This window comes from Helicoverpa armigera, chromosome 3, assembly GCF_030705265.1.
Source record: "Helicoverpa armigera isolate CAAS_96S chromosome 3, ASM3070526v1, whole genome shotgun sequence".
Classification (NCBI taxonomy): domain Eukaryota; kingdom Metazoa; phylum Arthropoda; class Insecta; order Lepidoptera; family Noctuidae; genus Helicoverpa; species Helicoverpa armigera.
The window spans coordinates 8,529,896-8,674,074 of NC_087122.1; the positions used below are offsets into that span (position 1 = coordinate 8,529,896).

General features: G+C 34.8%; 8 protein-coding genes across 11 annotated transcripts; 4 read left to right on the plus strand and 4 right to left on the minus strand.

Annotated features, from left to right (window-relative positions):
- Positions 1-9,462: 9,462 nt before the first annotated feature.
- Positions 9,463-69,258, minus strand: LOC110375850 (neuronal acetylcholine receptor subunit alpha-10). Its single transcript, XM_064043597.1, has 10 exons — positions 69,123-69,258; positions 52,854-53,008; positions 38,704-38,887; positions 32,377-32,593; positions 30,605-30,739; positions 29,718-29,796; positions 28,927-29,026; positions 22,227-22,368; positions 13,954-14,141; positions 9,463-11,136 (listed from the first exon to the last, which is right to left on the minus strand). Exons 1-10 carry the CDS (start codon positions 69,216-69,218, stop codon positions 11,005-11,007), a joined length of 1,428 nt encoding a protein of 475 aa, XP_063899667.1. The 5' UTR covers positions 69,219-69,258; the 3' UTR covers positions 9,463-11,004.
- A 31,086-nt stretch (positions 69,259-100,344) lies between these two features.
- Positions 100,345-102,660, plus strand: LOC110375852 (zinc finger protein 555). Its single transcript, XM_021334126.3, has 5 exons — positions 100,345-100,698; positions 100,985-101,730; positions 101,850-102,038; positions 102,191-102,299; positions 102,444-102,660. The coding sequence occupies exons 1-5, from the start codon at positions 100,561-100,563 to the stop codon at positions 102,552-102,554; spliced, it is 1,293 nt and encodes a 430-aa protein (XP_021189801.1). The 5' UTR covers positions 100,345-100,560; the 3' UTR covers positions 102,555-102,660.
- On the minus strand, positions 102,649-105,048 carry LOC110375853 (cyclin-dependent kinase 10). The gene is made up of 8 exons (XM_021334127.3): positions 104,898-105,048; positions 104,683-104,798; positions 104,358-104,430; positions 104,088-104,262; positions 103,708-103,910; positions 103,305-103,532; positions 102,997-103,215; positions 102,649-102,912 (listed from the first exon to the last, which is right to left on the minus strand). Exons 1-8 carry the CDS (start codon positions 104,905-104,907, stop codon positions 102,725-102,727), a joined length of 1,212 nt encoding a protein of 403 aa, XP_021189802.1. The 5' UTR covers positions 104,908-105,048; the 3' UTR covers positions 102,649-102,724.
- A 674-nt stretch (positions 105,049-105,722) lies between these two features.
- LOC110380850 (methionine aminopeptidase 1D, mitochondrial) lies at positions 105,723-108,584 on the plus strand. 3 transcript variants are annotated; one of them, XR_010278168.1, is made up of 8 exons: positions 105,724-105,914; positions 106,064-106,178; positions 106,465-106,681; positions 106,915-107,106; positions 107,298-107,405; positions 107,608-107,761; positions 107,837-108,090; positions 108,334-108,584. XR_010278168.1 is itself a non-coding variant. In XM_021340975.3 (7 exons), exons 2-7 carry the CDS (start codon positions 106,132-106,134, stop codon positions 108,025-108,027), a joined length of 909 nt encoding a protein of 302 aa, XP_021196650.3. In that variant the 5' UTR covers positions 105,724-105,914; positions 106,064-106,131; the 3' UTR covers positions 108,028-108,199. The 3 variants fall into 3 exon arrangements, 2 of the variants coding, with proteins under 2 accessions (XP_063899668.1, XP_021196650.3); XM_021340975.3 differs by lacking the exon at positions 108,334-108,584 and having other exon boundaries at positions 107,837-108,199; XM_064043598.1 differs by lacking the exons at positions 106,064-106,178; positions 108,334-108,584 and having other exon boundaries at positions 105,723-105,914; positions 107,837-108,205.
- Positions 108,575-112,573, minus strand: LOC110380856 (protein N-terminal glutamine amidohydrolase). The gene is made up of 5 exons (XM_049836735.2): positions 112,384-112,573; positions 112,145-112,298; positions 111,671-111,819; positions 111,412-111,536; positions 108,575-110,604 (listed from the first exon to the last, which is right to left on the minus strand). Exons 1-5 carry the CDS (start codon positions 112,497-112,499, stop codon positions 110,495-110,497), a joined length of 654 nt encoding a protein of 217 aa, XP_049692692.2. The 5' UTR covers positions 112,500-112,573; the 3' UTR covers positions 108,575-110,494.
- An 877-nt stretch (positions 112,574-113,450) lies between these two features.
- Positions 113,451-115,268, plus strand: LOC110380853 (putative SERF-like protein). Its single transcript, XM_021340982.3, has 3 exons — positions 113,451-113,705; positions 114,078-114,192; positions 114,782-115,268. The coding sequence occupies exons 1-3, from the start codon at positions 113,699-113,701 to the stop codon at positions 114,867-114,869; spliced, it is 210 nt and encodes a 69-aa protein (XP_021196657.1). The 5' UTR covers positions 113,451-113,698; the 3' UTR covers positions 114,870-115,268.
- Positions 115,269-118,102: 2,834 nt separating this feature from the next.
- On the minus strand, positions 118,103-122,769 carry LOC110380852 (5'-deoxynucleotidase HDDC2). The gene is made up of 4 exons (XM_064043599.1): positions 122,499-122,769; positions 122,106-122,253; positions 121,719-121,873; positions 118,103-119,829 (listed from the first exon to the last, which is right to left on the minus strand). The coding sequence occupies exons 1-4, from the start codon at positions 122,559-122,561 to the stop codon at positions 119,593-119,595; spliced, it is 603 nt and encodes a 200-aa protein (XP_063899669.1). The 5' UTR covers positions 122,562-122,769; the 3' UTR covers positions 118,103-119,592.
- A 2,160-nt stretch (positions 122,770-124,929) lies between these two features.
- LOC110380851 (pancreatic triacylglycerol lipase) lies at positions 124,930-136,126 on the plus strand. 2 transcript variants are annotated; one of them, XM_021340979.3, is made up of 7 exons: positions 124,930-125,137; positions 127,347-127,506; positions 130,578-130,726; positions 131,248-131,493; positions 132,610-132,798; positions 134,017-134,182; positions 134,463-136,126. In XM_021340979.3, the coding sequence occupies exons 1-7, from the start codon at positions 125,107-125,109 to the stop codon at positions 134,518-134,520; spliced, it is 999 nt and encodes a 332-aa protein (XP_021196654.2). In that variant the 5' UTR covers positions 124,930-125,106; the 3' UTR covers positions 134,521-136,126. The 2 variants fall into 2 exon arrangements, with proteins under 2 accessions (XP_021196654.2, XP_021196655.2); XM_021340980.3 differs by having other exon boundaries at positions 124,931-125,137; positions 127,350-127,506; positions 134,463-136,124.
- The last annotated feature ends 8,053 nt before the right edge of the window (positions 136,127-144,179 follow it).

Genomic DNA, 144,179 nt, shown 5'->3' on the forward strand with positions numbered 1-144,179 from the left:
TTTAGTATCGAAAGGCATTGTATTCCATGCTTTTCGGTATAATATGAAAGTCCTTCCCTTGAGAAAAAAAGTTTATTATTCAGAGGTTTCGTACCTCTCACAACAAAAAGTAACGACATCGTGTCATCGTAAAATCATATGTGTTTTACGGCCTCATATTGTAATTTTTCATGTAAGATTTCAATTATGAGTCAGTTATGCATATAAGGCATTATTAAAGTATTATTGGTTGGGTATGTTGGGAGGGTAGGTTCTGATAACTTTTGTGAAGTTGAGTCAGACCACGAGTCCGACTAAGCTTAAGTTTTGGATAGTTACATTTTTGAGCAATAGTTAACGCTACCCAAACATATATTTCGGGAAAAAATATTGCTAATCCAGTAGATGAGGAACAAACAAAAACAAAATCTCCTGAACTAATATTAATCTTCTGAATTGAAGAAATTCAACGGGAATAATAATTATGTGTTCAGTTGTTCAGTGTGGGGTTCAAAATTCGTGTCCCCATGAATTATGAACTGTCCAAAGGAATGTCAGCGAAATGTACTTACGAGCATCGTCGCTAGCACAAAGCATGTGGCCTTGCAATTGTACTATGGTTTAGTGATGCGCCCATATATCGATATATCGATAGAATTAAAATCGACTCATCAATTAAACAGAAATCAAATTTACTTTTTCCTGTTTAAATAGAGTATTGCCTTGGCTCTTTTCTAAATTACAAATCAAAAACAAAATGAAATTAAAATAAGAATGAAGTCAGGTATTCTGATATTTATTAATTTGAACATTTTATTTCAACTTACGATGTAGGTACCTGTACTCGATTTTAGAACGACAAACTGCTTTAATTAAGAAAGTGGTTTCTCATTTGTAACACCTGTCTGTGGTTAGGGCAACGTCTGTAATCGTTGAGTATTCCCATATTATTTTTAGCTTTAGGTTTGCCGTAGCTGTAGCTAAAATTAACCTTAGCCTTTATATTTTCCATCAATTCTGGTAGATAATCATGTTTCTTTTCCTTGTTGACTTTTGACATAAATGAAACACTAAAACGTCTTATTTCTTCACGATGGACTTGTCCACGTAAAACTAGAACACTTAACAAAATCTATCGATAGTTTGACCCCATCACTGATTCTAACACACTTGTCTAGACAGATGTAGTGTGTAGTGTAGGCGGCCGTGGGCTCCGTTTGTTCCAGTGGGTTCTATAGGCGTCTGGTGCAGGCTTGAAGCTAGCAGCACCTCTATATAGTGCCTACGCATTAGCGGCTACTGGGTAATGAAACCGTTGCGTCAACACAACGTAGTGACGTCACGAATACGGTGAAGGTTACGGAGAAAACATGCAGATTGCAGATGCTTTATATTTTTCTTTTACCTAAGTAATTATTCAAGTTCTTCAAAGAAAACGCCGAGAATTCAATAATACATAACTACAATATAGCACAATAATATTTACCTATTCAATATTATATAAAAGTATTTTATCATAATTAAAAAGACACAATTCTACTACAGCATGTCGTACTATATTACCTTGATACTTAGTTATTGATAAAAAATCTGGTATTTATTTCTATATTTATAATAAAATAAAATAAAAAAGCCTTTATTAATTTCTTGCAAAAAAAAAAATACAAAAAAATTATGGTTATTAATTAATCAGTTTGCAAGAACCCCTCCGCAGGTGAAGGCCTCCTCCAAGGAATCCCAGTTGTTTCTATATTGAGCTGCTTGCATCCATTTAGCACCAGCTAGCTTTACTATATCGTCCGCCCATCTTGTAAGCGGTCTTCCTCTTTTGCGTTTCCCACTTGGGCCACTCCATTTAGTTACTCTTAGCGTCCATCGTTCATCCGTGAGCCTTGCTACATGACCCGCCCATTTCCATTTAAGCTTCTTTGCGTAGGTGAGCGCATCAGTAGCTTTCGTTACGCTTCTTATATGTGAATGTCTTATTTTATCTCTTTTTTTGATTTTGAGCATGCTCCTTTCTAGGCCCCGTTGGCAAGTTGTAATTTTTCTTTTTATTTTTTCTGTGTATTTCCACGTTTGGCAGGCATACGTTAGACATGGTAGAAGACAGCTTGACAAGGTTTTATTTTTAACATTGATCGGCATATTACTTTTAAAAATTTCTTTTAAGCTCCAATATTTAATCCAAGTAAGCTGAGTTCTCCTCTCGATTTCTAAGTAGTTACTATCATGTTCGAAACTTATTTGCTTTCCGAGGTACACATATTTGTTCGTGTATTTCAGTTTTTCGTTTTCCACTGATATTGGCTCTTCCGTGCTGTTTGTCATCAACATTGTTTTTGTAAGGTTCATCTGAAGCCCTACCTTTTGACTAGCTATGTTTAATGATTGGATCATATCTTGCAGTTGCGAGCTTGATTCTGAAAAAAGCACCAAGTCGTCAGCAAATCTGAGGTGGCTGAGGTATTTGCCGTCTATATGCAAGCCTTTCGACTCCCAATCTAGCCCTCTTATTATATGTTCCAGGATGGCAATGAACAGTTTTAGGGAGGTTGGGTCGCCCTGTCTTACTCCTCTTTCAATAGGAAAACTTGGGCCGATTCTCTCTAATTTAACTCTTCCTGAACTGTTGCTATAGATGCTTTTTAACACTTGAGTGTATACCTTTTCTACTCCTTGCTCTAGCAAGGCTCTCCATATGCTTGAATGTGAGACGGTGTCGAAGGCTTTTTTGTAGTCTATGAAGCAGATGTAAAGAGCCCTTTGCCTTTCTTGATATTTCTCTATTATTAGTTCCAAGGTGTGGATGTGGTCTATAGTTGAGAAACTTTTCCTAAACCCTGCTTGTTCCATGGGTTGTTCTAATTCCAATGTGATACTTATTCTTTGGTTTATCAGCGAGGAGAACAATTTGTAAAGGCATGGTAGTAAACTTATTGGCCTGTAATTTGCAACATCGTCAGGGTCACCTTTCTTATATATGAGAATTATGTTGGATTCTGACCATTGTGTCGGAGTATTTGAGTTTTCGAGAATGCGATTAAACAATTGAGTAAGTGGTAAAGCTAGTAGTGAGTGAGCTGCTTTTATTGATTCGTTGGTGATATTGTCTGAACCAGGACTTTTATTTGTTTTTAGTCTGTTTATTGCTTGAGTAACTTCGAATTCGGTAAATGGTGATGTATTCGTTGCGCTTTCATCTGACTGGTAGTTGTCGTCAATATTTTCGTTTTCTTGAGCTTTGTAAAGCTCTTTGTAGAAGTCTGTTGCAATTCCTATAACATCTTTGCGATCGTTTAGGGTCATTCCTTTGTTTTTCAGTCCGTCTATCCATGTCTTGTTTGTTTTCAATTCTTTATAAGCTTTTTTTGAGCTTCCTGACTGTGTTAGATGTTTCTCGAGAACTTCTACTCTGTATCTTGTGTAGTCGCTTTTAATAAGTTTATTCACTAGCTTGTATAATGCTGAGAGTTCATTTTTCATTGACCTGGTTTTGTTCTTGCTGTTCTGGAGAATTTGTCTCCTTTTCAGCAGTGCTAGAGTGTGGTCTGATAGAATTTTATGACTTTTATTTTTATTAGGTACTCGAGCGTCTTTTAAGCTTTGAGTTATAGCATTTACTATATTGTCGTGATAAGTTTGGACTGAAGTATTTTCTTGAGGTTCTAGTAGTTAGGTAGATGGGCCGCAATGCTCTCCCTGTATCTCTGTATTTCTTCCTCGTTCCTCAGTGTGGAATTTTGGGAGAAGTTAAAACTTGTTCGGTTCTTTTTTATTTTAGCGAAAGATAGTGTTGCTCTGACGGGTCGGTGGTCTGATGAAAAATTGAGGTTTAACACTTCGATGTTCTGTACTAAGTTAGGTCTATTAGACATAATATAGTCGATTTCGTTTTTATACATTCCGGAGGGAGCGCGCCATGTCCATCTACAGTTTGGTTTCTTCTTGAAGTATGTATTTAGAATTGAGACTTTATTTTCAAGTGCGAAGTCAACTAGTCTTTGTCCTCTTGTATTCCTTGTGCCATACCCATTTGGTTTCATTATTAAGTACTCTTCCTTTCTAGGATGACCTATCTTTGCATTTAGGTCGCCCATTAATATATATAAATCGTTTGCAAGATCCATGGCTTTATATACATCTGCGTAAAATGTTTCGATTTCATCTTCGTTTGCTGCTTCAGTCGGTGCATACACTTGTATCAATGAGATTTTATTGTCGTGCATATTTAAGTTCAGTAGCGCAACTCTGTCTGAAATTCCGAGGAAGCTTTCAATGTTTTTTCTTTGATATAAATTTATTAAAAAGCCGACTCCGTAATGACCTTGCTTAAGACCTGAGTAACAAAGTATATAATTATCGTATTCTTCTATTTTTGTGCCCATGCGACGTGTTTCTGATAGTCCGATTATATCATACTTTATATTTTTCAGTGCCTCTGTCAATTCTAGCAGACGTCCGTAAGAAGATAAGGTTCTTACATTATATGTTAGAACGTAGAGTTTGTTTGTTGTTTTGATTGCTGAATTTGGTATTTGTTCCGCTGTTTTTGTCCTTGGAGGGTTTTGGTCGTAATCTTCCACGGTGACCAACCGGGTTGGAAGATGAGTTAGGTTAGTTAGTTTGGCTTTGGGAGTGTGAAGGGTAGTAATGTTAATATTGCAATTATTATAGTACTTGGGAGGAGCGCCTGCTGATTGCTATTGTTCAGTTTCTGTATCACTCAGTGTTTGGGTGGAAGTAAGTGTAGGAAAAGAACTTAAGTCTGTTTCTTTTGATGAAAAATATTTCCTCATATCCACTTTAGTTTTTTTAACTGTACGTTGAGGAAATGATTCTCCATTTTCTAAACGTGTTGTGGTAAGTATTTGATTTTCTGGTGATTTCGATGGTTTTCTTTTTGCGTTGTGTTGTTTATTTTGGTGACTCTTTTTTTGCTCTAAGTAAACTATTTTATCATATCTCAGTACAGCGTTTGAGCCTTGGCTTCTAGCTATATCCACTTCTTTTTGTAGTTCTTTACGTTTCTCAATAATTTGAGGCGAGAAATCTTCTTTAATGTAGTAGTTGGTTTGTTGTAGCAGTTTTTTCCGTTTTAATATTGTTACTTTCGTGTTCAATTTAGTAAATGTTATTTTGATAGGTCTTGCGTTTTCTCCTTTTTTTCCCAACCTTATGGCAGATTCTATATCGTATGTAGTACATTCAGTGGCGAGATGCTCTTTAAAAATCAAGATAATGCGTGTTTCCAATTCTTTGTAGCTTTTTTCGTTTTCTTCTAATCCAAATAATATAATATTCTTTATTCGTACTTGTCTTTCCAACTTCTCTATCGTAATTTGTTGATTATTTATAATTTCTTCTAGTTCTTCGTTTTTAGACATAATTTCGGAAAATCTTATGTTCATATTCTCGATTATTGGTTTTGATATATCTTCTTTCAAACTTTTTATTTCTGTACTTTGTTGTACCAGATCACTTTGCATTTTCATCAACAATGTTCATCTATATTTATAACTACCTCAAAATATAACTTTCCAGTCTGTACTATTGTATTTTACTTAACTACAAATAGGCAGTTTTTGAATACAGTATTGGAAAAATGACAATTGCCTAGGAGTACGTATACGATAGACAAGAAGTCCACTTACATACTAACATGTTTGGTATGTAGTTAATATACCCAGTGCCTTACCACACACAATACAGGCCTGCATCTGCTATGTCCCCACAATTCATCAAGCTTGTCTGGAGATGACAGACCGGTATATTCCATCTATCAGTATCTATCACTGATTTTAATCAAATTTTACAATAAATGCGTTTGTCGGACCCTTGGAGCTATGCAACAGTTTATTGATTGACACTCATATTTCTTGGGCCGGTAAAGACTCGGCATTTCCTATTAATAAATTAGGGAGTGTTTTAATATTGTTTTTCTTTTTTATATAAATTGGTTAAATCAATCAGGTCAAAGGATCTGTCTATCTATGCATAAGTAATTGTTTTTTGTCGATATCACTTTTTAAAGTAAATGCGTAAAGTCCTATAAGTCTTGTATTAGTATGACTTGTATTAAATACGAGTAATTTTAATGTTTTGAAAATGGTTATAAATGTAAATATTTACTCCAAATTAGAACACTAACCGAGTGCACCTTATTGTCTTAAATAGTTCTTAATTCATTCGTGTTGTTCGAAATATACTTTACTAAAAAGAGTTCTTTAACCCAACTAAATGATTTGCTAGAAAAGTATCCAATTGTCCTTTGTGTACGGATGAATGACAACTACTTCGTTAAAACTGTGATATTTTACGAATAACAATGAAATAGGTCAGACGGAACATTAAGGGTTTGTTCTAGTAACTATTTTTCGAATTGAATTGAAATCTTAGAATGAAAGCTATTTTGTCGTTGCGAATGAGGTATTTTCCTAAATAATTTATTGATTTATAATAATAAGCAAATAGACTGAAAAACTAGTAAACTGGAAGTGTAACATGTGTATAAGTAAGTAATCATCGAATTTTTATTATTTTAATTCGTAATTAAAACTAAATATTTATAATTTCTGTACTCAATAAGTACACCTGGTACCTATAATATTTTGTTTTCCTTGATTTCTTTGGAACTGTATGTTAAAGACTAAAAAACAGCTCCTAGGAATAAACGGACCAGACTTACCGAACAAATCTTGCATAATTCTCAGGTCGATGTTCGGACATGTAATTTAAGACGGACTGGACATTTTATACAATGTACCTTAAAGCTCAGACCGAGGTTTTAGATTTAGGGACGTGACACACTATTGTGTTGGTATATCATAGTGCACGAATCTTCTAAAGTACCCTTATGCAAAAACAAATCATAAGGTTCATAAAGTCGCATACCTCTGACTGAATCTCAAAGAATAAGGGTAACAATCAATCTGCTTTTGGGTATTGAGTGATGAGCAATTAAATTAGGTACTATGTGAGAATATTTTTTACCACGTGCTAGGAATAATTAAGAAGTTACGATGCACCTAGGAGGACGCAACTACTGGACCTTACTAAATGGAACGAAACAATGTAGTAGTACCTACCTTAAAAAGAACCCCTGAAAGCAATGTGCAACATTAGCTGCAGTTTACTCGGTGTTATTTCACTTTGAGATTTTCAGTATTTTGTGCAGATACTTAGATTAATTTTCGTCAAGCGAGTTAATTTTATGTACTTAATCATTTAATCACAATTCTTATTGTTGTCATGTTACAAAATTGCAAAACGTGACATTACAAATAAGTTAATGCAAGATTTGTACAAGGTACGTGGCTACATAAATATTTAAATTGCCCTACCTAAGTATTTCCACAGATTGACTTTTCCAAGAATCCCAATCAATTCTCAACTACGATCAAAATTTCAATAAACCCATTGTAATCACAAGTTTCCTGCAATTAGAATCTTAGTGATTACCACTCACTAATTATAGTCATTAAGAACAATAATATCCAGATTTGCGACCGTTTCCTTCGCACGAATTGAATGCGGGCTCAAGCAAGACTCTTGTTAGTTTCGAGGACCCAAATTGGGTCGATAACTGGGGCCCGATTCTCCTAAGTTAATAATGTCAAAATCGAATAGAAATTGAATCGCAATAGCAGTTTTAACCATATCAGGCATTCTGCTACTAATATAAGACCAATCGTATACCAACGACATTCGATGGGTTTGTGATTGGTCTGCTATTTTGGTGATCTGAGTCTATACGGGAGTTTGCTCTACAATCATATTGGAATGGTAAATCATTTGCAGACAAAATGATTCATTATTGAATGACAGAAAAGGATAAAAACGTTTATTTCAAAGAAAAAATAACAGAATTCCACATACGCTTCAATCGTAATTGAGTCAGGATTGGATCTCAGTCGAATGTGAATCGTACGTCGCTTAATCAATATTAGGAGAATCGGGCCCCTGGTGTACAACCTTGGCCTTAGCCACGAGACAATGGTTGATCCACGAATGTAAACGCGGTGGTATACGTCGGTAAGGCTTTGTTTACACTTACTGTTCTGTCAACAGGCTAGTTGGAATATTGCTTTCCTGAAGACCGAAGTTAAGGGCGGGGTGCATAGTCAACTTACATTGTTTGGCATGACATTCTAGTGCGGTTTGTAAAATGCTCACTGATGACTTATGTTGACTTATGCGTGGCAAGATTTTTAAGAACTGCACTGTGTTTATTCATGAGGGATGTAAAAAAGAAAAAAAAGATTTAATAAATAACCTCCTCTAATGACGTGCCAATTACAGATTAACTATACTTATGAACCAAGTTGTGCAAGAGTCGATGATTTTCAACTCTTGGTAGGGACCTCTTATTACCATTCAGAGTAAATCAAGTAATCCACACAAATGGCGCTGAATATTTTCCATGCGAATAAATTGGTCATGAACTTTGGAACCATGAGACGGTCCACTGGCTGTCTTCAGTAAGCAAGATATGTGTATAATCTTATTATCTGCTTCGCATACATTTTACATTATATTTGTGTAGTGAAGTTTTAGAAACAATAGCTTCCTAATTATGCTTTATAATTTTTATCGAATACTGTCCGTGACCTGGTGATTCAGATCAGTTTCTTCATTAATAGTAGACTGGCTCGTGGACTTTCTGTTAACCTGTTAATACTGTTTGGAAGATTCACTAATACATGACACTCGTGCAAAGAAAAACTATTTGGACGAAATGACCACATTAATATTAACTAAGTGTCGACTCATCCGAACTTGCGGATGAATGGACCACCTTCAATTTTAAAAGGGTGGCGATTCATCCGCGGATGAGATTTTTTCCGGATGAGTTGTCACCTGAGTCAAATAGTTACAGTGAAAAGAAAACTAAAATTATTATTACCCGAACGGTGTGATAACAATGACAATTAAGTGCTCCAACCGCTCGTCTCGACTCAAGTTTGTATAGAATTAAAAATATCCTTAAGGATAATCAAAATAGACTTATCGTATTAACTTACAAAATACATGACGTTCTTTTGACCTTTATAAAAATTCCTGCCCTACTGATTTTTTTATTAGATACTTACTTTATTCGCGGAAATCATATTTTTTCAGGCCGCTCCATTAAATATTCATAAATAGATTAAAGTCAAGTTTCTGTGAACGCGTTTGGGAATTGTGACTTTGTATGAATTTAATCTTTTTATTTGCTTTGTAGTAAAAATAAGTACAAAAAGAATATAATATTCGGTATATCAGTTTAGTGGGCACTCTCTGAAATTTAAACACCAAATCATGACATTGGCGTTTGATTGGTGGATTGGACCACGGTAAAGGCAATTTTTATCCACTTAGATAATAATCGCAGGTGTGTAAATTGGATATAAGTCAAAAGTGTTCGGCATAAGTTTACTGTATATCACCGAAATGAGAACAGTAAAGGAGAAATGTATGAAAGCGAAAAAGACAAAACAACAATCACTTTGGCAAACTTTATTCTTAATTTTTGTACAATATATCAATATGCTTAATAATTAACAACTTGCCTTCGCTATAATATTTACAACGTTTAACTCATTTCCAACAACCTTGAGCTTATTTTATTTTATTTATAACATACACTTTATTCATACGTAGGCTAAAAGTATTAAAGAAGATATTAAGAAATGTAGTTTTATTACTTACTTTGTAGAAAGAAAGAAATGTCTGAATTTGTTATGAGTTTTCCAGATCTATCAATCTACGACCAGTGATGCGTAGGTGAGAAAATGTTATTTATGTTAAAGTTATTTTTACGTTACATTTTTGCAATAGAGTGATAGAATATATATATTTTTTCGTTAACATATACATGGTTAGGTTAGCTGAATACACGTCTTTAGGATAAAGATCTCAAATTGATTCAGAAGCTGATATGGTATTAGCAATAAATGAATCCTCAGCTAAAGACATTCAACAGCGCCTGATGATGTATGAATAGAATCCTAAGTACATATATTATGTATACATTCATACATTTAACAATCAATTTATACAAAATCTGCCTACATGTTTCACATGAGATCATCTTATTTTAACGAACATTTTATTTCATTATACCTTAAATATAATTATGATACGACGCTGCATTTTAACATCATAATTGACATTACATAACAAACATTTGGCACACATATTCCCATCATTTTCTCTATGAAATCCTTGGAAGAAAAAATGAATGGTAGCGTCTAGTTTTTGTTTGTACCATGTTTAAATATCGCTGAGTCAAATAATGCCTGAAACACACACTATTTACACACTATGCTAGCTATGAAAAACAAAAATAAATTGCGTATCAATGTTATACCAAAACTATGAGAAAAGGTACATTTAAATTCCATAACTGAACACGCAATCGACACAATCAAATGCCTGTCCTACTCCATTATAAAATGTCCTTAAACCTAAGTAACTTCTAATACTTTATGAACTATTTTATTGACACGAGTAAATTCTTTCACGACTACTCGAAGTTTGAACTTTTTTTTTCTTTAGAACGGTAATCCATGCAACTGCTAGTTAATATCGGTATCTAAAGAACATAAAATCCGGGCGAAAATAGCTCTGTATCTGAAGTCCGTCGTTGCAAAAAAACTCGGCTCATTTAAAGTTCAAACTTCGCAGTAGTAACTTACAGCTCATCCGTCTACCTCGCCGTTCTTCAAACTTTTACATCCCAAACTCTGTCTTAATGTATTAATTATTTATTTTAGAATTCACTACACATTTCCAACAAGTATCACACAAGTATATGAATACAAATTAAACATCTACTTATACTATTTTATCAATATCTTGAGTATCTTTGCAGGTGTGATAAAAACTTATTTATTATGAATATTTTTTTACAGAAATAATTTATTTATTTTATGAGTATCATCTAAAAAGTGCGGCACTGTTTGAGTTTGGCACGTATTTTCATTTAACACATTCGTTGGCGGAAGATTTTTTTTTTAGTAACCCTACTTTGTTGCTGTGCCTCTAAATGGGGGGTTTGAGAGGCGTGTTGCCGACGTGAAGGTTGTTTAGTTGAGGCAACAAGATGGCCGCTGTGGAAATAGCGGTGACAAGCACGAACACAGCCAAGAGTGCTCGGTCAGCGACTACAGCCACCTGCGAATCACAAAACAGTTAACTACATTGCACAAAGTTCACCCTGCAAAAAGATCTGCACTCGCAAAGTTTTTGCATACAATTAAAAGTTTAATTGAGTATCGTTTATCTAGGTGTATTTTCGAGTCGTACTTCGAAATGCTAATTTGTTGAAGACTTTAACACCATAAGCCGACAAGCCTTCTAATAATCCTTTTGAGTCGCGCTTCAAAAACAAATGCTACGGATTATTTGAACATCCGAAAACGATTTGCATCACATTTTATTTATGGTTGGACGGCGATGGCTCGAGCATGAACATCGATACATTTTGTTATATTCCACTCGATATAACTGCATCGAGTTTGCACGTAATAAATTGATCAATTAAGAATACTCGGAGTGAAAATCTGTGTGACGGTGTGAATTTAGCTCTAGTTTTGCCTGCCTGTTACTCAAACAGAATTAAGTTATTAATAAAGCGTTCGACTAACTTTCTGTGCTTTTTAATTCACCTTCTGTTACTCACTTTCCTTACTTTACTTTGTCAGACAGCTAATGACTGAGATATCGATAAGAGTTTTTATTTTTAAAACTCTTATGTATTTATCTACTTAGGTATAACTTTTATTAAAATCATAGTTTTTGAACCTTTGTTTAGGAAGGAATTGAAAATCACTAATAAAGAAAAACAATCCAATGCCTTATATTTTTTTCCTACCAACTGTTACTTTTTCACGATTTATTTCCCTCCACTATTAAAAGTGAACAACAATGTATCTACGTTCTTCCTCATATTTGCTATCACATATATTAAAACGCTACAAATAACTCGGAGTTATCCCGTATGAGAATGCGTGGAACGGAGGGGTGTCGACTATTATTGAAATATGAGAAAAACTATTCATGTTATTCCAATAAAAAGCTGAATATCCTAGAGTAATAAAGCGTACGTATTTACACAGATTTTCATGCTGATATTTATAGATGTTCACTTGGAGCTGCTTTGTTTAGTCTACATGCTTAATTGAAATATGCTCTATTAGAATGTTTACATACTCAGATTATTTTCGAGAAGAACAATATTTGAGGTTTTAGGTCATAATATATTTTAATTGAAATAAGACAGAGATTAGTTTTTAGGAGCTATTCTAATATCATAAAACTGACTCCTTTGTTGATGCTGTGTTACGTAATTATGTTTAATTTTTTATTAGGTTTCATGTCAAAAATATAGCTTATTGTGAAATAATTAAAAATGATCAAAGTATATTGTGAAATAATTTAAAATGATTAACACTATCAGACACTTAATTGCTTGTTCAATCACAAAATCGTAAGTGAAGTCAATTTAAAACTTTTTAACAGCACCTACGCCTGATCGTGACATTTTCAGCGCTAAATTGATGGAAAAAGTGTTTTGCAAGTATAATTTATATTTATGGTAATTGAAAAATTTATGATAAAATATCGTATCGAATTCAAAATCAAGGGATTTTTCATAAATAAAACATTGTAATGGGCTGGATCTTTTGTAAGCCAGTCTTTCAGTATTAATCCCTTAAACTCGTATACTGGCTTTTACTCGGGATTTCGTCTACATGTCTTCAAATCGTATGAAAATACCGGCGTAAATCTCCATTGATAATCCAGGGATAATTTTTAATTTGTTTTGAACATTTTTCTGAGTAAAGTTACACTGAATTATACAACCATTATACTTACATACAAATAGTATTCTCTTTTAAATCAGTTTATTCTTATATATTACTAATTCAATTATGTACTACGTATGTACATATAGTACACGTATTGCGACTTTTTAAAAGTCTAGAAAACGAAAAGCCTTCCAGTTTTTAAACGATTCACTCGTTTTTAATTTAACACAAAACCCTTCATTTTTCATTGTTTCTGAGAGCTTTCACGTAACCCTTTCGTCACAATGGCACACAACCTACCGCGGGTTTATAGTTATATCGGCGAATACTTTTGTCGGACAAGTTCGTCCCCAACATTTCCAAATTACCGCAGATTTTTTCCCTTCTCAAAGTAATTATCAAGAATCATTAATCTTTTTTTTTCAATAGCAAATGGTTGATTGGATACAGAGTGGGCAAAAAGTTACGATTTATTACTAGAGGCCTACCCAATTCAGAAAAAAAATCTTCATTTTTCATTAATTCAATTTCTTTTTCGTACATTTCAACTAATAGGATGTCAAAGGGGAAGTGAAACAAGTAAGCAATGCAATTATGAAGATGAAACAATTCATATTTATTGTTAAACGTTTTTCATTAAAATGGTTACTGGAAATAATAATTAAAAAGATAATTTATTTATCGATAATGTTGACGTGCAGTCATTACGACTCTGTTATTAAATTTCCGATAAATAAATTAAGTTGCTCGTCATCGGGTGCGATCAAGCTATTATTTATCTTGAAACATGAACGCATGGGACGGGACTATTATCATCAACATGGCTGTACAAAGGTATATTATGCAGGTTTTTATGTAAGTATATGCAGGTTATTAAAAATTACAAATCTGCGATCTAAAAATAAGTTTAGAGGTGAATAAAGCTGACTGAACTTTAAGTACTAGTCTACTTTAATATTTAAGGCTAAAAATTTAGGTTACCTGCAAGGCATTATAAAGAGGTTTTTTATTTTCAGTTAGGCACCAAGTAACTTACGTTCCAAGTGGACACCCTGATACGGTCAAGCAATTTCTAATGTGGAAGGTTCGAACGAGTAAGTAGCAGGTATATTTTTTATATTTGGCATACAAATCACGGATGAATGCTAATTAAAAAAATTATAGAGTAATTTTCCTTTACCTGTTTCCACTCCAAATTAGCTCGCTCCAATCTCTCATTAGCAGCCACTCGCTGCTCGTGACGCGCCGCGGCTTCGCGCAGCGTGCAGCCACAGCACGAGCATCGCGGGCACGTGTTTGCGCAAGCGTCTGGCGTTGTCGTAGTGCCACCCGTCCCTGGTACCGCCATGTTTGTTGTTGGTGCACCTACTACAAAAAGATATAGGTAATTTGGGGTACGAGCATTAGTTCCTATATGTGAAGGTTTTTTTTTTTGTACGGATAAAATCCTTTGAATAGATCCTAAAACATTATAAGGTAAGAGTTATCTCGAGAGGAACATCAGATGTAGCATGAGCACCGCTGGCACGTGTTCGCGCAAGTGTCGGGCGTCGTCGTAGTGCCACCCGTCCCTGGTACCGCCATGTTTGTTGTTGGTGCACCTACTACAAAAATATTTCTTTAGCGAAAGTTCTACGGATTGATATCATATAACATAACAAGGCATGAAATGTCTCATTTAGAAGGAAATCAGCCACAGCACGAGCATCGCGGGCACATGTTCGCGCAAGTGTCGGGCGTCGTCGTAGTGCCACCCGTCCCTGGTACCGCCATGTTTGTTGTTGATGCACCTACTACATGGTGTGAGTTGTATCGTCTTATAAGATTAAGCCAAAAGTTCACTGACAATATAAACGTCAGTTTTCTTAGAACTACTGTTTAAGTACTATGACTTTTCACGTAAAATCAAAGTTGTTTGAAGAAAAATGTTTTTTTTTTCTATGTGTATCGATGAGAATAGGTCTAATTCGTAAATTTGTTAGAAACTAATTCACATACAAATACAGTTTCTTAGGTAACGAATTATTGAAACAACAACGATAACATTTTGTTTTGCATCACAATCCAGTCGTTTTATAGTGCCCAGCCTAAACCTGTGTTTTTGAGCTATAAATTCAAAATCACGACAACAAACATTTGTTTGACCTGCCAGCAGTTTTGTTTTATGTTTGTCAGCTAGAAAAACAAATACGAAAAAATACGGTTATTGCAAATTATAACTTCATTTTTAATTCACCCAAAAAGTTAGAAAAATATAAATATACGTACACATAATACGTATATATAATAAACGTAAGTTCTAAAAAAGACATTTTATCCATATAAGAACCGCGGATGAAATGGAAAAGAAACAAGGATTCATAATGCCCTCAAGAATGATGAAATATTATTTGGTAGGACGCGTGTCGATATTCGAGAAGTATTGAAATTGTATCCAGCTGGGACGGAAATACGGGATACGGGAAAAATCTTAATTGGTCCATGTAGAATTGTAGATACGTATTCATAACAGCGAGAATCCGTCGACGCTCACAATTGTAATGGAATCGGTGGATTATTATTTTGTACAGAAAGGGAACCGTATAATGAAGCTAATGGGGTCTATAAAATAATCCGGGTTCACAAAATATGTTCACATAAAAATATAAAACGTGATGATGATGTGATGTTACACAAGAAAATCTACAGAATAATTCTTTTAAACAAATTCAAAAAGTGCAACTTTAAAACCATTCTAAACTGTTTAGCTATTTATTCCGAGCAAGATAGAAAGAAAATACGTCACCACGTGCAAATATTAAATTTGTAGCGAGGAAGCAATATCAACAGGTAGATAGGAGCCACACGTGTGCTCTTTGCCTTAGGAAATGAATATTCCTTTGCTACTTAGAGAACTAAAGTTGGAGGAAACAGATGTTTAGAAGAAAATTATTACTTACAACTTTGCTCGTGTTAGCTTAACTTCATTTATATGTAAGAATTATTATAACTATTCAAGTGTTTTCAAGAGCTGTACCTGGCGTTGTTGGACCTAATACTATTACCTAAAGCATTTTTTTTTTCAGTAGGCGGCGTTGAGCTTAAGCTAGTATAATGAATATATTTTCAAAGGTTTTTAGAAAAAAAATATTCTACCTATTGTGAAATGATCCACAATAATATCAAGTAGGCGTTTGGACAACCCACATTAATCTCCTGAAGATGTGAATAGTGGGTACGACTGTGGCGTTCTACAGAATTCTTTATCATATTAAATGAAATGAAATGAAATGAAATGAAATGAAATGAAATGAAATTGTTTATTTTGCAAGTTGGACATTACATCACTTTTACACGTCATTTTAAGAACGCTGAGGCCGGCATTTCCTAACTGACTGATCCCTGAGAAGAAACGCCGAAACAAACTCAAGGGTCATAGTCTCTTTTAAAGTCCAAACATGTTATAAATGAAATAATTATGTGTGAGTGTCACCATGTACGCGGTCTGGAATGGCCTTTTGAGGAAAGAGCCACATCAGGCTGGAGCTGACCAGTCCCAACAGACGGCACGCATGCATCAGTCGTCGTGTAGCTCAACCATATCTTAGGGAGCTCAACGACCTGTCACACGACGATACCAGATCTGCAGAACATTTGCGTAGGCCATTTAAAAATACTCAAACCCGCCAGACAGTATTTATGTTATAAGAATATATAATGTTGCTCGCATACACGATACTCACATTCACAATAATAATAATAAATTTAAAAAAATACAATTATAACATATAAATGTCAATAAAAGAATGTCATTAATAAAAGTTATCTGATGATAATAATATTTAAATGTCAAAAGTAACAATACACAGGCATTTAAAAAGATATCACTCACTAAGCGAGCAGCTCATTCCCAAGCTTCTTTATCATTTAAATAATCAGATATTTTGTAATATCCTTTTTTCAAGAGTTTGGATTTTATATGATTTTTAAATTTCCTGATAGGTAAGTCACGAACCGCTTTGGGAAGTTTATTGTAAAAGCGTATACATTGACCCATGAACGAGTTGCTTACTCTGTGGAGGCGAGTAGCATGTACAGCGAGATTATGTTTATTCCTAGTATTTATGCTATGAACATCAGACATTTGAACAAAGTTAGAAATGTTTTTACGAACGTACATTAAATTTTCAAAAATATATTGAGAGGCAACAGTCAGAATGTTTATTTCTTTGAATTTCTCTCTGAGAGAAACTTTTGGGCCCAGATTATAAATGGCTCGAACAGCTCTTTTCTGTAGAATAAATATAGTTTCAACATCCGCACAGTTTCCCCAAAGGAGAATCCCATACGTCATTGAACTATGAAAGTAACTAAAATAAACTATTCTGGCTGTGTCCACATCGGTGATAAGTCGGATCTTTTAATAGCATAGGCGGCTGAACTAAGCCTTCCTGACAATTTAACTATATGTGGGCCCCATTGGAGTTTGGAATCAACGGTCAAACCAAGAAATACCGTTGACTCAACAGGCTTCAACTCTACTCCATTTAGTTGTACATTGGTGTGTAACTGCCTTACGTTAGGCGTTGAGAATTTAATTAACTTCGTTTTAGATTCATTTAAAAGAAGATTATTGACATTAAACCAATGAACAACCTTTGAGAGTGCATTGTTAACTTCGTCAAAATTGTCGAGTTGGCGCTTGATTTTAAAAACGAGTGAAGTATCATCGGCAAACAACACAATCTTGTGATTATCCCTTACGTGATAAGGGAGGTCATTAATATAAATAAGAAACAAAAAAGGGCCTAGAATTGAACCCTGTGGAACCCCCATGGTGACCGTAGATCCAGAAGACCTCTTACCATTGACATCCACCCTCTGAATTCTATTATGCAAATAAGAAGTCAGAAGGTCAAGAGCCTTGTTTTTGATACCATAGTGGTGAAGTTTCCTGATGAGTATATCATGGTGCACGCAATCAAAAGCCTTGGACAAGTCGCAGAAAATACCGAGCGCATCCTGCGAATCTATTTTTAAGCAATCCCAGGCCTCGAATATATTTTTAAGCAATTCCACGCCCGCATCCGTAGTAGAACGACCCTTGGTAAATCCGAATTTTTTAGTGTGCAACAAGTTGTTTCTATTAAAATGGCTCAACAATTGACGTAATATTAACTTCTCAAAAATTTTACTCAAAGTGGGTAAAATTGAAATTGGCCGAAAATTTGATGGATCGGTTGTACTACCAGATTTAAACAATGGAATTACTTTACTAAGTTTCATCAAGTCAGGAAAAACACCTGATGCAACACAAGAGTTGAACACAGTTGCTAAATAAGGTGAAATTATTTCAATTATCGATGAGATTATCTGAACTGACAATCCCCAAAGGTCAGCAGTCTTTTTTACATCGAGATCTTTATACGCTTGAATAATGTCCTTAGAGCTGACAACCGTGAATTCAAAACCTTTGTCACATTCCGCAACACAATTTTTTAATATTGTAAGAGCCGAACTGGAAGATGCCATCAGAGTTCTGGTTGTTAAAATAGGGATATTGGTGAAAAAATTTTCAAACTCAGATGCTACCTCCGAGTCTGACTTAATGTCTACATTGTTTATTTTTAAGTGAAAGTCTCGATTCCGTACAGTGGATCGGCCTATTTCTGAATTAATTATATTCCAGGTGGTTTTTATTTTATTTCCAGAAGCTTTTATTTTCTGTTTTATGTGTACTGATTTTGCGGAGGTACAGGCTCGTTTAAATATTTTTGAATAGTTTTTAACGTACTGTTTAAATGTTTCATCTTGATTGAATGATCTTTCATAGTATAATTCAAACAACTTCTGTCTACTTTTGTAAATACCCGCGTTGCCCAATCACTAAATGTTGCCTGATCACAAACAGATATGGACTTAGTAGTAAAACTTTTTAAATTCACAATTAATTAAGTTGAATAAAAGGCTGTAAGCTTGATCAGGATTATCATGATAGGGCAATTCAGGCAGTGTTTCAAACAAGTTATTTTTAAATTGTTCCAAGCGATGTTTGTTTACAGGAATAAAACTTACATTTTTTCTCAGACCTCTGTTAGTTTTCATAGGAAAAATAACTAATTGACCAGAGTGATCAGAATCCAACACATTTAAAATTTGTTTATTTAAAGGTTTTAAGTTTGTGAAAATGTTGTCTATACATGTAGCACTAGTGCTAGTTATTCTAGTTGGCTCGAGAAATGTACTGTACAAGTTGTATGATTTAAATAGAGTTATAAAATTATTAACAATAGCAGTATTTTCCAGTATATTAATATTAAAGTCTCCACAGACGACAACTGTTTTATTATTATTAGAAATTTTGAATAATACATCTTCCAGATGCTTTTCAAAAATTGTATATGTTGCACATGGGGCCTGTATACACTCATTACAATGAACTGCTCAAGCTCAACGCATGATATCTCAATTACTCGCTCAACAGAAAGGTTCACAATATCCTTCCGTTCTTTGAATTTAATGGTATTGCGAAGAATTATTAGAGAACCACCACGTATTATATTTACTCTGCTGTACGAGCTGCCTACACAATGGTTCTTGAAGCTAAACATGAACTGATGCTCTTTAAGCCAATGCTCAGTTAAACATAAAATATCTATATTATTACAGTTCATGAACAACTCCAATTCCAATTCTTTACCAATCAAACCTTGAATATTTTGATGGAATATATTCAAATTCTGTTTGTTTCTAGTATTTATACTCAAAGGGTTTGATGGATCAGAAGTGACAACATTTTTTGCGGTATTTAATTGTACATTTGAAGATATAATTGTATTTATGTCACAATCCAAAATAATCGATTGACTATTGCTAGAGATTGGCTCTATTGTCTGGTGGTGGAATTTAAATCACTTGGAACTAATTCCAAGTTCTGTGAAAAATAAAACTAGACTGCTGAAAAGGAGCAGTATCGTTAGCCAAGCATTTGGCTTTGTTATAAATACAATAAAATAGCGATTTTGCTATTTGTTCTTTATAAAAATTACAAAGATAATAATTATCTTTTGTCATAAAATAATTATTACTAATGAGTACATTAGAGTCAATAAAATTGAATTTTTCATTATACAATGTCATAGTTTGTATTTTGAGATTGCATTTATGTCTATATTTGTTTTCTGTCTGTGACAAGCCCTTGCCATAGGGAAAAGCATACAAAACTATTTTCTCTACGTTTAATTGAGATAAACACTCAAAGTATTTAATAACTGATTTAATAGTGGCATTTCCTCTTCTCCCAATTAGTACAACCAGAGTAGTAGTTGGACAGTAACTACTGCTTAGTATTTTATCTAATATTTGTTCATAAGTAGCCCCAGGCATACAATAGTTTATTACCTGCTCACCTAAATGTTGATGTAATCTGTGACACATGTTTTGTCCAATTTCATCGCTATATATTACTATTTTTTTGCAATTATTTTTTTCCTTTTGTATTAATTCTATTGGTTTTTGTGTGTCGAAGGAAGTACTTTTTTTACAACTATTTAATTTAATACAATGAGAAGATTGATGAGAACCATCTAACCCTGAACAGCCTGGCAGTTCTTGTTCACAACCTGGTGTTCGATTGTTTGTTAATGAATTAAACATTTTCTCATTCTCACTACACAGATCGACCAAGCTGTTCATTGCCAGTATGTACTCACCCATTTCTCTTTGTGAGGTTTGATATTTGCATGTAACTGCCATCAATGACTCTTGTAAATGGAGAATCCTTGACTGCAGACGCTGCATATCAACCTCATATTCTTTTTTACTATTATTGAAATTTAATTGCAGTTTTTTACAACTGTTTAATGATTTGTAGGTTTTGGTGTAATTATTTTTGTTATTTTTTATTAACTTTTGAGTCCTTTTAATAAATTTATTTATTTTGGCATATTTCTTTACTTTGTTTTTGCTGCCAATAATTTGCTTGACCTGGGATATTGATGCAAAGCTGTTGTCAGTAGTCAGGTCAATAGTCACTATTTGAGAACTATTTTTCAAGAGTGAGTCAGTAGACTGCACTGAGTGGTACCAACCAGTTCCTCAAACAGTGCATTGGTTTGCTCTGTTTGAAGTCTCTGGCTGGTACTCTCCATCCTAATAATAGTGTCCTGGGCCTCACTCAACCTACACTTCAGTTCAGCGTTGTGTTTGAGAGTTGTGTCAAACTCATCGCTACACCGGTCAAACTGGTCAACAATGTGTTGGAGCTTATCCCGTTCTTCTGTGATGTTTAATAATTGACAGTGCAGTTCTGCCATCTCACTCTTTAATTTACTATTATTGTTTAAAATATTTAGTACTTCCTTCTCATTGTCATCCTGTTCCCTCTGTAGATCCCCACACAAATCCTTATATTTCTTAAGTTCCACTAGTGTTTGTTGGAGTTTAGCTTCCTCCAAACGTGCAGTGGCTTTCCTGGTCATTATTCTTTCCATTTTGCACAGAAAAAACAATAACTCAGGTAGGTGTTTATGAAAGTGTTTTAGTTTGTGTGAGAAACTATTTTCTAGGCACTATTATGATGTTAATTATTCTCTCCGGTAATCACTAATGAAGAATAAGAATTCTCAGTAATAAATTAAGTTGAAAAAAGATAGTACTTACAGGATTTCACGATGACAATGCACTTTAATTCAAAACTTTCAAAGATCGTTATACCAAGTTTCGAACTTTGACAGGCCGAGACTTGGTTATATTTACACAGTAAAACACAAAGTATATCACAAAATTTACCGTCCCAGCAATAAGTGTTTATTATTATTGCGAATTAATGTTATAACTTATAAAAATAACACTTAAATTATATTTAAATTAAATTAATTAATTGGGAGAAGTTTTGTTGACGTCTTGTCAACAGGGTTGCCACAGACCAAAAAAAAAAAATTATATTATATTTAATTTATTATTCCAATAAACCACACGAAGTAGACACGGAATATCCCATATCTACAGGGAAAAAATCGGAACACATATTTTCACAAAAGTGTTTTCACAGAATAAATTTTAATGAAAGGTTGAAGGTAGCCTAGGACAATCTTTCAGGCAGTGCTGTTTTGATATGCGAAGTACCTATTTGAAACCGACTTCTTGCGCATTTCTGTGTACTCTTGCTGAAAAGAACCTACAATACTTTTTCTGAGAATATTTTAGCAACATTGTTATTTAAGAAGTAAACTGAAGGTACTAAATAATTTGTGCGTACAAAAATTTCAATGTTGAACGACCGAATAAATGACTTAAGGCGCTGAATTTTAATGAAGGTAGAAAACCAGAATTTTGATCCCAGAATTTGTTTTGATCAAGGAGTCGGGCAATCAAACTTATATCTGAATTCTAAGACTTCAAAAAATCTATATTAATGACATTGACTACACAGCCTTTTGCAAATGTAATATATTTTTTTTAACTTTTTCTTACCTAGATGGTTGTGATTGTGCCTTGCGAAGCGCGGTGAAGCGGGGGCTAGAGGGACCCCGTCGCAACGCACCTCCGCCTTGAGCCGGGACCCCGTTCGGGGGTTTACTTGCACCCCACCCGATGTCACCGTGCCGCTGTCACCCTGGGAAAAGGAATGGTGATCAAGAAACTTATTTTAAATTATAACAGTACATATTTCAGTAGCATGTTCAGGCGTGCGTGACAAAACGAAATTGAGAAGATATTGTCAAAGTGCTGATAAACTTTATTCAATTACCTACTTAACCTTTTGAAGTAGAAATGTGAAATAATTTCTAAACGATAAACTGAAAATGGCTATTGCTGGTCAAATATCAATAAAACTGAACTGAACCACTTCCAAAATTGCACTCAAGTTCTTTGAAAAAAACAAAACAAAGATTTATGTCCATACGCAATAAAGCAATCTGCCTTTTCAAAGTGTTCGATTTGTACTGTATTCGAATTTGACCGGCTTTTGCCCAAAGCTACGAAGTTGCCAAATGTCATACCGGAATGCAAAAAAATTGGCATAGCATTGTTTAATATCCGTTATGTTTCAAATTCAAGAAACAAATTGCTGCGAAATAACTTATTGAAATCTAAAATACTGCCACTGAACATTACAGCTTTATTGGAAAAATCGCGACAGCTATCAGTTATTCCAAATATCGTGGTGTATACTTTTACTTAGCGAAATACAATTTTAACAAGAAAATCAGCTTTGACACTGAGCTTATGAAAAACTTTTAATGGTCACGAGTTTCGCGACTTCAAATTACAAAATCAAAGTCCCCAACGATATCAGATGTTTTTATAAATCCGAAGTTCGAATCTTATTTACATATTCAAAATATCGAATTATATGAGTATTGCAGAGATATTTTTATTTATCAGTTACCTAGATTGAAGTTGCGGCTGATTTATTATTGGATTTTTGGCCAATGGTAGAGAAAATTGTGATAATATAATGCCTTTGCTATTGGGTTAAGTAAAAATTTACAGAATGCAGATTGGCTTACCCTTTTTATTCGGCGTAACTAACCCTCGCCGCCTATTTTAAATCGCGTGACTGCACAGCCAGGCAATATTTTTTAAGGGTTCTTATTCCACTGTAAGAACCAAAACTTTATAACAGAACTCTGTCTTGAAATATGAGATTATTGCATTTTAATATTGCCTAGGCATTATGCATAGAACAAACCGATCTGAAACATAATTCTTACCCGAAGCTTGAAGGTCATTAAAAGTAAAATATAGCAATAATTGCACATTACCGGAAAAAAATATTTTACCTACCTAACTTTCCCCTCAGAGGAAGCGGTTACGATTTCTCAGAAACCTTAATAAGAAGAATTGGATTTTACAAAAATATGTCGACATGGAAGCAATTGATGGTTGTTAAAACATTGCTGACGACAACCCTGTTTTTTTTCCTGGTTCCGATTTGAAATGCCGTAAGACAATCCGTTTGGGATGGGACATGACGCTTTATCTATACATATAATAAAATGATAGGAAAGTCAAAACTGTACATTGAATATTTTTTTAAAAGAATACTTGGGGGGTGATCTATTATCGATTCTGAACCCAAATATATAGTTTTTAGAATTTTTGTCTGTATGTCTGTTTGTCTGTATGTTTGGTCTCACTGAACTCGAAAAGTACTGCATAGATTTAAATCAAATTTTACATGAATATTACCCGGGGGCCGGTTCAACATATAGGATATATATTATCACGCTATCACCTACGGGGGATGAGCAATGAACGATAATTTCTGTTAACGTTTCTGCAACAGCGGGTGCAATAATGACACATATTTTAATGTTGAACTTTGTAAGTTTATCGGCTTTTTATCAATCTCTACATAGAAAATAACGCTTTTATAAGTAACTTGAGCAAAAAACTGAATTTAAAGAAATGATATCCTAAAATTATAGATGAAGAAAATCATGCAGAAACAGATGTGCCATAAAACTGGTAGTAGGTAAAATATCAATGAAAACAGACTTCACTTTGTCATGGTATGTATTCTTACTTTCAAGAAAAAATTATATGACAACGTGTGTATTTCGCTACTATAAAAACACTACAAGAAATATCAGCGCATCATCAGGGACATTTTTATAATTCTTTCACCATTAGAAAGCTACATTATCTGCGAGTAACATAGGGTATATTTTATCCCGGTGCGGGCAGTAGTTCCCATGGGAAGCGGCACCCACGTCCCGAAGAAATTATGAACTTCCCCATATTCTTAAAAAGTCTACATATGTTGTTCTGACATAATATAAGCTATACCTCTCATAAACATGAATATCCATTCATTTCATCCAATAACAAACATGCATCACACTGAAAGTGCATTGCGAGTCTAAGATTTTATTATTATAAAAAAAAAACATTGTAATTAGTATTCAAACATCCTTAAAAATAAGTTCCTGGTTTTAATATATTACATTATTTTGAATTCACTTACATATAAATAGAAGGTCCTTATTAATATATTTTTTGAGTAATGAAGAATGTAGGCAAAATACAACCGAAAACATTGTGTCACTTCTAAAATTAACATCAATGGGAATAACTACCTGTCACAATACGTCAACAAGATGTCAACAGAAGACAAGAGTTCGTTCGTTCTGAAAACGTACAAATTACGCGTCGCAGGCCAGAGACATACTTGCTTTCAACTTCTGATCACAAATCATCGAGCTAAGAATTATATCACAAATACACCGTTTACAATTACGAACAGTCACAGTCAGACCCACGGACTGAGTCTAAAAAAACACCTTTTATAAAGCTACGTGTATATCATTTATATTATTCAGTTACAAAGACAGAATTACTATCAAACGTGTTTTCGCTAAATGTTCTATTAGTTTTTGCAAACATACATTCCCAACTCTGATCTCATGGAGGTGGCGTCCGGGTGTCACCACTGTGCGGACTGTGCGACCTATCGCACCCGGCCCCGGTTTAAACCATGATCTGGAGCAAGAAGAAATGGGATGACAAAGAATGAGGCGGCGGAGCGACTGAAAATTCCCAACTCTCATCCCAGCCACTGCGGTAAGACACCACGAAAGCCGGATGTCGAGAGACGACTCCCGGCCACCGTAGGCGTGAGCGATTAGTTTTGAGTGGGTCATCGACTTTCCGGCTTCTGGGAGACCCGTTATTTCACGCGCCCCTCAAGGAGATTCAGCAAACCCCTGTGAGGCCCACTAGGGCCAAAGCCTGACACTCCCTCACGCTGCTCAAACTGATGGCTGAGAATTACGTAACTTTCCAGGATGCCATGCAACGTGTTGCAAATGCCCAGGCCTTTGGGAGCTTGGTAATCCTTGTCTCCACCTTAACTTGAGTTTTGTGGTACATGAACAAATTAGAATAGTAATGAATTAGGTCATCTTCATCACGTATTTACCAACTCTTAATGTTCATCATGCACACCCGCTTCTCTAACTTTATTAAAGGATCACTAAAATTGTTTCAGTTAGTTTAACTACGCTACTATAGCCCGTTATCAAACCTTTTAATATCAATTCTGTAGAAGTGTGAATATCGAATGTGTAATATATCGAATTTCCGTTTGTGCACTGCACAAAAACCAACGTTATGATTTTCGAGAAGTCAAAAGAGTCGGCCGGCTAAGAATTATATTCATCGTTGGTTAATTGAATACATTTTCAGAAACCACAATAACAGTAAGAACCAAAGCGAATGATCGCTTCATAGAGCTCTGATTTTCTCGAGGCGATCAAGTCAGTTCTGGTCTGTTCGCTCATCAGATCTTTGAAAGCGGTTCGATGATAATGTACTGTTGTCCTGTTTACCTACGTGTGACACATAATATGGTATTTAAACGTCCTCCGCAAGAGAGCGAACGTTTGTGCTATTTATAAAGACGAAATTTTACCGTTATGCAGTAGTGACGCACAGTATACACAGCACTTATGTTTCTTCTGATCTGCTGGCTCCACCAAGAAATGACAAATTGCGAGCGTACATTTTGAAAATCTTGGAAGAACTGGAGGCATCAAGTGCTAACACACGAATTGGACTTACTCTCTCGGACGTATACTTTACCTGATCGTGAACTAATGCAAACATTTCGGTGGAATTCCAACATAACATAGTGAGTGAGTGCACAGAAAATCCCCGAAATACAAGTAGTGAACCTATGCGCTTGCCTGATGACTCAGTCATCATCCACCCAGCTATTCCTCAATTGTGTGGGTGTTGGCTTCCAGTCAAACCGAATCTTTTTGAGTACCAATGTTTACTTGGAGTGCCTATCTGATCTCTTCAACCCAGTGAACTAGACACCGCGTTATCCATGGTAAGTAAAACTGTTTGACAGACTTTCTGGCTCCTGATTTGTCGCAGCTGCAGCAGAAAATGTACAAATGACAACTTTGTCAGACCTTTGTTTTATGTGAGAATTACGTAATAATTTTCCAAATCGGTTGACTAGATCCAGAGATTTCCTCAACGTCACAAACTTTACTTCTTTTGTTTAGATAAATAGTCACACATCGTCGACACCACCTTGATTGAGCAACCCGTGCTGCTGCTAAGTGGTAATCCTAATTATATTGTTATGTAAAAGAATACACCTACGCTACGGCATAAGTAGTATTTTGAAAATTCCAAATTGCCCACGCAGACGAAGTCGCTGGCAACAGCTAGTTATATCGATAAAGGTCAACTCTCATCTTCAAACGTAGCTGAAAAGGTCATAAGAATTGTTTTGTTTAATCTCCACTTAGCGTAAAAAATCATGCTTTATAGACACAAAAGGATTTTTAATATTTCCTGGTCTTTACATAAACAAGCAGCTATAAATTGTACCTACCTAAAGAAAGATAACAAAACCAAAAGAGGCCGATTTCACGCAAAGCGAAACTATTTCTCAAAGGACAATTTTATTGTGGGAACAAAAATATTATTTGTACTCGGCACTGCGGTCCCTTGGTAGTATTTTCAATGGTGATACATAGCTTAGTAAGTGTGCATAGGTAGCTTCCAGGAAAATCAACGCCTTAGGCCGCCACTAGGGAAAAATAGACTAAATCTATGTGGGGACATTTTTACCCAATATCTTCAAGTGACAATAGTTTATATTCAAGGACAATACTTTTATGAAACCTTAGATTTGACGTTCAAGTTGGTATTTTGTGGTATATCCTTTTATTTCCCTAGAATATTTCATTTTTTGTAAAGATAAAACATTATTAAAATTATGGAACCACATTCTATTTAATTAAGAAGGGTTTCTCAGGAGGAAGCCAAAATGGATAATGTTCATGAATTAAATTTGTTCCCTTTTAAAATCTACAGCTGCAAAATGTTCTTCTATTTAGAACTTGGTATTAATGACACCACATCAAACGATTAATTAAAAATTCATGATAAATTATATGAACAAATATTGGTTCAGTATTTTGCATAATCCTGGCACAGTCACTCCATGATATTGTTAATTAATTCATCATAATATATTCAATGAACTTCGGCTTTAGATATCCAACGAATACCACTTTCGTATTGAGGTTAAAATAACAACAAAGTTAGGATGGCACTAAATTAAAATGAGTGGAAAATATCAGAAACGTAAATATTAAACTTGCTGAAAGCGTCGACCTTCTCAAAATAGATATGCGAAATAGAAATCATTTTTTGTAAACCACGTGTAGAGACATTATATTTCGAAGGAAAAACGTGAACTAAGTCCTTACTATCGAATTACTTACAGCTTACAGCATACTTCTTTCTTCCACATAATAGTGTTCTTACCTAGCCAATGCAAACTAGGTAAATTAAATCCAAAGGAGATGTGTAGGTAAATACATCGCTGTACCCACACTTAGAAATTAGCAAATATCGACTAATAAAGCATGAAACTGACTTACGCACGAATAGACTTAAACAAATTAATGTGGCTGAGATTTTGTAGGAAGTAAATATCGATTTGATTTTACTATACGACAAAACAGACTCTATAATTAATCAACTAAGATCTACAATTCAACCTCAATTAGTGGGACATACGCCCTTTTTGAACAACCGCTAAAAGCTTACATTACCACACTAAACGTTTGTTCAGTAGGTAAACAACACTCGTCCATCAAATTAGTTAGCAATCACTGCGTGATAGCTGCGGCACCTGTAATTAATGGTAGCAGTGTATATCCTCACTGTTATTCATTACCTTTGAGTTTGACAGCTCTATGGAACTGTTTGCTAAATGAAATGTATCGCAGAACTAACACGGATTAAGATACGACATCGTGACGGTTGGCAGTTTAGTGCTCGATTCATCTTCCCTAGTAATATCTATACCTAGTTCTACATATCAAAGGGAAGGCCGAATTGAAAAGGTAAATTGTATAGTAATTTGGACCTTTTATATCTAGGTTATATTGTTTCAGGTTGCCGTCGACAATAATTTCTATGGACTTAGAACTAGGACACGAAGTTGTATATTTGAAAACCACTGACAGTTTCTTGGAGTTTGAAGCGAAATTAAAAAGTAAGTACATTTTCAATTAACATATCCGCTCCGAATTTAGCTACAAGTGAATTCACGAGATTCGAAATATACCTACTACACATGCGCGAGACTTCAATTGGCTAACTGCAAAAGGGTGCTTATTTGACGAGCCCTTACCTTGGGTGCGTCAGTGTCAAGGTTGATGAAGAGCAGGCGCGCGAGCCGCTGCAGCACCAGCTCGCGCAGCACCGCCGGCACCGGCTGCCCTCTCACTCCTCTATGAGCAACACCACACGTTCACACAACACACACACACACACTTGAGGCACGGCAGGGCATGGCTTCAACTCAGCGATTAACTTGTCATTTGAATTTGACCCTTAAATAGTTATATAAATAATTTTACAACGTGTCAATATATGTAAAAAGCCAACAGTAGGGTGACAGCGAGCTTACAGCTGCGCCGTGCCGTGCCTTGCCGCGCCGTTCATGTGTGCCATGAGCCTTATGCTATATCTTTATTATTTTTACTTATAAAGTACAGATTTGCTGTAAATAGAAAGTTGTTCTGTATTGGAAAAAATAGGATACACGTGTAACCGTAAATAATTAAGATTTTATATTTTAAGCGTACACGCTTAGCGCTGTTTTGAAGACTATAAAACGCTTTTATCAAAGAAAATCTATTCTCATCCAATACCAAAAATATTCCAGGTTTCAACAGCGTTATTATTTACATATCTAATTTTGTGGTTAAAAAACGAGCTTAATTAATTCAATCTCCTACACAAAATGCGAATATTTTTCAGCATAAAATTCATATTGCGTGCTTAAATTGAGCAATTTGCTTTGTTTAACATTGTTCATCAATTTGCGTGGCCGTTTTGTTTGATCGAATAAGTCAATAAAATACGTATAGATTTAATTAGATTAATTAGTAAAGGGGAAATTGTGGTTATGATACTCGCCTGTAAGATATGTTGAGCGTGACGACTGAGAGTGACGCTGAGAACGATACCAGGCATGTGCTTACTCCATAATATAAACCTGTAAAAGAAATCAAATGTTAGTATTTGGTTACGATACAATAAAACGATCCAAATTCTATATAGTTCAAGAGTAGCATGAATATTGCAGAGCACAACAAATGGAAATTAAAAAGTTATTATTCAAGTACATATAATAAATAACAGCCTGTAATAACACAAAGTACTGTCATCTTAGTCTTTACATAAAACTATAAAACGCACTCCACTTACAATTTAATATAATGTAAACATCCCGGATTTTTAATACCTTTGTAAGATTAAGTACATAAAAGATGCCGCGAGTAATATCATTCAGTCTAACAAGATAGGAACTGCGATTAACCTTTATTCACCTCGAATTATGACTAAGATGTGATTTATCTTGAGTACATCGAAGCATCGACTTCACTCGTATTTGAAGAGCCTTTGCTAGAGTTTCTCGATATGAAATAAAACGTTTCGAGTACTTTATCGCTGCCGATAGACATTTCCTCCTTGTCAAAAAGAATAATAGTCAACACACAATATACCGACAAAATCCATACTGGCCAACTGGGAAAACATCGTACCTATGTATGAGAAAAACGAATGTTCAAATAAGGTACAGAAGGTATATTTTTATACAGTTCAGTATTGTAATCAAAAGTCAATCATGATTAAAATTTTCGAGCACGTAAATTGAGTTTTAAATTAGATTATTGCTACGTTTCTTTGTTTACCTGCAATCTCTCTTTTAATGTTATTTATAAATGTTAGTCTAGAACAAATAAGCCTCTGAAACAGTTCATATTGTACCTGTACATATATGGGTATTAAAAATAACTTACTAATAAGAGGCGTTTTCTCCGTCGGCGGCAATGTGTCTCTTATAGTCATCAAGAAGACGGTCATAGACAGAAGTGCACTTATGCCCAGGGTCACCTTTTCACCTGATTCCGACGGCACGTAGAACACGAGCAGAGCTAGTGGAAAAATATAAAAGGTTTTATTTAGATACGTTTAGAAATAACTACATACAAGCACGTATTAAAACAGTTCTGAATTCCCTTGTTAACTGCAAAAAAAGTCATTAGGTTTTTCTATTTCCCATTTGCATAAAAATGATCGGAATAATTTACCTACCAACTATACTTTAATTACTTATTCGAAAAATCACAGCCACTTTTAATTGACATTTGGTTCCTCTCCATCATGTCGACCACATATAACCTTTAATTAGTCATGAAAGTGTTGCGTACTAATTCATACAATTACGATTAACAAAGGCATGAAATATTTCCTCAGTAAAATCTAATTATCCTCGCAATGAGTAAGGCTTTGTGTGCGTTTATTGTGTTATTATTATACTTGAACATCTGTCTGATTATCTCAAATATATTCTTGTTTTGTTCCATCATCATAATAATATTTATGTTATTACAATAAGAGCTCCTTCGTATAAAGGCGAAACTTCTATGAGCTTTGCGGCAATCAGCGGTTGGTAGGAACAAAATAAGTTTGTTACAAATCCGTGTAAAGGAAAGATTTTGCTCTCCTTTTAAACGAGATGTTACGTACTGAAGTGATGCTTCGTTTTAGGGTTTAAGACTGAATTTAGTTTCTGTTTTACAAGAATGTTCGAATTTGTATTACTTTGTGAGAAAAATATTAAGTTTTTTTTACAATCAGCAATAAATGCAATTGAGTACATAATTAGAAGCAATAAATACATATTCTGTAGAGCCGAGTGAACTTACTATGTACGTATGTAAATGCAACTTCAATGTGATTGATTTCGAATTGAAAAGGCTCATTTGAATATACTCCATTCTATTATAAAGTGAATATTTTATTACTTAAATGTCGATAGTTAAAAATGGAAAAGCAATAAGTTTTATTAGGCTTCTACTTAATTGAAATCATGCAAAAAACTGGTTATTGAAAACAATTTGTTCACTGGCCAATACGGCTAAGCTAAATAAATATTGCAAATGTATGGATCACTACATAAAATCCGCTTTAAGAAAGCAATTCAAAAGATGTAGGTTGTAACGCCTAGGAAATACTAAAACATACCTATTATTTAAGAGTAGATAACATAATGACTGTAAAGATATCCCGGGAATAACAATAAACAACAAGAAATATTTAGCTCCTATGTATTTAGTTTCTAACGTAATTACCATTTGATAATGTTTTCTCATTAGATCCGACAGCGCCTAATTGTTTATCTAAGCCATATTATGTTTATTATTCACGATACAATTTCTAGTTTAACCAGTAGAATAATCCGCCTTCTACAATTTCTGAAATTCTATATTGTTGAGAAACCTTGATGCCTACGATACGAAGAAAACAAGAGGTCGTTAAACTTGATTGTTTTTTTCATGATATTTATGATTATTCATCGTCAAAATTCAACCATCAAAACCAAAGTAAATTTATAAAAAGTTACGAACAATATTATTTTCGTTGTTCAGAAACCACAATTGGCATAACTCACATAGCTGAGAAAAATCAATGAGGAATATCGTTAGTATGGTTAGTAGTTTGCAAACTGTCAGCTCATAAAATTATTTAATAACTGCTAGGTATATCTAAAGATCACTATCCAACTTACCAATCCCATTAATAAGTAGACAAGGAAGAATAAGGTTGAAGACATAAAACATAGGTCTTCTCCGTAGCTTGATGATGTACGTGATGTCAGGATAGGGCTCCACACAGCACGAGTAGTACTGGTCGTGACGAATAGCTTCGAAGCTCACCAGGTCAAACTCGCCGTTCGTCTGGTAATTCGTTGTGTCACCTTCGTCGAATTGTTTTTTTAGGTCCAACTATGGATAAAGAAAAATGAAATGGTTAGACAGGTGAAATTATGAAGGAGGTCAATTTATCTACTAAATTAGGTATATACTATATACCATACATATATAATTATATACCATATGAACAAATTAGAATTGCCACATGAATTTATTAAAGTCGTACTGAGGTGCGACAAGAAAGGCTTTCGATAAAACTGTTTTTATTGACAAAAGTGAAACAAACGAGAAACATGTGTGGTAGATTAGTAGCAAGGTAACATTTAAACTCAACGTAGGTAATTATTCTGCTACAGCGGTAAGGAATGATGAACTTTAATTCCTCCACAATCAAGTGGAGAACTCTTACAGCCCTCTTAAGTAAGAATGTTTAAGTAAGACAATTGAGGCGGCATTATTTAAAGGCGTAAACTTCACAACTTTGAAATTGGCGAAACCTTAAATATGTACCAATCCAGTCTTCCAGAATGTCAGACCGTGGATAAAAGACGAAAATCTATTTCGAAAAGAGATAGCATCCCAATTTAAAAGTCAAATAACACCGGCCCGAGAGACATCAAATTTTAAGGAGATAGATTTTAAACAAGAAAGCCTGAAAAGTTTTTTTAGAAGCAAAAATATTACGTCTCGAATTTGACCGCTCAGTTTATATCTGAAATCAGTCATTTAAATTCTTAGAGGTCTGGTTCGCAAATATTTTTTGAAATAAGGTACGAAAGAGAGCATTAAATTAGTGAAAGGTTTTTTAAGGGAGGCAATCAATCCTTTGGGTATTTTTGGTTTGATAGATAAAATGGACCTTTTCATTCATGCCAATTTTACACAGTTGATTATACAGGCATAGCTCAGCTGAAAATTAATGGTATTCATTTGAAAATAGATTTACTCCTAGAATATACATAGATACAAGATACAAAAATGTATCTTGTTTTTATTACTTTAACAAAGTAAACGTCATAACTAACGAATTAGCTCAATTTACAGTTCTTGAAACAAAATTCATCTTTGTTTTGTCACTCCTACTTACAAAGGATGAGATTAGCTTAAAATCTAAAAGCTAAGACCTAAATACGTCAAATCCAATAACATTAAGGCCTATCACGAATCCCCAAGTGTTGAGTAAATTTATTTGTATTTTCATAAAAGGCCGGTATGTCAAAATAAAATTCGTAGCGATCGTAGCTTTGAATTGAATTGAAATATGCGAGCCGGCCCACATATGTACGTCACGAAGTGTATTCGCTGAAATGCCGACTCAGTGGTTTGGTACCATTAAAACCTTTATGGAACGTGCTTCTGAGTACCAACTGAGTTTATTAAGTACCCGGATACGCTTGTTGAAATACATGTTTCATGAATAAAAAATATCAATCCGATATATCTTTTTATAGGCTAGTTTTTGCAACGTGTATTTCGAAGCAAATGTGGTAAGTTTTTCAAATTGAAAATATCTACATCAATTCCATAAAAAAAATTGCAATTCCACCTGTATTGCAATTATTTTTTGAATAAAAATATGTAGTCACCAAAGTTGTTTTTATCATCGAAAATAATTAAAACGTTACTCGAGTGAAGACAGGGCGGTACGTCAGTTTACAATAAATTACTAAAATGCTACACGAACAAAATAACGCCACATACCTACAAACTGTACAATCCTTATTTACAGTTATTCTTGTAATTATTCTGCTAGCATACAACTAATAACAGAGCTTCATTATTTTGCAGTCTGTATGTACAATACTTGTACTTTCACTACAGCGAATACCTAATGAAAAATGTAGTAATATACGGGACCCGGCCATTGTATACCAAGAACTGTGTGCCTCGTCGACGCTTTAAAATTACGCACAATGACATTCTTCCCCATTTTTTCACAATAAACACCCTACACATAGGACTTTTTATTTATTCGTACAAAAGAATCGAGAATTCGGTAACGTCAGCGTAACTGGATTACTGGATTGCTATCTTGATTTCCAATCTGTTTTCTCGTTTCGAACTGTGCCGCTTCCTTCGGGGTTGCAAATTAAAATGTATACTTTTCTCGTACTTCGGTTTGGTTTTCTAAAAATCTTCTTACTCAAAATGTTTAGTCGGAAATATTGCGATGAAGTTATCTTTCTACAGATGAAAATAGCTGGCACCGTGCACAAAATATGAAGAACACTACATCAACTATTATTGTGGTAATGAAAACCTTCCTAGATTCGATTTGATCTCTCTCTTTTAACTTTCTGATAAAGCGTAAAATATCAAAACAACATCATATTCATTTTGTACACACAATGGAATTTTTGATCGTGTGCAAACTCGTAAAAAACCCTAGCTTTTATTAAACGGTTAAGGTATTGTTCGGTCAAAAATCGATCCCTCATGGTCGTCCCGTGGCCTCCCAACGCCTGAACTCCCTCTTAAATACAAAGATTGTGGTGTTATTTATTCGCTAAATAAATATCTGTAAAGAAAATGTAATGTTGTATTTAATAGCTGTTAGGCGGCCATTTAGGCTCATCGAGGGTACCTGTGTACCGCCACAATGAAAAGGCACTTGAATGGATGATTGTAATCATCATCATTCTTGTCTCGGCCAAATGTCTTGAGACTTTAGGACCTCTTTACACGGAGGAGGTACTAAACAGGGATTACTCTTAATCTTGTTCGTTGTAGCAAACAATATTATGTATATCACGCTGATGTTCCTAAAACGTCAGACAAAATCACAGATTCAAATTCATAAATGAAATTAGACGGGGCACAAATAACAAATTGAAGATGGAAAATTCCGTTAAAATGGGCTTGAAGTCCTTGATCACAGGCCTAATGATCGCTATAAAACTAACTTATTAAAAAAGTGTCTCTTGATTAGTAAGCACGGGGTTTTAAATTCTTGGTAAATAACGCCATGGAAAATCAGTTTTCGCATTACGTGTGGCAATTCAGAGCCTATGGATATTCTAAAACCTACTTGGCTTCGACTTATACGAGATAAATCCTAAGCATTTTCACTGACGCTTCGCCTGTGTAGATGAGAATACGGACGTGACTTAGACCTCACCAAAATATTTCAAATAAATAGCACCGATTATTTACTATGCAGAATGGACTTCCGAAAGACCAGATCCAGTTTACGTGCAGCTTATGTGCAATTTTCCCAGTGAATTATGTCCCCACACAGCTCAGAAGTAATGAGCCGATTTTATATCCCACAGCTAAAATCGTACGAAGAATTTTGTGAGGTAAAATACAAAATAATGTCAATTTTTACTTTACTATGTCGTCCTCACCGCTGGATAACGTAAATTAACTTCTCTCGTTTCTTACGGAAATTAATTTGTTTTGTTTACGTAAATTAGCTTTTTTATTATATTTTGTTAGACGTTCGCGAGTCGACTTTCTTTTGTTATTATAACTTTATGTAGTTTAATGTGATGAAGAATCTCAGTAATCATAATACAAGAATTAGCACTTTATTTTGAAAACAAAAACTGTATAATTTAAGTTATAAAAGCACCTGAATCACAACAGTAAAACTTTTTATATCAACTCTTAAAATATGGGTATAATATTTCAACAGCACGTTTCCATTTCATTTCTTGACTGATGCTCGTAGCAACAGAACTTTATAAAAAAGCTTTTAGTAAATTTCGAAACTGAGAAATCCGTAACAGCCGAATAGCGCTTTATTTGTTTTAATGCAAGACTCGTAGAAACCCAACCCGTTGTTTGCATTTACAGAACCGCGGCTAGTGATTTTATTTCTACAAAAATAGTATATAACCCCATCTCAAGTAATGAGGGAATTTTCTTTTGTTCAATAACAAAAAAACATTATTTATTGTTGAGCAAAACGTTGTGTTTTCAGCATTGAAAAGGCTCATTACATCTTTTGTTTTTGTACCTCATTGTTTATGCGAAACATGTTTCCGGGGTAGAAAAAGGAAAATTTCACTATTAAAACATTTGCCTCTATAAATCTTGATTTTTTGCCAAGTTAAAATCTCTTAATTTCCGCGCCAGAACAAGTATTGTACAAGATTTTATTAGATGCTATTATGAAAATGAAATTGAATAATAAACCAACATAAAAATATTAGAAAAACTTAACATTACATTATTTTTTTTAAGATATAAATATCAAACCAAAATGGATCAAGTCCTAAGAAAACAAGTTACTAACTATGAAACTCGTTAAGCTCTCACAGAATCTTCAAATGAGTTATTCCAGGATTATGCAGCTATAAATATTTGTACTGAAGTGAAATTAAACTGTCGTCTAGTTAACTCGACTAACAGCTTGGTCAATAAAGGTGGAGTTTATAATCTAAATGCGGATTGCTCGGTGCCGGCAAGTTAATTTTAAACTTCAGAATTGCTGTCACTGATCACCGATCCCCGTGAAATACATATAGAGAGTTGCTACCTAATTGCTACCAGCTACCATTAGTTGCTCCCAATTGCTTCCCTCGTGGTTTTGAAGATATTCAGCATTTAAGGGTGACTTCAGTTCTGATATAATAAGATGTATTTAACTGGCAACTAATTAATTTTCGCAAACCACCCTGATAACAGAATGGTTTTCTTAAAAACCTTTAGATGGTGAATATCTTCAGAACCTCGAGGGTAGTAAATGGTAGCAACTATTGTTAATTGGTAGCAATTATGTAGCAACTCTTTATGTGTAGGTATTTCGAGGGGATCGGTGAGGAGTGACAGCGATTCTGTCGGTAACAGCTTATTGGGTTAGTACCGTTTTGCCAGCCTCTTCGCGCCTCACGTGTCACAGACTAATTGTATCATTTTCAGACATGTCATCTACCTTTCCGCTGTGATATTTATAGAGCTGTTGTTACCCATAAGAGTATTTACACTCAACAATAGCCATTGGGCTATTGTTTCTCGTCTAGGTTCTAGGTTTAAATAAGGGACCTACGCATAAAGGCCATGCTATTTTACACAAATAGATCTTCTTCTATTATACATACTTTCGTCAGTATTAACGTCTATTTATACTTGCTTATAATTTCAGGTTACCTAAGTATTATTTACATATATTAATTTGCTTTCAATGCTAAGCGAAATTTATTTAAGTACTTTTTTTTAATGTCAGAAAAAAGTTAAGAACCAGCCGCAGGTACTTTAATACATTATGCTATTAACTCCAGACTTCTATTACAATAGCTCCGAAGAATTAGAATTCAAAGATAGCAATATTGTGATAGATACATAATCAATCACTTGCATAATAATAGAATTTATACGAACATTCATCATCATCAACATTTTCGTACCCTTATCACTATTTATAAGGGGTCGGCGCACCATGTCTTGTTTCTCCCATAGATCTCTATCAGTAGTAATTACGGAAGGTTTTCCTGATTTACACAATCTACGTTCATAGTCTATTTTTGGAGAATACAAAGTATATACAACATGTAACGTAATTAACGCACACCCTCAAACACCCTAATTAGAATATTATGTTATAATGATAATACATACACTGAATTTTTAATTTAACATGTATATGCATTGTTATTTACTAAATTAGTTATACCAATTCTTGGAGAACTTTTTGGTCATACTACTACGCACGCAAATATCACGCCGCGCGCCGCTCGACTCGACACAACATAACAAAAATACGGAAAAAGCCGACAATACACGAAGTCTTATTACTTTGAGTTACGGTCTATTTGAATTTGTTTTGACTGTACAGCGTTAATATGACAATAATTTCCGTAGTTTTCATTATTTTTGGGATAAAAAATTACCTATATTAAAAATGATATAATTCGATTCAGTAAACGATTCTGAACAAACTACTTTCAGGATGTGCGTTAATTAAGTTACATGTTGTATATGTATACACAAGCGATACTTATAGCATATCACTGACTTCTAAGACGTTTGTCAAAAAAATGGTTACAGGGTCAGTTTCTTTAAGTGAGAGTTGCACCATTTAACTATAAAAATAACCAAACAACAACCAGTCGTGAACCTGCCACCTATTGATCACATTAGGGTCACATTGGGCAACTGAAAATGGTTCATTCATCTTTATATTTAAATGGTGCAACCCACTGTAAGTAGTTAAAAAACAAAGAAACCACAGAACTCACCTGAAACCCATCATAAGTCCAAGAAGCCCACTTCATGGTGCACAGCTGGACATCAAACGGGAACTGCTCCACATTGATGTCGCATACCGACACGTAGATCCCGTGACTGAGCCACGTCACCTCTCCTGTGTGCTTCACTATCACGTTGGTGTTGATGACTGCTGACCGGTAGTTTGGATCCGCACTGAAAAATATACTTTAGTTAAAAGGTCTGCTAGACATAACGCAACAGCATTCAAGCCACATACAAGAAAAAAAATACCAAAAGGTCTGCTAATATTCGTGATGGTGGCCCCCTACTAGATGGACGGAGGATCTTACCAAGGTCACCATGAAGCAGTGGATGCGGGTTGCTAATGACAGACAAAGTGGCGAATCTTGGGGGAGGACTTTGTCCAACAGTATACGTCTTTCATTTAGGAAATGAACTGCGTTTCCAAAAGGACCGGTAGCGATTCCCAAAACGACCAACTGGTCCTTTCGGAAATCCTTTGTACAGCAGTAGTTATCCAGTGAAATCTAAGATGAAGATTAAGAATATTGTTGGTACACGTAGTATTAATACATTATGCCTTTCACTGTATATTAAACAAAAGTTTTATTATGAAAATTACATTTCACACAAGAGTGGAAAAGTCAACTGACATTATGAACTTTCAGTGGACAAATATAGTCGCCCACGTTTTAATGTCCGTGGGTGGTGATTGTTTCTATACATAGGAACAAAAGGCTTTTATTTGGATTTGTTTCGTAACAATCAAGAAGAATACACGTCAATCCCTACAAAGGACAAACCAAGTAATGAAGGTCAAATCTTGTCGGATTAGTGGTCTTAGGATAATTTCATCAAGACGGACCTTTTCACGGAATTCCCTTACATAATTTAACTTGTGTTGTAAGTATCTAGACACATTTGGTTTCTTATAGTGTACCTAGTAGCTTCTACTTTATCTAGTCTGGCCACAGTCAAAGCGGCTTAGATTAAAATCTAGTACCTAGATTAAAGTTAATTCTTAGTGGGTTCCTCTATTTAAAGTAGAAATTAGGGTATTTGGAACTTTTTCCACGACAACCCAAAAATGAAAAAAATAAATATCTACACATTTGTATACCTTAACATTGCGTGTCTCTTTTAATTAAATGAATCCACTTTTAGGAACTATTTCAGCCAATTAATTACATAACATGAAAACATTAATTATGCGCATTTCAAGTAGTCAGCAGTCAGATGGTTTACTAATGGAGTATTCCTGTCGCCTATATTTAGCATGACAATCGGAACCTAATTCAAAACAAACAGTTGACCGCCAATGGAATATACAGAACACGGCTGACTTTAAATACAAATGGGGTCGAAAGGACCAAAGTCTCAAGGACCAGCATTTCGTCTAACCCTTTACAAATCCCCGGCGCATTACCTGCTTTCTGAAGGTTAAACAAAAGATTTTGGCAATCTATACGCCATCAAGTTGATGTAACTCTAACAGGGATGGCTCAACCCTTTAGCTATCGGGGATAAGTGATTAATGGCATTTTATATTATTCGCTTTGACAGAGGTTAAAGTTGAATTAAATAATATATTACCATCCAGATTCACGTTTTGATAAAGGTGTTGCTACCTACTGAATTTGTAGGTTTATTGACATGTATATTTTTGCGCTTTCTAAGAGTCTATTCTTGGGTATAATATTTTAGACAAAACTTTGTACCTAATACCTATGTCCTATACTAGTTCCAATAATAATTAAGTGCAAATTTCATGCCATGAAAATAAAGTTCAATGTTTTTTTCTGAAGAACTAATATCCTGTTTTATACCGTGTCATAAACTACCAGGGAAGCAGAGCCATTTGAAACGCTCTTACTGAAGTCGAGTTAATCAGACGCTGCGTGCCAAAGCACACACATGGAAATGAACAATTGTACATTCCTGTCTACCAAACGTGACTTCAAGTAATATTGGCAGTACTAACAGCTCTGCCCACGCCATTTAGCCTCATAAGCGTTAAATTATGTATGTTCCCTTTCAACTTCCGAAGCAACATGAAATATGTAAATTAAGGCATAAAATAAATGATGCGGTAAACACCAAACGTAAAATAGTTCCACCATTATGTAAATGTAATTTAAACTGTAAGCGAATAAATCGATTTGAACAAATGAACCGCTTTTCGATACGTTTCTGAAGTACGTGAATTTGTTACAGAAGGCAGATTACCATCTCACATAGAATTTGTAATTCTGTTATTTGCGTATTGATGATTTTGACCTTGAAATTCAAACTCGTCAAAGAAGTTACGTTTTCAGTTTCCTGGTAAAAATACTTTATTGTTCTTAACCACGAAGCTTATTATTTATAAAAAATACTCCAAACTACTTATTACATCACAGCAATTAGATTTTCTTTAAACAACCCTGAATGTCTGTGGTGTACTTTGAAAATACACCAAAAGATTAAACCAAAATCTTTCTTTTACCTAGTAAAGTCATCTTAGTATTTTAAATTCGTAATTATTCACAATTATCACCTAAACTACATAATAAGTGCATAAAACTATCACGTTAAATGTTATTGTGGTGTGTTACTGTTTTTGGAATCCAGAACTTTATGTGAACCTCAAATTATGTAAAGTTTAACAAACAGTACTTTCATAGTGGTAATAAATTATAAATTTAAAAAAACCCCCGACCCAAAAAAGTACGCAATAATTATGACAAAAGGTTAAAAACGCTAAACCCTATAAAAAGCAAAAAATAACTTTTAACACTACGTAAACAAAATTTTGTCGTGTCGGGGGACCGCTCTAATTCATTACTTTAGATACGTGTTTTTTTTTAAACGAATGTTGTAATTAGGTAGGTATCATTTGATTTATGTAAGTATTTATGAAGGTCAAAAGCGGTCCCCCGACACGTCAAAATTTAGTTTACGTAGTGTTAAAAGTTATTTTTTGCTTTTATAGGGTTTAGCGTTTTAACCTTTGTCATAATTATTGCGTAAAATTTATAATTTAATTTTATTTCATGCTTTTTAAAGGAGCTCCTTAATTTTTCCTTCTTTCATTTAATTTATTTAATCTTACGATGGGGTCGCTATATGCGATCTCGGCCAAAGGAAGCTGTTTAACAATCCTCATGACAAATTGGCTCTGGGAGAATTGCACAGATTGAGAAACAATAAAGATTAACCTTTGGACATTCTAGATTTTCAGCAAAAATATAAATCGGTTTATCCGTTTCATTCCGGCATTCCAGGGTTTCATCCGCCACATCCCATTACCAGCATCAGGTTCTCGTCAATCAGAAACATGAAGAGAACTCGTCAACACAAATTCAACGAGCCCAAACTCGATGGGTTTACTAAAAGGCAGTTCAGGGTTACGTCTCCTACCTTCGTGCCCTAACAGCAGACCAGCTCAGTGGTTCCAAAAGACATTAGTGTTTCAAATTTCAGATCCCACATATACTTGCAAGTAAACTGAGCGTGTAACATTCCTATCACATCTAGCAAACGAGCTGATGACCTTGAAGACCTGAACCGATTTCCACCAAACATAGCTAAGAACACTCCCGACTGACATACCTTTTAAACAAAAAAAACCGCATTACAATCGGATCATCCGTTTGGGAGCTACGATGCCACATACACACACACACACACACACAGACACGTCAAACTTATAACACCCCGTCGTTTTTGCGTCGGGGGTTAAAAACAAGTGCAATAACTCCAAGTGTTTTTAATAAACAAATAAAAATACTCATACCTACATAATACGTCAGTGCTGTGAACAATCTGTGCCAAACAACAAGAAATTCTAACTATTTTGTCCGAAAGTGAAATTAGAAATTACGTTAGGAAAAAAGTTTTGAATTTAAATACATCAAACCCCGCCTACAGCGCCACGCGGGTCATAGAAGCGTCGAATAGCCGAACTAAAATACCTTCACCTCTCGGCACCAGAGGGCGCATAATAATACCAATTAAAAAATCTGGTAGAATTTGGTATTTTTTTTCTACCACGACAACATTTAAATAAGACTTACATGCTCACATTAAAATAAAATACCGAGGTACTGCAAGTATTTGGAGATTATATAACAAAAAAACGAACAGCTGTACTTCACTAAATATCTACATAATGCCTATTGAAACCAAACTCTGTGGTGGCTGCAAAAATGAATGCGACAGTAAAGAATGTTTGCAATGCTCTAAGTGCAAAGCATGGTACGACCACCTCTGCTCCAATATTACCAAGAGACGAATATGTTTGATGAGCGCCGATAATAAACGTTCGTGGAAGTGTCCTGAATGCGTGAGCAATACTCCCAAATTGGGCAACACAAATACCCCAGTCCGCCCATCTCCACTAGAAAGCCCTACAAGATCCTTAACGCGGAAATCACCATCACCTAGCAATAACAACGTGACCCTTCGTAACAACAGACAACAACAATCGCAAAGTCAACATCCAAGTCCACACTACCCAGAGAAACATTGTGATACAACAATGACCAACATTACAAGTGAGTCTCTACGCCAGTTGATTCGAGAAGAAATGGAACACGTCATTTCAAGCTCCATAAATAGTATGGTAACGGACCAACTGAGCAAGATAAATAACCTGGTAACTAGTTTTCAAGAATCCTTATCCTTTTTTAACGACAAGTTTGAGGAAATGAAATCGACACTTGAAGAGAAGGCTATTCGGATACAACACTTAGAACACGAGAATTTAAATCTTCAAACTTCCCTTAAAAATATTACAGACCGAATGAACAAATTAGAACAGCAAGCACGCTCCAGCAACATTGAATTACAATGCGTGCCTGAGCATAAGTCTGAAAATTTACTTTCCACCGTAACCCATCTTGGCCAAGTAATAAAATGTGAATTAAAGGACAACGACATTCAACATTGCACGCGAATTGCGAAACTTGACAAGCAAAGCAATCGACCTAGATCGATATTGGTTAAATTCAATACCCCCCGGCTGCGTGACACTTTCCTTGCTGCAGCAATCAACTACAACAAAAACAATAAAAAGGATAAACTGTGTACGAGTCATCTGGGCATAGCTAAGGATAAGCCAACCCCTATTTACGTGGTCGAGCATCTGTCACCTGAGAATAAAGCCATCCATGCTGCAGCGCGCTTTCGCGCAAAGGAATTAGGATATAGATTTACATGGGTTCGTCACGGAAGAGTCTTCATCAAGAAAGATGAGACATCGGATACTATATTTATCAGTAGTATTGATAAACTAAAGAAACTAACTTAGGTCTTTTCGTTCCTGCACGTTATAATGCGTTTGTACCCAAATTCGATTTCTTAAAATGTTATTACCAGAACACACGAGGACTGCGCAGCTCCCTGTCTGAGGTACGTCAACACATACATAATAATGATTACAATGTCTATGTCTTCACAGAGACTTGGCTCTGCAGTGGTATATTTGATTCCGAATTGTTTAGCGATGATTTTATTGTATACAGAAGGGACCGCGAAACTGCTACTTTTAGTAACAACAAAAAAACCGGCGGTGGCGTACTTATTGCAGTGTCTAATAAACTATGTTCATGCCGTAGAACTGAATGGGAAAGCGATTGTGAAGACTTGTGGGTTACAGTTGAAACTCCACCGAACTCAACGTTCAAATCATTAAAGATTTGCGCCGTTTACTTACCACCACCTGTACATACAGAGATCTTGGACCATTTCATAGAAAACTGTAATACGGTTATAGAAGGCAATCACGATAGTTACTCACTGATAATTGGCGATTTTAACTTAAGTTGTATTAACTGGGTATATGACAATGATTGTGGATCGTGCAAAGCAGATGGAGGTACCAATAACCTAAAAAATCTTTTACTAGATTTCATTTCCTTGAATAATTTAAAGCAGTTTAACTGTATTATAAATTCCCAGAGTAAAATACTCGACTTAATACTTTCAGACATAGACCAAATAGAAGTAACGGAGTGTATTGACCCTATACGTAATATAGATAAATATCATCCAGCATTGGTGTTTTACCCTTAATTCCTATTTGTGTTAAAAGTGAAACAAAAATAATCATTAAACCAAACTATTATAAGGCTGACTATGAGGCAATAAATTCCGAACTCGACAGCATTAATTGGTCCGATGAGTTTGCATCATGTCAGGATGTTAATGCTATGTTGGAAAACTTTTACATGATAGTCAGAGATATTATAAAAGACATGTACCTGAATCAGTCTATTCTCGCGGAAAATATCCGCCCTGGTACTCACCTCAACTGAAAAATTGCTCAACCAGAAACTTAAATTACGTTTTAAAATAAAAAGTTTAATAATCCATTAGATGTATTAGAATTCAACTATTTAAGAAAAGACAGTCAGAAGCTGACTCAAAATGCTGCAATACTTATATAGACTTTATAGAAAGTAAAATAAAAGGTAACCCAAAATTTTTCTGGACCCATATAAAAATCTCCGAAAAATAATAACTCTTACCCTCCAAAATGAAACTAGGCAACATAACAGCATGTGATAGTGTCTCTATTTCAAATCTATTTGCTGAGCAATTTCTGTCAGTTTTTGATCCTCCAAGTGCTGATCACGATTATACAAATTACACACAACCCCCTTTAGTTTCAGTCCCAGTACTGAGCGATTTTTCTATTACCCCAGATGCAATACGACAGAAACTATCTAAACTTGACTCTTCTAAAAGTGCGGGACCGGATAACATACCTCCAGTGTTTTGGTCACGATGTGCTCATGCAATATCTTCTCCACTAGCTAATATTTTCAACACCTCGCTTAAAACAGGTATTTTTCCAGACGCATGGAAACAGGCAAGGATAATACCTATTCACAAAAATGGCAAACGGGAGATTGTATCTAACTATCGGCCTATTTCTATTCTGTGCACCGTGTCCAAAGTCTTGGAATCGCTTATATACCCCATATTGTATGATCACGTAAAAAAATATCTATGCCATAATCAGCACGGTTTCATGGCAAAAAAGTCAACAAATACAAACCTTGTAACTTATGTCACTGAATTAATGTGTGCAGTCGATAAAGGTTTTCAAATAGACGCTATATATACCGACTTTTCCAAAGCCTTTGATAAAGTGAATCACAACCTATTGCTACTTAAACTTCAGTCATTTGGTATTACAGATTCTATGCTAGACTGGTGTAGATCCTATCTGTATAACAGACCATCTTCAGTGGCCGTAAACGGCAGTGAATCAAACCCTTATTTTGCCACATCCGGTGTACCTCAGGGATCAAATCTAGGACCGTTATTTTTTAATATATTTCTTAATGATATATCGCAAGTATTTATTTATTCAACACCGTATCTATTTGCAGATGATTTAAAGTTAACTCGTGTAATTTTTGATGAATCAGACGTCAACCTACTGCAATTAGACATAGATAGATTAAATCAGTGGTGTCTAACTAACAAAATGAATCTTAACTGCGCCAAATGCTACCATATCAAATTTACCAGAAAGCGAAATAACAAAATCTTATCAGAGTACAATATTCAAGGAAATAAATTAACTGAAGTCAACACGATTAGAGACTTAGGTATACGTTTGGATAGCCAATTAAACTTTATACAACACTATGATGCTATAACTAACTCAGCATATCGAGCTTTAGGTTTTGTGCTGCGGTCCTCTAAAGACTTCAAAAAACCCTCTACCACGCTCCTCTTATATAACAGCTACGTAAGAAGTCACTTGGAATATTGTAGCACAGTGTGGAACCCAACGTACCAAGTTCATATAAACAGGATAGAAAATATCCAAAAAAGGTTGGTTAGACATCTAGGTTTCCGGTTTAGGGTCAAAATGCAAGAACTTATCAGAGTAGACTAACTTACTTTAAACTTACATCCCTTAAGACTCGTCGTACTATCTCTGACCTAGTTTTTCTATTCAAGTTGTTTAATAATGACACTGACTGTCCAGATCTCCTAAGTAAAATCGACATCAATGTTCCTGGTAGAATTCCACGTTACCCTCGTCCGTTATTGAGGGTTCCCCGCTGTCGCACCAATTTAGCAAAACATGCACCCATTGCAAGGATGACCTATGAATACAATACTGTTTCGAGTTCTTCGGGAGACATAGACATCTTTTCTAACAATCTTACTAAATTCAAACGTTTAATTCGGGCACGATTTTCAGACCCTGTTTTATGTTGACGTATCGACAGGTCACACATATTCACCAAATATTGTTAATAATTTTAATTTTATTGATCTCTATAGTTATCCTATTATTTGTTACCTTTTCCATTGTATTATTTGTGTTTCAGAATATTTTATTATTTTAATGTTTAATTATTTTTAATGTCTAATTTACTATTTAATTTAATTTTTAATTTCAAATGTCTAATTTAATTTGTATGTTCATGTGTTTTTTTTAATTTAATATTGTTTAAGTTTCTTTAATTTTACTAAAGATGATATATGCATGATGTGTTCTCCTGTAATTGAAGGAGCACAAATCTACAAGAAAACTGTTTTATAATTACGCATGTAAGGTGTATCCTTTGTTGGAGTTCCTTTTGAATAAAATAAAATAAAATAAAAATAAAATAAAGTCCATAGAGATAAAACGAGGTAAAAATTATTAAAACAGGACCAAAAAAAATCTATACAAATATGCTAAACGAACTCTCGGTAAAAGAGTCGCTATTATTAAAACAAGTTTGCCTCGGGGCATACAATCTTCACAATTAGGTCAGGCCTACCATACGGGATGTCAGGATAAGGTCGGAAGGGTCTTAACCAAACGAACCGTAAACCGACCGAAATCCTTATACTTATAAGTTTCCAAACTATTAGGCGGCAATACTTAGGCAAACTTGGTAAAAATATACATGGGCACGTGATGTAGCATATTATGTTTTAGATATTTTGAGTTATGACAAAATAAATATAAAATATTTAAGCACTTTCAATATAATATTTTTTAACTAACATCCCAAAAACTTAAAGATTTCCAGTGACTTTAGAAGTCCGTTTAGGTAATTTTCTCGCGAAAATTCTACATTACAGAACCAAATGGGTACTAGCTTCTAATTGAAATGGATTTAGCTAAATTCTACTAAATCTATTGTAATTAATAACTAATAAATAATACTGAACCATTTCCTCAATTAATCATTTTAACAAAACTGAGAATAATTGCAGGACCTGCCAAGATTGCCCGATAGACAAGACTGATGACTCTTATATTTTATATTAATTATAAATTACAATCCGAATTCTATTGCTGAAATTTTAATTAAATATTCGTTCATTTGTATACGTTAAATCAAATGAAAAACTGATTTATGTATTTCTAAATAAAAGTAAAATTTCATAAGCGCAGCTGCCAACTTATACAAAATGTTTCAACTATTCTACTTGATAGCCGTAAAATCATCAAAAAAACCGAGTTCTTTTGTGTAAAACAGCAGCGGCAAGCCGGCAACCCTTTAAAAAAATCCGCAGTCCTAGCAGGAAAAATATTTTACCCTCATATTTACATTACTAAACGAATGTTAATTTTAACAAAACAAGATTATTATTATTCCATTGTGTTTCAGGTACGAAGGAAGTGGTTTTTAAATGTAATACATTACATGAAGCGGTGCTGAAAAGGGTATCTGATACACCCTTCGGCGAGGCGCTCTCAAATCTCGATGTCTCATTGCTACAAACTTTAGTCAGATAACATTCACTTTTGTTGGTTTAGCTAATAAATCGTTCGAAACCGACGAAATCTATTCTTGTACTGAAATAAGGTTTATTTTAATAGAAAAGAATTTAAATTAACATTTCACACGAAATGGAACATTAAATGTGTATAAAGATCTATTGACTTTGAAAAAAAAAATAATGCTATTTTATTATAATGCTAACTTAAAAATTCTGCCGCTCCTTCGTCAAACTGTTTATATTTACTTTAAATGTATAGTTAGCCTCCAATAAAATACTAGCACCAGCACTATAACTACACACCTTAATCAACCTGCAAATAAAACAAATCCAAACACACGTAATTCCGTATCTACTACTACAGTTTGAAACAGGCTGAAATCAATCTCAATATGGCAAGTATCGGTCCACGCCGCAAGAAACGCTCAGGTAAACCACTTGACGGCAAATAAATCCAACTGACAGTTCAATTTCACTAAACTGTGTTAGTCAAAAGCTTTATTTGGCTAGAACAGAAACTGCGAAATGTTTTTGGCACTTTGTATTGGTAATAGCACATTTACATTATGCATTTACTCCCGACTTAATAGCTTGTAGTGCGAAGGCTAATATGTACGCACCATTTGCTGAGCCGTTCGATGTTATTGCATAAGAACAGTAATGGAATATTTCGGCATTTATGAACAGAATAAACTAAAATTAAATTGCAACTTTTCCAAAGTTAATATTTTGTTAAAGTTAAAAAGAGAATATTGGGATGTTTACGACGTGAAAACATGTCAATTTCCCCATTTAACTTCCCGCGTTGAATACAAACTCATCATCATAATTCATCAGTTGCTAAACGACTGTCAACTGTTAAACCCTCTTCATACAATAATAAGCCGCATCAGAGATAGTTACTCTACTCACACAGTTACGTATTTATATACGAGACTTAGTAGCATTCAGTGAATTCAGTTTGAGTACTTTAGTGCAGATTTACAGACGTTTTCAGTACCTGTAATCTACCTATTCAGATTTGTTCGCTTGAGATTTGTTCATGGATTTTAAGTTAAAAATACTTTTTAAAAAACATCTTTTATGCTGGTTCGAATATACTGTCACTGACTATAGCTTGTTTGCAATGACTAGGATCACAGACATAGAGAGGATTAATCATTAACAATTTATATCATAAGCCCTCATCTAAAACAAATAACACAAGACAAGACTCTAAAAATAATGTGCCATCCATAAAACAAAAGGCTCTGTGATCTAATGAGCCACTTATCCCAACATTTTGGATATAACGCATTATTTATGATACCCAATACGTAATCCGTTTGTTAATATAACATTCTTTCGTAATAAGGTCATAATCTCCGTTCTTACAAACGAATAAAATCAAATACGTACAAAGAAAAAGATATTATACTGAGCTAAAGGCGTGGGGCGTCGTTAATTTAATAAATAACTTCGATTAATCCCCGTGTTGTCGGATAGCCAGTGAGCTGCTATGCCCTGATACGTAATGATCCACAATTCGTAGAACGCACAAAGAACACTTAATTTTTTTCGCGTCATTAGTGACGACATTTTTCTCTTCTTTCCTTTTGTAATTTAATACGGCGATGTAGAGTTTCAACGGTAATGGCAACAGATTGCAGACACCGTTTATCAGTTTTTTTATTCATTTCACAGACACCTCTAGTAACTTATACTTTGACTGAAGTATAAACAAAGCAATTTTAAAACAAATTAATTTAAATTTAATGTCATATAATTTAAATCACATTACCTGCTAAAAAGTTTAATATTGCTTTCTAATTTTCTTTCAAAAGATACGAGATTTAATTTCGAAAAAGATCAAACAAATAAAAGTAAACGTTTTTAAACGCAATTAAATAAAACATTAACGAGGGTACTCGTGAAGTGAAATAGGATTATGTTAATTTAGATGATTGATAAAATATTGATCTCAAACACATTACGTATGCTAATATACTGTATGATTCTGTACACTGTAATAACAAAGCATATTATTATCGAAATACAAGGGAACCTAATTAGTAGCCTGACTGTTGACGATTGAGACACTCATAACTACCGTCTATGTAAGTACACATAGACATGTGTTTTGGTAAGTTATCCGATAAAAGCATGGCAGTGTAACAAAATCTATTAATCACATCCCAAAGATGCTGAATTAAAACTATAAAAAAACAGACTATCGCGTAAATAAAGTGTATCAACTTTTTTATCGTAAGGTTGGTTTCACATTATTCTGAACTCCCTATACATTGACCGAAGTGGAGAAACCCGGAACTCCCGTTCAACCCACTAGATGAATAATAGCAGCATGTTTAAAACATCTAAACTTAGTTTCCAAACAGTATTAATGTGCTAATTAAAACTTCCCAAATCAGATTTAAAGTAGATTAAAAGTTAATATTAGAACATTCAACTTTCAAAACTACGACCGACGACCGATTCCGTTGAAGTTAATGGTCACCACGCCGGACTGCCGATCTGGTAGTCCCGGGTTCGATGCCTGATACGGTCACCATTTGTATGGTAAGTTATGTGTGTTGTCTGTGTGTTATAATATGTATCCATAAAGGTAGAATTCCGTGGGTCGCGGCTGACGCAGCCGCGCGCGTCCTACGATGTCGCAATGGACGGAATTCTACCTTAAGTACATATACAACATGTAACTTAATTAACGCACATCCTGTAATTAGTTTGTTCAGAATCGTTTACTGAATTGATTTATATCATTTTTAATATAGGTAATTTTTATCCCAAAAATAATTAAAACTGCGGAAATTATTGTCATATTAACCCTGTACAGTCAAAACAAATTCAAATAGACCGTAACTCAAAGTAATAACATTTCGTGTATTGTCGGCTTTTTCCGTAGTTTCGTTATGTTGTGTCGAGTCGAGCGGCGCGCGGCGCGATATTTGCGTGCGTAGTAGTATGACCAAAAAGTTCTCCAAGAATTGGTATAACTAATTTAGTAAATAACAATGCATATATGTACATGTTAAATTAAAAATTCAGTGTATGTATTATGATTATAACAAAATATTCTAATTGGGGTGTTTGAGGGTGTGCGTTAATTACGTTACATGTTGTATATATTACTATTGGTATATTACTAATGGTATATTGGCAGTTGTATTAGCACCCATAACACAAGCTAATAAATAGCTTCGCCCGCATGGTGTGTTGATAAAAAGTAGCCCATGTTTTAATTCAGGGTATCAACTACCTACATAGGTACAAAATTTCAACCAAATCGGTCGAGCCGTTTTTATGTAAAGTAATAACAAACATACATCCATACAAACTCACAAATTTATTATACATATTAGTAGGTTAGTAGGATCTAGACACACGGCAGTGTGTCCGCCAAGTTCGAGCAAAAAAAGCGACACACCAGCCGTGGGTTATATTACACGAACCATTTCGGGCCAAATTCGACCCCCCTATAACTCAAAATCTATTTTATTTACGCATATCAAATTTCTAGTATCTGTTGAGACCACCTCACTTATCTAAAATACAAAATTTCATTAATATACCTATTGTAGGTCTTGAGATATTGACGTCAGAAAATCGCTATTTTTACTATACACTCACTGACTGACTGACTGACTGACTCACTCATCAAAAACCTAGACCACTTCCAATGGTCGTATTGACTTGAAATTTGAGGAACTAAAACGAACTAAATTTATCTATATTTATATAATATATCTTCGAATGGTCGTACCGATCTGAAATTCGTTACAAAGGTTTGTATTTAGTCAAAGTAAAAATCTGAAAACGGCCAAGTGTGTCACTTTCGAAAATAACGGATGTATAACTTTGATCCACGAACATAATATATGATAACATGTCATGTCAGTCAGTTGGTAAATCTAGTCCATTTAGTTAATCTAGTTTATTTCTTTGTAAGAAGCATAGTGCATATTCAAAAATCTGAAAGATAGTATAAATGAGACATTTCCTTAACTAACTTAATCATAAGAAAAAAATAAAATAAACAACCTTACAAAAATAAATGAAATCCCACCCAAAACAAAAATGTGAAAGGCTGCCAAGTTCGATAATATGGAAATCCTTCGCCTATAAAAGAAGTGAGATCTGAATAAGTACCAAGTTCCATACACATACCTCAGTTAAAAATAGTTACTTTTTAATAATGTTACTTGGCAAGTTTTAATGGAAAATTAAATACTTGATTCATTGCGTTTAGTAGGTTTATAACAAGGTGTGTAAAAACTTGCCAAGTAACATCATTAAAAAGTAACTATTTTTAACTGAGGTATGTGTATGGAACTTGGTACTTATTCAGATCTCACTTCTTTTATAGGCGAAGGATTTCCATATTATCGAACTTGGCAGCTTTTCACATTTTTGTTTTGGGTGGGATAAAACTTACTTATTATAGAGTATGATGTCGGGTCTCCAGACCCGTTCATACGGTATTCTGATGACGCCGATGCCGTCGAAGTCACTGGTGTTCCATCTGAGATGGTAGTCTGTCCAAATTTGCGTGATCCAGCAGTTGGTGGTTAGGAGCTGGTCTTTTTCTTCCTGTAACAAAGACATAGACTTATTGATATAAAGATTTTTGAAACCTAGTTGTGCTGCTTAGGCATACATTAAAATTAATGTTATGTTTGTTCAGTAAAAAAGTAAGTCAACACTTATTTAACTTTTGCGGAAAAGTAGGTAATTGTTCCTTCATTAAGAGATAGGTGATTATTTCTTATTTCAAAATGTGACTATGAAAAAAATGTTTAGTAGGTAACGTAACTTCGATTTACTAAACCTGATATGAATTATCCTATTGTGTATTCGAAGTCCTATACAAAACATGTATAAATTACATTTCGTACCTAATCAGTATAAGCGACACCTGGCGCTCGAAATACTGATTTAAATAAAGAAGCAAATCAATCAAAACTCGAGATGCCTTATAAAGAGGAAAATGAGCTACATGCGTAAGTAATTTCAATCTAAGTAATTCAATACACCCATCAAATTGGTATTCCGACTCCTTGTACAAAGAAAAGCGATCGATATAACAAAATAAAAAAAAACAATTGCCGCGACTTGGAAAATCACTTCTTTTGTTTCCATGAAGTTTCAAAAGCAATCCAAGTTTAACCAGAATTACTGTTGCAGAAATGCGAAAGATTAAAGTAAATCGTGTGAAACATTAAGGTATTTTCCTTAAACGTTTTCGGGGGTAAATGAGTAATGTTCTAAATAAATTACCTTTTCTGACACTGGTTTTTTTTAGTACAAGGTAGCCTCGTAGATATTATGTATTTAAATATAAAGGTACATACCGCTATTTGCTTAGGAATGTACTATTAATTTAGGTACAAAAATTTTGATTGAAAGCCGACCTCAACATAGTTGGGAAAAGGGTTTGTGATTATGAGGTACAAAAAAGTATTGATCTATTGAATATAGATCTATGATTATTTTCCTTCATTAAAAAGGTTGTCGTTCCTTAATCTATTTGCAGATCATGTTACAGTCATGACCCCATATGCTATCAGATTAAAGTGCTAACAAGCCGCTCTAACTGCCTCTCGACGCCTAAGCTTCGAATATCTTCACTGTGCTCACTTACGACCTTTTGCACTTACACGTGTGTTGAATACTGAGTCTTTTGCTCTGTTTTTAGAACACAATTTTAGGGCAAAGTATGTGTTAAATGTTAAAATGGTTTATGTAATGAAGGAGCTTATAAGTTCATGAAATAAAAATGTTCATATTTTTTCTGAGATTTTTCATAGGCTTTCCAACTGTTTACTTAATATGTACTTATTATCAAATGTGTTTATATGACCCGCAGAAATAAGTATTCTTAGTTCAAATTCTTTTACCAAATTATACATTTTATTATAATATTTACCTATGAATTACTAAACAACTTGCAAAGCCTTTGTCAAAAAGTTTTAACCAATAAAGCATTGAATTTGAATTTATATCGAAATATTCTGAAATAAAATCAACAACCTCCGAGAGTAGTCCGCCCAAAAGCTTCAGTCAAAAAGAATTCCCGAAGTTATGTAAAGCTTTGTTAAAAATTAAATAAAGCTAGGTATAAACTGAAATTACGGGAATTTTCATAATTGAGTTGCGAAAATTTATTTGCATAATCAAAAGGCTGTCGTGAAGCGTTTACCTGAGTTGAGGCTGAAAAACTTTTTTACTTCAACCTTTTTTTCCACGAAGTTCAGACCTTTAGTCTGTGTCTATGCTAAAAAATTACCGACCTAATAAAGAAAAAAATCAGACTTCAACCATTTCAAAACACAAAATGAATAAAATTGAAAACAAGTACAAAAAATATGTAACATGGAACTACGGCAACCGAACTTAGATTTGCTCATATTAAAGAAGAAAACCTTGAAAATAAAATAAGAAAGGAAGTCTTTTGTGAGATAGTGCGAATGTAAAAAAGAACTGAGTTAAAATCGATGCGCAAAGCTCTAGCCAGCCAAGGAATATCCGTATAAGCTTTCCGTATCTTTCTACATACACAAAGAGATAAAAAAATAGTACTACGTTTACATCTGACAAAACAAAATAAAATTCAGACACTAGGACGTATTGGATTTCTTTCCATGAATCACAAATTCACTACTATAATAATTTGATATTTACGCCTAAATGAACACCCACGGCTGCCACGCGGTATAAACTATTAGGTACAACATAACAATTTTATATGAAAAAATGTCTTTTATATATTTTAAAAGAGTTTACTTCTCGGCTTTTACAGCTTCAAGCGACGTTAAACTTTAAAACGAACTAACATGTTCCTCAAGAGAGTGTAACCCTCAGAAATACTTGAAACACTGAAATGTATTTCGCAGGCCGTTTTTAACATGGAATATGAGTGCTTGGAAATGTTCAGGAAATTTTATTTATTTGTTCCGTTAAAGTCAGTTTTATATGCATTATTTCTGAAATACTTTTTAAAGGCACATTAAAATAAAATATAGAATACCAAACTAAAGTTTTCTGTCGAACACATCTCGGATTTGCGGTTCAGTTAACTCCTAAAAATTGGGGAAAATGCACCACACATTTTTATGTTCCGCATTTTCAGTTCACAAAATGTGTTGTATATTTAAAAGAGAAAGCTAAGTCAATGAGAGCTATCGACGGGTTGAAGCTATATTTTATATAATAATTCATCATGTCAGATAAATCATAGCAGCCGTCCGTAGCTTAGCTCTGCACTGACCGACCCCAAGGTTGATGTAGTACCGTGATATACGACTTCTGTATACCGAAAAAATGAATAGAATATTAGAAACATATTTGAGAAATCAATCATTCTGTTTCCCGTATAGAAAATTATAATAAACCATTTTTTTATATTAAAACAATGAATCATGTTAGCAGATATGATTTAAGAAAGTTTTTTATAGGGGCATGCATCGTAACCTTCATAAACTAAGTTATTTTTTATTAATGGTTAAAGAAACCCTTTTAGCCTTTATATATTCTGAAAAGGGTCACGGGGTTCGGTTGCAGTAGCGAAGTCATCTCTCAGGGGAATCTCGGAAAATGCTCAAGGAAAAGCCTCACGAGTTTGTTCAACAATGAGCATCTCGGACGTCAGGATAACAGGATAATGATGATGAATTGCTTTTATGACATCCTCCTTATGAGTCCCTTTTAAATGCTCTTTTTTCCCCTATTTGTCTTTTGACATTATCACCATGCACGTTCTTTAGAGGATACGTGATCACATCGCCACAGATTTCTTACACACGAATAAAAAAGCTATGTTCTTTTTTATCTTAATTTTTGCACAAGTCAATACGTACGATCGACCTGTCATTGAACCATTCCGGTGTGGAGTTTGCTTTAAAATGAGTGGTATATAAAATTCACTATAATATCATTATCATCATCTACTTGTATACCAATGTCTATCGCACTTTTGACTTCCTGATGTGTTCCTATATGTGTAGAAAAAAATATGGTTATTATACCAAACAGCAGCACCTGTATAAAACCATCTATCGCATCGTAACTTGCAACAGATTCGTCTAGATAAAATTTACAACCAAACGTCGTACTTAAGATCCTGTTTATAGACACTTTGTTGTCCCGAAATAGACGCAAGATTTGCAAAATGACATTTTATGCGAGGTTGACGGAAATTATACCTTTCCTACAGATAATAGGGTACGTTATTATAAAATCAATCCTGTCACACAGACGACTCGTCATGTTGTAGTTCCTATCCTGTTACATGACGATATTAAAATGTTTCTACGTACGGAATAATGGAAACCTCATATATTTTTCCTGGGTTTTTTCAACAGCAATCGAAAAGAAATATGGATTTTCGAACCTCGCTTTAGAGAAAAATATATTTGTTTAGTCAAAAAAAGTCATTTTTAATACCATTGATGTTACTTTTGCATTGTGGTAGAAAGTACGTAATTATACTAATTTGGAATCGACGCAATTTATTAAAGTGACTTCTAAACCGCTTGCGGTGTATCGAACGCCGCATCCCGAAACTTATGAGACAAAACGTTACGCCACAAAGTCAGTCACGCAAGTAATTAACTTGAGATATTTTCCATGTCCCTAATAACTTCCCCCTCCGTTCTCATACACCGAATAAACACATTCCTTCTTAATCAATACAATGTTATTTATAGACGCGAAAGCTTTATAATGACATTATACAGGCTCTCGAGAAAGCATTTAGCTCTAAACGCTTTAATGAATAAATTAATTGAATGGAACTGAATATGTGACGAAAGAAATGGGAACAATAAAATGTATGGTTGGGTGAATGCATTGCATTGTTGCATCCACAGACCTATTGTATTTGTTTTTGTATTCACGGATTGTGAATTCATAATGAGTTCATATGCCTAACTATGTCACTGTTATGCTTATATGAATCTAGATCCATTCAGAAGTGGTTTTTATCGTGCAGAATTATTTTAAAATGTCTACATGTAAACTACTTTTTATAGTGGGGACGTTAGGAAAGAAAGCGGACACAGACAATAGGAACAAAACATCGGATAAGGAAGGATGTAAAGACTGAACAAAACAAAGGCTTTTAGCTAATACTGAGAGAACACGAAACTTCGCTTTCCAAAAAAAAATACAGGAAATGAACTCGAAAACAAATTGTAATTGACAACAAAAAAATAATTCTTAGCGTCCATTTTGATTAGTGAGTTTTTTTTAATGTCAATACAATTGAATGTTTAAAAATGATGACACTTTCTTTTGTTTACCTGCCATTCTGTAGACAGATATTAGAGCCCAGTTTTTATAATGTAAAATAAACAATGGACCAAACGAACTGACGATTTGAACACGACGGGTTGATTTATAAAACAATAACTGAGACCTACAGTTATTGATCGACCTTAATGACAGTTATAATTATTTAGGTAACTTTATAAAAATGATTTATTTTTTGCAATAATATATCCTACTAATATTATAAACGCGAAAGTTTGTATGTATGGATGTTTGTTACTCTTTCACGCAAAAACTACTGAATGGATTTTAATGAAACTTTACAATAATATAGCTTATACATCATAATAACACATAGGCTACAATTTGTAAACATATTGTTCGAAATACTAAACCTGCGCAGACGAAGTCGCGGGCACTAGCTAGTATTATATATTTTATAGTTATAACTGAATGCAATTCTATAAGCACTTAAATTCAGGTTGGGACGAATACATTATTCATATGAGAAATCTTTTCCGCGTTGAAAAATATTCATGGAACGGCTAAACCTTGTTTATAAAATATTGGCTAGTTTCATGCGCATGTTATTTTTTATCAAGCTAACGTATTATCAATCCGAGGCTCACGTAGATGGGGATTTACCATCTCCTCCTTGCACACACATTACATTTTGTATCTGTATAGAAACATCAATAATATGCTATAGATATATAATGATATGGATGCAAGTAAATAACATTACGATCTAACGTATATTTCAGACGAGGTATATTTTTTTCCGTCTCTCACACTTTTTTTTTATAATTTTCAAATATTCTACGATATTTTGTTACGGGGAGGAGGTCACAATTCCACACTAAAATCTGGATTTGTAAATTTAACATTATGAAAGTTAAAAAACAATGTCATGGAGTGGTTTTTCAGTGACTCATATCGCAAAAAATTTGTTCCTAATGAAACAAAATCCTATTTAACTCTTGTTCAACCACATATGAACATGAAACTCGGTTTCAACTGTTCTCTCCCCCACGATAGAAAGTTGGTTCCAATGCTAAACGCGTAGTTAGGTGAGCGAAGCATTCATTATTTTGACTGAAAAAAGGCGGATCCTAACTCGACGAATTTTAAAACTAACTTTATGTAACAACATGAGTGGAACGTCCTTTATCCTTGTTAGGAAACTCGCTAACGATTGACAATCCGCGTGTAAATTATGTTTTTTTAATGTAAAAAGTATTTTATTAATTTGTTTTTTTTTTTTTTTTTAGTTGATGATGACAGGTTGAGTTTTAGTATTTGTAATTGTTTTTTCATAAATTTTCATTTTTGACATAATTTGTTTGAATTGACAATGACAAACTGGTAAAGTTTCTTTGGCAAGCTGAGAGCAGCTGACTTAATTTATTATTGAAACCGTAGGTTTTATTTTGTTTAGTAATTAAGTTCAAAAATTATAATGAAGTTAAAGAAGTTTAATTCTACCATTATACTCTACCTAGGCCCAAATATTTTAGTAAGTAGATATACGACTTAGTAATTATAATTTACTAGTTGCTCATAAAGTAATTTGTGCACCGACGATTTATGACGAAAGTTTAATGAACACATATTGCTCAGTCCATCAAAATAGCCATTTCAGCAAGCACCGTTAATAATTCCACAGCTCCTTACATTTGCAATTAGTTCTAGACTTTCATATTAACAAATTAGACCCGACTTTAATTTGCCTTTGCCTTAAAGTAGAATCTTTGAAGTGGTACCTTCTTTTATAATTCACTAGGAAGCAAAGATTAACCGGTTCAATGGCTTGAAAACAAAAACACACGGAGTTTCTACCGCGAGAATGCACGTCAAGTTTTAATACGTATTTTATACGGCCGTGATGGAAATTATATTGAAGCTGGTGAAAATAACACACGGATAAAGAATATATGCGGAATTAAAGCCATATAAAGCTGGTAGACTACAGTATATAACTAAGGTATTCTGTTGTTGTAATTATAAATTATATTTAGAATAGGATAGAATAGTCATTTGTTTCGGACTTTAAATACCTACATTTTAATGACGGACTATAATATGATACCCTTACCACTGAAAAGTTTATTCCTTTGTTTCTTTAGTTGAATGCCTAATTTAACTGAAAACCTACATACAATGAGATTCTTTAATCCTACAGAAAGTAGATCCTTCGGGACGTGAACAATACCGCGTGAAACAGCTACTATCAAAATAATGGGGACCAAACTACTATCGATTAATCCAAATTATATTATTAATTTAATATTATAAAACTGTTATATTTGAAATAATTGCACTAATGAAATGTCATTTGTTATTTGTAACAATATAACGGTTCGGGACCTTTAGAAGTCATAAAGACGTCATTAGCAACTTGTTCAATTAATTGAAATTAATAACACAGTCATGAAATTATTAGTAAAGTTTATGTAGTAATTATGAATTTTAATTGTAAGTTAAAGTTGATCGTTATTTCTCAATTCTCTATTACAATAATCTATCTTTTCTACATTTGAATGATATGACATTTTGCATGGGTTGGCAATGTTTTTAAGGCTGTGACTTTTTTTTTACTTTTGTAACACGTTGTATAGTTACCAACAAGATCACGGATATTTGACAAAATTGAATTATTTGAACGCATAAAGTTGAACACAATTTTTTCCTAAAGGAAAACAGACTCTTTATAAGTACAAATGATGAGTAGGTACCAGTGAAGGTTAAATCAAAACTGTGACGTAACATCACACCTTTCCGATTGTCGGCAAGAATGAGGTACATTCCGTAAGTACTACGTGCCACGAATGCTACGCTTTTCCGAACACCTTTTGTTTCACCTTGAAGTTTTACACAACTATGATGACTGCCTTAGGACGGTGTAGCTCTGAATAAGTAATACCAACTCTTCAGTACTTGAATCAGACTTATCAACTTGAGATAGGTATTACAAACAACTACATTACAAATCAGTAGTAGTCGTTTCTGTACACAAACCTTGAGGTACTTTAGGTATTTGAAATCAAAACATTTGGTTGTTTTTGGAACTATTGGTTTACTTTGTATGAAGATATATTAAAGCCACGAAACAAAAAAAAACTATTGAAACCTTTTAGTTCAAGTGGGTTTTAAATAAAGTACATAATAATATAGCATAATAATATAGCTCTAAGCAAATAAAATCCGAGCTAATTCTATAAGCAAGTTAATGTAAGACTCGAGTCCGACAAGACATCGTATTTGCTCTCCTAATATTCGACGCTCAAGTAAATGCGACCACCAACCAAACCGCTAATGTATGAATTGGCCACGGTGCCAACTCGCCATGTAATTCCAAACATTATGTTTGGAAACCAAATAGGTACATTATAATAAAATACCTTACCTAATAAAACGGTAATATGAATTTTATTCGTAAGGAAATAAACAATTGGGATCGTTAATCGCGACTTTCACGGACCATTTCCAAGATTTACTGGTTTATTCTTACGCTTCTTGACTCTAGAATGCTCCGAGAAGACCCTCGATCGAAACATATTTCGATATATTCGACCTATTTGATGACACCTCCAAAATTCTATTAGGAGGACATTAAAATTTCAAGCGAACGGTAACTCTCAGGCTCACTTTGTTGTCAAAATTACAAAGTTTAGTTACTGGAATTACGTCAAAATAAGACGTTAACTATTCACTCTTTAAGTTGGCAAACTATAGTTTGGTATGTAGATAGCCAAGTTTCTATTATATAGGAGTTTGTAACAACATTATGTATGTTGTGTGAGAATGACATGGATGTAAATTGAATCTTGCAAGTAGATTATAAAATAATTTGCTGTCGTTCCTTTCAAGGTTTAGTGGAATGCCAAAAACACATTTAAAATCGAAAAGGTTCGAGGTAGTAAGGACTAAAAACTAAAGTACAGACAGACAGATCTATTCACAGCAGCTCTAAAACTCCAAATGCAGTTTGAAATTAGTTACGCACAAAAGCTTTAAAATGATATAGAAAAATAAAAGTTTCAATATAGTAATAAACCATGCAAATCGGAAAACAGGGTATTCAGTTCCAAATTACTATTCATACCTAGATAGCTCCGCAATCTGCATATCGTATTCATAAGTTTTCATTGAAAATGAATTCGAATAACCTTTTACGACGAGGTAACTTTCAATTTGTTTACAAGCCGTAAAATAAAGTTTTTTCCTTGCTTTACTTTAAAAACCTGATGTTAACACTGTTATGCTTGAAATGTGAGGAAAGAAAATTCCGCGGTGGAAATTAAAAATAACGGAACAAACCTTTTTTGTTTAGCCCTCGACTTGCGGAATGTTGTACGGGACCGTCGAGCATGTAAGCGTAAAAAACGAAGTATGTTATATTAACATTTAAATTTTGTACCGTATGTACCTATATGTACCGTATGTAGATAAAACTTCTTAAAAGAGTAATCGCATCTGAGACAGGCAGTCGGTTAGGGCACGTCTGAAAGTATTACTACGTATTCAGCCAAAATGGCAAGATACTATTCTCTCTCAAGGTCATTAACATTATTTTACATCAATTTGTGAGCGCTCTTTATTTAGGCAACTTCAGCATAAAGTATCGGGGAAGCTATTTTGTGTTATGTTAACAAAACACAAATTAACGAAGCTCCAATCAGCGGTTAGTGAAATTAAACAAGTACACATCATAATGTGTGTACTTCGGATACGAAACACAAACCCCAAAGGTGGCTTGAGGGCTTAAAAGGGCTTCAACCACATCAACACAAGTGGCATTTACTTCGCATTAGGGAAAAACTGACTTACAAACAGTTTCCTTCATAGTTCAGTAGCAATTCTTAGAATAGAGTACCTAAATGAGTTAAACACGTGTATGTATTTGTGACATATTTTATTAGGAGACCATTAATTATAGTAGGTTCAAACTGCCTATTTCAACGCCGAAATAATATAATTCTTGCTAGTTTATCTCCACTATCATACTCCACTATCACTATCGGCTACTGACTGACGAATAGACTACTTGTACTGTAGTTCCTCTTTAAACCTAAAGCAATGACTTATGAAACTGAATCTCGAATACTGTCCATAGGTCAGCAGGTTCAAGGTCACTAGTGCAGGGAAGAGCTACGCTCGGTACCTCTGACGGATAGAATTGGCAATGAAGTTATACTCCCGGAGGAGTAAAGTCATCGATAGTGGTCAATGTGGTCATACTGTAGAAGTGTAGATGGAGAGACAATCAATGGAGCGGACACGTGTAGTCCTACATACGTAGTATGTACCTATCGGGGTCAGCCTGTAGCAGTGTACAGTTTAAAGATAAGTTAGGGTTTAGGATCTTTGATCTCTTGCAGATTAATCAATGAGGTTTACTTGTGTATTTAAACACTGACGGAGTACTTAGAAAAAAGTTGAAGAGATAATATTTTACATACCCATAAATAAAAACCGTATTCGCGTCTGTATTGGTGTGTTTGTTTAACTTTCTTGAAATCACGGCATAAATATCGAACAAAAACAAAACATTTAAACATATGGACGCGCTAAAGAACTACAAATACATATAGCATGAATTGAGCACTTACACTCATCGTGATAATTCCCACTCAAACTGACTTAAATACAGGCTTCATTTCAGAATCCATCGTCAAATCCGTCATTATTTCATGATTATACTCAAAATGTATGTCTCAAATAAATAGGATTGTCGGCACAAATAATTCTGCTAAATATTTATTTTTCGTGGTATTTCTATATTTACCTCTTAATATAATATCTTTTACACGTGTCGCAAGTTACACCAGTAATCTCCAACATTGTCGTATTACGTAACAGATAAATTGCGAATGAAAACGACACCATTTTCCAAAATGAGGGAATGTTACACAAAATGAGGGAATATAATTAGAAATTTAGTCAAGACACCGTGATTATTCGTGTGATTACACTATTAATAATAATTGCAATATAAAACTTATTCATGTTTCACATAGGATTTCGTTTTTAGTTCGCTCATTAGTGAGGGATGTTCTCAAATAATCTGATACGGTAGTGACGCCCACACTCATTCTATCTAACCTTTCTTCAGATCATATTCTGTTTTTAGTTATTTACAAAATAAAAATAACGTAATATATAAATAACATGATGTCCTAGAATAATAACATAGCGTAGCGTGGGACTTTCAAAGAAGTTTTCTTTTAAAATAGTTTTATTAAAGCCGGGTACAAGAGGACTTCATAAGTTTGTTTGTGACACATTACCATTTTTAATTTTTACATAACATAGTACCTACCTACGTTATACATGTAGCTGTTTAACATTTACAGTATCGTATAAGTCACGGCAGGTGAAAGACTATGCCCGAATACACCAGCCTAAGAAATTTAATAAAAACGTTCGGAAATTCACGAGTTACTCGCAAAATGTAGTTACTATCGTCATGTTTCAGACTATTTGCTTGTAATTCCTTGCGAGGTTTTTGCATACGAACAACGGAGATGAAGCTTCTTGACGTCTGTGTTTGAAATGTTTTATGTAACCACAATACTTTGTAAACTAGTTTTATTGGGTTGGTCTACACCACAGAGTAAAACGAATGTTTAAACCTTTAAACTAACGATAAACAAATTCAAGAGAGCACACAATTATTTCTGTTTTGTAAAAAAAACTTTCTTTAAAAAAAATATATATTTTTCATCCCACCATCTCGGAAAGAGTAGTTTTACCCTTTGATATCTGAGCGCAAAAGCCGTTTTTATCCTCTAGAGCGGCAAAGTGATTTGAATTTGGAACATCGTGTGCAATACTCCATTTGTGACATTGACATATATTCTAGCGATAGACAAGAACATCCATACAAATAATTTACCCGCTTATGTCGTCTGTTGACATCTCGTTGACGTATTGTGACATATAGTCATCCTCATTGATGTTAATTGCTGAAGTGTCGCTCGTATTTTGCCTACATTTTTCATTACTCAAAAAGTTTATATCTAAGTGAATTCAAAATCATGTAATATATCAAAAAGTTTATTTATATCTAATTGAATGCAAAATCATGTAATATATTAAAACCAGGAACTTATTTTTAGAGTTTTTAATATTAATTACGATGTTTTTTTTCTTAAGAGGGCTATCACAAATTTTCGCGAATTTAATTATTTTTTCTTGAAAGTAAGAACATACCATGACAAAGTGAAGTCTGTTTTCATTGATATTTTACCTACTGCCAGTTTTATGGCACATCTGTTTCTGCACGATTTTCTTAATCCATAATTTAAGATGGCGGGCGGGAACAAATTAATGCATATTTGTAAAATTGAATTATAAATGAAAAGTATGATATACAAGCGTTGTAATAGCATGAACAGCGTGTAATTTTACTAACTTGACTCTCGAATAGTTTATATGTGTAAGTTTATACCTTGATATGTATTTTCTATTTTATAATTGTCGTTTCATAGACATCCATCTGACGCAGGCGTCAAAATCGCTCTGATTTGCCATTTTGGGCACTGCATAGTCTGCACTGCAGTTCAGTGTGGTAAGCTTTTTGTTCGGAACGTTCTATCTAGTACGTAGTACATATATATCGATGATTTGTGACAATCTTGATAAGACTTTTCAAACAAATACATATTAAACAAATACCTCTAAAATACTGCTTAAAATAATTATTCAATTAATTAAGTAATTTTTATTATTGTTTTTACATAGATTTTTATCCTCGTTTCATTTTTAAACTGAGTTTTCAAATAAATGAACTTTAATAGGTACTACTTTTTAATTTGATACTCATATTTGCGCGCCATTTTGTTTTTTCATTTCGCCATTCCCTCGCTATCGCTCAGGATTCTAATTATTGAAACACTCGCTACGCTCGTGTTTCAATTTTGGAATCCTTCGCTTGCTCGGTCATCAAAATTGAGCCCGCGGTTAAAAAGCAACTTTGCACTCTTGTATAACAAATAACTATTGATATCATAGTGTTGGGTGGGTTAGCAATGTAACTTACGAGTGAATAAAAAGGCAACTGACGATGATATTCATGGCAAAACAATAAGGAAGAGCATAGCCATTTAATTAATCTTATTGAATAATCGTATTCGCACTGACAGGGGTTCAAGACAAGGAAACTTTGAAGAGGAAAACTGCTTAAAAACATCATGGCGAATGAAAGAAAAACTTTGCTCTTCACTGACATCAGAATCAAAGCACGAGACAATTTCATTGTGTAGCTATTTATAAAGCTGTGGCTTAAGGCCGTATTTTTGTCTCATATATCAAGAACCATAATAGAACAAAAATGTATCTTGATAACGAACTAAACTATACTAAAGCTGAAAAGTTTTCTTGCTTGAGTGCTCTCTAACCTCAGGAACTACTGGTTCAATTTGAAAAATCATTTCGGTGTTTGCCCATTTATCGAGGAACCACTCTTTATCTGGTGCAAAAGTTTCCTCGGGATGCGTGTGAAGCCGCTGGCAGAAGCTAGTTTAGTTAATAAATATATGAATGCACTTAGTTTCAGTAGATCAGGATCAAAGTCAATTCATTTATCTTCATTAACTACATCAAGAGGTAAAGTCAGTAAACGTTGATTCTCAGAAACTACTAAATCTATCCTAGAAAGCTATGTAATTCCTTAGTGCTTTAGATTGTTTTATATGTACGTACAATTGTTATGGCGAGATTCCTCTAAAATAACGTCGGCGTCGTCCACTGCTAGTATATATTTGTTCGCAGACAAAGGTTGCAGTTTCGCGAACATTTTAGAAATGTTTGCATGTTTGTTACTACAGCGAATAGACCAGAAGAAACATTGTTATGCCTTGTCACCGCACTACGGTGGAATGTCGCCATTATGGTTGCCTATCACAAGCAGACGCTACTAACTTAAACCCAGGACAAATGTAGGTAATGTTATCAAATTTTTTATGTCCACCGACATTTTGCAGATAAAATCAATTAACACAAATTACAGTAATAACTCATTTTTTATTACGCTAATTTAAAACAATTAGGTTAAACAAACTCCAATATATTTTTTTGTTACTCTTAAATTTAATTAATATCTTCCCTCGTATTCTTTTGGAACCAGTTCTTTTAAATCAGAATAAAGTAGATAGACGAAAAACTATGAGCGGACAAAAAGTGTTTCTACTTGAAAGTGTATCTTTTCTAACATAAGATACGTTTGGCTAAGATGGATTGTCTTTTCTTTGTCCACTGAAGATTATTTATTACGTGTATTTTGGTCAGTTTTTTTACTCGTGTTTAAGACAATATCTTATCCCCCAAAAAGTGTATTAGATAAATATTACATATCCTTCTTCGAAGAAATCGTCAGATTACTTCCTTTATTACAGTTTGAATTGGATATGCCTGAATGATTAGACCAGGAATCTATAAATACTATTTGACAATCCTAGGATCTTTGGTCTGGTTTGTTATTACAATTAGTCTCTGAAAACTGCTTCCACCACGGGAGTTGAGAATGGGTATATTGGACAGAAATATGTATACCACTTAAGGATTTCAAACAAATATTTTATCTGCAATAGAATAACAATTGAATATTATTTTGTTTTCCTACCATTAATTTAATAGGATTCTACAATAACCCGCCACAACAAAGCTTGTCCCAAGGCTATTACGTTACCTGTATCTTTATTACAACGTTAATTGTGTTTAACCTGTTTGCGTAAATTATAATTATCACAACAACAACGTAGGTAAATAGAAATCATCACTTGAATAAACTTTAGGTACTTTTTTATCACTACCATACATCACCTCCATTTATATTCTGTCTAGCCTTTTCCCAACTATGTTGGCGTAGCTTCCAGTCTAACCGGTAGCAGCCGAGTACCAGTGTTATACTTAGGGCGACTATCTATCTGACCTTCTCAACCCAGTTACCCGGGCTATCCGATATCCCCTGGCCACCACCACTATTGATGAACATTTAAGTTCTTCTTAAATAGTACCTACAATTTTACATTGAAATTACGAGTATATTGAGCGTCCGCAATATTTCGTTACGAGTGAAGTAAGTAACAAGAATTCCAGAAATTCTGAAGCACCTAGCCGACATTACAGACCTGCCAAAAGTTAGACAGAGGTGTTAGAAGGTACATAAACCCTCATTTTGTCAGTAATGTTAAAGATCCAGGTAGGATCCGAACCTTTTGCCTTAAACTGAGCACTAAACCCTAGACAGAAACTACTGAATGCCCCAGAAACTTCCTAGGTATCTCGGTATACTCACTAGAATAGCAGAAGAAACCATTCTCTTAACCCGTAACAAAAATATCTTGTGAAAAGAGTGCCTTAAAGAAAAGAGTTGGTTTATTTCGCTTAATCTCAGGAACCACTTATTTATTCTTTATTTATTGCACACTTAACAACAAATATATAAAAATAATACAGACAGTTTATGTACAATGGCGAGCTTAACCCAGAATTGGGTTCTCTCACTAGTCTGATTTGAAAAATAAATAGTTTTAGATAGCTCATGATTCAAGGAAAGCTATGTAAGCTGCTATTTATCAGTTCTCACTTGTGATACTATTCACCGACTAACATAATTTTATCCAATAACATCACAAATGTACCTTTAAAAACATTCACTCAAAGACAATTAACAGAGTACTGTTATGTAACTTCGTCACGGTCACAGCTCAGTACCCTATATTTTTCTTGATGTAATTAGTTGAAAAGTTCGTAAGACAGTTTTAATTTTCTCAAACGACGGGCGGAGTTTCACATCAGCGGTATGTGAGCACACGGGATAACTTTTCAAGAATATTTTGTGGGCAGATTCTCATCTTAGTTTTCTAATCTTGCTCGAGACATTTGCTTTGTCAGTCTTTTTTAACGCTTCAAAAATATTTTCAGCAAAAATGAGAAGAGAAGAGTTAATACCTATGAATATACATATATCCACGATGCATCCATAGATAATAACAGTTACACTTAGAACCTCTTAGCAGTGTTCAGACTTTAAACAATTCATGTGGACCCACATTGTATAGGTATCACAATGTATTAAGGATTTCCATTTCTTTCAGTTTTTTTGCGCAAAGAGCTCTAAGTATATGAATTACACGTTTTTCTTTGAACGAGTACTGATACGGGTACAATTCTTTTTTGTAGCTTAGGACTAAGATACGAGGATGTTTCTACACATATAACGCCGTATACAGAAAGAAAGAAATCTGGTAGCCAGCGCCGATGGTTCATTCGGTTAACATGAAGCAACCAGATTAAATTAACGTGAGGCAATGTCTATTACAAAATGGATCAGCGCCGATACGTGTTGGTAGATCAGCGGTAGCTAACCAATTTTCTTTCTGAACACGACTTTAAGCTTCACATTAAATAAATATTATATTGAAATACGAACCACATCGATGATATGATGCAGTGACACTCCGAAGGTGACGAGGAGAGGTTGTGAGGAGTTCTCCACGGGCCTCACAGAGGCGTCATAGCGCGTCATCAGGTGTCGCACCAGTCTGTACTCTTCGTCGCAGCACAAAGCACCTGTAAACAAGGAATAAAAATATAAATAATGAACAAAAACAGCCAGTTACCAGTAGCATTTGTTTTAGTATTTAATTTTTAAAAACTTTCACACGCACATCTCATAGTACCATACCAGATATACCGACAGTAGGTATCGTCTTCCAATCGTCCCCAAACAAATCTCATTCAGGCTTGAATATGGAGTTGTTGCACGGTTAACGAGTTATAAAGCGCTATGACAAACATTTACTTTACTGTTTACACGTTGAAATAAAAATGAAAAACCGGCCAAGTGCGAGTCGGACTCGTGCACGAAGGGTTCCGTAAATTACAGTTAAATCAACCTATCTCAAAAACTATAAGAGATACTTTGATCAAACCAAAAATCGTTGAAAGAGTTAATTAGCATGCATCACCTCTATTTTTTTTAGAATTTTATACCCCGTAGTTATAAAAATAGAGGGGGGGGGACATACTTTTTACGACTTTGAGAGCTGATATCTCAAAAACCGTTCACTTTAAGAAAAATGTTTTTTAGAAAACTTTATATCATTTTAAAAGACCTTTCCATTGATACCCCACACGGGTATGTACATCGAAAAAAATAATTTCATCCCTCAGTTACATGTATGGGGGGCCCCACCCCCAATTCTTTTTTTTACTATTTAGTGTCATATTTTTGTAGCGGTTCATACAACACATATTCCCATCAAATTTCATCACTGTAGTACTTATAGTTTCCGAGTAAATCGGCTGTGACAGACGGACAGACGGACAGACGGACATGACGAAACTATAAGGGTTCCGTTTTTGCCATTTTGGCTACGGAACCCTAAAAAGGCTTCTGTAAACAGTCACTACAATCATGTGAAATGATTGAATTTGAACGCAATCAGTTATGGGTACACAGTTCAATAAAATTGCCATACGTTTACAATAACAAAACTCCACACAAATTCTGTCATCCGTGGTATGACCAATAACAAATAGTAAAAGGTAGTGATAAAACAATGACCAAAACCTAACCTAACTTTGTAAATAAAAGCCACAAAGTGAGTCACAAAAAGGAAAAAAAAACACTTTTCAAATAGAGAATTAAAAATTCACACAGTCTCAATGACACTCCTAAAATCCCTAACGGATAAAGCGAGCTTACTACTGGTGCCAAAGCACCACTCGAAACCACATTTTGCCCTAAATATGGCTGCCATTTCGCATAGAACCAATAAAAAACAGGGGAAGTAAGAAACAAGTTTGTTTCAAAATATTGACTAAATCCCGTAATTCCATCCATTTTGTCAGTACCATTACACAGATTTTGATCTATATCCGAGTACAGTACCTACATACTCGTAATATAACAAGTAACTACATAATATACCAGTTACCACAACACTTAAAAACATTAGGGAAAAGTAAAATCTTTATTAAGAATTAATACTTAATTTCTGCATTTTTTCTCAATAAAAAATACCACATAATTTGCATGCAATATAAAAAATAATGGATCTATAGGCTCATAAACATACAATCAATCATAACGTCTTTCTGAAGCAATGGTAAACACGTGTCAGACAGACAGACAAGATAAACGAGGTCAAAGCCTCGTCTCATAAGTGATCCAATATTATTCTTCGCTAATACTCGAGTTTGGTAGTAATCATATTCATATTGTGGCTCAACGAAGCAAAATTTTAAATTTATAGAAAATAATTATTTTTTTAATGAACCCTTTGTACATTTATTTATTTACTTTAAAATTGAATAATAAAATCTGAAATTGTCAACTTTAAGAATTCAACAGTTGAAGATTCAGTACCATAAGATAATGTGAATGTTTCAAAACCTCTTTTTAGATATTCATAATTTGTGTCTCTCAATAAAATATTTACCGCACCCCATTGTTACCCGCTTTCCTTATTTAACCATCCGTTTCCATGGCAACCTATTATGTACTCTTTGTTGACGAGTCCAGATGCCATAGGAAAACACTCTGTATTACATAGTCAACATACATGAGTATCGTATCAGCTGCCTATTTTCCCATACACGGAAGAGATTCCTTTTATTCTCTTACCCATGGTTTAGAACCGTGTCGAATTAAATATCTACATTTACGATTCTTACAAAGAGATCCAAAAAGTACTCCTTCCGCATCCATTTACAAAATGCGGCATAGAATTATATTTTAACGAGGCACAACGCATTTGCATGTCGTAATGAAAAACATAAGAATAAAAGAAAAGTTCGAAGTGTAACGCAAAGCTTTAAAGGAAACTTTATGAATAGATACAGCATTATTACTCGTATGCATTGTTTCCGAGTGTTTTGTAATGCTGGCTGTTATAAAATTTGAAATACGAAGTAATTCAACTAATCAGATTGCTCCAATTAGACTAGACAACAGTCAACTGTCTAAGCTAGATAACGGTCTTATAACTCTCTAATTGTTACGATCAAAGCATTTAAATCAATATTCCATGTCACGATAAATCTCCATAAAGCTCTTAGTTAAGTTTTCAATTATAAAGTTTCTACTACTCTGATAGAACGTCAAAGTTGTAAATGTTTGACCACCACGTTCCTCCCCGTCAAGCCGGATAACTCATTTTCAAGAGACAAGATCTTGACATTATGTAATTATGGACGGTGTCTCACCTTTCAGCCGTCATCAGATTACAGCACAGTTCTAATAATAGTATTTGAATCTTCGAGATTTTTGTTTTTAGTTTAAATAATTTTAATTTTTTTATAGGTATTTAAGTAAACATCAAAACTGTAATTAGGTCATTGTAATATTTTATTGAATTTTTTAATAGATAATTAAATAAAGAACATCATTATATTGTAACACAGTCAGCGAGGCATGATTACAACGATATACAAGACCGCCCCCATCATAATAGATATCAATACAAATGACACTAAAGTCAAACAACATCAACTTCATTTTACAACCAGTAAACTTCAAAATATAACATTTCGTATACATTTTATGAAGCGAAGTTGCATAACACGTGTTTACAACGAAATAAAAATGTATACTGTCTAACACTGTATTTGGTTCCGGGCAATAAAGCGCACGCAGCGCTTTATTTTCACTTGTGACGTCAAGCGCAGATGCTAATTGTCCCGCCGCTCGGGCCCGCCCGAATTACTAAACCAAATGAAGATTGTGATGCGCTCAAATGACAAAGGATTAACTTTTACGCTCCATTTAAATAATAAAACAGTCGCTTTATGATTCGTTTACAAATATTTTCACATTATACGGGAGCTGTGACATCTCTAGTGGATTTTATAAATTCCCTCAGCACGCTAGTCTCGGGTCTAGTTCAATTGATACGCTATTGTGGGACCGTGTGCCAATACGGATGTCGGTGACAATATTTACAGTGATTTTAATCCACCGTGAGGATGTTTGGTTCGACTTGAAACCCACTTGTTAAGGCTCACATGTGTGGAAACCACATTTGTGACGTTGAGATATGTCACGACGCACAATAATATTATTATGTGCTTCATATTTGTGGGTAGGTATTTATGTACATAGCTAAAGTTATGTCATAATGTGTAACATCTGTTTATTAGGAAGTAGTTTCCCTCCATTATAATTCTTGATTTATGTATCGTTAACAAGAAAAATAGGTGTGTTGTCTAATAGTTAATCTCTACGTAATAAAGGACCAAGTTTGATAGCAGACATTGATGATAAAGCATCGAATAGGTTATTATCGAACACATTTCAGTGGTATGTAAATACGTTTTATGGGTAATTGGGACTTACCTTTTTCTTCAAGGAGAGGAGCGTAAAAATAACATTAGCTGGCGATAAACCTCCCGGTTTCTACCATAGATTTACGCTTACCACAAAAAAGGTTGTAACAAGGATACCATACTCAATGAGTAAATGATGGTGATCGTAATACGATTTCACTACACAGGTAAATACTGAATGTGGGTCGTGGAATAACATACCCCATTTGATCATTTATAGGGGGTATAATAATAACGCGCAGCTGAAATAATATTTAAAGAGATGGGATTAGGTACTGGAGAACATCTTATTTCTTGCGGAAGTAAGGTCCCTCTTCGGGTTCAATCTTTGATGTTTAGTGGGTGGAATATAAAATTGGGTATTTTACAGCATTTTTTATTGTAATTCAGGAAGATTTCAATTTTCGGGATCCAGGATGAAATGTAGAATGATAGAATGCCAGGTAGGTAAGTATCCGATACAGATATCATGGCTGAGGAGAAAAGCAAATAAATAATAAAAGGACAAGAAAATATTTAATAATTATTTCCTTCTCAGTCACCAAACCAATATGGACCTTATTTCAATACCTACACCATTGCTAAGATGACGTTTCATCAATGGTATATTTCAAGTTGTTACCAAAAATATTTATCTCCTCTATCGTCTTCTACTACTTACATCCACTTCACGAGCATCTCACACAATAACAAACCCCCTCGGAATAGTTTCAGTTTTGATTACGGTTATATTACAGACGAATTAACGCTTTGCCTATTAAACTCCCCTTCGTAGTACTAAAGTGTTCACTAAGTGATTTATCGAACAATTTAAGTTGTCCACAACACATTTGAATTAATTTTATAGTGCCTACACAAACCTACATATCTTAATTTCGCAACTTATTTATAGAACTGACTGCTATTTTAGTTTTGTGATCACAAGCGGTGATGGTTGGCGTTCGATGGGGGAGGCCTACGTTCAGCAGTGGGCGGCAATTTGCTGATGTGATGTTGATGATTACAAACCTTCAAAGAGGTCCGGTGAGAACTACTCGCGCACCCCGATAAAAAGTAGTCTAAGTAGAAGGTTTCCTTGATAAATCTTATCGGTATTTACTGTGATTAGCGCGTTCAAGCAGACAAGCAGACTTCAGCGTTATAACATAGTAAAGTTTTTATTTCTAAGCTGATATTATAAGCGAGGACTTCTAGTTGGCTCTCTGTCGACTATGACTTCCTTCTATTGTTTAGTTTTTGTTTAGCTGTAAGTCCTTCATAGTGTACTAAATAAATAAATAATTACGGATAGATTTAAGGGTTTCATAAGGTTCTAGGTATATTATTACCAATAGCCGATTTCAGGGTACTTTTGTTAGCGCGATTTATTGATGAAATTCTAAGAATAGACCTACCTCTGCTGAGACATCAAATATGTCTTGTTGGAAAATGTACATGGATACAAAAAGAAAAAATACAGCTTACATTTCTTAAACGAGCCATAAAAACTGAAGTCAAGTTTCAGTCTTACCTACAAATATCTTAAAACTGCGTCTATTGTGTTCTCTCAGCCTGCAATGTAAATTAGTTTGCAAGATGAGAACATAAGCTTCATACAATTTGCTATTGTCTTACAAAGAATCGCTGCCTACAGCTTCCAGCGTCCTATACGTGTAATATGAAAGTTTTATTACATAGGTACTATAAGTAGATACTATCTTTTTCTTACTGTTGTATCAACTTTCCCTTAGGAACTCTAAATAGGTTATGTAGACATGTGTCTCGAAGGGCTCAAGAATAATGTTTATTTATAGATAAGTTATAGATAGTAGCATATTATTTTCATACAGGAGAAAAATTGAGAAATCCACTATGTCCATTTTATGAACCCCAAAGAGTCTAAAACATCATTGGCAATACAAATAGTCTTCGAAAATTAAACACCTAACCGCTGAATTAATTTTTAATCAACTGCTACACAGATGTTTAAGATCAAAGAAAATAACAGACGAAACTCAAGCAATATTTGTCGATTAATTTCAAATTTCGAACACAAGCACACATCAAAACTTTTTTTTTTATATTACGAGCAAATTAAAATAAAAAGCTTGGAGGTAATAAAAGTTGGAAGAGGCGAACTCATAAAACTTTGAGTTCGACCAAAATTCCCAATTGGAGGCTCATTTCATATTCCCTTGGTTTTTGTCGTTTACCAATCACATTTTTATGGAGAAGCCCTTTCGGCAAATAGTTCAGTGAGTGCGTGATAGATGGCATAGCAAATGTAAAGGCAAATATCAATCTTGGTATTCAGATTAGGTAGGAAAAGATTCTTTACGTATTCTTTTATTAACAAAAAATATTATTCAAATTTGATTGTAGAATAAACGTATTTTGGTTTTGATACTAAAAATTCCCCAAAATGAATAAAAATATGGAATGAAGAGTGAATTTTAATGTATTATACTTATTATCGTAGAAGATGTGAATCATTTTATGTATACCTAGAGAGTATAACGAATAACAATAAGAAGTAAGTTCTACTAGCAAAACTGGACTTCCGTCTCCAAACCACACATTCTCAAACATAGAATAACTTTATGAAAAGAATATGAAACTGGCACGCGAAGCAAAGCATACGTTTTGTTTCTATTCTGTGATGCATTGCTGCGTCTAAACTGGACAACAATATATTGTGGTGTTAAAGTGTGCAGGCGGTGGGCTTTAGAACACATACGGCCCACTCGTTTCAGAGACGCTACATTCATTCCTACAGTGTATAAGCTTTCTATTTGTTACTACTACTTTGTGTGTCCCAAAAATGTTGTCTCTCTTGATCTTCAGTTCTATTCATACGTGTATACGAACCGTCGCTCGCGTGCTTCCTAAAAAATTGACTTTCCATGCTAGAATAAAATAAAGCCTGTGACATAAGAGCAACTTGGCTTTCTATTGGTAAACCTTATCGTTCCAATAAATCCAAAAAAATCCCTTCTACAAAGTGACAAAGTAAAAAAATCTACCTCCATAATATTAGTACAGAATAACTAATCAAATAAATAAATAAACGGAATGGAATATTTATTATAAATTAATTAATTCATCAGTCGTTTGTGAACCTATCATTGATATACGTAAACTAATTAAAATCATTCATATTTACTAACGTACTTAAATAAATTATAATTCATATGTATTTTGTATAAATATAAACTATTACAGACCAGCTGCTAGGACAGGACAATCAATTAAGTTGCCCAAGTAGAGCAGCATCTTACAGAAAGGCCTTTTCTCGCAAAATAATTAGCTTACGTTGCTTCTACTAATTATGTCCCGAAAACACAACTATTTGGGCTTCTTGCAGCTGTGAGCTCCTTACGGAGAACAGCAGGAATGTTTTGAAATAATTTATAATGTTATTCTATAAAAAGTCAAAAGGAACTTCATTAAAGGTAAATATTTGAAACATTCAAGTGACTGTACTAATGTGATAAAGATATTCTTTTTTGTTTGTTCTTTTGTTCCCTAAAGGCTTCGAAACTACTGAACCGATTTTAAAAATCTTCCACTTTTGGAATACTACACTGTTTCCGAGTAACATAGGTTATATTTTATCCTGGTACGGATAGTAGTTCCCACGGGATGTGGGTGAAACCGCAGGAAATCAACTGGTCATTAATATTAAAAAAATGTTTGAAAAAATACTTGAACGGGTAGTAAGCAGTAGAGATTATTTGCTGTCACGTTTTGATCACAAAGTCCACTATTACCGGACATCCGTCTACTAAAGTGGTAGAAGTTCCTAACTAGGCAACTATTCTATTAGGGCTGCAACACATCTAAACACGCAGGAGCTCGCATCCACTAACTACATACTATTACAAACTATTAGCTTCAAGGAAGATAGTATATCCATCTCTCGAAGTCTTGGATAATAATTATCTTAGTTAAAGCACTGTTTTAAACTCCTTCGAAATTTGTAAGCTGAACTGGTATCAAATTAATCTCAAAAACTGAGTATATAATAATATTTTTTTAATATGTATATTTCCCAGTGAGTGTAAGGTTTTCTTCTGGGTAAATTAGTACTGGTTAACAGGCTTATTCTTATTAAAACAACCAGACCTATTACTATTCTTACTATTAGCTTTGATTTTCATTTTACGGTTTACAAACTTTCACTTAAAGTTATTTCGTGTAATTCCAAAAAAAAAACTCAAAAGGAATCCGAAAACACACAAAATGAACATTAAATATAACATTTCATTAAATGAAACGGCTGAAAAGGAGCATTTATTGCAACCGGTAATTAGCCACCCATTGGAGTATTACAACGATGCTTGAACAGAACTGTTTCTCTTTGCGAGATGCAAGTTTATTTCTCAATTCAATTAGCGAACCAGAATATCTTGAGGGGCGAAACGGGAAGTTTTAAAATGCTTTCGCTTTTGATTAATGTTGTTCCGTTTTCACGGTAACCGAAAAATTGATGCCGGAATTTTATGATCAACTTGAAGCATTGTTTCAAAATGATTTGGCAGATTTTATCTTAGACTTTAATTAAGTAAATATAAAATAATTATTATGAATAATATTCCGTTTTATAAAATAATTAAACACAAACATTCACGTTATAAGATACTATGAAAGCCAAAAAATTATGAAAAAAATAATTAGCAAGCACTTAACAGGATTCGGGTCCGCGTTTCCATGCGCGGCCCACCTCGTAATATGATTAAACTTGAATAAACAGAACGTTAAAAAAACAGGAAGGAAGGCTCTTATTTAAAATCAAGTAACTTAATTACAAGTTAATCACAATTATCGTTGCCTACGTTACGATGTCACATGAACAGAAGCAAGGCTTTGGGGTATTAACGTGTCGATATAATGAACCAATAAGGTTTTATTGTCAATAAATTTGATATTACTGCACGCTGTGGAAGAACTAACTCGTTCGTAAAGCTCTGATATACAGACTACAAAATGAGAAGCATTTATTCTCAATTTGTCTAAATATGAAAATACTGATGAATTGCATATTTTACCAGCGACCCTCCGGCTTTTCAGAGTATAATTTCCTTTGTGTTTTTGTAATTTTCTTTGAAACAGTCCCTATTCTGAGAATTACAAGCTCAACCAAACAGCCAACTTAATTTAGACGTGATCGATATTTCGTAACAAATGACATTCGAAACCAATTTAAAGATCAAGGTCCGTTTTAACTCCAGATATCACATTGTTTGTTTTTATAAGTAATGTTGAGTTTGAGTTAAACTGTGCAATGATTTAGAAACACATCTTTGTCTTTCACTTAACTGTAGATAAACTTCCAAACAAAAACACGATTTCAAATGGTTGCGACGAAAATACACATTTAATTACAACTCTCAGAAAATTGATTGGTAATCGTAGAACCAGATAATAACGTCTAGAACCGATTTAATTGACAAAAGGGAAGTTCAAACGGCGCACTCTAATTGAAGTCTTTGTTGGGCCAAAGATTTATGTCGGGAAATAACACTCCCACGCTTTGAAACTACTTACTTCGATATAATACTCAATACAAGCTATAAAAGAGTGGCAGTTCGTTATTTTAAAGTTTCGTTCAGAACAAGCGTTCAATTAATGTACACACGATTTGTATGGCCCATGAGACGTGGCCTGTCATGCTTGCTCATATACGCGGATTGTATGTACTAGACTAGCGTTCCTTTATTTAGACGCATAACCCACTATATATAGGTACATTGGAAAGTCTAACCTATACCTACAGATAAACTCGAGGATCCTAAAGAAAATATATCCTTCACATTCAAACCGTATACAAATAGGAGAAAGCGAAGATTTACACGGAGCGTCGTCAAATATTGATGTTGGTACAATCCTATTCATATTACAAAGGATGAACCTTGACAAGTAACAGTAATACACTAGTTAACATATTGCAGTATGTAAAAAGACAGCAACATGACTGCGAACAGTAAGATGGGTTAGCTTATGACAAGCTCTGTGAGGATTTGAAGACATGACGAGGGTACGATACAATATATTTGTTATAACAAAATATACAACCGCTTTGAAACAAAGAATGTTTTACAGACATAAAGACGTTATTGTAATGGAATTTTGTAGGTTTTCTTTTGGTTTTCCTCACATCCTTATGATCGTTTCTTTGCAAAAAGTTTATGTAAATTTGTGTTACTCAGGAAAGTAAATTGATACGTATCATGGAAATGATTTTTGAACTACTGCAGTAGCTATTGCTCCATACATAATGTAAACACCAACTTTATTTGGCGCACACATTAATTTCATAGGATAATTAATATGCAGTCCCATTAATAAACACGAAACAAGCAAATATTTGAAAATCCAAACTCAATATACGTGTGCACGCATAATGAGATTTCCCAAAAAAATGGGTCACGCTTTGGTGAACACATTATTTAAATAACTACAGGTATGTTTCAATGTATAACAAAACATGTACGGGAGTAGGTACAGTAAACTGCACATGAGTGGTAACTGTCATGCATCTTAACTCAATAGTAATAAGTACGATTTTCCTATAAAACTATTACCACTGACATGAAGTTGACTGTACCTATGAGTACCTATTTAGCTTTTTCGAGCTCAGCGTTTACTCAGGAAATTGATATTAAATATAATTTTCCTCGAGCATTCGACAATTCGAGCGCACGAAGATAATGCAAGGTATTAAAATAATAGAACGAAATATCAGTTGCATGATACCACAGAGCAGTTTTTTATTTTAGACTAAATTGTTACGAGAAAAATACGCTTCAGTTTGCTGCAAAAAGTATATTCACTTCAAATCGTCTATAATTGAGGTGTCATAGTCAGGGTTTGCAACTAACCAGTTTTCTAGTAACTTGGATAAGCTATGGATTTTTCTTTTTAAATAAATAGATAGGTAGTAATTTATGCTTTGTTTTTATGGGGAAAAGATAGGTTTTACCTATGAAATCACTAGTTGAACAGCCCATCCTAAATCAATATCCTAATCTTTGAATGGGTGTGCTAATATACGAAAATTCAATTTCTAAAGCTCTTTTAATATGCATGGAGTTAAGTATTACACGTCGTGATAGGACCAAATTCCATGTAAATGAGGCTCCAAACTTCGCTTAAACACCACCAGTAGGCTTCCTAAAGATACTTACTACATACTGAACAAGTACATCCACAGTTATATGTAGGTATTATATTTATTTACCTACTTAAAGGAATTTATAATAAATCGAGGTATGATAATTTTAATATTATAATTTAACAAAACATTTTCAAGGCTGGATTTATGAGCATTTTGCACTTTTGTTTATCAATCTAATAAGATATTATCGTGTTATTTTAGAAATGTATTTGTATGTTAATTAGTTAATCAAGCATATTAAAACTATATTAGCACAATTTATTATACCTATGCAATATTGTGCCTATCATCACCATGCATACCTATAAAAAAAATATAATTCAAAACTAAGAAACAAATGAATGATTAAATCACCACTACATACTTTAATTTAAAACAAGCCAGCTGCGTGCATCTGCTGGTAGAAAATGCTGAACAGATTTGCTTAATATTTCAATACATAATTTATCCTCAGAGGAACATTTGCGTGCATAAAACCTTATTTCAGAGAGCTAGAGCAGTTGGAGAGAGGTGTATGAATGTAACGTAAAATAAAATGGACAATATTTCCATTCGCACGGGTTTGATAAACAAACGCAAAGTTCATAACAACATCAGTACTGTGGTCAGGTACTGAATATTTCAGAGCACCGTATGTAAATTCACAGGGGATTTCCAAAAAAGTGAACCAGGAAAACTGGCTTTATTTGCTTGAATAATAACGATATTATACCAACCATTACGAGTACCTAGTGGTAATATTATACCATTCTTGATTAGGCCACTAAGCGAAGTCATTATGGCAAACCTCCTTGGGTCCATTTGTTACAGCAGTCTCTAGAGACGCCTATATTTAGCGCTGAAGAAGAAACGTAGGCGACATCAAACTTACTGTTGAACTTCTTATCACAACCTTTTTAACTTTTTAATAGTCAAATCAGTTAGAACGGCCGCAGGCGGAAAATTTTTCTTCATTAATTTTTGCTGACATTTAGAACGTGTGTAGGCTGACCATAATTAACGCTGACTGAATATATATTTTGTTAAGGAATGTTGAATTAAATTTCATTTTATCTACCCACTTTTAATTATGGGAATAAAAATTAATTAAGAGGCAACTTAAAACTTGTTACATTAATGTTTAAAACACTTCCTTACAATTTTAATATAATTGTAGCTTTAGTGTGACAATAATTTCAAAGGAATTTTTTAAAGGAAACGTCAAAATAAAAACCTACACAAAAAATAGCCTACACAAGAGTTTCATTTCATATATGGGATCAAAAAGTATTTCAAACGACAACAATCTATGCTAGCTGTATAGGTAGGTACGTAGTACGTACCTGCTAGAGGCCCAATGTCGAGTTTGCAAAAACGTACCACAGTGACGTAAGGCCGTGGGCGGACAAATATATACATGTATGTATAATATTTTGCAGAATTCGATACACAATACAAAAGCTTTATATTGACACAATTGGAACGTCCACATTTGGTCCCGTAATAACTTAATCCTCACTTTTGTTAATCATATATACGAGTGTCTGTCTTTGTTCGTAACTGTTGGTTTGGTTCGCTTTTGTTGAAATATTGCAAAACCGATTATGTATTATTTAACACGCCTACATAAAAAAGGGGAATTAGTACTTATTATCAGGGTTAATATATAGTTATTTAACGTGAGAAATAGAAGGCATAAAGTTAAAATCGGCTAGTTTTCATGGCTCGGGAAACTTCGAGTGTGCTTAATGAGTCATTAGTAAAATTTTAATTTTCTTTTCATTCTTCCTAGAACTTTCTTGGCCTTTTGTCAATGTGCACTTTGCCAAGGCTAACTAGTCTCTCATTAGCTTTAAAAAAATTATGACTGGCTTTTTATGAATTTCATTTATGAGACCCCTGGAAACTAAACAGTCTGCCGTTTGCTAACCCGATGGTTGGCGATTATTTTTTTAAATCAAATCTTGATTCCAGCAAAATTTCAGTCGGTCTGAATACCTAATTAAAGTCAAAGTCAAATCATTTATTTAATTTAGGCCTTTACAAGCACTTTATGAACGTCAAAAATATAACAAAGTTTGATTCTAGTAGCCCATTCCAAAAGTAGCTTCCTATGGAGAAAAACGGGCAAGAAACTCCATGGTAACTCTTTTTTAAAATAATCTTTGTTATGTTTTATGACCCTAAACAAACTATCGGCTGACAGTGTACGGGAGCTCTAACTATATATTCTCTCATTACATGAAAAAATATCACTGATCTTTTATCAACACATTTGTGTGTGTATAGTTTTTTTTTTTATAAGAAGATTTTCTGCTACTTTTTAAGCAGGTATATTCTTTCAAAAGCATTTTACTTTGTTAAATCTAGAGAGCCTCTTCGCACAATTTAAGCCAGCCTTCATCCCATGTTTCGAGTTAAGTTCGTTGCTGGTCTAAAGGTATAAAAATTTCATATTGTATAACTGTCTCTACTGATTAACTCTTATAAAGATTGAAAAAAAAAATACGTAACATCTAATGGGCATTGGACGTTATGTTTTCTATGCATAGCTTTTGTTTCAGAAAGACATTATAAAATAATCAAAAGTATCCATATGCTATTTAAGATGAAAGTCACGCTATCTGTCTGGTTATCTATCTATATGCAAATGTCTTAATGTTAGTTGCATAGTTGGTCAAGAACCTGAGAAAGGACATTGGCTACTTTATATCCGGGTGTGTAAAGTAGTCCCTCGGGACAGTGCTGGAATCGCTGTGAACAACTATTACTAGATAATTAAGTCATGGTGACAATGATACCTCCAAAGCAAAGGTTCTAATTTCCCTAAAAAATACTACACCCTGTTCTTTCCACATAAGAAATGAGATTTTCCCATATTGAAGACAAACAGTAGAAAAAATATTAAGCTAGGTAAGTACTAAATCTTTTATATGGAACGAACTGCCAATTTACATTTTACGCAGGACGAAAATTAGGAATAAAGACACAAAGTTGTCTCAGCTTAATCCCTCTTTGTCGTAAAAAAAAAACTAAAATGTTCGTTTCTGTTGAGATCCTCAAAGAAGCCTAACTAGTAACTTTTTACTGCGAAATAACTTCTATGTATAATAAAACGTAATCCGGTTTTAAACCCTTAATGCTAAGGGAGCAAATATAGGAAAAGATATCACACAATAATTAATTTTTGTAATTCCACCTTTGAACATTATTTTCGACTAGGAGGTAGCTATAGCACCGTCACAATCCGTTATACAATTAAATATAAAAATGCTAAATAAAATATATCTAAACTTCAGAATAATTTTGCTTTACTCACTGTTAACACTTAATAAATACACTAAAGTACAAAATAAGTAGTCACTCACCTTTTATTAAAAACGTTGCAACAACGCATTTCAAGTAGCGAACAAACAACGGAGGCATCGTGTAGCTTACTGAGTATTTAACTCTTACTAAACTTAACTTGACACACTTTTTTAATTTATTTCATACTTAGACTATTTTAACATATTTTTTTAAGTTATTTTAGTAAAATAATAACTTGAAAAACCTGTTAAACATGACGGTTAATATGTTTACAAAATAAAAAAGTTACTGTCTCATATTATTTTCTATTATGTTAAAAACTCGATTTAAGTAATAAAGTATTTACAACGTTCATAAAAATATTGTGATTAACGGCGCGAGCTAAAGTTGCGTATGTGTGGCGGTTTCGACGGCATCGCGTGGCGGCAGCGGGCGCGGCGAACGTAGCACTGAATCTTGCTACGGAGCTACGCGGCCGCCGCTACGACGCTACGGCTACGGTGGGGAGATACTACGATGACGGTGGTTTATCGATAAATAAACGGTTTTGTAAAACAAATAATTTTCAAAGACTTTGGTTAATAAAGCGGCATTGTTTAGAATTTGTTGTCGTATTAGATTAGAAAGATATATTGTAAACAAATTGTTGTAGACTGACGTAAAATAAAAGGGATATTGCCAAAAAAAAATATGTGCAGATTTTTTGCCGGACAAGAGGGTTAGGTAAAAATGACAGCTTTGCTGAGTTGGTGCGAATAGACACGGTGTACCCATCCAATTTCATCGTTGTATTTCGAAATATGAAATGTGTCAGAAAAAGGTTCATTCTGTTATTTATACCAGCATTAAAACAATCTTGCAAACAGTATTCAAACTTTCAAACTCGTATTAAAATATCTTAGTACTTTAAAATCTTTGAAAACATTGGAAAAGTTTAGGTTTCTTCTGGTCTGAGTTATTTAGTTTTTCAATTTACAGTTGGTTGCAGAAATAAATCTGAGTTTTGTAGTGATTACTTGTGTAGTCTTTTAATGATCAGATATCTCGAGTTTCAGCGATTTTCAGTGGTCTTTGTACTGAGTTAGTTATCCTCGAGTTGTTGGGTGATTGCTCCAAAAACAACTGGTGTTTTGCTTTATGACGTTGTTTGCTGGTATGACAATTGTTGCTGACTTTGTTTGGAGTTTGAGTAATGAAGTATGAAATTGTTGAAGTGTGGTTTCTGTTAAAAGTGTGATAATCAACTTGTGAGCATTAATCAACTGGTGTTTTTAGTCCTTAATCGGAAATAATAATTGAAAACTCCAATACATAAATAACGGTGGACCAATAAGTTATCATCAATAGTAAAATATATTCTCAAAAAAGTTAAGAAACTAACTGGGACCGTTTTATAAACTCACTTTTAGTTTTATAAAATCAGAATAATTTTTGGTGCTTTAATTTTTAATTAGGAAATTATAGGTTGTTTCTACTAGCACCTAGGTTTAACTAATACCAAAAAAATCTGAACAAAAAATTAAAACTACTTCTACGATACCAAACCTACATCTCAACTTAAACGTAGTGAGCGTGTAATAGTGTGTTCTAGAACTCTAGAACGCAGAAACCAATTAACGAGCGAGGCGTTGTCGAAGCGGCAAACCCGAGCACTTACCGATTTGCCGGCTACCGCACTTGTATACAGGCCCTTAATCGCTCGCCTGATACGGCCAATTATCGCGTTCCAAACTAAAAAAGACTAAACAACTTAAAACTAGACTGGATTTATTTGAGCTGCGCTAATTATGTTGATTATAGAGAAAATTTTAATATGTTTTATAGCACTTTCGCATTGGACGGAGCGTTCGGTTGCTATTGGACAACAAACTACGTGGAGAAAGGTTTTTGTTGCGTGAATTGAATGAGCATTAAAACACACGGACATTTCGTGAACAATTTTGAGGCGAATATGCAAGCGTTAATTAGGACAAATAAAAGAACGTTCGTATAACAAATTTTCCCTTTTCCCTTATGTATGAAAACCTAAAAAAATTACAGTAATTATGTAACAACATTTTGTAGCGAACGCCATTACAGTAAACAAGAAATACAGACATTAGTTTTATATTAAAAGGGGTTAGGTATAGGTACTATTTACAATCTAGATTCGAACTAGTTTCATGCAACGTGAGGCACGTGAGCTCAGCGGTCATATTACAGTAAATTAAACTCGTGCAGGCACGCTTCTATTGCTGTAAATATATTTATTGGTCCCTGACTTATTGGTGTGTGCCTTTTATTACCAAAGGGTAAAATTTAAGTCAGTATAAAATATACTAATGCAAATAGTTAAGCAATCATCATCAGTCTTTTTATTGTCAGGGCAAAGGCTCTTCTTACACAAATCAGGAACAGCAAAAATGTACTTAAAACAAAAATCAGGTTGTAAAGACCGTTAAGGCAGACATATGAGTACTCGTACCACAAAGTTGAACGTGTAAATTGTTAAGTACCAAAAAATACCTACATATACCTACTATTTCGAATTTGACGTCACATACATAATCTACATAAACACCTATTCAAGAGGTCATTACATCTCAAGACGATTGTTACACATATTATCATAATAACACTGGCCTATTATTAATGCAAGCTGTCACACCCTACATCTTAGATAAATAGGTACAGTACAAGTTAGTTCACCAAAATAGTTCTAGAAGCGAAATTGAAAACCTAAAATAGTCCAACGCCTGACCTTTGTAACGACGGAAAACTTGTAACGTAGGAAATAGGTATAGGTTAGGTTAGGTTATGTTCTTAGTATATTATTTTTAGATGTTAAAATATAGGCTGATGGTACACAATTAGCCTGAGAAAGGGCATTGAATACTTTTTACCCGGTTGCGAGAGGTAGTACTATAAATCCGAATATTAATTCAAAAAGAAAGAGTACTAAATTCTATTCATAGGATATTTTTCAAAGAATGTTTTTTTATCAGTTATGTTTCTCTTTAGTTCTCTTTAGTACCAATGTACCTACTGAAAAGTTATTTAATGACTATCCAAAAGAAAAGAACCTTTCCTTTTCCTTTTTAAGAGTAATAATTTAGTTCTATTATACAGTACCACCTAGAAATTCCATTTACAGTACATTGAACCCTTTTTCTATTTATTTAGTTAAGTAATATAAAATTGAATGTGAAATTGAATTTCGTTACTTTATTTCAAACCTTTTTGGGCACTCTTATCACTGATCTTTTGTTACTTTATGCTTAACGTAGACGTTCTATTATTTTACTTTGTAAAAAAAAGAAAGCAAAAGGTTTCTTTCTGGCCCTTCGTAACGTTCTTCTTTTTAGGGACTCTGGCCTTCATGTGAATAGTAATACACTTATTACATTAATACCCAATTTACTATACAATTAGTTGAGAAAACAGTCGTTCAAAATGTCACTTTTACACCTCTGACAGATCGTATTTGCATACACCTTATATCCTGTACATGTCAATCAATCACTTATTTACAAAAAAAAAAATAACACACATTTTTCCAAAAACTTGCATTTCATAACCAATGCATGTACCATGCATTTTAAGAAGAACATAATTAATCTGAAAATTTCAAGCCGGAATATATCGATTAAATCGTCAGATACAAATATCAAGTAATTTTTATACATATTTTATTAGCTACATGACTTTCGGAGTCAGTTTTCGGTAAACGCCATACATCGCTCGACATTATCTTGGAGTTCAGGTTCCTGGTAATTAATGACACATATCGCCTTTCTCCGGCCATTAGACACACGTGACAATATTTGCCGAATAGCTAACATGACGTGATAGTGAATGTTGGTTATTTTGCCTTGAAATTTGATCCTATTTTTGTTTGCTCATGAACAATTCTACATATAGTTTCTTAGTCACTTTTATTCAGTAGGATTTTTGACAATATTTAAAGTATAACTCGCTTACGAGGGTCAAACTGAAAGTTTTTAGAACTGGCCACTTATAAACAATATAATAAAAAAATAATTCTAAAATATGAAAATAGAACTCTTTGCCAATATTACTGAGTATATATTTAATGCATTTGTCATTTGTTTTACGATTTGGCGGCAAATTGAAAATTGCCTGTGTCACGTCAACATGAATTTAACACGAGAAAATTTTCGTGCAATGATTTTTTATGACTTTCGATGTCATTTAAGTCAACAAGAAAGTTATGATAGATTACGATTGGCCTTTCACGCTGAAGCCCCATCTCGTGCGACTGTTTACAACTAGTTTAATGAGTTTAAACGTGGTCGCACTAATCTCACTGATGATTTACGTGAGGGACGGCCTTCTACGGCGACGACTGAAGATAACATCTGTGTTGTGCGGCGTATGATAGAGACTGACAAAAGAGTGACCTATCGGCAGATTCGGACAAGCTTAGGCATCGTTATGAGTCAAGTGCACAAAATCCTCCGCGAACATTAAGCGGTCAGGAAGCTTTGCGCCCGGTGGATACCTCATAATTTGACTGAGGCTCAAAAACTCCATAGTGTGGATTGGTGCCGTAAAATGATTGAAAGATTTAACGGAGGTGACTCAAATGCTGTGTTCGACGTACTAACACTACAATAAAACATATAATAAAACTAATAACTGGCTAATGTAATCAGTTTCTGATTTTCTAAAAACTTTCAATTTGACCCTCGTATAATTGGAACGAAATAATCAGTCACTAAAAAACACATCATATCATCTATTCCAACTACATTCCAACATCCATATTCTGTAAGTAGTTACACAGGAAGCGAGTGAAACCGCTGGTGAAGCAAGTTGATTATAATCTTCCTTACTCGACAAATAAAATTACTCTTCTTAACAAATCAACAGACTCAGGAAGCATAAGTCACATAAACTTGAAATTAGTTCCGTATCTCGTAGGCAACATCACAAAAATCCCCGGATTTACTATATATATTAACCCCCGAACACACAGTATATTCACGCAGCGAATAAATATGTGCGTAACACCAATAAAGTAAAATAAATCCGCCCTTTAAATATACCTTCACACGATGAAGAAAGGAAATCTTACCCAACAGCCGTTCCTGTACTAAAACATAATGGATTTACGATCTCCACGTAGGTGTAGCAAAAATCCAATAAAATTGGAAAACTCAAACATCTGGATTGGCAGTCGTAAAAAAACCTAAGAATATAGATACCTGTTATGTACCAAAATATGTAAATACTAGTTATAAAAATACCTGGTGAAATACTCTTAGGCACGGTAAGATGCTGGATCAATATTTCTAAACGTCACATCAAATAAAGTATACCTAAGGAATATGCCTTGATAAATGGTTTAAATTCCACAGAAAAACGTTATGACAGATAGTCTAGCGTTAAAAGCTCGCTCATATTGTCCCTTGGGCATCGTTAAAAGCTCTATGTTTATATCAAAAAGAAAACAGCTGGCATAGTGTTTGTTTAATTTGTTTTTAAAATTCACATAATAAAATTGATAAATTGAAATTTTAGGGTAACCATAGTGACTGAGTCACTATTTGAGAGTATATTAATAGTTTCTCTTGATGAAGATGATCGTCAGGGTAAAAAGGTTCTACGTAGATTGAAGAACTGTTACAATTATCTATATTAAATTTATAAAGCTTAAGCTAATCTCTGGAATACTAGACTAATTGGAAGAAATTCTGTTTCAGAATACCCATTTACTCGTATCGAGAAAATCTGTAGGCTAGCAAAGATTCCGCGAACTATCACCAGATTACGATTCTGAGAACCGTAAATCAGAACAAAAACTGGACACTGCTAACGAGCTGAAATCCGTCTTCCAACAAATTACACTCACATGACTACCAACTTAGAGAGCGATACAAATAAACTAGATTACAACAAGTACTAGAGTTGGTGGCGATTTCTCATAACGGGCAAGTTTGCTGGACTATTTATTGAATACTTTGGCATAGTTTGTGAAGTGGATTTATACTGAGTATGAGGAGGCTGGCAGCGTGTTGCATTTAATATGAGGTTACAGATTTGGAAAATGTTATTGTGTTCATCAGTATCAAGTTTATAGTCGGCAACAAAAATCTCAAATGCAAAACTTGTGTTAGGCGACTCAACTTCATGAAGGTGATTTTATTTTATCCTGGTAGAACGTTTTTGGTGTTATCCCCAAGTTTCCTCACCAATATTTCCCAAAGACAAAAATATTGACACGTAACCTTCCGCAATTTTGATTATTGATTATGTACGTTTCTGAATTAACTACTTACTTATCTCTTTAAAGTATCTAAAAATATTTTTGGGAACTATTTGGAAACCTAAAGCCTAATAAAAAAACACAATCTACGTAATCTATTCGCTTGTGCATTGTTATGAAAACAGCCGCTAATGCAGCGAGTGGCGATACCGTGTCCCGTGTACCGAACCGGCCAGTGGCCACTCTACTGGAAATGCGATCAATTAATACAGGCCGAACCATGGAGGTTGCATGTTTTTAGCTACGAGTTTGTCTTAAATTGCAGACCCAGAACACGAAACGAAACACATATTTCCCGTTATTGTATTTCTTATTCGTCTTTTATATGTCTAATATTTTGTACTTACATTTTATTTATTAAGTCCATGTGTCACACGAGTGAATAAACTTATTTCTTTTTTCTTTTCTATAGATATTTGTTGGCTGTATGATCACATAAATATTTCATTTACAACCAAAAATTATTAAATGTCCACCCTCCCACTGTGAATTGAAAACATAACCACAAAGCGATTTAAAAACTATGTAAGTATATCTAAATCTGTTAATATAAAAGATAAACAATTACACAGTTCAAAGCATTCCCAGAATACATTCTACATTAACAACACTCTTTGACCAATTTGTTTACATGAAAACTTTATAATAAATTAATAAGAACGCTTTGAAAATGCAATTTCTGCTCCATCAGGCGGAAACACTTTAACTAATCCTTTTAAACGAAAACGTGTTTTGTAGGAACAATTGACGGGTAGTTTATTTAATATACATTGTTGATTCCCGTATCTGAATGTTTGGGAGCGCGGGACTATTATTTGGTGAATAACTTTGTGAATGATTAATAGGTGGGAGTTTGTTAACAATTGCTGCTAATGAACACGTTGAGGAGTGCCCGCAATTCAGAGCTACAGCTAAGCTTGAGGTTCAAATTGTTAACACATTAATTTCTATGTTGCTAGGGCAGTAGTCTGAAAATTATTTCACACCAAACATAGTTTGATGTGAAAGAGTGTATGAGAGTTTATGCCGATATCCTAAACATAGTTCGTTCGGCATATTGCAATAACCTTGACCTTCAATTTCTCCCCATTTAAGTACGTCTTAAATCTTATTTATATTTAGAAAGTAAACAGCCTGCTATATATACTTAGCTATACCCTAAACCGGTAATGTCAAACCCATTAAATAAAGTAATGGCGGTAACAATATCTGCGAAACGTAATCTTCAATTAGAGCAATGGTGGCGAGGCCTCAAGCAAGATTTGAGTGAATTAAAAATACATTCACTTAGGCCCGGTCTCTCGTTTCAGACGAACGTTAACTTAAGGATTACCCACGGATTTGTATTCGAACATTTATCTCTATATAAGTTTGAAAAAGAATTGTCCATTCTGAACTTAGATAAACGGCTTAGATAGTGTATTAAACGGGGTCTTCGTTTTGACGTGAAAGTGTTTTATTAGGTTGTTCCACTAGTCGTATTTTTTCAGACCTTTTAGTATATTGGCTTTACATTAGTACATAAGTATGTATAGCTAAAATGTGACCTACTGTGATTATTTCATTGTTTCTGTTAAAGTCTCTTTAACCTAAACATATTTAAAAAACATTATGATAACACCAAGATTACCTATATTATATTTAGAATATTGAAATGGGAGCGTTAACAAAATTATACATATAAAAAATAGGTTTATCAAATTATCACGCAAAAATATATTTTATGTTTTACGATACACCGCAAATGCATTAGGTAGGTACTGCATACCTACGCAAGCAATAAGCACGTAAAATCCGAAACATGTAAAGTTTTTCTTTGGGTTTATTACAAAATCCTTTTACACATTACAAGCCTCCGTTGATATTCAGCATAAACCAAACTTCAAAAACATTATGTCGTAGTAACTTTGATTAATCCGGATTTTACAAATCCGACCCGGCCAAATAATATATATTTGAACCCTAAACAGATTATATTTGATTGACCTTCTATTTTCAGCCGGGCATTTTTTTGTATCTGTAACGGCAATCATATAAATGTGTATGTTAGTATGTCCTCAGGGGTTACACAGTCTGAACATGGCTGAATTATAATTTGTAATTTCCACTCTTGATAGGCATTTTTGAATTTGTTTTAGTTGCTCAATACTATTGCACAAAAGAACTACTTGAATAAAAAATTATCAATATTTTCTCCAACTTTAGTAGTTTCTACAGCCGTATTTAGAAGGTAAATAATAGCAACGGCACCTGGCACTACGCACAATATAAACGATCTTATAAACTAGTGAAATCATGGCCTAACGCAGAGCCGGATCTACTGTAGTGGGTACTGTGAGCAGGTCCACGAAGTTTCTTGTGACGTCTCACTTGCTTTTCTTTTAAAATACTGTCTGTATATATTGCCTTATATACTCCCCCTATATACTCTCTTATGTATTCATCCTATATACTCCCATAAAGGACAAATAATAAAATAAATCTGCCTAAATTTAATTCCACATGTACCTGAATTTAATGTATAATATATAAGTGAATTTTGAACCAGGTATATCGGATGGACTAGCCCTCAACATTCTTTGAGGGCTGAATCCGTGCCTGGACTAATGTATTTTGTTACAATACTACTAGAAATGTGTATAGTGGACGTTTTATTATTCTTTTAAGTTCTTTTTTACAGACCAAACTTATGGAATTACAATTATTTATTTAAAACCCAATTAAAACTATAGTTTTTCTTCAGCCGAATTGTGAAAAAGATAAAGTTTCATTTCTATTCTTTCCGATAACGTTTTGGACTCTTATTTATAAATTTAATTTCGTCTTCTTGGCAGAAATATTCAAATGTAATGTAACTTAATCTTAAGAATGTCTAAATAAACAAGCAGGATTTCTAAATAAGATAAATGGCCACCATTACGTAATCAAATCTTTGAAGAAATATTAAATCCTAGAGACTGTGCGACTAAAATGATATGATTTGTATTACCATTTCAGAAAGTCAAGAAAATACAGATAGCTGTTCAAAGTAATGAAAATTGTTATTCCATTTACATGATGTTCTGATGTACATTTATTATGCTAAGATTTTCTTTTATATTTATAATTTGAAGATAAAAGCCCTCCAAAGATGTTATTAAGTACAATCACACATACATAGATGTAGTGTTTTTTAATAATTTTGCTACTGACAAGCCGTATTTTCACCCGTAGGTATGTCACATGATAATATTGAAATCCTGTAAAAAGTTCACTCTTTCCTATAAAAATAACACGAAACCTTTGTTTGTCAGCACTGGTCCTTCCATTAGGTACTTTTTTTTCTGTATTCACCTTGGAGTTTTTTTTTTTTATGTAACACTATAGGTAGTTCAAGTTCAATAAAGATGAATTTAGCTACTAAAGTGTTAAGGCGAAATGAGGCCAAGGCTTTGTCTCGACCGCAGTCAAAGAAAATAAAATTATAAATTTTAAAAAACCCCCGACCCAAAAAAAGTACGCAATAATTATGACAAAAGGTTAAAAACGCTAAACCCTATTAAAAGCAAAAAATAACGTTTAACGCTACGTAAACTAAATTTTGTCGTGTCGGGGGACCGCTCTAATTCATTACTTTAGATACGTGTTTTTTTTTTTTAACGAATGTTGTAATTAGGTAGATATCATTTGATTTATGTAAGTATTTATAAAGGTAAAAAGCGGTCCCCCGACACGTCAAAATTTAGTTTACGTAGCGTTAAACGTTATTTTTTGCTTTTAATAGGGTTTAGCGTTTTTAACCTTTTGTCATAATTATTGCGTACTTTTTTTGGGTCGGGGGTTTTTTAAAATTTATAATTTTATTTTATTTCATGCTTTTTAAAGGAGCTCCTTAATTTTTCCTTCTTTCATTTAATTTATTTTATCTTAAGATGGGGTCGCTATATGCGATCTCGGCCAAAGGAAGCTGTTTTAGGGTGCGTCCACATCTGGCGAATGCCCCGCGAATGCGCAGCACGCGAGCCGATCGCGAGCTGTCCGCGAGCTGCGCGCGTGCAGTCACTGCAATAGTTCGGTGCGCCTCTTTAGCGCAACTCACGCAAGGCTCGTATAGAGCGCGCGAGCGGCGCGCGATCTGCGCGCAATCAGTTCTCGCCCTTACAGTTCCGTATACTGGCTCAGTACTATCGAAGATGTCAGACGTCGCGCGCCGCCTGCGCGCCGCTCGCGTGCGGCGCTTAGGTCGCGCGCGAGCTGCGCGCGGGCGGCGCAGAAGCGGCGCACGAACAAAAATGCACGCGCGCAGCTCGCGGACAGCTCGCGATCGGCTCGCGTGCTGCGCATTCGCCAGATGTGGACGCACCCTAACAATCCTCATGACAAACTGGCTCTGGGAGAATTGCACAGATTGAGAAACAATAAAGATTAACCTTTGGACATTCTAGATTTTCAGCAAAAATATAAATCGGTTTATCCGTTTCATTCCGGCATTCCAGGGTTTCATCCGCCACATCCCATTTCCAGCATCAGGTTCTCGTCAATCAGAAACATGAAGAGAACTCGTCAAGACAAATTCAACGAGCCCAAACTCGATGGGTTTACTAGAAGGCAGTTCAGGGTTACGTCTCCTACCTTCGTGCCCTAACAGCAGACCAGCTCAGTGGTTCCAAAAGACATTAGTGTTTCAAATTTCAGATCCCACATATACTTGCAAGTAAACTGAGCGTGTAACATTCCTATCACATCTAGTAAACGAGCTGATGACCTTGAAGACCTGAACGGATTTCCACCAAACATAGCTAAGAACACTCCCGACTGACATACCTTTTAAACAAAAAAAACCGCATTACAATCGGATCATCCGTTTGGGAGCTACGATGCCACATACACACACACACACACACACAGACACGTCAAACTTATAACACCCCGTCGTTTTTGCGTCGGGGGTTAAAAAGAGAACTTTGCGGTGAGACCGTACCAGACAAATCTATTAGGAATCACTGGGGTTAAGGTCGTGGCAGGTTTGGCCTTTCTATAGGAGGTTAAGCTAATATGGTTTAAAGCTAGTCGTTTATTTAACTAGGCTACATGGATTAGCACTTTTTCACGTCAAAATTACGAATAAGACAACAACCCTAAAACGACCCCCTTTCAACACATCCTAGGGTTACGTATGGCTGCGAAGAAGAAGCGATGAAGAACACACTGCCCAGCAACACAGCTGCTGTCTATTACAATTCAATTATTGGTATAATATAACAATACAATGTCATACTAATTTCACTAAAAAGTTTAACGTTTCTTTGAACGAGCCTTTCTAAAGCGTTTGCTTTATTACTTTTTGGATGCGCATGCCATGCGCATGCATGTAAAGCTATGATTTCTAGGTGAATTCCTTTACAACTTCGTTCAAACTTATTTCCGTAACGTAGGAAGTAGGAATCCTGAAAATTTCATGTCACGGACTAAAGAGACGGTCTGCTATTGTAAGATACTGTACCAAGATATATTTTGAATCCGAAAATAAAATGCACTACTTTTGCATATAACAGGAAATGGAAATATTTAATCCTAAACTCTTAAACAAACTTTTATTTTAATCCTTAAGTGGTTTTGGACTTCTAAAACACGTTTCGTGTAATAAACAGACCAACAATTTTCATAAAATTCAAATTCAATTAAGTAGGTCGTGTTTTATTCTTATCTTATTCAGTCGGTAAAATGATTCCGGTATTACAAGTCGCCCCGGGCGTCTAAAGGAGTTAAACCACCCCATCTTCTCTGCCCAAGATGGCGAACTCAAAAACATGGACTAGGTACCTACTTAACTTTTATGTCCGAAATCATGATGACCCCTTTCTCTGTGGGTATTTTTACTCAGTAAGACCCACTTTTATTTCTTTTTCAATCACTTGTGTGCCTGGGCCGCGGTAACTCTTTCGAAGCTCGCAAAGTTGACTGACTGCTATTTGAGGAGCGCGTGGAACCAAACATGGGCCTATAGTCGTTAGAAGTAAGTACGGAGGACGAGTAACTTGGGATACCTGAGTTTTTGAAGATAGCACTGTATTAAATTACTAGCGCTTCTTGTCATCAATCACTCTCAATATCTTAGCAGGCATACTTTTAATAACATGGATAAAAATGGAGTTTGCTTTCACAGGAACCTAGTAACCTATATTTACCTTTCAAAATAGCAGAATAGTGGTCTTACCTTAAATATTCACATCACGTTTTTTGTTAAGGATTAACCGTTTTACCGTCGGCGTTCGCCTCTTCAAAGTTTCTAACTCTTCGGTTGCGTGTCGGGTTTAAAAGTTTATATAGTTTTAGTTTTGTTTACAAGTTGTCTTCGCCAATGGTCCCAATCAAGCACAGGTAGAAGAGGTACTGGAAAGGTGTTTAGGAAAGTAGGTACCCAAATACTTAAAGTATACTACCTACAATTATCAGCTCTTACAGATGTCGTTATATTTGATTAAAAAAAAGAAATTACTGGACCGTAGTAGCGGATCTAGTAACTTTAATTTCAGCGATTAAGCTTGCAATTACTTAAGTCCGTAGCTACATAAAACTTTAGGAACAATATTTATTTTAATTTCAAATTCCACTTAAACGTTGCCAAGTGCTCATTACTCGAAGGAACCTTTTACCTGTTATTTTAAAATATTAAGAGATTTAAGTGGCTTTTAAAACTTAAGTTGATTAAATTATTAATTATGAAACTTGTTAGTGTATACTAAAAAGTTTCATAATTTTATCAAGTCAAATTAATTAAAACCGACTCCGTTCTAAAGTTTAACTTTCTGTTTAGAGCAACTCTTATTATGCAACAAAAGTCAATTTGAAAATTAATTTACAAAATAGCTAAACGTCGTCCGTACCTAAATGTTCCATCTAGGTATGTTTATTCTGGTTACGCACCAAAACCTCAATAACTCGTGACCTGTATAGAGAATTAATTAAGCTCGTTAATTAATATGGTCTAAGCAAACAGTGGTTACAAGAAAACATTGAGGATAACCAAAAAGGCTTCTAACCTTTCCGAATATTAAATCACCTCAACCATTTCTAATGCAAACATACTCTTCGTTTATGAACGGTAGTACCTACTTACCTACTTATCAGTGGCGTAGCGTGGGAGGGGCAAGGGGGGCAATTTCCCCGGGCGGCAGCTTTTGGGGGGCGGCAAAATTTACCCAATAAAAAAAAAGTGTTTGCAACTAGTATCTGCGCCGCTACATAAAACTGTCTAACAATAACAAAACATTAAACAAGAAAGTTGAAACTTTTTAAACTTAAAATTAATTATTGTTATAATTTGGTACTTAAAACACACATTTTACGTAATTTTGGTTTTGAGTCTTAAATAAAAAATAATTAAAATTTCACGCTCGCTTCGCTCGCGTATTCAGAAACTGTATGCGCTTAGTTTTGCATTTGTCAACAAACAAAAAATTAAGTACGTTTGGGCTAAATTTTACGTAATATTTGGTTTAAGTCCGATAAAAATTTCGCGCTCGCTTATTCAGAAACTATATTGTGGCCCTTATTTTTGCATTGGTCAACAAACAAAACGTTAAGTACGTTTGGGCTAAATTTTACGTAATTTTTGTTTTAAGTCCGATAAAAATTTCGCGCTCGCTTCGCTCGCGTATTCAAATACGGTATGCCCTTATTTTTGCATCTGTCAACAAACAAAACGTTAAGTACGTTTGGGCTAAATTTTACGTAATTTTTGTTTCAAGTCCGATAAAAATTTCGCGCTCGCTTCGCTCGCGTATTCAAAAACGTTATGCCCTTATTTTTGCATCTGTCAACAAACAAAAAGTTAAGTACGTTTGGGCAAAATTTTACGTAATTTTTGTTTTAAGTCCGATAAAATATCGCGCTCGCTTCGCTCGCGTATTCAAAAACTATATGCCCTTATTTTTGCATCTGTCAACAAACAAAAAGTTAAGTGGTTTTGGTACGTCCGATAAAAATTTGCAATTTTAAAACCTTCAAGAAATCAAGTAACAAAGATATAAAAGAAAAGTCTACTTGAGAACCTACTGACGGGGCTGCGGGTTGTTCGAAAGAGTTAGCGCGGCTCTGGAACATAAAAGGCCTTCGACGGAACACGACGGTTTTTAGTTAGTAAGAGTCTGACACGCCCTCACCGCTGCTAACCCACAGCGAGAAGGGTCATTTGATGATTTTTAAAGTCGTTTAAAAATGACAAACTGCCAGGAACACTTGTTAAAAAAAAATACACGGGAAGGGGCGGCAAAATCGACAACTGCCCCGGGCGACAGATACCCACGCTACGCCACTGCTACTTATTGATAATTTCCTTGAACTTTCACCGAAGTGGGAAGTTGGGCTAGTTATCTATGTATCTACATTATCTACTGAACTTGAAGATTCTCTTCCTATGTCGTAGCTACCCTTTCATTGCGCAAGACTGATCCCGCCCAGTAACTTCGCCCGACTACTTGGGCTTAGTTTGCCTCTTAATCAATCTCTGATTACACGGATTGAACTCTCTAGCATCCTATAACGCTGATAGGTTTAGCCTAGCAAATTATTAGTACTAACCCTGTTCCTACCTTTAATCAAGGATCATCTTTCAGGTAGCCCGATATTGAAATGTTTTAGACGTAGGTAATGGTTTTTGCTGTCGAGGTATCAAATGTTGGGGTATCCAATTTGATTTACAGTCAATATAGAGGTAAGACAAATTAATAGGAAATTTTAAAAACAGTAGAAAAACACGCTTTTATAAATGCACGTTATTTTTTACAAGACTTTACTAACACGGCCAAACACAATTATGAAATCTACGATGTTCCATCATGAAGTTTCAGTTTATATCTTCTGGCTCGGTGGTTTTGTCATCAGAACTATGTACATAAGTAGGTACCTACAACTGCTAATTTTCATGACACGGATCCCTGGAAGATGGTTAAATTAGTTAACTTAGATTACATTACATACTTAGTTACGTACACGTACAGGTCGACCTAATAAAAGCGTGTTAAAAAGAAAAAAGTTAAAAATTTACTGTTTCCTTGTAGGTAACAGAGCTTAATTCAAACCAAAATCAATTTTGTATTCAACGAGCTATAATAATACTAAGTAATGTCGTCGCTGAAAGCCTTCGTCTCGTGTGAATTCTCCGTTCAATTGATTGTTACAGCTTTAGCGGAATAACAAGCAGCTGGCACGCTATTCATGGCGAGGACAGAGGCATAGACATACCTACCTATAACGTACCTTGTACCCACCAAAACTCTACAAGGTATATATTAAGGCCATATTAATTGGTATCTATACGTATTAGGATATTAAACATGCTCACGGCTGAGTTCACCTGATCTACTCAATATGATGAATATAGGAAGGAGTAATAAGACTGTTTCTGAATAAGCCATGACCTGGCCAAAACATTTGTCTATGTAAGGACCATCGTACACTTACCTATGGTAGTTATATCATTTTTACACCAGAACTAAATATTTACCTACCTAGTAGGTACATTCTTCAAAGTTACACTAGTAGGTAAGGATTTTCCGCAAACATTTCCAGTGGCTAAATATTTTCACAGAGCGAATGTTAGTTCAGGATTGCCAGACGGAATATTGTAAATAATCCGTTCCCGCGATCACACAAAAAGTCCGGCCGGCACGGATTCTATTAATTCTAAAACGTTATTATAGTGTATACTGAGTCCTTTACTCACAACGGACCTTATTGAGCCATGAAAACTCTATTGCCTTTTATTCTCTAAGTTTATAACGGAGATTTTTGCTTTACCATGCATATGCTTACGATATTAGTCCCTTTTTACCTATACGTGTACTGAAGTATTGCCTAATATGCGCATAAAGCAGTGAACGACAGATTTTAAAGTCCATTTCAAAGTAAAGTACCTAAATTAAAGATGATAACCTGGGGCCCTAATAATAACAATACGTACGAAAAAAAATCACTATGAAGTTTGCAGGTAATTTCACCCCTAAAAACTAGAATCAGTTTTTTTCATTTCAATAAACCTAAGCAAATTCCATTTTTCTATCGTGAGTTGAACATTTTGTCATTAATAAAAAGTTTTCTAAATGACAGATCTAATGGAACTATTTTATTCTACGACAGAATTTCATCCATCATTCGTACAAATGCGAGCGAGATAATAAAACTGAAAAGCACAAAAAAAACAATAATTAAAAAATGTAGATCGCGTCTTTGAAGTGTATTTTTTCATTTACACAGATGAACAGTCGTACGTGACGTGGACACGACCTCTGCTAAAGTGACACAGTCGCGTTTTTAAGCCCAAATAATTAAATTGTATCAAACATTTTACGTAATGTGTCTAGGCTGGCCTAGACGGGGTAGGTACTTTAAACTGAACCTGACTGAATCTCTTTACTTAATACCATTTTATTAGCGTACGCAACACACGTCTGCCTTTCAAATAAAATAAGAGGACCTAACTAGCGATAAAAACACTAGATAGGTAAGTTTTTTGGAGAGCATGATCAAATAGAGAAATCATTAAAACAAAGACAAGACATAGCTCACGAGTTAGAAATAGTTTAACATAGTAAAAAATTGTTCATGAATTTAAAAAGGTCAACATAGAAGTAAGTAATCCTGATTGGCGCTGGCCGCTTTGGGTACAACGACAAATAATAATATGCAACCAAGTCATGGATCTGTCACTGTGTCCAAATTTATCAGATTGATTTTAAAATAGTATTTTTGTCATGAACAAATAAGCCTACACAATCATTTACAATATTATATTTATTTTGTACATTTTTATTATGTATTCAATCGTTTTTGTAAGAAAATCACAATATGAATGACTTTGCGAATTTAGAAAAAACTATTGTTCGTGAACTGTCGTGTCGTTTGTGTCTGTGCACGGATGTGGTCAAACTGAAGCCGCTGAGTGCCGAAGTTAAGAGGAAGATCAAGAGACTCTTTGATATACTGGTACAGTTTATGTTTTAAATTATTTCAAGGGTTGTTAGGACAGTAACTAAAGTAAGATCTAAGCAAGTGCGCGTCTAATCAACCCCAATGTAGTATGTATAGCATACAAACCTATTACCTACAGTCTTAACCAACCGCATTGATACAACCGCATATAACGTAATAGATTAAGTTATATTAGGTTGTAAGTTATAGTGTTTTTCTATAGGCCTTGATTCCTGATTTAAATAAATAAATAAATATATCAAGTTATAAACACGCCTACTTTATAGTTGTCATTCCTCAGGTTCGCACAGATGATGCCTTGCCCAAGGCTATTTGCCATGACTGTTTACAGCAAGTGTCTGCCCTTCATTTATATGCCGTCAAAGTGGAGAAAACACAAAAGTTTTTGGAATTCCATAAAATGAAAATGCAAGAAGAAAAACGGGACATTTCTACCGACAGGCTATTGCACCCAATTATAACAACACTGTCGAACCAAAACTTATCAGATATACAGAAAAAGCCTGCGAGCATCACGCAAAATCTTAAATCGCCACCATCAGAACTCCAGCAAGGTGACACGAAACTAGCGAAGTTCAAAATACCAAAGAAGAAGTCACCTTCAGACATGAAGTACATGGAAGCGATGACGTTAGAAGAATTCGCAAACAGTGAGAAGCTAGACAAAAGTCTGCTTAGTACCCCAGGCACTAAGTCATTTCTAAGCTGCTCACAGAAGAAAGAGACACATCAGACTAGCAAAGCGGATCTAGACTTGAATACAGACAGTCTAGATCCAGTGGTGTTGTTGGACGGCAGACCAGCCAAGCAGGGCGCAGCTCTGGATCGCCAAATTACACTTTTTTACAAAATGGAATGCTGCATTTGTCACGAGAACGGATTTCACTTCAGATCCCTTATGAAGCATTACAAAGAAAGGCACGGCGTACCAGGCTATGTAACGTGTTGTGATAAAAAGTTTCACTACTTTTACCCGAAAAAAATTATAGAGCACATGGCATTTCACCTTCAACCCAACATATTTATGTAAGTGAACTTTGTCAGTTACAAAAAACCGCTTGAAGTTGCTAAAAAAAACAACGAGTTCTTTTATTAAGGGGAAACCTGCTTTGAACAAACTAATGAAGATGCAATTTATTCCACAGGTGTCCAAGTTGCCATCAGAACTTCCAAACTTCGCAAGAGTTGTACGAACATCAAAGCAATGGCGGTCGATCAGAAGGCAAGATCGTGTGTCCACGATGTTCGGAACGCTATCCGACCTACCACGAGCTAGGCTGGCACATAATTACACATCGCACCGACAAACTGCAATGTGACTACTGTGGAAAACAGTAAGTATACTTAATCACAGATTAGAGTACACTTCCTACGGTATAATGCATGCTATCCAGAAATTTTCGGCCTGTTAATTATTTTGATTCATTAAATTCGTAGAAGGGTTAAATAAACTAGCTACAGACTTGACATTTATTTTTGTCCCCAGACTAAAACATCACCATCGTAAAAAGACCATAAACCACATGGAAGACGTTATTCTTTGTTCACAATGTATGCGAACCTTGAAAGCAATCGAAAAGCAAGAAAAAGAAATTGTGAGTACAACACCCCCAACTAATAGCGTGGTTACTACCCATACTAAGATTTTGCATTCGTTGTGTGGAATGTGTGTATAATTATATCGTTATAAAAAAATGCGCAAATACTCGAGTATTTTTATTTGCGTCCATTTATTCCAGAAAGAAAAAATAAAAGCTAAGAGCAACGAGACTGTCATGATCCAAAAGTATCAGCAGAAATTCAAACAAGCCATGGGACTCTCGGGCGACGAAGACGCATCGACAGATTAAAAATAAATTTGTTAAAAAAATAGTAATCTAGTAAAGTATTTGACTTAAATATTTGAAAAAAATATGAGTGTTTACAATTTAATTACAATAAAAGTTTTTTTTCTTATTTCGACGAAGTTTATTGGTTATCTTAAATATCTATAATAACTGACTCATTTATCATCAGGGCGTCAATCCAGCCTTCGTTTCTTGACTAGCGACCCTAGCAGGTCAGAAATAGCTGGCAGGTTGTTGGTTTGGTCGTTGGCCCCCGTGTTCAAATTGGACAGAGGGATGTTCAACTGATTTGATGAGCTCTTTTGTTGTCCTTTCATGTTTCTATGTTGAGGAAAGCTGGGCATTAGCTTAGGGTCGCAAGCTGGAACAAGACATGATTGCTATAGGTACATATCTACTGAACCTAATAAAAGATAATTTCATCTCAGGGTATTTGAATACTTACGAAGCGGCTGTTCCTTAAAGTACGAGCTCTGCAAACATTCTTCGGCCGTAGCGCGCTTGTTGGGGTCATACATGAACAAGAAGTTTAGCAGACGCAGCCCCGCGGCCGACAGCCATGGGAAGCGTTGCTTGAGATTGTTATATGGCTGCTGTTTCAGAGTAAAGTTCTGCAGAGCAGGCAATGCACTGAACTCTGGCCAGATCGCATCTGATGGTGTACCTAGAATAACGATAAAAAAAATCAGGCAATGTTTATGCGTATTTCCTCGTGTGATGCAGGTAACCTTTAGAAAAGGCATAAATACTCACCAAGCAAATCAACGATCAGCTCTAACTGTTCAATTTCAGTTCTTCCAGGCAACAATGGTTTGTTAGCCAACAGTTCTCCGAGTATACAGCCTGCGGCCCACATGTCGAGGGCTGGGGTTTGTCTCGGCGACTGCAATAGGAGCTCGGGTGCTCTATACCATAGAGTGACGACGCGAGGAGTCGCGCTTCGAGCCGGTGCACCGAGCCAGCGTGCGAGGCCAAAATCCGCTAAAAATGTTATAAAAATTATGTCATGTTGGAAGTTCTCTATGTAAGATGTTTATTTAAATCACACAAACTTGGTGGGTATAGGGCCTACCTAGATACAGGTAAGGCAGATGGTGACCATTAAAAATTTAATTATATAATAATGCAATCAAACTAGAGTGAATAATATGCTTACCAATTTTCACACATCCTTTATCAGTCAGAAGTAAATTAGAGACCTTCAAATCCCTGTGCACTATGAAGTTAGAGTGCAGGTACTTAAGTCCTTTGAGCACTTGAAGCATCAGGCACTTTACTTGAGACTCTGTGAATGGCGATGTCATATTGTCCAGCAATGAGGCCAAGTCTTGTTCACAGTATTCCATTGATAGGAAGATGCTGGTGGAAATAAATTCCATAGGATTAGTTTTTGACCAGAACTTAAATAATAATTTTCACTGACTTTCCGTATCAAAAAAAGGAAATTTTCTACTATCGTTGCATGTCATCATCTTATGAGTAAGGACTGCCACAAGGTTAGTTTTAGGACCACTATTGCTTCTTGGTGGAACTTACCTCTCAAGAGATCGCCCAACTAGAACCTCTTTGAGTTGCACAATGTTCTCATGCCTGCATGCCATTAATACTTGAATTTCACGGAGACCACTCAAAGGCAAGCCGTCTTTTTCAACATCCATCCTCACCTTCTTTAAGGCCACTATGCTGCCGTTCAACTTATCTTTGGCTCTGTCTGTAAAAAAAAAAAATTGTTGTGAATGTTAGTACCACTATGTGTTATGGAACCCTATATATAATTTGTCTACACAGATGTTCCATTCTACTTACACACTATTCCATATGTGCCTTCTCCGATTCTGTTCAGTTTTTCAAATTCACCAACAAACCTGCATCTGCCGAGCTAGAAGGACAACATTCACTTTAAAACTTATACTACTGATCTTTACAAAATTAGCCCAGGAACTTAGCTTCATCATACTCTTTGTTCTTATTTAATAAACATTTGGGTCAGTGGGTCGCCTTAGGGGCGGATTTTTTGTCATTTGCGCTAAATATTTCTCTGAATGAAACAAGTTAATCTATTTACCTACTGTGTTAGAACCAAAACATTCAAGCACAACAAACTGGTAGTTTAAAGGTTATGTTTACATACAATATCTTTCTCGGGTATTTCCATTGTTTTCCCAGTCCTAAATGATATAAGGACTCCTTTTCTTGCCGCAGGACCCGTCGGGTCCACAACATCTTGCGTTGAAGGTTTTTCAGAGTCTGTAATGTAAGCGTATGGTTCATTTTAAAATCCATTCGAAATTTGCGAAAAGACAATGTAAAGTCCATTGCATTAACAGCTTATCTTTCTTAACTTACTCTGAGACATGGCTTATAACACTTCAGCTTTATTTCGTGTTAATAATTTATGTATTTTTCGTAGATCTGAAAGAAAATAAAAACAATCGATAGCGGTTAAAAACAGTGAGATTTTTTATCTGTGAAAAGAAGCCACAGAATATACTAAGAATAGTAGAGTGGAGCTTTAATTACGGTTTCTACCCAAGGAGCTTGAAAATAATTCTTGCTTTCAATTTCAATATTTACATATGATCTATAATAAGGAGCTTAAAAACTATATATAAGGATATATAAGGAGCTTTTAAACTGCCTCGTTGGTCTAGTGGTCGCAAGTGCGGCTGCTGAGCACGAGGTCTCGGGTTCGATTCCCGAGTCGGGCCGAAATCGCTTTGTGGGTTTTAGAAGACTTTCACAAAGAAGCCCGGAGCCTGGAAGCTGGTGATTGATTCACCCGTGCATCGGAGAGCACGTAAATGTCGGTCCTGCGCCTGACCTCTCTCCGGTCGTGTCGGATTACCGTCCCATCGGACTATGAGAGTGAAGGAATAGGGAGTGCACTTGTGTCTGCGCAAATGCTCGTGCACTATAATATGTCCTGCGTAGTTGGCTAATCTCCTTACATGAGAACAGCCGCCGTAGCCGATAATCGGCTAGGAGGACATCATCATCATCAATAAGGAGCTTGTAGTTTGAGTATGGAAGGTCTGGACAAGGTAGTCCTTGAAACCTGTTTTCAAAATGTATTTCTTTGGAATATTCATAACATCATGGAATCAGCCCTTTAATAATCATTACTATCACTGTCATCTCTGTCAGCACTCGTACTGTCAAAATCATGTGTCACTTGTCAGTCACATGCAAGTCAAAGTCGTTTAAAATATTTGTAATTTTATAAATATTGCATTATCACTACAAATAAGCATAAATTTTGAATTCTATGAAATAACTTGATATTGAATTAATTAAAAATCTATAATAATATCAGTTTGTTCCAGATATAATGCAGTCATTAGGCCGGTTTTGGAGAGCAAATGTGTAAGATTGAATGTGATTCTAAGAAGTAGTGTTTGGCTTGATTTCTTATCCAAATTTCCCTATAATCATTCATCTCTACATCAACATGCTATATCATTGATCCCTTGCACCAATATTGTGTTAAATTATGAAATGATTTTTTATTTAAGCTGCACTTCAGTTTAATGCCTAACCTCATAGAGACAGCAAGCATAGAATCAAAGTAGAACCCTTAGAAATGAGAGTACCTAAAGCCTTGAACCCGAGGATCCAAAGACGGATACTGTAAGTTGGTATTAAGTGATTTAAAATTAATTTTGTGAGTAATATTGTGAGTTCACTAACACAGTTCATGTTGTAGGTTTTATTCATGTATGCATGCATTGCCTTACATTGTTTCCTGTGCCTGTTTAGCTTTTCTATGTTGTGTGTGTATTGTCTATGTGTCGTTGTGTGGAATTTGAACTGGTTGGTGTTGGTATTATTTTGATGCACATCTGTTTGAGTGAGTTATTTAAAGGTTATTCTTCAAAGTATAAAGAATGTTATATAACATTATATAATGTTTTAGGAAACGCTTTGGTGTATATAGTAAAGTACTACCAGAGGCTACAACCCCAAGTAGAATAGTACCTGATCATATTGAAAAACCAAAATATATATTAACAGCTGAGAAATTAGAGGTGCCTAATGTACCTGAAATAAAAAATGCTGACCAAATAAGAGGCATGCAAATAAGCTGCAAGCTAGCAGCTAATATATTACAGAGGCTGGGACAATTCATAGAGGTATTGCTGCAAATATTTTTCTATTTTACATTATCCTTCGAATGCTACAGTAATCCTGAAAAAATTAAAGTATTTAGACATATGAATTTAGAAGCCCATGATTAATATAGTTAAAATATATAAATAAAATATAGCTTAAGATATATGCCAAGCTAGCTAATCATTTTGTACACACACAAACAAATTTAACAGTAGCATTTTTTTCAAATTTTGCTATTTCATAATTTTCTCAGCCAGGAGTGACAACGGATGAAATTGATGAATTAGCCCACAATATGTCTATTGACGCTGGAGCCTATCCTTCACCATTACATTACAATGGTTTTCCAAAGAGTGTGTGTACATCTGTCAACAATGTTGTTGTCCATGGTATACCGGATTTGAGGCCACTAGAGAACGGAGATATTGTTAATGTGGATATAACAGTCAGTATTATTTTTATAATTATTCTTACTGTTGTTTTGTATAATTGGACGTAGTTATGCAGAAACGTTCCAACCCACTGAATTTGAGATATAAGCATTTACGCGACTTTTGGGTGACTTGTGGGTTGGAACATTTCTGCATAACTACGTCCAATTCATCTACGGTATAAATTGATGAGGGTTGTCTACAGGTATTTTACAAAGGCTTTCATGGAGATTGCTCAAAGACGTTCCTTGTTGGTGATGTGGATGATAGAGGCTTACAACTTGTACAAGTTACTGAGGACTGTTTAGACCTTGTGAGTATTTCAGGATGAAGGGAGGTTAGAAAACCACATATGATATTATTTATTTTTGATAGAAAAATGTGATCACCCTTAATAATAGTTTTAGAGATGCATAAGCATCTATCATACTGAAGATAGTAATTAGGTGTTTTATTGAGTAAAATTTAACAATAAATGCACACACTATGTTTTAACATCTTGGTTAATGTTTCAGGCTATAAAATGGTGTGGTCCAGGTGTGCCATTTTCTCAAATCGGCCACAGAATATACAAACATGCAAAAAAGTATGGCCTAACTGTAATTCCTTCTGTACTGGGACATGGGATCGGGGAGTATTTCCATGGCCCTCCAGAAGTCCACCACACAAGTGAGTTACATTCATAACATTTTGTTCACCTCCAATATTTTTATCTCCTACATAATTCTATTATCTTTTCCATAGTTAACAAGTACCCAGGGTTTATGCAACCAGGTATGGTGTTCACTATTGAGCCTGCAATATCACATGGTAGTGAACATACTGTATTACTGGAAGATGGATGGACGTTATTGACGGAGGATGGATCTCGATGTGCTCAAGCAGAACATACAGTTTTAATTACTGGAAATGGAGCTGAGATATTGACCAAATAAAAATCCCCTGTAGCAGGGGTGGCCAACTTGATTAGATAAGATTTACTGGTTACCAAAATCAACTGACAATTAGGGCCTATGCATACCACGTTTTTTAAAGGCGCCGTCGACGCGCGTTTGTAGCGATACGCACGCAAGTCAGGACTGCTGCAGGATAAAATCTGCGCGCGCGTTTAAAAAACGTGGTGTGCACAGGCCCTTATCCTGTTGGTTACTCTGACGGTCAGAGTAACCAACAGGATAAGGGCCTGTTGGTTACTCTGAGAGTTACTCAGACTAAGGGTATAGGTCAGAGTCTGACCTATACCCTTAGTATAATAATAGAAATGTGATACATAGCTAAATAATTAGACAATTTTACCAATCAATATATAGTTACAATAACTGTGATAATTCTCTCTTTGTGTATTATAAAAATAATTTACTGTGTGTGTGATAGTTAAAGTATTGGCCTGTTGTATTACTTGTATTTATTCCATTGTTGTCATGTTCTGTTGCAATTGGTTGTTGAGTTTAACTATGGGTATCAATGAAATAAAATTTCAAATAGCGTGTAATGTTTCTTTTATTTTGCTTGATAAATCTTAAATTAAAAACATGTAACTTGGTACATTAAAAGCACAAGCACAATAATTATCACTCATATGTCAGTCAATAGATAAAACTTTGAAGGCGTAGAAGGAAGGTATCGATTGAGTCGGTAACATGTGGATAATATGTAATAGGACAAAGGCGTAACCAATGGGACGTAAACACACTCCCAGGGATTAAATATTCGCTCTACGCTCCGGGTTCCACCACATCCAGTCGAAAGAGTTTGGTCCCATAGAATATCCAGCTACGCCTCGACGACTAAGTACTAATGTGACATGTGATTATATGTTAGGAGGAAGAATTAACAATAATGACTAGGTCTCAAATTCATATAGTTAAATTATTTTAACTGCCATTACACTAGGTACAAGCATTTTTAAACAAGATTTGAGGGACTTGAAGAATGTCTTAAAATCTTAAAATATAATTAACATTGGACTAGTAAACTGTAAAAGTTACAAACACAGATCACAAACCCTGCAGAAAGTAGGTAGGTAGTCAATAAATGCGTTTTATTTATCAGTAAAATTATAAACCTAATGTTTTAAACCTGTACTATTGTAGTATCAATAATCTTATTGGATAAGTATAATATAGTATTGAAGTACATAGTTAATGTTACTCATAATAGAGAAATTGTAAAATATTTAATAGGTACAATTTTAAGTGTAAATATTTTAGGTAAAATAAACATTTCAAGACTTAGAACAATAGATAAGATTTCCTTAAGTTGCATAATTAAATTAATACATAGGTGGAAGTGGAAGGACGTAAACAACTCTATCTCCTTAGAAATGAATCATACAATTCAAACTTTGGATTAACCCTTACCGTAAGCGAATATTCGTAAATATATTTTTGGTATTTTTATCAATTTTCTAAGGGTGCTAGGGAAGAATAAAAAGAGTGTATAAAAGTTGTTACAAAATTATTAAATAGTTTAACAACATACAAAAGCTACTTGCGACCATATACACTACTATAAAGTTACTTAAATATTAATTTATATCACTCAAGGTAACACACAATCCATAAACAAGGATTACCTCAGTCAAAATGAGAATAAATACGATTCACATATATTCGAATAATAATATTTTATATACTCTTTCACAATAACGACAAATAGAAAGAAAATGCAGAACATCCAAAACACTACTCACTTGTTACTCATATAAAATTGAAATTTTAAGCACTAGCCTCTCGATTAAAGTTACCTACGCTTAATATTTAACTATCTAATTATATCAAAATCAGCTAATCTTTTTAAGGGGAATAGAAGTGCCCTGAATTATTATATAATTTGCCATATCCATTATGTAGTTATTATTTTATTCAAAATTATCTGAGAAATGTATATAATTTTATAACATATTCTTATGTAGGTTTCTGATTACATAACTGCATAATTATATCATTTAAATTTAATAACTACTAATAATGTATAATCTCAATATTTATTCAGTTAAACCTACATAACAATATTGTGGGTATAGCTTTTAACTGTTTGATTCTATTAATATTTGTGCATTATCTTTGTGTTTTGTGGAAAAAATTCGTTAATTTATTGTGCTTCAAAATTTTAAGGTATTTTTAATACAACATTGGGGACAGTAATAACTAATCAAGTCAAAAACCTCTCTAAATTATGACACAAGGACATATTAGGTAAACTAACAAATACAATAAACTGTATTATTGGTAGCAATAAATGATAATTGTTACATTCTGGAATCTTGGTATGTGAGGTGGGAAGAAACTTCTAAGGTACAAAACAAGGATTATTAAAACATAATCAACATAACACAAACCATTTGGGTCATGGAACTAACTTTAAAACAATATTTCACTATCTATCAGCACATAATTTGTACTACTTGTTTACTTTGTAGAACCGCTGAACAAAATCTGTCAAGTTAAATACCTGACCAGGGCCAACTCCTAAGTCCATGTTGATGTACTCATCTAAGTTGTGGGTTGAAGCTGAAACACAGAAACATAATATTAACACAGACAGAATCTACTATCTCAACATACAAAACAATTTTCAAAACACATGAGAACCTTTCAAAAAAATCGTAGAACCAAACTTATAGCCCTCAATCAATACTGTAACATATTTTTTCAGTTAATATTTACTCATATCCATAAAAAGACCTTGGCGTATGAAAAGCACTTTGCTTAACAAACAGTAATAAAATGATGTCATTATATTTTCATCCTTAGAAATATTTCATAATAAAACCTAGAAAGAATAAACATGAGCAAGCATAATATTCAAGTATTCAAATATTCAGTTCCATTAACATTCAGTTGGTCTATGGACAACATAATGGTGGTGACCCATTGACCTATTTCCTAACTTTCAACAAAACACCAAGAACAAAGAAAATAAAATAACAAAAAGTACATTTGTTGTATTGGATTATGAATGCTCCATTTGTAAATAAATGTTTTACATTAGTTAAGTGAGTGGATTAAGCTTTTGGCAGAAAGCCAGTCAAAGAAAATAAAGCCAAAAAGAAATTTGTGGATACTGGATTGTAATGAGATCTCATTTTGTTTAATAGACAAATTCATGCTATCCTAGCTTATACTCAAAGCTTTACTCTACTTCTACGAATATAAAAATATCCTCTAGCATTTTAAAATTTATCATAGATAGCTTTCTATAACAAAAAGAATTTGTAGAATGTTCCAAAAATTACCAATAAGTATTTTTTTTTACAAATTAAATTCTGGAATTATAAAATGCAGTGGATAAATAAATAATAATGTCTGGATACTCACTTGAAGTACATATTGCTGGATACGGTGGTGGCGGCTTAATCCATGACCCATCCGGTCTCTTCATGTGGCGTCGGTCAGACGCAAAGTTCTGCAAGAACTGCTTAGCAGGCACTACACGAAAGAACCTGCAAACCACAGTTCAAAATTATACTAATAAGATGAATATTTTTAGTTTCTCATAAAATAAGCAAAACTTACCTGAATATGTAAAAGAAATACAGCCAGCAATTATATTTAAATTGAATAAACTTTTGTTTACCTGTGAAAATCTGACTTGAGAACTTGATCGGTGCGAAATGTTTCTGTAACATATTTGTGGAAAAATGTTGGGAATGGCAACTCAGAATCCAGATCATATACAAGACATGTTTTGCTGTCCCAGGAGTATAGAAATATCACATGATAATCCTGAAATAAAATTACCACATTATAGCAAATGACATTACTGTTCATGTGGACAAAATGTTAACAATCATGAAACACATGAGAGGTGGCATATTTAGGAAATGCATGTATTATTTTTAAGATGACCCACTGACCAATTTAGGTGTATAATAAGGGTTTAATAACAGCTTCTAATATGAAAATTATTTAATGACATACTTACAGATGTTAAATTAAATAAAAAATTATAGAATAGACAATAATAATTTTTCAATAATACGGAACTCGGAAAGTGTATGAATTCGCATTCTAAAAGCACATAATAGCGTGACATAATTTTCGTACACACCCATATGACGAGACGATCTTCCTCGCGCCCAGCCCTTTGTTTCCACAGAGGCACCGTACGACAAGGGTTAGAAATAAAAACTATATAACATCTATCCAATTCCTCTGGGATTCTTATTGATACATCTTGACACAGTTTCCAGACATTTTCCTCGCTGCAGAAAAGAACACAACAAAGGCACGTTATAATTAAATATTTTTATTGCCTAACAGAAATGTGGGATCGCAAAAGAAACTTGCCAATAACAAGACACATGTGAGCACTCATCCCGTTTAGGAAACAACTGTTTTAAAGATTTATCACTCTTTATAGTATTTTCGCTGCTACTCAAATGAACTTGTGCATTGACCGACATTTTGACAGTTTACTATTTTTTGTTGAACAAGACAAGACAACAAGCTGAAACTGAACCTGAAAAAACGAGTGTTGCCAGCCAACTAACTTATTTAATGAATATCATTTTTGGTTCCAAGTTTATGTGCGGATGTTACTTATTTAGGAGGTCACTCGATGATCAATATAGTTGCCCAGTAGTTCGATAAATATATTGTGCAATTAAAACTCTGTTCGCTAAAAATAAATAAATCTGTACAATAAACACACGCCTACGCACTTCATTGCTTAATTGCATAGATAAATGTGGGAGTAAGGTGTGGGCTAGGCGGAATGTAGTGGAAGGCATTTTACCTAGTAATACTTTTACACAACTAATTGGTGTACAACAAGAATATGAATGACATATTTTTGTTTTGAGATTATTTAAATCTAACAGACAGATATGTGTTGTTGTAAAGTTAGTTGCACCACTCGTTCGTCCCATCAAGAACACATAAACTCCTAGCTCTACTAAAATAAAGACCCAATGTCGATCAATATTACTGAATTATTATCATGTTTGTGAGTATTTATTATTTATAAACAATTCACTTAAAAAACGATAACACTTTTTTTTTAATATTACCCTTCTGATTTGTAGTAAATTTTCTTAGACAAAGTTAGGAGTAGTATATAAGTGTTGATTATTATATTATAAACTTTATAGTAAACCATTAAAAGCAAGGGGCTTGAAAATCGAAAATCCTCGAAAAACGCCCAGCCTCCGGCCGCCACTTCTCGGTTAAGTTTTCCTTGTTACAAACATGCAACATGCTTATGTTTAAGCATAGAGGGAAGTAATATATGTGTTTAAGTGATTGTTCTTTTCCTTGGGCTTGTTTTCGTGGTTTTCAGATTCTTTACTCGGATAACAATTTTGCTCAAAAGCCTGGGTATCCATGAAAGAGAAAAATAACCAATAAACAAGTAAATCCCGTCATTGACATTTTGTTTGTGGTTGTGGCCAGCTGGCTCAAGCTTTTGGAAGTCAGCGTTATCTTTTAGTTGTTTTTAAAGTTTCTTTCGTATTGGTAAGAAGAGAGGGCGGTGCGTTGTCCTAGGTTTCGGCCGGACTAGCGTATCGTCCGGTCTTCCATAGCGCTATTAAAACTACTAATTAGGTAATTGCGACTGTCGACAAGTCCAACCTTGCTGGTGTTGAGTAATTAATTATACGAGATGACCCGTAAGTACCGTGACACACATGTAAATAATCATGTTTACAATATTTAAATACCACTAAGTGCTCTTAACACTATTTTGAAATAATACTGGAAGGACAAATTCCATCGAACGTTCTAGAATGCAGCACGTTTAGACGCTGTATCCATGACATGACACGAGTCATATTTGGGTGACGCTATGCTTTGTATCAAGAAAATTGATTCTATCCGCTCTAGTGAACCATCATTTTCTCATGTTTACATTACTTATCGCGTGTTATTGATTGATTAAGAGCACGCTATTGTTATAAATTGACATAATAATGGTATTTTTTCACTTTTTTAATATGCTGTCAGAACACAGATACCTTTATGTAAACAAGTCTTTGTTCCAGGCGGAAACCAGAGAGATTTGGCTCGCGCCAAGAACCAAAAAAAACAGCAAGAAATGCAAAAGAAAAAGAATGCCAGTGAAAAGTCTGGTATGTCTTTACAAGAAAGGAAACATAGGTACTTGTTTTTATAACCTCTTAATAATTTGACTTACATTATTTACCCCATCACTAATGTCTGGCGTTCATCTTTCAAATAAAAGTAGAGGGTGCTTTGAATTGTGACCCAGGTGGGTAGGGCTGACAGTTATTTATTTTAATAAAATATTTTGACTGAAAAATAATAAAAGGAGGCAACTAACATACATGTTTTAAAATGAAAATCCATGTTCAAGTTATGTCTATCTAACTATAATCATTGGCAAGGATATTGAGCCCTGACATTCACCTGCACAGAAGTGATTTATTAGTTTATTGCCAAAAGTGTACTGTGCGCAAAGCTGTCCCCACTCTTCTGCCGAGAGCTCATTATCTGTGCTGATAACTTTACTCAGCCAGTTGGAACGTGTAAATGGTCTAATTGAACTAAATGATTTGACTTTGACCGTTTGCTTGCTAACAATCTGTAATACAGGCATTTTTAATGTATTTTTTCTTTGTTCTGGGTTAAAGGATTGAAAATGATGACACAAATTGCTTTATGTATTAGCCAGTAGATTAATAATTTGCTGTAAATTATTTTTTAATATCTATTTCTTTTGTTCTAGGGATGCTGAACTAATGAGAGAAAAGCAACGAAAAAAAGAAGAACAATTAGCAGCAAAAATGAATAACCAAAAACAAGCTGCAAATTAACTATGATTAAATATGAATGTTTCTTGACTGCTCCATATTATGTATGATCACATAAAGTTTTGAGCTTGTCAGTGGAAAGCTGAAATTGTTTATGTGAGATAAGCAATCCTATAAATTAGAATAACATTAAAATCTTGTGTTAAACAGAGCCTAATTTAATTATAAACCCAAATAAAGATGTTTATGTTGAATTAAGTTGGGAGTCTAGGATTTGAATGAGTATGATCTGAAGCGGTTGAAGTTGGATCTGTGATTCATCACAGCTCCAATGCAAATTGGAAATAGATTTGTCACAATAAGTCTTAGCATTTATGCAAATCTTAATGTTAATTTTGACTGAGTAGGTTTGTATGTATACTCAACTACCCACTTTTGTACAATAAAATCTTAAAAGTACAATTTTTGTTATGTTTTATCTGGAAATTTACCTGTTATAAATCAAATTAAGAATAACATCCTGGCGTTAAGTTGTAATATATTCCATGACATTGTTCAGTCACACTAAGTGGAGTGCCAATCGCTCTTGTTGTATAGCTAACTATACTGAAGTGGATGCAAATGGAAGTTGGTTATGAAGAAGCCTTATGTTCATTACATCAATATCTTGCCGATTTTGTAGTAGGTATTATTGTATAATAAATATATTTGAATATAAAAATACCTTGTTCCACTTTACTGCAACAATATTTTCACGAATACAGTTCTAACAGAGAATTCTGCCTCAAAATGTTAACTATGTGAAAACTGCTCGAAAGGTGTGCGTTCGCGCAGCGGAATGTTGTTGAATTTAAAGATTTTAATTATGCAGATAATTAGTGTAAGACGTCCTATAATTGTGTATGGTAAATAAAAATTTGTGTATGCAGCCATTGTGGAGAAATTCACCAAAAACAGATTCCGCTGGGCGAACGTTGGCGAACGTTGTCCTGGCGGAACTTTTTTTAATCCATAGACTTTAGAAGAAAAGAGATGTGTCCGAAAATTAGTGTGTATTTGTGTATAATTGATTATGTATGAATGAAATCAGTGCATGCATAAACTTCGAAGAAATTCAAGTTTCCGCTACGCGAACGTTTGGCCATTAGCTAGTTTTCATATAAAGCGCTTACATAGAGAGCTGTAGATTTTTACATACGTTGTTTTGAATTTGTTTATATTTGTTTAAAAACAGATTTAGAAAAGTCGTAGGGCTTAAAAGATAAAAATATAAACGTAAAATACACTTATTAGTCTTAGTTCGTTAGATTTTCACGTTTACACAAACCTTGTAAGTGTCTCCAACATGTTGCCAAGTATCAATGATGTTCCGTTAGTAATTAAAAAGTTATAGGATATTTTACCATTTATTTACCGTGAACAGATCACTGTTTACAAAGCAGTCGAATATCACGACGTTCTAAAGGAATTGCATGGTAAAATTTATGCCAATAATTAGTTTAATCATTCAACTATTCACTTGCAAAATTTCATGTCATTAAATTCAGTAATTAAAGCAAGACAATTATAATACTGACGGAGCATCGAAACCCTACATAATCCGACCAAGTTCGGATAGCTGCGTGCCATATGTCTAAGCAACGTTCTTAACTTGGTAGGTTAGTATTTATTAATATGTTACAGTTGCGTACACAAGCGTTAGGAAAAAATAAAACAATTGTATTTCTTGATTTAAAAATATTTTTTTAATAATAATGCCACTTCTACGATAAAAATAAATCTTCAATTAACAAGTACTTCTCTATTTAAATATCCGTGTACAAAAATATTTTTATTATTATTACTTACATAAATTACTTGACTACGTGATTAAAAATAACGTTAGTAAACGTTACGTATTTTAACTAAAATGTCGTAGATAGTGGCATTATTATTTAAAAAATATTTTTCATTCAAGAAATGCGATTGTTTTATTTTTTCCTAACGCTTGTGTACGCAACTGTACCATATTAATAAATATACTAACCTTCCAAGTTAAAAACGTTGTTTAGACATATGGCACGGCCGCTTTTTTGTAGCTATCCGAACTTGGTCGGATTATGTAGGGTTTCGATGCTCCGTCAGTATTATAATTGTCTCTCTTTAATTACTGAATTTAATGACATGAAATTTTGCAAGTGAATAGTTGAATGATTAAACTAATTATTGGCATCAATTTTACCATGCAATTCCTTTAGAACGTCGTGATATTCGACTGCTTTGTAAACAGTGATCTGTTCATGGTAAATAAATGGTAAAATATCCTATAACTTTTTAATTACTAACGGAACATCATTGATACTTGGCAACATGTTGGAGACACTTACAAGGTTTGTGTAAACGTGAAAATCTAGACCCCAAACTGCATACTTTAAGAACTAAGACCTAATAAGTGTATTTTACGTTTATATTTTTATCTTTTAAGCCCTACGACTTTTTCTAAATCTGTTTTTTAAACAAATATAAACAAATTCAAAACAACGTATGTAAAAATCTACAGCTCTCTATGTAAGCGCTTTATATGAAAACTAGCTAATGGCCAAACGTTCGCGTAGCGGAAACTTGAATTTCTTCGAAGTTTATGCATGCACTGATTTCATTCATACATAATCAATTATACACAAATACACACTAATTTTCGGACACATCTCTTTTCTTCTAAAGTCTATGGATTAAAAAAAGTTCCGCCAGGACAACGTTCGCCAACGTTCGCCCAGCGGAATCTGTTTTTGGTGAATTTCTCCACAATGGCTGCATACACAAATTTTTATTTACCATACACAATTATAGGACGTCTTACACTAATTATCTGCATAATTAAAATCTTTAAATTCAACAACATTCCGCTGCGCGAACGCACACGCTCGAAAGTAGCATCTTCTCAAAATGTGAACTATCTAAATAACAAAATTCATTTTTTTATTCCTATGACTACTATCCTGTCACAGGATTGCGAGCGAGCCCGTAGCGAATATGGTACGGATGAAGATAATATGGTCCCAATGCGCACGCTCTACTCCTCATCCGCTTGTGTGATAGGGCCCTAATGGCTTAAGACTTAAGAGGTGATTAGAATTAAATCTACTGTTTTATCGTAGCACCGAAACATTGATTTTTATAATGCTATTTTATAAATAATTAAATTCTATTTATTTCTTCGAGAAGTTTGTTCTAAATTGGCTTAAATTTTTGAGAAGTACCCACTTTTCATACATTACATTGGAGTAAATAAATATTAAAGAAATAAAAAACTCAAATCGTAAAAATCGTGTATTGTAGATTGGCTACGGAACATTTTAAAAATTATTTTTAGAGATTATTAGGAAAACAAAATCACTAGGTATCACACACACATACACATGACTTGGGATACTAACCCGCTTACTTAGTTTCATATGAAAAAAAAATAGGTAAGGATGGGGCTTTGGTTGACAAAAGAAGGTAATAAGTTAATGCCTCAATAGTAAGGAGGTAAGCAAGCAGTTATATTAAGTACTAATTACATCAGTACTTTGCTGGGCTTTTGCAATGTAAGATTTAAATATTACAAGGTGATATGAAAGTTTCAGAACAATCACAAATATATAAAATGGTTTTGTCGTAGTGACTAGTCGGAATGATATTTGGCGTATAACTAATCAACTGGTAGGTCATTTTAACCTTTTGAACGCCAATGTCGGCTATAGCCGACATGAGCAAGCGTGCCCTGTGCGCCAACGACGGCTATACTCGACAAAAAACAGGTCGCAGAAAAATACAAAATAAACCTATTAAATCATTACTTTTATGTATTTTTTAGTAGATATTTAATTAAGATTTTCGGGCTTGGCGTACAGGGCATAGGAATACCGATATGGCGTGGCGGTGAAAAGGTTAAATGGAATTCAACTTCGTATGTTATAGGTACGTAAAACTTATAGTACCTACGCCATCATTACGCCATACAACGATTACACATATTCGTATCATGTTATGCCACACTTACTAAATGTTGTGTACTTAGAATTATGTAATGGAATAAAATAAATCACTTATAATATTACGTCTTAAAGATTCAAAAATAAGTTTTAATTTGGTAACAGCATGTAAATAAAAATGAATCATGAGTGAATCAAAAATGGCTACACCTTACACACACTAACAAAAAGAATACTTGTAAAATTGTAAGTTTTAATTATAAATAATTATCACCAAAAGTAATCTTTTTACAAGTACCTACTTCTATTTTTATTATTATGTTTCGAGACATGTTGCACTAAATCCCATACAAAAATTAAATCTAAACAAAAGTATTTAATACCAGTTTGTTAGGTAAATAATTTTCCCAAAAATATGCACTTCAAAATGGGGTGGTGGGGTTATCTATCACAGTAGAAGTAAACTGGTATAATCATCGGCAAGGATATTGAGCCCTGAACTTCACCTTCACCGCGCAGAAGTGATTTATTGGTTTATTGCCTTGAGTGTACAGTGCGCAAAGCGATCCCCACTCTTTCGCCGAGAGCTCAATATCCGTGCCGATAACTATATATGTATTGTATATGGCACTAGCACTTACTAGGTACATTTGTTACATATAAATCAGTTACAATATCAGTGTCTGCTGAAGTGCATATTTATTTAACACATTGAATTATGTTCCGTTCACTCTGTGCAATTAAATATAATACTAACTAGCTTGGCTAGGTAACAATGCTAGCGTTGTTGAATTAATAACAATCTATAAGCATGGAAGAGAAGTTTGTTATTATGCATGGCCATTTGTTAGGCATTTCTTTTCAAACTCCTCTCTTTGTCTATAAAGTTCCGTGACCAATCCTTTGATGAATGGGTGGTCAAACTTCCCTTCAGTAGCAGTGAAGAACTCTTCCAGTTTCTTCGGCGTATTTTCACGCTTCTCATATTCGAAGGCTTGCAATATCATGTCGTAGCGGTCTAAGTCTTTAGCAAATTTAGCCTCTGGTGATGTTTGGTTCTCGTATTCCTGTAATTTCAATATGGATATAATTTAGGCGATCACCAAAAATATTTTTAAGACTCTAAGCTGAGGCACCAAATACAATAAACAACTCCAAAAAAAATAAATTTACTTCATTAAAAGGGCACTAAAGTATATAATATTATGATCCAAAAAAAATAAAATAACATCAGAAAAATCGCAAATCTCGCATACATATTATTTTTGGTTCCCAAAATGGATTAATGGTCACCAAATTCTATCCAACTAAAATATTAATATTACTACCAAAAATCAAAGTTAGTGACGAAAACGAATCGCTGCAAAACCGACTCCACGTAGTCTTGTCTGCCCTACCCCTAGAGTGCAATTCAAAACCGCGAAGGCGCGGAGGGGCGAGGCGGCCTGCGAGCTGAGGCGCAGGTAGTTTTTAAGCTGCGGTGGTGAGTGTGAAAACCATCTGCGACGATAAGCTCGCATGGGACCGCCGGAGCCCCGCAGTGCCGGAGCCGTGACAGAAGCCATGCTTGCTGCATGTTGCGTGCTTACATTTTACTACTGAGTTACACACAAATTCATATATCAATAAATAAGCGACGTATGTTTGGGAACCCCAGTATATTAATTGGTATTTGGGAAATATTCTAGCGATCGTTAGCTTTTTTAGTCTAACAAAAATGACCAAATTAGGAGTCATGGTATTACATAATTGGTAACATCTAACAGCCCTTTCACACGGTAGTCCAGTTTTGCGGGACCGGCATTTTACTGTATCCTGCAAAACTGTACTACGTGTGAACACAGCGTCCGTTTTTGCAGGATTCCCGCTTTATACTGAACGAACGATCCAGTTTCAAATCGACGGGAACAGCATTTTGCAGGATCCTGCATGCGGTTTGCTCGTGTGAACACTAGCATATATTATCTTTTGCGATCAAACGGGATCCTGCAAAAAACGGTATCCTGTAAAAAACTGGACTGCCGTGTGAAAGGGCCGTTAGTAGTGACAATATATAATATTTGGTCTAAAGTGTATTTTAAAGGCGTCCATATATTTTTTTAGTAGTCAATAATACGAAAAAATGGTTTTATCTAATAATATTTTTGGAAACGTTATTTGGTGACCATTTATCCATTTTGGTAACCGTTTAGAATTTTTTTGGTAGTAAAATAGGTACTTTTTTGGGTGGTGTTTAAACACAAGCCTTTCAATATGGTTTGTGATTACTTATTTTGTTATGTAAATATGGTCACCCATGGACAACAACAATATTTAGCCACACAAGGATGATAAGAAATATTCTATAAGCTTTCGCCTATAGCCTAAAATAATGTCCCAAAGCCTCACAGCTTTTTGTTTAGGAGATGAACATATCACAGTTTTACTGTGTCACTTCACTCATGCCATATGCATGCATGAGCAGTGGTTTTATATAATAAGGTTTATGTAACTGAAAGGCTAACACTATCATAATTACAGTTATCAGTATACATACAGTCATTGCACTTTTGAAAGGGGCAGATAACCTATGTAGTATATTATCAATAATCTAATGATAATTCCATGTCTAAAGAAATTACTGATATATTCAATGCACTTTGAATTAGAATTTATGTTTTAAATAAATTAAAGAACACACTATTATTATATAATTTCTAATGTCTACTTGACAAGCATACTTCCTAGTTGCCTGCATTGTATTCTGTTTTAACATATTGGAATTAGTTTAAAGTCTTACTGGATAAAACAGAGTACCTGTTTAGTATATAACATGAAGCCATTGCTTCTGATTTCCTCAATTATTTTGGGGCAACCCTATAAACTTCAGTAAGACATTTTTTTTTTGAAAACTCATGTTTATGTTGTTGGTGATCTTGGGCCCAACTAAACTGTACTTAGATAAAGTATTACTCACTTTGTATAAATCATACATCCTGTCACCAGCTATGCCAGTGAGTTCTGCAATCTTCTGCATAGCCTCGTCCTCGCGCCGATGCTTCTCCTCTGGTGATACACCACAGTGCGGTGTGAGATCTCCTACAATGCACTCCGCTAGGTCATGGACAAGAGCTGAAAGTACACACAAAATAGGTCTAACTAGAATGCCTTGAATGAGAATGTGAAGAATAAATAATCTGTGGCTACAAGTAAAGATTTAAACAGTTATTTAAACCATCATAACAAACAATGATAAGTGTTGTAGGATGTTCAACATCACCAATGGTCAACCAAAATGAACATAACATGGAATTAAAGGTACGAAAAAGAATCATCCTGCTGAATATGTATTGGGAATATTTACCTATTTGCAGACACCTGAATCTATCAAGATTAGTAGGGTTGTTTTCGTCTGTGAGCAAGAAGGTCATTAGACCCATGCGGTACATATGGCCAGCAATAGACTCGCACTCATTTATGTCACAAATCACCCACCCAGTCCTCTTCACATGCTGAAAATTAATTTAAATTATATTAATAATATAGTTTCGTTCCACTTTATAGAAGTTGCAGTTATAACTGTATCTGCTTTATGTAAGAGTATGAGTAAAAAAATGTTGAAATAATTTTATTTCGTCACAAGGAAACGCGTCCGAACATAATGATCAAACAATGTTTAAATATGCAGAAAAATCAATAGGTACAGTGTTTTTAAGAATATTATTAGCGAGAATTCTTATTTATTAGAGCACATTACCTTCAAACGACCGACTAGTTCCAAAAATTCTAAGATTTTTGTGTTTTCAAGGGCCAGTGCCATTGTGCGTTTTTGTTTGTACAATAAACTTTAATCCTAACAGTATTACTACGACTACAACTGTGGCGCTTAGTTACACAGGATTATTAGATTTCCTTAGTAACACACACTCCGTAACAAACGCTCAAATATTAATTGATTTTACGTGGATACACAGTACAACCTAAATAGGAGAACTGATTTTTTTTTGTGCAGTAAGTTGACAGCTGCTGTCACTTGTCAGTCAGCGTATACCAGGCGTGGAAATTCAATCACCCATGAAGATTACTCAAAATGTAGGTAATTTGTTTGTAAGCCTAATACAAAATTATTAAATTTCACGAAAAAGCAGACTCGCTGTTGTGGATCATGACTGCTGATAAATATAAACTGTTAAGGTATCGTTATAAATTGTTTATTTGGAAGACTGATCCTAAAATATTAACTCCCAATTTTTTGGTGAATTTCATAATGTCGCCACATCGGATGCCAGTTCAAGCTATGGCCTTATCGGACACCACTGCAAAAAAATCTGCAACCGTAATGTCAAAATGAGGAAGGCGGAAGTTGGGTTGGATCGGAGACAATTTTCTGTCCACGGATTGGCCGATTAAAAGTTAGGACTTTTTTCCTGTTCTGATCAAGGTCATATCTAACATCCGCAGTGTATCGATAACGTGGTTATGAGGTCAAATATAATTGAGTTTTTTATTATCGCTTGATGCAATGTTGGTATACAGCCACCTATTATAAATTTTAGATATAGTATACCGATCATTCTCCGAGCCTTTTCCCCAACAATGCCCCAGCATTCGGCTTCCAGTCTATCGCCCTACCTCCAACCTAGTTACCTGGGCAACCCAGTACCCCTTGGTTAGACTGGTGTCAGACTTACTGGCTTCTGACTACCCGTAACGATGGATGTTAAATGAAAGCCGGGACCTACAGTTTAACATGCCATCGGTGTATACACAGTCACAGAAACACAGTCATTGGTGTATAAGATATAGGTACTTAAAAAGTACATACAAACTTAGAAAAGTTGTATTGGTACTTGCCTGACCTGGAATCGAAGGAGGACTGAGGAGGATTTGAGGACTGGAATAAATTGTAGCATTTGAAACTCACAAATAAATAGGGAAGCTTTCAATTAGATCCAGAGTTAGGTATACTCAGAAACTTTATTATAATTTTAACTCAGATGATACTGATGTAGGTACCTAACAGCCGTAGCCTTTATCCTCCTAGGAGTTTTTCATTTTAACTTGGCATTCTTTTATCTACTCAGCTTGTCTGTTGCATAAAAAAAATACAAAAAACTTATCTCAGTGAGTTTTTTTTCCTGAAGAATTAGTCCAATTCTAGTAACAGGGTTAACAAGTCAAGGCCGCCCGGCCGAGTCGCTTCTTTGTGCGGTTCCCACAGGCACCAAGGAAAAAGGCGCGTCGCGCTGTTATCTGCCCCAATGCCGATGGCGGCGCCGCTTCCTGAGCTTTTAACTGTTATTAACGCCTCCTATTCGCTTACAGTGCTGAGCAAATAGATGGCGCTAAAAACAATTCACCAGTGGCTTTGATTCTTACATTTTAATTTCTACTCATTGCTCTACTAGCTAGTAGAGGGACTACTTTTTGGTCAGGAATAAGATGTTATGCGATGCGTCTGACGGGGATTCCCAAGATCGATTCCGATCGGAAGTGCGAGTATTTTATTTATTATTTTGTTATTAATATATAAGATATAGTACTGAAGCACCTTTATTCTACATATGAAAAGAATGATTCAAATAAAATAACTTTTTATTTTTCGCAGTATGGGTAATGGCAAAATGTCAGTTAGTTTTATAAAATTATTATTTAGTTAACCTAAAGATTCGATAAAATATATATTTTTAAACAATAAAAATTTCAACAGCGTCTAAAAATATTTGAAATTGCTTAAAGAAAAATATTCTTCAACTTGTGACTATCTTTTTAAGGTTCCGTACCCAAAGGGTAAAATGGGACCCTATTGTTTTCGCTCTGTCCGCCTCTGTCCGTCCGTCCGTCCGTCCGTCTGTCACCAGGCTGTATCTCATGAACCGCGATAGTTAGAGTTTTTTAAGTGTTTCTAGGTCTGGGTCTATGTAACTTTATTTACAGCGTAAATAAATCCGAACATCAGCCACTAGACCGAGCATTTCGAATTTGCATAAAATTTTCCCTTTTCGAAATTATTATTAGATGACTCAAGTTTCAAAGTTTCTCCCGTCACCATTTTACGAAGAATCCGCAGGGTGCCGTATGTAATGTTAATAAGGTCCAGATTGATTAATATGATCGATGGACTGGCCAGCGAATCGTACTATGAATCGTAATGGAGCTGGTACCGCTACGTAAATTTAAATTCAATCTCTGTTTCGAGCGGCCAGTGAAAATGGGGGAGCCCTCGGTGCCGGTCCTACAATTAGATTTAGCTTCAAAATGAGCGTTCTAGTCAGTTTAAAGTTCAACAAAGTTTTGTTCGATGTGTGGAAAGTTGGTTTTGCTCTCAGTGAGTCTGGTGTTTGTTGCCAGGAAGCGGAGTTGGAATGATTCCGTTGCTGTTTGCTTTGTGTACAGGTTCGTGAGAAGTATGTTAACTAGATCCCAGGGTGCTTTTTCGGTATTTTCTGTATTCCTATTTTTATTACCCAATTTTTTGCAAAATTTTTGCCACGTTGCAATTCCCACTAAAAACTAAGTCATTTTTATTCTCGTTTGGAACTAACCTAACCGGTATTTTCAACACGAAAATTTGGATAGGTATTACAAGTGGATAGAAATCTGAATTTAGGTAGGAATAGTTAGGAGGTCTACATGCCTTAAATTAACAAAAAACCGAGGCCAAAAATAAATCAATCTAATCCGTCCGTTATTCTGCTCTGTAAGTTTTGTACGTAAGTAGGTAAAGAATAAAAGCCTGCAATGAAGCTACGAATAGATTGGAGATACAACCTCTTTTAACTCTCCCAAGTGTCCCTAGGGTTCCGTAGATTGGTAAAAGCAACATGAACGTTCCGTCTCTAAATCAAACAATGAATATTAATTGTTTGGAGCTATTAAACTTTCACAGTGTTTGTAGGTGAAGTAAATGTTCAAGCATTTATTGAATGCTAAAGTGAAGATAACAATCTATATCCTCGAGTCCATTATGGAAGTCTGACTGACTTCTATTAAATTAACGAAGCAACTGAACAAGCTTTTGAATTATTGATTAAGTAGATACAAGTTAGGTATGCACGTAGATGTTTTTGAAGAGAGATTGACAGGGAAAGAGGGTGTTCCAAAGAAATCTGTATCTATCATCAATGGTGTGTTCATTAAATATTTACATTCTTATGGAAAAGCTAATACGTTTATACGTGATCCCATCCCAAAAGACATCCTGTTGACATAAGTCTGTATATTTTTGATTTTTTATCCTATTATTAGTTAGAACACCTAGGAATAAGTTAGGTACCTAACTTAACGAAGTTTAGTGTTTATTAAAATTTTATTTCCCCATAGGAAAATTAAACCGATTTCGATTAGTGCTTATGGAAGTTTTGACTAAGATTCAGATCATTGAGTTTTTGGAGTTATTATTCTCCAGACGACTATTCTGATAAAAGTAATCGCTTTTAAATATTGGTTGGCGTAAATGTCTACGAAAAAATACGCACTTAGGTAGGTTACTAAGTTTTATAATTATATTAGTGGATAAAAACAGCAATAGATAGGTACATTAAGGAAATACATTCGTGGACTTAGGGTAATGTACCCTAGGCAGGTACATAAGAATAGCTTATGGTCACAGTTTGAAGAATTCTCAGGTCACTAGTAAAGACTATCTGGGTACAGAACTAGAAAAGTAGATATAATTGTCTACTTACTTTTTAGTAATTATCTACTTACTTTTTAGTCTTACCTACTATTTGTCATTTCTGATACATACGATTGACGTTATTTTGATTCAGCTACACCGAAGATAAACAATTTTGAAAAAACAAACTGAAATTAACACTGACCTGCAATGAAAGTAGCTTTGATTTTCTATTTTCTATCGATGTAGTAAGTAGGCACCATGACAAAACAGGTACTGCAAGCACATTTGAGTGTTTCTCAGTGCTTTCTAGGCATTACAGATACGAGAATCAAGTTCCGACAGCTATCTGACCTCCATTAGTAAATTGTACTTTCTAGCAATCAAAGCTTATTTGTCTGTAGACACGTTTATTGCTTGTTGCTAGAAATTGGCTGGTTATACACAATTCAAGATCTTAACTCTAACCTCATCAAAATGAGACTGGAATATCCTATAAGATAATATTTACAAATACTTAGATACCTACGCTAAAAATGGCATAGTTATATCAGACAGATAATTTAAATGTAATCGGACTGTAGACAGTTCAGTTAGTTATGGAGTTATGGAGTTGGTGACTTAAAACAATAGAGCAATTTAAACGTAATAATGCGTCATCACATTACCTATTAAGACTAACACAATTAGAACTATAGTGGAAAACATTCTGAGGTGAGGCATAGCTAGAAAGAATTTCTGGGTTCCACAAATTCTAGGAAATCGTAGGTCGCTGTTGCGGACTATGAATATTCTTTTCCATGAAGAGAAAGCTAGAATTGAGCTATATGAGAACATAAATAAACCTGTACCTGATTCTTTGTTCCCAGCTTTCTAAGTTTATCCATCCACTTGAAGAGATTTATTTTGCATTTGAACCTCAAACTCCGGGGGATTAATAGGACCTATATTTGATTGTGCCTTAATTCATTTTCTTGTTTCTTGAAGCAGTAGTGTCGGCCGCGGTGAAGTGGGATGCGCCGGCGCCCTATGACCCGGTATGGCTGGCCAGCGTGCAGACGTACCCCCCTGTGACGGCTGCAAACGAGACTCGCTTCTTTTTTGGCTGGGTGTACGAGACCGATGTCGAATTCAAACTTTACACAAGGTAATAGTCAGTAAGGAGGAAGTATATCAGGACAAAACTGCTTAATTTAGAATACGTCAGTAAGGGAAGATAAACATTTTGATTGTAATGCAGTTGTAACTTTTATCCAGGCATCTACCACTGTCAGCATTTCTTCTGTTCCTTACCTAACCGTATTTTTATTCTGAAGAGAATTCGAACGCTCAACGTGCAATCCAACAAAAATATAGAAATCTAAAGTCTTGAATCCAGAACTCAAAATTAGTTTAAAGAAATAGAGAGAACAGAGTGTTTAACTTTAAAGTTCTTCAAGTTGTTGTAAGTGCAAACTCTACGAAAACTGATTGTTTCAACTGCTCGGGCGTAACGCTTGGATGTGGTTTTGGCCGGTATCGAGCGACCTGATATTGGCAGCGTGAAGGTTCGGTTGGAACTTTAAATAATGCTCGCAAGAACCATTAAAAATATAAAGATATTCTCCTTGTGAAGTTTTTCTAAGATGGTGCCATAATGAGTTTTCGGTTTACGTGTCGCAAGTTCCGTGTAAGTAAGTAAAAGAGAATGTAATCGACACAGGTAGGTACCTAGTGCCCGAATGTTAAAATTTTTGCTTAATTTTATTCAAGTTAAGTAAAAATATGTTTCTTTAATGGAATGAGTAAGTGACTATGTAGCGTCTTGTCTTCACAATGAAGTGCTAATTTTGCGCTGAAAGAATGACTGTCTTATTCTGCTGCATCTAGATAAGAGGAATCGTGTCGTCGGAATTTAGGGTTTCCTATACTGACTATTAGATAGATTTCAATTCTTTAATTACGAACATTGGTTTTAGAACTAAAATATAGTAAATATATTTCACAGTCTTTTTTTACGCTGTTAATAACATTGAACGTTCAAAAACATGCGTTGTATTCTGTATTCATAAAAAATGTATCACGGGAAAGGGGAAATTGTAAAACATAATTAAAATTCGCAATACGTTCTGTTAACATATTGTCCTATCGTAGTGTATGACAAAATTTTTAACGCTGCCTTTTTGGTAGAAAAGGTAGCCATTGTTTGGCGTGGCATATGTAATGTGCGGTAAGAGTTAAATGACCATAATTATATTATAATAAGGTATTGTGTATGTATCTATGTACGTTGCCATTTACAGTACAATGCTTCTTTTTCTTTCTCCTGCCCTGTTCCCAAATATTACTTGGGGTCGGCGCAATATGTCATTTTCTTCCATTTTCCCCTGTCACTCGTCATACTGACACTCACTCCCTTCCTATTCATATCATCTTTCAGGCAATCCATCCATCTTTTCTTAGGTCTTCCTCTTCCTCTCCATCCATCTACATTCATACTTAGCACACACTTTGTTGCATGCGTATCATCCCTCCTCATTACATGTCCATACCACGACAATCTTCTACTTCTCATCTTTTCTGTAACTGGCGCTACTTTCAGACTTCCTCTAATGTAATCATTCCTCACTTTATCCATTCTTGTAACACCACACATCCATCTCAGCATTCTCATTTCTGTTACATGCACTCTCTTCTCGTCCCTCTTTTTCAATGCCCAACACTCCGATCCATACAGGACGACAGGTCTAATGACGGATTTGTAAATTTTGCCCTTCAGTTTGAGGGGCATCCGCGGGTCACAAATAGCGCTAGTTACCTGTCGCCACTTCATCCATCCGGTATTGATCCGATGCGTAACGTCCCTGTTCACCTCACCGTCACTTTGGACGAGTGAACCAAGGTACCGGAAGTCGGAGCAAACTGGTAGGGGCATGCCGGCTAGGGTTATGGTCATGGGTCCCGAAATACCGCCAAAATCACAATGAAGGTATTCGGTTTTACTCCTGCTCACCTTTAAACCCACTGTCTCCAGTCTCAGCCGCCATGCCTCCAGTCTACTCTGGACCTCTGGCCCACTCTCCCCCACCAGAACAATGTCATCGGCGAAAAGCATACACCAGGGTGCCTCCTCCCGTATATCTGCCGTAAGCGCGTCCATTACAAGCAGGAAGAGATACGGGCTGAGGGCCGACCCCTGATGTAAGCCAACACCTACACTGAAGCTGGTGGTAGTGCCCGCTGCGGACCGGACTTCTGTACGGCATCTGCCGTACATCGCTCGGATCAACTGCACATACTTCCCTGGTATACCTTTCTCCTCAAGGGCCCACCACAAAACCTCACGAGGCACCCGGTCATATGCCTTCTCGAGGTCAACGAACACCATATGCAAGTTTTTGTGTGCACCCCTGTACTTTTCGCACAATTGGCGAATACAGAATATAGCATCCGTTGTACTCCGACCAGGCATAAAACCGAATTGATTTCGTGCGATATCACTCTCTTCTCTCAGCCTCCTTTCAATAACTTTCTCCCACACTTTCATACTATGTGACATTAGCTTTATTCCTCTATAGTTGTTGCAATTCAACACATCACCCTTGTTCTTAAAAATGGGCAGTACAATGCAGAGGAGGAAATTCCGTATGTAGTTTTAATGCTATTTAGACCTCTCACTCGATAAGGAACCGTTTTAAACTTATTACATATACTTACTTGGTGTTTCTCAGAAGTAGGTGTACCTACTCAATATTGTCTTACAACATTTAAAAGACCTCTGTTCACTTGGACAATATTTAGTTGTACGTCGTCATCATTACCTGTCATTTTTATTGTTTGATTTTTTAAAAGTTGAAAATGAAGAAGCTTTATAATACTGTCGTGTGCTCAGACGCTCCCCAAATACATTTTCAGCGCTAAAGGTTCGATTGACTTATGGCCAATTAACACTCAATCAATAAATCATCGTTTAAATACATTGAATGATTTAGATTCTATAAAACAATTAATATTTCTAAAGATTATGTAAAAGGTATGTCGACCTAATTTTAATTGTGAATTTTTTACTATCCGTTTGAATCATAAAGCAACTTGAAAACGTTTTCACCAAAAACATTGGAGCATTGTTTATGTGCGGTCTTTGTTATTTGTTATCAAATTACTGCGAATAAAGTGTTTGTGGTCTGGAGTCTAGACAAACCTCATTCAAAATTAATTAACAGGCCTTTATCATTTCAGGAGGAATCCATTCGAGTTTCAAATGTTAAGGATAAACGATTCTGCGTCTTTACATGACTCAAACTTCGATTTTAATAACAAAGTAAAAGTGTTGGCACATGGCTGGCTCAATAATGGTAGCGGTCCTATGCCGATGTCGCTAAAAGAAGGTAATTGTTTAAAGTAATATCTGACGGTAAAAAAAACATAAGAACAATTTTCTTCGTGTGAAATAGAAATGGATGCATAATGCTCCACAGCTACAATATGTGGAGTGGGAAACTGCAATGGTGGTTGGCGATTACTCCACCTGTATCTGCATAATGAGATCTTGAAATCCATCACGTCGATCCCGGACTGAATTTCAAGCGAGGTCAATGTATCTCGATTCTAGAGCATTTCTACGTTCAATGCTAGGGAAAAATATGTGCTTTTCCTATGGAAAGATAAAACGAAAAGCTTTTATGTTTAGATTTTTTCCTCTTACATCGATACCGTAACGGTAATTAATGAGTTAGTCTTAAGAAAGGCTTTGGATCAAACGGCTGCCTTTATCAAGTAGCCTTTCCAATTTAACCTTTATCCCTCGGTCAAGTGTCGCCCAATATTCAATAGAGGACAAATTCAAGGGGTTTGAACACGGTTGCTATCTTTGGGAATAGAATCTTTTACTTAATGTTTTTTTTTTCAGCATATCTAAACGTGAGTGATTTGAACATCGTCGTAGTAGATTGGGGTGCAGCCGCTAATGTCAACTATATAATGGCCAGCTACAATGTGGCTTCGGTTGGCCGCCTCCTTACACAGTTCCTCAACTTCCTTATATGGGAGGGAGTATCTATGAGTGATGTGCACCTCATTGGTCATAGCCTAGGTGCTCATGTTGTTGGCATAGCCGGAGCCAACCTTAAAAGAACAGCAATAGACACTATAACAGGTCAGTAATATTGTTATCGTCAATATATAAAGCTATATATATCTATATGTATAAGTGTGAAAAATCATTCCTGCTTAGTGCGGTGATAAAATAAAAATTATATTACTTCTTAGTGTGCACAGAAGCATAATAGAATACTAATGACGTTAAATAGCATTTTTAAGCTTAAAGGTCCAGATTTTAAAGTAAGTGTAGGTATAAAGATTTTTGATTAACATCCATTTACAGAATCTTGTTAAATTAATTTTCAGTCAAGACAACAACTAATGTGGTTGTCAGTTAAGCAAAGCGCTGAACGTTTGTGACGTCAATCAATGTCAAGTTGAAAGGGCGTTTACTTCATATTCTGCAGTTTCGAATCAAATATTATGAAGCCCTTTATTCATTGTACGGAGTACTTGTTTTTTAGTCTTCATACAGGATAATAAGCCCGTGAGCCGGCTTTTCTTGGAGACGTCATAAAGTTTACGTCTCACAAATAGAAAATTAATGTCACTGTTCCGTTGAATATGTAAGCGATGTCAAACCCATATTTTAGTTGTTGAATAACGCGTACTAAAGCCATCATATTATCATGTGGGTATCTGATTCAGTTCTACCTCACGGAAAGAGTGGGACCGGCAGGGCATTCCGTGAACCTCATCAAATTGAGCCAGCAGCGAACAGGACATAATAAATCGCGTCTTAATTACGTGCTTATGGCAAATAATTTGGCAATTTTAACTCTCCATTCTGCGTTGAATGTCGAGGTGTTTACGCAACCGATTCTGTTAGCTTTTATAACGAAACCGCAGCAAATTAGCTTCCATTGTTTGTTAAACTCTAGCGTTTGTTATGAAGACTCCTATTGTTTTGTTTGCTAATTTCGCTTATAACATATAATTGTTGTTTTTGTTGTGATACAAATTAATGAGTTCCTAATTATAGCCATGTACGTCCCATCTGATGGTTACAAGATTAAAGGTTCGTTTCGTTAACAAGCGAAAGAATAGCGATAAAGTTCTAGTATTTCCCTGAAAGCAGATTTCTTGAAATTGACGGCTGACTGAAGAAATCTTATCGGGGATTTCGTAATAATGAGGATATTTATTTATTATGGAAGTGGATTTATTTCAGGGTTGGATCCAGCGTTGCCGCTGTTCACGGTAGGCAACAAGGACGCCAGATTGGATAAGCATGACGCGAGCCATGTGGAGGTGATACACACTTGTGGCGGGTACCTCGGCTTCATGGCTCCCTTGGGCCACATTGACTTCTACCCGAATGGCGGCACCCGTCAGCCTGGTTGTGGCTACGATATTAGAGGTATGCTATATCCTATATTGGAAATTAAGTGGTTGCGCTACTTAGTTTGTGGTTTTGTGCTATTGAATTCTAGATGGCTAGGGTAGCGTCATGCTTCTTTCTTCAAGCATATCTTATATACTTATACCTATTTATAACTTCATAGTTGAAAATATAAAAGATTTATTGCGAAACCTTCAAAAATCATGTCTATAATTTTATATAAACTCCTTATAAAATTATAGACATGAATATCAGAAAATACAAAAATCTATGATGATTTAAGTAACTTTATTAATTAGCGTCTTAATACTAAAGCCAGAGTATTATTGACAGTCTTTTCATGGCCGACATACGCTTTACCAAATTTGAGCATCAACTAATTAATAAAGTAGATAACAAAGCGCCTTTGTTACTTTTCTTAAAGCTTTTTAAAAATTGACAAGATTTATAAAATCTCATTAAGTTTAATCTACTTATTTAAATTATAAGCTTCAAAGTACCTTTTTGTATAAAATTTGCTTCTAAACGAGAGGTCGATATCCTAGCGCTATAAAATATAAATCTATTTTTTACGTTTGTATTTCAGATTTATATCAAAACTAAATTAATTGTGTCTTAAACACAAAAGAACCTTAGTAATTGCAAGTTGATTTTAACGAATCTCTTTGGGAATAAACAGAATTAATTTTCGCTTTGTAGTTATTTTTATACGTATTTTCAAGTGATTGCTTTTGGGTTTTTAAAAACTTTAATCTTAGTTGCGATATTTTCGAGTTTATATTAGGAGCTAATATTAAAACAGTTGTAAACACTGTCCCCTCATACACTCTGTTTTAACGACCGACTCTTTAGAACTTAATTAAACTTGTACGTTTACATCAAGTTGGCTTTTTGACGCGTGTGGTTAGTTCGGTAGTACAGCTCTTCAGAATTTTCTTGAGCTTTATCAAACGTTTGAAATATAATGTTGTAAATTCTTCCTCCTCCTGTTTCTAATATTTTATTTCTTTTATATTCTCCTTCATCTTTTGCATATAACTATCAATTTTATGTCTATCGTAGTCTTAACCTAACCCTAGCAGCTAGGGCCTAGCTGAGTATAATGTTTTAATATCACTTTGCAATCCATAAAATATACCTTTTGGTACGTCAGACTTTTCTACCTTACGTTACTTTGAAGTAGGTAATTCATAAAGTAAAACAGTTGTATTGTATTAGTTTTCTTACTGTTTTCAGGTTTGTGTGCCCACAACCGAGCTCACATGTACTTAGCGGAGTCAATCATATCATCGGTCCCATTCACAGCCGTGCGGTGTCAGAGTTTCAACGAATTGTACTACACGGGTAACTGTACAGGAACTGGAGAAACTCTCATAATGGGAGGTTTTGATATACATTACGGGTGAGTATACAAATAATAAAATATTGATAGAAGTATCAAAAAGTTATGTTTCTATGTAGGTACTAATTAATTATTACTTAGTTATAATGCTCTTCTAGCATTCGTTCGTCCGCAAATAACATTCCCTCCGACTCAAATAACAAAAGGTTATTTTAAGTATTCATGAACACGGTTAACTTTTCGTCGTTTCTATGTTTAATTAAACAAAGAACACTCGTTTGTTAAGCAGTAACAACATTAGCTTAAATCTTAGAGATCAACGTTCATTGTTTTGTTTCAGGAAGGATGGTATTTACTACCTTGAGACAAACGATCAGAAACCCTACGCATTGGGGTGACCCGACATGAATTACGATAAAATATTAATACCCCGCTTTGCCAACTTCGCCTATAAATTAAATTTTCAAAGAAATTATTACGGAGTGGTCCGTTTTTATTCGCGGCCACTGCCGTCCGGTCGGACGTTAATTATTAACATCTCTCCGTTGGTGAAAACTTGCTTGGTACCTACTGCAGCATCACCTGTTATGACTACATTATTTATTTTACCTTGCAAAGCTTATAAGTATAGTCCGCGGAGGCTGCTTTCAAGGTACTTAATAGACATGATAATTAAGATTAGTGCTGTAAGTATTTATTTAATATATCCGTCGATTATTTATTTATTCATGTTACATTGCTGCGTATTAGAATAAGTATTCTTATGATTTATTCTGAAAATTCTAAACAACCAGATTTTTTTTTCATAAATGAATGTGTAAAAATAACTCAATCTATTTAGCTATACATTGTTAGTCGCAATCTAAAATTGAATAATACATTTTTAAAAGTTCACAATTTTAGTTGATGAAAAAAAAAACAAGAGTGCCTCTAAATAACGAGTTTCAATTTATATGGGAAGTTGATTTGGTTGGCAAACCTCCAAAAGTTGGGGAACAACAATTTGTTCTTAAAAATGAAAATTAATTCGGGCGCCATTGTTTATTTGTTGCAAAATTAAGCGATGATTTTATTGAACAGTGGTCAAAATAACTTCATTTGAATGATGTTGTATATTTGTGTATAATGTTGTAAACTCTTATGTTTCCTATTATAATGTTTTTATTTGATAAATGCCATAAAATGCGTTTTTAAAACAAAGTTTTAAGTTTGCGTTGAATAAAGTCGTAAAGATCAACAGCGTTTTATGTAAGTATACCTACGTTGAAATTCTGCGTAAGTAAGAAATAAATTCCTTTACTTCCGTAGATCTAAATAATATACTTTATTTATTATTGTTATTTCTGCCACGACAAGGGAACAGTTCCAAAAAGTATTGACTTCAAGATAAATTGTGTTTCCCCTGTAATATCATAAAAGGGACAGAGAAACAAAGTTTGTTCCGTATTGTTGTTAGAAATATTTTTCATTTTGCTTTGAGTGTGTATCGGCTTCGGAGAACACTAGAGAATAACGCATTTGTAATATAAAATTATTTGTTAGTATTTCTTATCTATTAGAGCGCTTTTACACTGGTGAACATTATCGCTCGTACCTATGCGGTTTAAATTCGCGCGATACATTCTGCTCGGTAAAAAAGCTGTCGCTCATTTTCAGGTGTCTTCCAAGCTGTTGTCAATTGTTTGTACAAATCGTTGGCGAGCGTATTTAATGAACTGATAATCCGCTAGTGTAAAAGCGCTGTAAAATTGAATGTATGCTCTGTATATTTTGTGTCATAAGACTTTATTTTTGATTGTGTAGTAATTTAAGACTTTATCTTTTATAAACAATATAAGTCCATATCATTTAATTTATAAGTTTCATTTTTTTATTTGATCAAGAAGTTTTATGTCAACAAAAATGTAAGACGAAGGTCGTAGGTGTACCTACAATATAACATACCTATTTCCTAAACAATAATTTATTTTAGATAGAAATCAGTACAGAAAATAAATATTGTTCGATTAATAATTGTGTGAATCATTTATGAAAACTTGACAACCTTCAATATTCTAGTCTTGTCTTGTTCACTCATTCAGAAAGAGAACACGACCAGAAAGACCTAGTTTATGAAACACAACCAAACTCAGGCCATTATTGTCCCATTACCATAATAAGCATCACTGCCTCCCGATCCGAAATTATATACGTATATTCGGCATTTGAGACGTTTGCCAAGCTTTTCATAGTTAGGAATGGTTGTCTAGAATTTGTATTCACCGTGAGGCTGCCTAGACACCGTCGGAATATTAACCAGAGCACGAGAAATAATGTAGCATAAACCACCGCAGTGGGACGTGCATGAAGCATGCATCGTTGTTATGCACCCACCGTTGCCCACCTATACGTACAATTGGAAGAACTTGCAGTATCTGGCGTAGAATGTGTTTGGGCCAACATTGGCGCCAAAAGCACAGTTTACAAATATTGGTTTAAATCGAGGATAGTTGTAGTCACGGATAGGTGAAGTCACGTTCTAGTGTTGCTTGTTGTAAAATATCTGGCTCGATTGATATACGAGCTGGTTTCTTTCTTCAAAGTGAAAATGTATTTTAGTTTTCTACTAGGTATAAACAAGCTTCCTGCTACGTGATTTTTTTCACTTTTGTGAACTTTTATTTTTGGATCTAGTGGCCAGTTTCTGCAACTAAAGATGATTCTTTAAAAAATATTTTGCACATAAAATCCTGTGTTTTTTAAGGTTTAGAAAACCATCTAGACGCTCGGGTAAGTAGATCACGTGTCACGTGTGTTTTTCTAAGTTTAAGCCACTGGTATCGAAAGCAAAAACTATTCTATTCAGGAATTTAGGATAAAATCAGAGCTCAAAGTCTGTTTTCCTTTTTGGTATTTTAATCTATTAGCCGCTCCCCTATCTGAGGAAGTAAGTATCCGTACGTTTTAAATTGTAACGTTCAACAAAGGTTGTTTCGTACGTCAGTATTCTTACATTGTACTCTCTAGAGACCCAGTCTACATTATTGTTCCGGGGCTACATGGTTTAATGTACCTACATTTTAAAATCATTGCTGCTAAGACACATTGCTAGAACCGGCGGTGCTTCGCTCTCTGTACTGCGGATTGGCTACTAGATTTCATTTTGTAAGTCACGTAATGTTACGTGGTTATAGTGAATGAGTTTGGTAGATATAATATAGAAGGTGAAAATTAAATATATTTGTAGAATAGACAATTCTTTGAAACTGTCTACACAACGTCAATGAATAGAAATTGCTAGAGATCATCTTCTAGTGAGAGTTTTAAAATTCAGTTGCTAAATGCAAAGAGTGTCTCGACATTATTTTTGACAATCATTTCATTAACATAAATAAATACTTACCTAATAGAATTTTGATCTATTTCATCTGATATTTAAATTGATTCCGCTGTTGAATAACATTGCAATTATACTGCTGCATAAATTAGTTATTAATTATTACATGAATTATTATTTTAGTGTTCATTATAATATAAATTAACACTGATTCCACTCATTGCAGGTAAAGATCATTATAGGTATGTATGTCCTTCCTATATTATTACATTATTAAGATTTTCAAAGTTATTCAGCAGAAAATCAAAGGTTAGAATTTCCATTGAATGTATCCTCCATTTAGTAATAAATGTAAGAACCTTCAGTGTTCTACAAATGTTTCGCTCTATAAGTGTCTGGAACACATTGCATCGGTTCGCAATCCTGTTGGCGCGAATTCGAGCGCTGTTGAGTGCCAAGCCTTTATCACAATGGCTGCTATTTGATTAATTATGCCTGATAGCTTCTTGAGAAAATGTTAGCTAGCACTAAGCACTCTCGCTCTAATTTTGCCTGTCACTATTCCTATTTCACGAGATATGAGAGAATATAGTTCATGTCGTGGTAATTAGGTCGGTAAGTTGCTAAGTAGTGCGCCTGATTGCTCACTTAGAATTCTTAGAATCCTACTAACTTTAAGTAGGTACCGTAATTTGTGGAACTTCCTCATTGCATTCCAAGTACGGGGTTCATGGAATCGATCTGTGATTGGCTGACATCGGATGCGTTTCCCAATAGCTTGAGAATGAGCGCGAAATAAAATAAATTTTAATTATGAAATTATGTCACTATGATGCGGCTATATTGTCGAGTCTAATTTCTGTTAATGTAACTATGTTTTTGATTAGGCTTGATAAATGAGACGTATTAAATGTGAACTGGAACGTTACATATCAAAGAAGATTCGAAACAAAGTTCCGAGAACCTTGATTCCATGAAATGTGTAGTAAAGAAATGTAGGCATAAGTTTCGTACCTACCTACACAAAATGTCTTTCATGTGTGCGGTACTTCAAAACAACATAACAGACCTTTCCATACATTTGCTTCACTTTGATCTACATCTTCTTTTGTCCAAAATATTCCATCCCTCATTTCATTTCTGTAACACAACATTTTATTTCCTCGCTAACATTTATATGGAATTTGCACCTCTATAAATCTGGTGGACCGTTGTGAAATAGAGTTCCATTGAAAAGCGTTAAATACGAGGTGGAAAATATTTAAAGGAATAGTGTTGGGCAGTGCTAACCACTCACATGTCGTGAAAATTGCGGGAAACAACTATCTAGTCCATTAAATAAATTGCTCTCGTTTTGAGAGCGTCCCACAAAAAGCATAATATGGCAAGATGTTTTCTCAGACGTGAAGTTACAGCGTGGACGGGAATTCTGATGTTTCACTCGTTTTTGTACGTGCTGATTATTTTGTTATCTACCTGCGTTCCGACCTTGTGTTTTACGTTCATGTTTTTCAGATATACGGAAGAAAGTCGTCTACGTATATAAGTGCAGTTTATTACGTAATTTAAACGGCTACAGTTAAGTGTAAGAAGATTAGAGTAATCTGTTAGAACGTCGGCTAATACTAGGTGCAACCGCACACATGTGGCTAAACTTAGGTGTACCTAACCTGCTTCTCATAGGTTTTTGATACTAAGATGCCATAACTCATACATTATAATTTGAAATTGCCCGCATAGACACGATGGATATATGATAATTTAATAAATAGACACTATACATATCACCAATTTATTTAATTTTTATGTGGGTGTAGAATTAAATCATTTTGAGTGCCGTAGTCAGTCTTATCATTGAAACATTAGAAACTGTATCTACTATTGTGTGTATGTTTCCTGCAATCATTTCAATAGTAACCTATTGCAAATTGCATTTACTTTACCATTGACTGGAAATCTATACATATAATAAATCTGTAGAAAAGTAATTTTTGTACATTGAAGAAATTGACAAGAAAAATAGCCAGCATGTTAAAGGATAACTAACAGAACCCATTTCCATCATTTTTGTATTTTTTGTCTGTTTGTCTGTTTGTTCGTTCGGGATTCACGTAAAATCTACGAATTCAATGCAGACAATGCTTATACACAAAAAATTCTACGTAACTTGGGGTATTACTTAGTTTTTGTTTCATCGAAATCGATTCATTCTATCAAAAGAAATGATTAATTTTGTGAATTCAAGATGTAAAATATTACGACAAGCAATCTGTTTGTCAAAACTGAGCATTTGAATGTTGTACTTATATTAGTTGATCGGCCTATTATTAATCTTTACACAGAAAATCACACCTTTATAAGTAACTTTGGAAGAAAAAAAAAATATGAAAATTTTGTTTAGCCGAGGTTAAAGTAGCTCCATCTGTGGTAATCTGTGTTAAATAAAATACATAAAATTTGTCAAAGGAGCGAGGTGGTAAATGACAATAAATTACCATGCATTCTTTATAGAGGATTATTATTTCAACAGATGGAGTTGTGTATTTTCCGTAATTCACCATATTTTAACACGTAGTGTAATTTTTCGATAGACATTTCAATAGTGTTTGTCAGTTTGCCGTGCCACATCAAAATCCAACTATAATTATTACCTTGATGAAAAGAAAATTAATAGTTCTCAGCCAAATTTAAAACGGTGCCATCTAAATTATTTTTTGAACATTATGTCAAAAATGATGACTTTAGTGGAACAATTAATTATCATTTAAACTTACAGATGGAGTTCATATCATTTTTTCATAAACATAGTTTAGCTTATCTTCCACTAATGTGGTGGCCTTACTTTGAGTGAGTAGTATTAAGTAGACATTAATTATTTTTTCTGATGCAAAATATGTAAAATTAATCCTAGAAGAAAGGAGGATCTATCTCTCGCAAGCGCTGCTAAGCGTGAGGTAGGTAGGTAGGTAATGTAGGATTCTGTGGCTTTAAAAACAAGCCCAGATACAAAGTGCAGATAAGAAATGGGAGCTTTCTATTTAATACCATACACACGTAAAATGCTTTATGCGTCTGAAAACGTACAAATTACGCGCCGCATACCAGAGACATGCTTACTTTCAACTTCTGATCGCAAATACACTGTTCACGATTACGAACAGTCTCAGTAAGACCCGAGCCAAGTCTAAAAAAACACCTTTTATATAAAACTACGTTTGATGTCATTCAATCACAAAGACAGAATTGTTCTCTGTTGCAAATCCTATCCCCCTATATCCTATCCTAATCCAGAATGCATTGCAGGTGTGCATTGCACAAAAACCAATGGTATCCTATTCGAGAAGTCAAAAGAGTTGACCTGCCAACGTCAGCTTCTGCGCTAAGCAAGTGTTCTTAATATCATCCTCCGAGCCTTTTTCCCAAACTATGTTGGGGTCGGCTTCCAGTCTAACCGGATTCAGCTGAGTACCAGTGCTTTACAAGAAGCGACTGCCTATCTGACCTCCTCAACCCAGTTACCCGGGCAACCCGATACCCCTTGGTTAGACTGGTGTCAGACTTACTGGCTTCTGACTACCCGTAACGACTGTCAAAGATGTTCAATGACAGCCGGGACCTACAGTTTAACGTGCCATCCGAAACACAGTCATTGGTGTCTAAGATATACTTAGAAAGTACATACAAACTTAGAAAAGTTGCATTGGTACTTGCCCGACCTGGAATCGAACCCGCGCCCTCATATTCGAGAGGTTGGTTCTTTGCCCACTAGGCCACCACGACTTAAGACCTCTTAATAGTACCATCAGAATTACATTCATCGTTGAATGAGAAATGAATGTGAGAAATGAAAAATGAAATGAATAAATTTTCAGAAACCACAATAACAGTAGGAGCCAAAGCGTATTATCGCTTCATAGAGCTCTGATTGGCCCCAGGTGACCAAGTCAGGTCTGATTTGTTCGTTCATCAGATCTTTGAAAGTGTTTCGGTGGATACTTACTGTCGTCCTGTTTACGTGTGACACAAAATATGGTATATAAACGTCCTCCGCAAGAGCGAAATTTTCCCGGTGTGCGGTAGTGACGCACAGTATACAACACTTATGTTTCTTTTGATTTGCTGGCTCCACCAAGAAATGACAAATTGCGAGCATACATTTTGAAAATCTTGGCAAAACTGCAGGTTTCAAGTACGAACACATGAAGTGGACTCTCACAGATACGTACATTTTGAATATTCGTGAACCACATTAGGCGTGCGCGATCCTCGGGCGTGTGAGTAGCGCGGGCGCCGCGCGTGCATCGCGAGCGCGCTGCGTGAGCGTCGCGTTTTGCTGCCCTGCGGCATTTGCACCGCTCTCCTTGACGTTTAACTGTTAAGGTGTTTAGCGGGCGGCGGGGATAGCGGGCGAAGGGTGAGAACGCAACTCGAGCGCCGCGTGCTCGCCGCGACCGCGTCGCTTGCACTCTTCACACATGCCGCAGGGCAGCAAAACGCGACTACTCACACGCCCGAGGATCGCGCACGCCTAATGTGGGTTCAGCCTTACCATAGTGAGTAAGTGCACAGAAAATCCCCGTCATAACAGGGTTTCTCCCCAGTAGTGAAACTATCCTACCCTATGCGCCTGCTGATGATGATGACTCATTTTATCATCCATCCAGCTATTCCCCAACTATGTTAGTGTTGGCTTCCAGTCACCGAATCTGTTAGCGTACCAATATTTTGCTTGGAGCGACTACCTATCTACCTATCTTCAATCCAGTCAACTACACAAGACGATATCCATGGTAAGACTAACAGACTTTCTGGCTTCTGATTAGTCGCAGCAGCTGCAGAAAATGTACAAATGACAGCTTTGTCAGACTCAAAGCATATAGACATAGATTATAGATGTTTCCTGTGAAAATTACTAACGCACCATACGTAATAATTTTCCAAATTGGCTGACTACCTAGATCCAGAGATATTCACAACGTCACAAACTTGACTTCTTTTGTTTAGATAAATGGTCACATCCACAACACAACCTTGATCAATGAATCTATGCGCCTGCTAAGTGCTAATCCTAATTATACTGTCACGTGAAAGAATGCACCTACGGGATAAGTAGTATTTTGACGATTCTATATTGCCCACGCAGACGAAGTTGCGGGCAACAGCTAGTATTAATATAAAAAATTATTTTATATTAATATTATCACTATAAAAGATGGGCTCCGAGTTATCAAATAACTCATGAGCCCGTCTCATAAATATTTGTAAGGCGTCCCACGTCGAGGAGCCTCTATTAAGTTGCACTTTCAGTGCAACCGACGCCTTCTTCCACCGATCCTGTCTAGGAGTGGAAGCGGCTTCAGCCTTATGGTAAACCTTCACCTCTACGTAGAAGTCCCCCGTTAGGTCAGCTGTCCGCCGAACTTTCCCGTTGGCGACGCGGCTCACGAGGGACGATCCAAGGTCTCCGCACGATGTCGCTGGGAGAAGCTTGTCGTTCTCTAAACCGAAGAGGTCCGAGCTATGATGTTTGTTTTTACTGAAACAAAATAAAACATTTTATTTATAATTATTACGATAATAATACCTTCAAAGTTGACGGCACGGTTGGCGCAGTGGTCGAGCGATCGACTGCTGCATTGCGTGTCGCGGTTCGATTCCCGCACGGAACAAATATTTGTATAATCTACAGATAGTTGTTCGGGGTCTAGGTGTGTGTGTGCATGTGAGATTTATGTCTGTAAACGCACCCACGATACAGAAGAAATTCCTAAATATGATCAACTAAACGTGATGTATGAAAGATATCGTATCTAACATTTATGATAGTGCTCTCTGCGTTACTGAACTAGAGTTTAGTTTCGATTTGTGAATAAAACTCTAATGGACATAACATACACGACAAGTAAGTAATAAAGTCAAAAATTACCTCGATGTTGATTCCGAAGGCGTGGTGCCGCTCCCAGAAGTTTTGCGCTTCGATGCCTTTTTCTTCGGCTGCACGTTTTTCGAAGCCTCGGTTACTGCTGAGCACCCCGGCAGCGACTGGTATTCAACTTCGGAGTCAGACCTGCAATCGAATACAAAGATTATTTTTTATAAAACAATTATGATGTAAAGAACGCACTGAAATATCTAACCTTCTTAATTAAATTAATTTTGAGTAGTACTTACTTACATTTTATGAAGAGAAATTCACGTGATTATAACGTAAGGTAGACAGCGATGAGCACTTGGAAATACTGGAGCAAATGTGATTTTCGATACAATCCATCGGTTTATATTCATAAAAAAATACAATTTCAGCAAAATTTACCTAATCACAAAATTAATCCTTAAATAATATGTATTATACAGTTGTATTACCAATTTATGTCACTTACGTCAAATTAAATCGTATTGCTTGCATACCAATACTGCCAAATTGCAATTTTATCGTGAGAAATGAAATATAAAACCACCAACGCCGACAAAGGTGGAACCGATAGCTACTTACCTGGCTGCCGCTAATCATTATAGGTATGATAATAAAATTATGTAAGTTTGTTTGTTTAATAAACGCTAATATAAAACTTCATATGACATTATACGAATATTTCAAAAAGAAATATTACAATTATCCTCAAAATTGGTGTAAAGTAACCCCCTGCTAGAACTTTTTAATAAAACATTTCATGTAACGAAAGTCGCGGTAAAAATTTAGTTTACAACAATTTTGTAGTTTAACTCAAAATTAAAATAACC

What these genes read in the sequence shown, in the direction of transcription:
- LOC110380853 (XM_021340982.3), top strand. An exon ending in TTACAAGAAAGGAAACATAG is followed by an intron (nt 114,193 to 114,781) that starts GTACTTGTTTTT and finishes CTTTTGTTCTAG; the next exon opens with GGATGCTGAACTAATGAGAG.
- LOC110375852 (XM_021334126.3), top strand. Translation starts at nt 100,561, where the DNA reads ATGAATGACTTTGCGAATTTAGAAAAAACTATTGTTCGTGAACTGTCG. An exon ending in AGAGACTCTTTGATATACTG is followed by an intron (nt 100,699 to 100,984) that starts GTACAGTTTATG and finishes GTCATTCCTCAG; the next exon opens with GTTCGCACAGATGATGCCTT. An exon ending in TGTGACTACTGTGGAAAACA is followed by an intron (nt 102,039 to 102,190) that starts GTAAGTATACTT and finishes TTTTGTCCCCAG; the next exon opens with ACTAAAACATCACCATCGTA.
- LOC110380850 (XM_021340975.3), top strand. Translation starts at nt 106,132, where the DNA reads ATGAGAGTACCTAAAGCCTTGAACCCGAGGATCCAAAGACGGATACT. An exon ending in AGGATCCAAAGACGGATACT is followed by an intron (nt 106,179 to 106,464) that starts GTAAGTTGGTAT and finishes ATAATGTTTTAG; the next exon opens with GAAACGCTTTGGTGTATATA. An exon ending in TCCAGAAGTCCACCACACAA is followed by an intron (nt 107,762 to 107,836) that starts GTGAGTTACATT and finishes TCTTTTCCATAG; the next exon opens with TTAACAAGTACCCAGGGTTT.
- LOC110375850 (XM_064043597.1), bottom strand. Translation starts at nt 69,218, where the DNA reads ATGACGCGCTATGACGCCTCTGTGAGGCCCGTGGAGAACTCCTCACAA. An exon ending in GACATCATACTCTATAATAA is followed by an intron (nt 38,888 to 52,853) that starts GTAAGTTTTATC and finishes TATATTTTTCAG; the next exon opens with TGCGGATCCAAACTACCGGT. An exon ending in TCTACTTATTAATGGGATTG is followed by an intron (nt 30,740 to 32,376) that starts GTAAGTTGGATA and finishes TTTTTCCACTAG; the next exon opens with CTCTGCTCGTGTTCTACGTG.
- LOC110380851 (XM_021340979.3), top strand. Translation starts at nt 125,107, where the DNA reads ATGATTCCGTTGCTGTTTGCTTTGTGTACAG. An exon ending in GCTGTTTGCTTTGTGTACAG is followed by an intron (nt 125,138 to 127,346) that starts GTTCGTGAGAAG and finishes TGTTTCTTGAAG; the next exon opens with CAGTAGTGTCGGCCGCGGTG. An exon ending in TTGTGGCTACGATATTAGAG is followed by an intron (nt 132,799 to 134,016) that starts GTATGCTATATC and finishes TACTGTTTTCAG; the next exon opens with GTTTGTGTGCCCACAACCGA.
- LOC110380856 (XM_049836735.2), bottom strand. Translation starts at nt 112,499, where the DNA reads ATGTCGGTCAATGCACAAGTTCATTTGAGTAGCAGCGAAAATACTATA. An exon ending in TCACATGTGTCTTGTTATTG is followed by an intron (nt 112,299 to 112,383) that starts GCAAGTTTCTTT and finishes TCTTTTCTGCAG; the next exon opens with CGAGGAAAATGTCTGGAAAC. An exon ending in CTCAAGTCAGATTTTCACAG is followed by an intron (nt 111,537 to 111,670) that starts GTAAACAAAAGT and finishes TGTGGTTTGCAG; the next exon opens with GTTCTTTCGTGTAGTGCCTG.
- LOC110375853 (XM_021334127.3), bottom strand. An exon ending in AGGCACATATGGAATAGTGT is followed by an intron (nt 104,263 to 104,357) that starts GTAAGTAGAATG and finishes TTTTTTTTACAG; the next exon opens with ACAGAGCCAAAGATAAGTTG. An exon ending in GCTGATCGTTGATTTGCTTG is followed by an intron (nt 103,216 to 103,304) that starts GTGAGTATTTAT and finishes TCGTTATTCTAG; the next exon opens with GTACACCATCAGATGCGATC.
- LOC110380852 (XM_064043599.1), bottom strand. Translation starts at nt 122,561, where the DNA reads ATGGCACTGGCCCTTGAAAACACAAAAATCTTAGAATTTTTGGAACTA. An exon ending in ATTCAGGTGTCTGCAAATAG is followed by an intron (nt 121,874 to 122,105) that starts GTAAATATTCCC and finishes GTGTACTTTCAG; the next exon opens with CTCTTGTCCATGACCTAGCG. An exon ending in GGATGTATGATTTATACAAA is followed by an intron (nt 119,830 to 121,718) that starts GTGAGTAATACT and finishes TTGAAATTACAG; the next exon opens with GAATACGAGAACCAAACATC.